The following is a 130,303-nucleotide window of genomic DNA, read 5'->3' on the forward strand; positions in this document are numbered from 1 at the left end:
TGTTCCGGTCCCTGCAAAATTTTTTGGATGGCAAAACCTTTACCTCAAATGAAGATGTCAAGAACCACCTGAACCAGTTTTTTGCCAGCAAGGACCAAAACTTTTATGAGAGGGAAATTATATTACTGCCAGAAAGATGGCAAAAGGTGTTGGACCAGAACCAAAACTGTCTTTCATGGTCCCCAAAAAAACGAAATGACTTTCCGAACAACCCAATATATTCCAAACGTTGAACATCAAAAATTTTTATTTGACATAAAAAAATCATTTGACTTTGACTTTTGTTATGTGTTGTGCAATCTGCAACAGAAATACACGCTTTCACAATAACAATTTTAAAAATTTGTCTTGAATCTGAATATTACAAAAGCAAATGTAAGGAAAGAAACCTGTAAATAGAAAAAGTATTGGAATGTTAGATACATTTTTAAACCTTTTATTGATGCCAGAACACTTTATTATTGCAAATAAAAAAAAATGAAGTGCCATTTAGGTAACTTGTTATTTGCCTTCATTCTTATCGAAGGGATATCGCGAATCTTAATAGACTACAGACTTGGTGTGAATGTAAAAACTCATCCCACATCAAATACAAAAAATTTAACAGTTGCTATTTAATAGTAAATTGATTTTGGAAGGAGCGTCTGACTTTTCTGGCGCATGCCCCATAATACAAAATATTTCGTGATCTACTTTGTGTTCATAAATTTTAGTTTATTGAGAAAAGGGGTACAATATAACGAGATCCCGTTACAAAATAATTGGTTAATATCTGAGACAAACAAAATATGCTGCTTGATTGCCTGAACCTTAGAACATTTAATTCGATAGAAACGGCATGGAGGCGGTCAGATGAAAGTATATTGTTGTCATTTAGAATTTTTCGTTTGCTTAGTGCTTATTTCTATATCTAGCGTGCAACATACGTTTTAATTTTTCAAATTAAATTAAAACTAAAAGTTCATCAAAAGATAAAGACATAAAATAATGCGAAACAGGGTTTGTTTCCGTTATCTCTTTACCAAAATAACATAACTCAAAACTATTTTTTTTTATTTTGCTCCGGAGGAAATGAAATGAAAGAGAACAAGTAGGCACATAAATATATCTACAAAAAAAAATCTCATTAATAATCAAAAATGGAATATGTTTCTTCTTAATGCTTAAGCAATACGGCTTATCCTAAAACACTTCTTACCCTGCATCCTATTTCTAAATCAACTTCCTTCTTATTTTAAATTATTTCTTCAAAGTAAGGTTGATCAAGTCAAAAAAGTGGTATGTTCTCCATTGAGCCAAATTAACGGGAACATCCAAAAAGTTCTCAATTTTTTTATTAAATATATCGAAATCATTTTTTCAACTCTGAATCATTTTTATGCTATATACAGATATTCCACTTGGAAAAACTACACTCATAAAGATTCCTTTTTTAAACACTTCAATGCAACCTGAACAAGCAACATACCTTTTTATACCAAGAGCTAGACATCCAGCTATATGTTTTCCAATATTCTCCACATACAGTTAGATGTGATGTCTTGGAATGTAGAGAACCACATTTGAATTTACAGTTACTTAACTTCCTGTGCCAGTGGTAAAATTGAAATTAAATCAATATCAGCAGCTTCTTTTATCTACGACTTGGCAGAAAAAAATATTCTTAGTACTCCATAAATCTGTTACAGGCATTGAAGATATCAAAGTTGTCCTTAGAGTTACATAAGAATGTATCTGTGCCTTTGGACTCTTTAAATTGATTGTACACCTGCAGCAGGTGTTTTAGGTAGGTAACCCAGCGGATCCGCCACATTTTTGATTAAAACGTGATCTGCTCATTTTACTTTCTTTAAAAAAGATACCTAGTTGGAGGTCTAAGCTCTTTCTATGTTTAAAAAAGTTATCTATGCGTTGAGCAAAACATGTTTGATCATACTGAACGGGTCCAGAATAATAAACAATGCGTTTCTTTGGTTTGTGGTTGTTCAAAATAGGAGTGCAATTTTATAAAATGTATTGAAGGCTGAGAAGCGTTTTGTATAACCATAATTTTAAATAAATGTTTATTAAAACATGGATTACAGTTTGTTTTCCTTATATGCCGGCCGATTAAACGCCAAGTGGTTAGGCCACCAGTTGCGCACGGCGCTGACCAGTTAGATCAGCCATTAAAACACCCAAGCGACCAAGACACGATGAATAAAGACGTATTTTAAAAGTCGTGAGTTTGAATAATTAACTAAGACGGATATTTTTATGCACTTATAAGACCTACTTTACGATAAGAAAAACTGCAAACGGAGTCCCGAATAAACTTCCTTACGGATACGTTTGCTCGCTCTCAGCAGCGCCCCCATCGGAGCATAAATTCGCCAACAAACAAAAACTCCACATTATCCAACACTAATTATATTGTCTTGTATAAATAAGTAACAGAATGGTACACAAAAGTTAGTAAAAACGACGTAAACGGGAATAATATGAACCACTATCTACTTCTTAAATAACGACCTTCTGATCCACGAGCTGCTCTTCGATAGGGAAGAAGGGGTGTTCCTAGAGCTGACCTGCTCCGCCGCGGAAGCGCAGATCTCCCCGTTGTTGTTGTTGGATGAACCCTCCTCGCTTCCGACGCCGCTTCCACCAACCCCCTCGCTTATGTTTACCACCAAGCTCTGACGGCAGAGCGTGGACACTGCGTTCAGCTTCTCTTTGCCTCTGCGCATCTTCACCTTGCGGAACTTCGCCGCTATCGTCGAGAAGGCTGACTTACCGCCCGGCTTCTTGGTGGTGAATCTCGGCAGAGACACGTAGCCCTCTGCAACATGATGAAAAAATCCATTAAAGCAATACCAAAAACGACAAATCAAAAATAGCACGCTATAAGCCAATGGAAATCCGACGAATCCCCAGTTCTCGAGATATAGGTTGTCCAGTGGATGTCCGGGATTCGTACTTGGGCTAGCTATGTAAAACTTTTGCAATCCATGGATTTCTCTAGCAAGACACATACAAAGTTCCTTTGAAATCGAAAAGGTTCTTTTAGGGAATACCTAAGGATGAAATATTCAAATTTTAAACTAACATATCCTCTAACAAAATATTTTATATTAAAACCTGATAGTTCCGTAGTTAATTCCCTGTTTTCTACGGTACCCATTTCGGTAACTCCAAACATTATTTCAGATGTATTAAAATACGAGAATCGGGAACTGAACCTTTTTATCTTAAGTGAAAAATGCTTGTTTGCAACATATTCATTTTGTAACGGTCAAATTTATGAACAAACGGGGGAAGAACTACGGGACTATCACCATTTGTCGATTATACATTTATGAAAGAAACAAAAAAATGAAAACGCTAAGTTCATAACACTTTTGTTATTCGGCCTCATCATCCAGAATACCGAAGAACCAAGCAGTCCTAATCCCGTCTCAGGTCTTTACCTTTCTCCCATCAGTCATCCGAGACCATGTTTATGCACCTCCTTAAGCTCCACCTCCTCGAACAATATAAACGATATATAAGCAGATGCACAGTAGAACACGAGTCATTTTTAGTTAAGCTCTGAAGATTGGCGAAATGTAAGCTATAGTAAAACCTCAGTTTCTTTGATCTGACCCTAAAGGTGGTAGTTGGATAGTGTAAGCTTGTAATTGTAGCTTCGATTTAACAGCAGGGATATTGTTTGTATATCGTAAAGCTTGCACAAGACCGGTCCAACGGTGAAATTTATTTATTTATTTTATTTGTTTATTTAAAGACATATACCAATACAAATTACTTTGTGAGTGGTTTATGCAGTGCATGAAGTTGCTAGACAATATAACACATATATAAATTCCCATACAAGTGCACAGAACATCCAGCTATCGGGAGAAGTTTTGGCCTATCCATAAAACCCCTATTCATAAGGGCACTTGCCTTTCAATACATCAGATAAAATTAAAAAGGAAAATCGGATTTCCCACACGGGAGCCTCTACATATTGACTAATGCACATGGAATGGTTACATCAAGTCAAAGTCAAGCGCAAAACAGAAAATCCGAATCTCAAGTCCATGATAACGCCTGCATAGCAAACATTTTCCATATCGGTGAACACAATGCCAGATCCCAAAAAACGGGGGTCATTAAACAGCGTAGCGTAGCGTAAGATAGCGTAGCATGAACAAAAATTAAGCTAATTCAATATGGAGATTTATGTCGTAAAGCCTGTTTAAGTAGTAGGTATTTACGGGATAAATTCGACAACGCTGGAGATATTTTGACAGCGCATAATTTACATTGAATGGTGTTGGTGACTTTTGATGGCATACGTAAACTACGTTATAATGGAATCAGTAAAACACTTTTTGTAGGCTACAAATCCTGATATATAATTATCTTATTTTGAAATTAAAAATCACCCTAACATAAAATGCTACAAAGAAAAAGGAGTGATCTCTTAGCATTTCTACTGAATCATTGTCTACGACCTTCAAAAATACCATTTATCGTGTGTCGACTACCTATTAGCTACTACTACTACCTACCCGAGTGATATTCTGGATCGACCCTCTTGAACGCTTCGACGTCCACGTTGATCATTCCGGCGGACGCTGACTTTATCAGCGCTCCCGCGTAGCAGTTATCGCAGCTCGATCCGCTGCCGACGCTGATCTGACTGAGCCTGTTCCGTTCGGGAAACTGTAGCGACTCTTCGGCTATTTCGGAAGGCGCAGAGACTGGCCCTGACCTTAAAAACTCCTCCTTGGCCCTCTGTATCTTCCTCATCCTCACCTCCGGAGAAAAGCCTGTGATATCGTCTTTCAGTTGATTGGCTAGAGCAATGTCCAATGTTAAGGGTTTAGGGGCAGGTAACACGCAGCTATTTAGGGACGTTTTCCTTGGAGGCACGACTGTAGGTTCCGTCGGCAGCACGCTAGCGCTGACTGATTTCTGCACCTCCTTCCGTTCTCCTGCAACACATCGCGCCATTTCCAACACCCCATGAGACCACATTCGACTACCTAACGCCGTGGACATTTTTTTCAGCTCCTCCTGGTACTTCTCAGTCTGCGCCCTCACCCTCCTCTCCAGCACCGGCGACCTCCACGCCACTGGCGAATTAGAGCCGCTAGAACCTCCCGACTTCGCACCCGATTCGGTTTCCGATAGCTTTTGATTGTATTTGGATATCATCAGGCGTATGCCGGGAGATAGATCTTTGTAGACCTTCCGTTGGGGCACCGGCGATGCCGGAAGAGGTGGTAGCAATGCTCCAACTTTCGAGGAACTGGTCGGAGATTCCGGCTTGCACAGGCCGCTTTCGACAATCGGAACGAACAGCTTCCTGGTCGTCTTTACAAACACAGTTACCGGCGAATCGGACGGTGACGAGTCGACCCTGGAGTCGGACGTCGTGCTCTCGACGTTCGGCTTGGTGGGCATCAGAAGGTTCGGGTCAAAGTTGGGCAAGCTACTTTCCGATATGGATCGCGTTCTCGTTAGCTTTTTATGTTGCCTTACGGTGGCGGTTTTCTTATTAGCTTCCTCGTCTTCGTCCTCATCTGAATCCGCTAGGGGCTTCTGGGCGCTCTTCTGCCTCGACCTGATACGCTTCTTCACGGCCCCTTGGCCGCTGGTGGCGCCACCGCCATTGTCCCATTTGATGAACTTTTTCTCCTTCTGACTGTTCGACCTGGAATTGTCGCTGGTGGCGGCGCCTCTGGAGTCGCCGGACTCGTTAGAGATCGACTTGTGCACTTGGAGCTTGTTAGGAGGTTGTTTCGTCTTGGGGGAGGCCGAATCGCTGGCTGCGCATACGTAACTCAAGTGTCGTTTGAGGTCCGAGATTTTAGAGCGCACCTCTTTGCACAGTTCGCAGATAGAGCCCATCTTGGTCCCTTGCGACAGATTCGCCTCCAGCTGCTCTACCTAGAAGGTTCCACCACATTACAACTCATTAATAAACAGATAGGTAGACAACAGGCCTACAGTTTGCTATATATCAATCAAATTAATCAATTTATTTATTGTTATAAGGAAATACAAGTATTTCTATATCAAAGATCTCTGAAGGATAATGTGTACTTAACACTACGGTTGATTTTAACAGAACACCAAATGAAAAAAAACCGTTAAAAATAAGAAGCGACCTAACTTACTTGGACATCAACCTTGCACACAACTTTAAGATTATACGTGGAATAGAGTTTCATTTTCGTGAAAAGTTCAGTAAAGTTCAGTATGGTATGGGTTCATTTTGTGAAGTGATTATTCGTTAGTCTAAGTTAAGCTAGAATCCTCATTGTTAGTTATAGTATTTCGGTAACAGTTAAACTTTTGTAGAACATCGTGTGGTGAAAATTTCACAAGTCATCAATCCAATTAGATTTATAGCCCCTACCGTCTACTAACTTCAATTGGCGATCGAAACACTGCCTTGGGAGTCTATCGGTATCCATTGTGAGTGACCTGGCCAAAAACTTTAGACACATTCTAACGTCTTTTCGGTAAATTCTAAATCGTACAATTTTACAATCAGATGATCGAAGCTGACTCTGTCGAAAACCTTGAAGAAATTAGTGTGGATTTTTTCAACAAAACTAGAGAATTGGTAATTAACAATGTGTCAGCTGTTGTAAGATAGGTTTTTATAGCGATAGGTAACTTTCTTTCGGTCTCGGACTCTAGTTTTGGTTAGTGCAGTATATTGATATCTATCTGCATTACTAATATGCCAGAAGGCCTACATCTAAATAACTGCAGAGCATCAGCAAAAAGCCAGACTGTCAAACTGTATCATTTTTAAAGAGATGAAGTAGTGAAGTTAACAATGTAGTACTCCTGAAGGAATCGAGTATTTTTTTTCTCAGAGAAAGTTAAACAGATTCATTTTTACCCTTTCAAAAAACTTGCTTTCTAATGTCTTTTGGCAAATCCCAAACCGTTTATATTTGCAAGCAGAAGATCAAATCTGGCTTTGTCGAAAGCTTTGAAAAAGTCAGAGTGGACAAACACCTTTTGTTTTTTAACAAGTTCATTTCACAATATTAGTAATTGTGAATGTCCCAGCTGCAATTATTCTGTTCATTATAACGTTTCGCATTGCTAATTTATTTGATTATCAAACTTATCAAACAATTTAATTCATATCTAATTTTTTGTAGACTCCAAGATAGGTTTTTACAGTTTTACTCCAGTTCAGAGCAAATGCAATGAGTCAAACTGGATTCGAGGGTATCGCTTATACCATTGAGGGTGAACAATGTGGTAGTCTTTATAAAACCTCATACGTTTCTGGAAGAAAGTTAAACAGATTTACTTTTACCCTTTGAAAAACTTCTACCTTAACATCTTTTTAATCAGTCAATTTTTGAATCAGAAAATCGAAACTGACTGTATCGAAAGCCTCGAAAAAATCAGTGTGGATTGAAACAACTTTGCATGTGCCAAGTACAACTGCTCGGATCATTATAGCCTTTTGGCTATACGCTTTAGGTATAGCTGATTTTTTGTAAATACCAAGACAGATTTTATAGTTTTCTTATCTCCTGATTTTTGATTGGGTGACTTCTTCAGAATAGCCCTTTCCATTTTCGTTTTAATTGATTATAGGTGAGCTTTTCAAACAATTTAGGTATTGCTGATTTTTTGTTAATACCAAGACAGGTATCTACAGTTTTCTAATCTCCAAATTTGGGTGAGAGGTAACTTTCTTTTCGTCTAGATAGATTGAAGAAAATTATGCAAGGTCTTAAAATATCAAAATGAACTTTTTAGAATTATCTGGACCTGTGGAAAATGAGATATCAAGTCGAAAATACATTCACACATTCAGGAAATATTTGCTGTGTGTGGAGTCGTACGCACTGACAAAGTGACCAATAAACAAATCACAATTGTTACTTCGAAGAGTTCTTACCAAATGGAGGATCTCGCTCGATATGTCTTGGACGACTCCGAGGATGTCTTGAATGTTTCCGGCAGACTCCACTCCCTCGGTGACGATGTTCGTAGCGACGACGTTATTTGCTTCTTGCAGCTGTACGATCTTCTCCGGCATTTTCTTTACCAGCTGGATCTGCCCGTCAGTTAACATCTTGGGAATAATAGTAAAGTTAGCCCCATAATGACATTCGTTGTAAATTACCTTAATTTTATTTTCGATTTCCACAGTACGCTTAGCGCTCTTCAGTAGCAATCTAAAATGGCGTCAACATAAGTGTAAAACACGGGACTGCCGAGACTCACCTTATTTCCTCATCGCTTCTGCTGACGTCAGCGAGTAGTTGCAGAATCGTTTCTATCAAGTCATAGTTGACCTGAGCCCTGGCAGATTCAGAGCGCCGAATTTTCGGAGCAGCTACAGTTTCTCCTTCACTGTAACATTTTGTCATTAAGGCAAGTTTCAGAATTAGTTTATTACGTATTTAGTTGGTGTGTCGAAGGTACCGATACCGTAAGAGAAAGAAAGATGGTAAAATTAGAAAAAAGTTCAAAAATTTAGAAATGAAAAACTTACTAGAAAAACCTAGAAAATTCCCCTCACTTCCGCAGATATGCCAAAAAAAAAACGAAACTTGCCGATTTGGTTTTTATTTTTATTTTTTGGTGTTACGTAAAGAGATATAAAAAAATAAAGGTTACTTTCTCATTGCCGCTTTTTGTACTCTACAAGATAGCATTGAGAGATTTTAAGTTAGACGTTTTGTTTCCTCGAAATCATCATTCAACTTTATTTTTCATATGGTCCGTCAAAAACTACAGCGGCCTTCTCTACCATGGCAATAGCAAAAAACAATGAACACTATATCAATATTTTTAATTTTCCAAAGAAACTTCCAAAGGCTACTGTAATACTATTTACAAGATTTCTGGACTCCTGTTGCGCCATTTCTGCTGACGTTTCGCCAATCATCCTGTTTGCTTCTTCAGAGATTAACTGAAACTGCATCCCATTCTACTCTGTACTTGATTATAATGGGTGTTTTTTTTTCGATGTATAGAAATTTAAGTTGGCATTACTGTTCAAGATGGCGACCGATTTAACAGCTGTCAAGTGATTTATTCTCAGTTTCTTTTGGCAATTCATCATGAATAGACTCACGCCTGAACAACGCTTGCAAATAGTGCAATTTTATTTCGAAAATAATGGTTCTGTGCGGAATTTTATCGTCGACAAAATCGTCCATCAGAGCAGTTAATTCGATTAACCATGGAGCGTTTTCGCACCACGTTTACTCTTATTGATAACTGGCCTCCCCAGAGACGCCATACGGGCGTACAGAAGAAGCTATTGCTGCTGTAGAGCGTAGCATTGAGGAAAACCCAAATGAGTCCATCTGCCATCGAGCACAGGAATTGGATCTGTGTCCATCAACTTTGTGTAAGATTTTGCGGAAGGATCTTGGTTTACGTGCTTACAAAATCCAACTCGTGCAAGAATTGAAGCCAAACGATCATCAAGTAAGGCTTAGATTCGTCGAATGTGCCCAAAACGAGATTGCCGTTGTTCCCGATTTTCATAAGCGAATTTTGTTTAGCGATGAAGCGCACTTCTGGTTGAATGGCTATGTCAACAAACAAAACTGCCGCATTTGGAGCGAAGCTAATCCTCAAGTGTATGTCGAAACACCGTTACATCCAGAAAAACTGACTGTTTTGTGCGTTTTATAGGCTGGTGGAATCATTGGTCCGTACTTCTTCAAAAATGATGATGGCCAGAACGTTACAGTCAATGGTGATAGGTATAAAGCTATGATTACTCTTTCATTCCTGAATTGAATAACCATGATGGCCGCAACCAAGATAACCAAGACAGCGCAACATGTCACACAGCTCGTGCCACAATCGATTTATTGAAAGACACGTTTGGTGACCGCCTAATTTCACGTTTTGGACCTGTGAATTGGCCTTCAAAATCTTGTGATTTAACACCGCTAGACTACTTTCTGTGGGGCTATGTAAAGTCATTGATCTATGCGGATAAGCCGCAAACTCTTGACCATTTGGAAGACAACATTCGCCTTGTTATTGCCGATATACGGCCACAAATGGTGGAAAAAGTCATCGAAAATTGGACGTCCAGATTGGATTATATCCGCGCCAACCGTTGCGGTCATATGCCAGAAATCATATTTTTGAAAAATAAAGATTTTTTGGTTGGGTATAGATTTCTAATAGGTTTTCTGATTGTTTGTTTGCTAGAAAAATTAATTAAATGCAAAAAAATTAGTTTCATCATGTATTCTATACTAGATATGCATGGGATACTGTATACCTTTAAAGCTGCACTTAAAAAAATAAAATAACGACCGAAAGGTGGTCGTACCGGGCAAAACCTGAGGCGCTCACCAACAAGATTTTATAGACCCATGCTTTTTGGATTTCGTAAAGATATAGACGAAGATAGAAGCACCATTGAAGTTATTCACATCTCATGACCACAAAATTGAGTGAAAAATTCTGTGAAGCTAATCTGAAAGAAATTAACAATTTTTAAAACAACTGCTTCAACACATGCACACATTTTTTTAAATGCATTCGACATCTATCATACAGCCTATACATAGAAAAGTTTGGGGCAAAATTGACAAAAAAACTACATTTGAAGAAAGAAAAAAACTTAATTACATATTCCCTTAAGTCTTTTAGTTGATGTTGTAAATCAAGGGTATGGGAATACCATTATCGGTAACACCTCTCACAGGTTTGTTGAGCAAGCTAGCAAAATCACTGGGGTTAATGAAGCAATTATTCAATTGAACTGAGGTGGCTTTTACTTGATGAAAATCCATTTATCAAAATAAATAAGAACTAAAAGTTCAGATTTTCACGAAATTATATATTATGACATGACAATTGGTTCGACAACACCATGTCTTTATCAAAACGACATTTGATAAATACACGGTGTTGTCGAAACAATTGTCATGTCATAATATATAATTTCGCGAAAATCTGAACTTTTAATTCTTATTTATTTTGAAGCAATTATTCTTTGTTCTACCATTATTCTCGAAGCTATATCTAGCGGTTATCATTTTGAAGTTGAAGATTCAGAAATTACACCTTGCTTAAATTGGTAAAATTTTATAACATTTTCGTTATTTTTGTTTGATTTTAATACTGCAAATTTTATTATTTTATTTAATAAAAGCTCTAACCATAGCGGTTTGAATTCCTGTCGCTGATATACGGGCAATTGATGCCTCTCGAGGTACATGTGCAGAGGCTCGGCAGTTTCCTCTTCGTAGTCTTCTACCTCCACCAGCACCGCCTCAGGTTCGTCGATAAAGTCCATGTTATCCTTGCTGTCCATCAAGTATCCTAGAGATGAAGTTTTGGAGGCAACCATGCACTCCTTTTCCAATTCATCCATATCGTTGAGCGACAGAGAAGACGGTTGCGGTGACATCAGCGGACAAGCCAGATTCAGTGCTGATATCACTATGCTATCGGCGGATTTCGACCGATGTAAAGGGGGAGTACTAGCTGTTACAAATGACGATTCTTAGAAAGGTGGTAGAAAAGGGCTTCATCGCTATTACCCGTGCTGAATCGCTTGCTGCTGCCAGCTTCGTGACGACAAGACGATAGAAGAGCAAACGTCGAATCTTCTGGACCGATGCCTTGAGATTTTTCCCACTCGTACAATTTCTGAGTGAATTTCCTGGATATACCCTCGAACCTATGGAATCCGGTTGGGGTGTGTATAAGGATTTCCTTTTTGTTAGTTCCCAGGACAGACTTTCGTAGCTTGGAGAGTCTTTCCTCCCGCTCGATGAACTTCTGCTTCTCCCGTTCCAATCGCTGCTTTTCTTTTTCGATTTTCGTCAACTCCTTCTCGACCCAATGCAACTCCTTGTCGTTCTCTTTGTGTTTCTTGTTATGCTTCGGAGACGAGTTCTTTCTGCTCAACTTGGGACTCGGCGTTTTGTCTTTCAGCTTCTTTTGCTCCACGGTCGGCCCGCCCCCAGCTTTGATTTGTTTCCACTCCTCCAGCTTCTTCCTAAACTCGTCCGATAACGGGGGGTATTCGAACGCGGGGGCGGCGTCAGATCTGTGACCCCCCACACTTTTCCATTTCGGCATGTCGCCCAGTTTCTTCTTGCCACCTCCGGAACTCCTTTTGATCTTCTCCCATTCTTCGAGCTTCTTCTTGAACTCGGGAGGGAGCTCGTATTCTCTGGTCATCGCCGCGGGTTTGTGCTTATTCGTGGGAGATTGATTTTTCAATTTCTGCCACTCCTCCATTTTCTTTATGAAGAACGGGTCCCTGTTTTCGTCCGAGTAACACGAATAGGAGGGGGAGATATTCGAAACCCCTGGCGAGTTTTGCTTCATGCGCTCCCACTCGAACAGTTTCTCCTGAAATTCCAGACTGAGCTTCTTTTGAAGGTTGCGGTAGTTCTTCCTGATCTCCTCCTCCACCGAGTCATCTTCTGGCTTGTCTTTGGTTTGTCGAGACGGTCTTGGACCCGCAGCGTCGTGGGAAAGGAAAGCTTTACGTACTCTTGACCACCGGGATGGTCTTCGTTCTGAATCAGACTGAAAGAGATTACTAATAAAAATAATTAAAAAGCAATGCAAGAATATAAAATGCATTTTTGTCTCTTCTGTACAAAACACATATCTTTTTAAATAATAGGGAAACCCTGCTCGGCTCTTTCTCGAGACGGCATGTGTTTATTAGTTACATTACAAGGGGACCAAAAACAGGTACTTCATGGAATTACTCAGTATAAACCCAGACTGAGCGATAACGCCCCCTTTTGAGTCGTCTCAAAGGCGAGAGGGGACGTTAAGGAGCCCGGAAAAAAATTGGGGCGTTGACGTGGGTTAGGGAGGCGGTGACAGATTTGTAAATTCATTTACTTTATACTAAAATTAAAACCTACCTACTTTACAACAACGAATAATTAGATAATTAGATTATACTTCTACCCTGTACGCAATCAAGTCATATCAATTTTCTGTTAAATAAATATTATTATATATATTATAATTATACATATTGCTGCAATCCGGTAGCTATCGGCTGGTTCATCGATACTTGTCCTAACTTGTTCAGTACCATTGAGCCTCGATAGAAATAAACGAATTTGTGGATGTTAGTCTTATTCATGTCCGTGCTTGATGTATTTAAATCCTAAATAAAAGTTATCTTTAAACAACAATTTTTTGTGGAGCAAAAAAAGTAATGGCAATTCAGTGCAGAATATATTAAATATAGATTCATGGAAAATTCGACAAACCCATCTTTGCCTTTGTGCCTTCTTTGTTCAAAAACATAGTTCTGTGCAAAGACGAATTGATAAAATGACTGAACACATTGAAGAGTCAATATGCAATGATCTGATTCAGTTGGATAAGTCCACTTTTTCAAGTAATGAAGCGTTGTTGTTGTTTTACGTGAGGTTTATTAAAGATGAAAAAATATGTCAAGAACTTTTTTTTACCTGATTTAATGGACTCACGTCACTTGGGTTTTTTCTATATTTCCCAGGTTTTTTTCATATTTCAATGTGTAAATTAGGAAATTTTTGCAAATCTCTAAAGTCGGACAAACGCAATAACACCCAAGGCTCCCAGAAGCATCGACAAGTCGAGTTGGCAGGAGAACTTTTATTTGCTAGAAATTTAGAGACAGACGCAAAGGGAGAAACCGCAGCTACAGATGTTGCTTCAGCTATGACGAGGCGTCAAAAAGGCTTCATATCGCACTTAAAAAACAAAATTCCTGATGTGCTTGCTATACGTCGCGTTATACATCGACAGCATTCAGTTGCTAGAAATTTAAGTGAATGACTATTTCAATCATTACAACATGTCATCAGAGCAGTCCATAAATTCCGAATCAACTCTATAAATGACAGCTTTGTTTTGCTATTGATGAAGATTTCAAAAAATGGATCTTTCACACTGAAGTTCGTCGGCTATCAAAAGGAAATTGTGTGTCTCGTTTTTAGACATGTTTGAAAAACAAAGACACAGAATTGCGCAAAAACCTCATCGCATCAAAGAATGATATCGCATACCTGACGTGGCACAATAATATAAATGTCCAACTGCAAGGCGATGACTTGAACTTAATAAAAACAAAAAATGTCGTCGCTGCTTTCGTAGCCAAGCTGCTCTTACAAAAGAAGAATATCGGCAGGCGCGAGTTCCATAATTCTTCCAATTTATCAGTATCCTGCAACAACGACGACTTGCCCCTCTATTGCTAAGTTTTGTAAAATTTCACAGTGATCTCATTGAAAGATTGCAGAACTGCGTGGACTGAGTAGCTAGTGGTAGTGTTGCAGGATGAGAGATTTCTGGCAAGGCAGCAGTGAAAACTTCGCATGCTCACAGATCCGAAACCTTGCCTCGGAACAAGATGGATACAAAGATGACAAGAAAAGGATATAGAGCTAGAATGGAATATAAAGTGGTGCTACAGCAAAGCTCAGGAAACCCTGGCCCCACGAGAGAATCGCAGTATTGATAGATATGAATGCCGCCCTCTTAGAAACAAGAATCGAGGGGAAAGGACAAAAACAATATCAAGACCACACACTGATATATAGCGGGGTAGAAAGACATGAGAGAGCAAAATAAAAATAGATAAAAAATATGCCGCTGCTAGAATGCTCATATTCATCACCACGACGTGTATCCGTTAAACTAAGGACAAATGATAATTCTGGGTGACTTTAATGCTCGAGTTGGTAACGAAATAATCCCAGGGGTTAAACATTTATTTATGATAACAGTACTGAATGGTGATGGATGATGAATGAACTACGTCAGAACAATAAACTCGGCTGATGTAGATAGCGATCATAGTCTGTTACTGTGAAAGATAAGAATTAAAATTACACCCCAAAAAGGCAAAAACCCAATACCAAAAAATGGGAAAAAATAAACATTCAGTCGTTGTAGGTCCCATTAATACAACAACTGTACCGGGAGAAAGAATTAGAAGATGAGGAAAAATGCAACGAGAAGAAGATAGCGTACTTAAAATATAGGTCACCAACTGGTAACTGGTATCAAAATATAGCAACTTGTTAGACAAATAAAACCAAGGTACTGGAAATACTTTTCAAAAAAGATCGAAAATGATAATTACCTGCTCGAAAAACAAATGCGGCGACTAACCAGTAACCAACGAATAAAAGTGAAAGAACTTATCGAAACAAATGAAATACTAAAGAAACTTGGCTACAATATCTTGCAGATCCATATGGAGCAGATAATGATTTAATTGAAGCGAACACACCATAAATAACAACCAACGAGATTACAGAAATATAAAACTATGATGTACATTAATAATAATAATAAAAATAATAATAATAAGATTCATTTTCCCTAAGACAACTACAAAATTATATAGGGATAGCGAAAATACATAATAGGTAGAATGGACACATTTACTCAAAAATTTGTCTAGGCTATAAAATGGTTTTTATAACAAAAATATTTTTAATCGTTTTTTACATAAATCAGATTGCAGATTGCAGATTATTAAAAATACGAACACCCAAATAATCAAGCGACCTCGAAGTCGTCTGGGAATATGCGTAGGGAACAGGCGCTTAGCGCTCTGTCTTGTATGCTTGGAACGTACGTCATCAACTAACTTAAAATTAGTTAAAGACATATAATGACATTTCAAAAATAAAAAACACTCCAGGCTCTCAACAAAGAACCAGATCACCGCTTTAATTACCTGGGCAGTAACTGTCCTAAGCTATACCTTTGATGCAGATCTAAATAAACTTGACGAATTCAGACATCTGCACAATACATGGGTTAAGAGACTCTTCCTTTCTCGGTGGTGGCTGTGCAGGAGAACAACATGCGGCAACAACTACTTATATCTCAAGATTTCACCATGAGAATAGAGCTCAACAAGCCCGAAGCTATACACCATTGAACTGGCAACATCATGATCTTGGGTTCGAAATAAGATCAAGTCAGGAAGATCATGCCATCTGGTGGTAAGTTTTCAAGAAGTCTAGAACTCCAGACAATTGAGATATCTCTCATGGACATCCGGGACAGAGCTATTAGTACTCGCAACTACGAAAAACACTGCTTAAGGCTGTGGAGAAATGTGGAGCCATAGACCATAAAAGCAATAGACTTGCAATTTTTTTTCAATATTTTTTAAAAAAAAATTCAGAAATTTTGGTTTTCATTCTTACTATCCATATATTTATAATTCTACTTACGGCACTATCTTCAGCTAAAACTTTTTGATACCTTTCGACGACCTCTGCCGGTACATCGCAGGGGCTCGAGCTAGAGCAGCTGTAAACGTTCGGAGATGGTGTTAAGGACATTTGAATACCTAAAATGCATCGATCAATCGAGATTGCCACAAAAACAAAAGCCACGTACTTTTGTTGGTAGCATCTTCTTCGAAGACGTCTTCGTTGTCGCTGCAAAGCTCGACGTCGATTTGGATGTCGTCGCTTGCAGCTGACAGCCTGTGCTTTTTCTTGAAGCTACTCCTCGGTTGCATTATATCTTTCATTTTGGCCCAGGGAGTCCGATGGTGGTGATGGCTGCTTTTTGTACGATATTTCTAAGGTTTGGAATATGATAACTAATAGGATGGTGAATAATTGTTATGTGTGAAATTGTTAGTGGAAACCAATTTCTATGGTATCATTCTTGTATTTAAATAAATGATTAATACATTTAATAATCTTTATAAAATATGTACAGGTTGACCGGGCTCATAACTTATCTAGAAATCTAAGACTGTTATAAAAAAAAGTTTGTATACAATAGTTGTTTTCAACTTTCTCAGTTGCATACAGGGTGATCAATTAAAGTTATTATTTAATGCTATGACCCGTCTACATTGAAAATATATTATACAGGATGGTCTCAAATGACCATCAAAATTTTTTTATTTCTAATTAAAAAAACTATTTTTTTTAATGGAACTGCACTTAGCACTTTTATTGGGTTTGGGATTTACTTCTGTGTGATTTCATATATATAGCTTTTAATACAAAAATTGATAGTTTATAAATTATGACCAATTTTCTTTCCAATTCCAGTTTTTTTTTAACATTAATTACTTTTTTTTTTTTACTTTGAAAAACAGCGTAGGGGACTCTCTAGTGCTGCAAATTTAATAATGGCTGCCCAATATTGAACTACAGTTGAGAAAATGCATGCATCGTTTTACTAACCTTTGAATGTGGAATGTAGCTTAGATGAAGATTTTCATCTTCAGAACTGCGGAAGTCCTCGCATGTACCGCGACCTGGCACAAAAAATGCAATTGTTATTAATTAGTTTCTTTTCGCAACAGTTATTTTATTTCAGGTATTTCTTAATTTTAATTGAAGTTGACAATAAGCATGTCATAAATAAGCCATAGTATAATTTAGTTTGGAATGCAACGTAGAAAATCTAATGACCTTACACTTTAGACCATGTTTCATTCTACAATCATCAAAATACATTAGAAATCAATAGACACTGTCACAACGTATCTCAATAACACCTATGGTGGAAATTGAATGGGAGAAAGTGAACCAGTTTACTGGCACCTCGCTCACCCGGCTTAAATCCAGTATATTTTTATCTACTAAGACCACGGTTTAGGCTACTTCCCATTGAACAATAGAAAAATTAAGACATAATATCGTAAATGCTTGCGAAAAGATGAGAAATGGTTATTACAAATAATAAATTTCAACAGAATCGATTGAATATTTGCTTAGATATTTTTACAAAATGGTTTTTTTTTATTTAACATCCTGTATCTAAATAAGAATAAAATAAAAATTCATTTTTGGCAAGCCGAGGAACTTTCAGGTACATACAAAAATATCATCTACATCAACACACATCAACATACGATATTATAAAATATAGCAGGATATATACGCAAGCCGAAATGTCTATAGCTTAAATCTTTGAAATGCCTTCACCCCGCATCTCACTTAGACATTAAAAACCAATCAGTGGTCTTATTTATCTAAAAACGTTGTATTTTTTAGGGAGCTAAATAGAACCAATACTATGCTATTTTTACGTCGACATAACAAACAACAAACATCTTACTCATATAAAACTCCTAAATTGATCAAAAATATATTTTTTAAACGGCTTGTCCCTAATTACTTACAAAAACAGGTTAAAAATATTTAGTTTTGATTTGACTTATGATATGTTTAGAATGATATACATGAGTGTTTGATATTTTGTTTGCATTGTATAAAAAAGTTCACGTTTTCAGAGCTCTTTGGTTGATATTTCGCCTATTGATACATTAATAATAATATTAATAATAACAGTAATACTAATAATAATATTAATATTAATAATAATCAAAATATTAATATAAATCAGGACAAGATCTTACGAAAACTTAGAACTTTTATCATGTCATATACTTATTTTTAAGAATTTACGATTTATTTCTGATTTTTCCAGTATTGGCCATTCTTGCTGTTTAAGTGAGTAAATAAATTTATAACCGAAAGGCTACCAATGAGGGAAAACAACTAGAAATTCTGCTTCAAGTTCAAGGATAACTGTGATAAATGTGATACTTCCCAATCTACCTTAACCGCACCATTAGAAAACACATGGAACTACACCAAGAACTTCAAGACCGTGATTTTGAATAAAAGGTGCACGTCTGCACCCTTATAACGGTGGTTTCGTATAAATCTATAGAAATCTATGTCCGTATAGATCTATAGAAATCTAGAGGCCTATAGATCTATAGAAATTTATAAGCAACAAAACAATCTTAAAAGCAACTCATGTCTTTACCTTTCACCATCAGTCATCCGAGACAATGTTCAGACCCCTCCTTTAGCTCCGCCTCCCTCAAATAGTATTACAGTACTCTGTGGAAGTTTCTTTGAAAAAAAAAAGTTAAGATGGTTTTTATGTGAATTCCCCTATAACACCACAAGTAGTTTTAGGTAATTATTATTATTTACCTTTTCTGTGAATTTAAAATTTGGTCGCTATTTTCATCGAAAAATAGGTACATGACATACTTGATAAAAGTTGTAGGTTTCTGTAGGATCTTTTAAAAAATAATAACAATTTGTGCCACTAAGCGTAGCATCTAATTCAAATTTCGTTGCAGATATATTTTACGTCATCCTCTAATAACGCTAATATCAAATATGAGTGGATTTTTTTTATAAAAATTAAAATATTGGAAAAACAATTAGGTTTAGGAATATGCAATGTTAATAAAAAAGCTGAAGAATGTCAATTTGGATTTCAAAATAAAATTTTAAAAAAAATCTATTTTTATTCGCCGTGTTTTTTCAAATTGTGTACCCTAGCAATCTTTAGAACTTTGGTATTTATTATTTTCTCATAACTTTTGAAAACCACGAGATAGTGAACTTTACTCCATCGTTGACTCACCCTGTACATGAACGTTTATTTTTTTTGTTTTCTTTGTAAAACAAGGTTTTAAATGCTCTCTAGGTGATACTGGACCTGTTACCCTTTTTTTTTTAATTTGTCATGATTAAATTCTTATAATAATAATAATATCTCATTCAGAGTTTCGGTTTTAGATGGTACCTATCAATAGCTAGTTCTTCAAAATGTGTCATAAAATTATTAGCGTTGACATTGAAAGTGGGAGGATAGAATTAACTTTACGTCCTATCAAACTCGCCACAAGAGCTATCATTGAATTTTATCTTGGAATGCGGTAGAATTCATGCTAACAAATATTCCAAAATCTGAGCTTTTTGCATAAAACCTTGAAAATCTAACCCAGAAATAGTAACCCAGTATATAAAGAATATTAAATATTTTTAACAAATATATACAAGACATCTCGTTTTTATTTTTCGAGCACCCAGGATATGAACTTGCCCACTTAAAATTGGTCGAGGAACATACCCATTACTTTTAAATTTAGTAGCGGCCTATATCGACAGTCAATAACATGTAATTCGAACTGAAAATCACTGGAGTTTTTTAAAATATTTGTCGAAAATTTGGCGTCAAACTTATTTCGCGATGTCGCATTTTAAGAGACCTAAATATATCATTTTCTGCTCGTTTTCCTAGACGCCAGTCTTTAACGTCGACGGGCCATCGGCGTAGTAAATATTCGCCTGACGGTCCGCATTTCTGGGGCATTTACTTTAGGTTTTGGAGTACGCATTTATTTTAGATTTTGTTCCGGCTAAAAATAAAACGCGTTTTGTACATCCGAATCTTAGAATTAGCGGTCGAGCATCTTTAACACCGTTCCAGATATTTTTATTGCGAGTGGTTCTTAAGCCGTTTTTTATAGCGGGGCATCGACTTAAAAAAGCGGTTGGGACACGTGAGGAAGGTGCAAAGAATATGGTGGTGCAAATTCCCTTATGAAAATATGATATGTGGATGATGTCTTTGCTTGCTTTGTTGGAACGGACAGGCAATTGAATTCTTTTTTAATTTACATTAACTCAATACATAATCGTATAAAATTCACTATCGAGATTGAACAGGATAACTCTATTAATTTTTTAGACTTAACTATTACAAAAGTGCAAAACAAATTAGATTTTTCAATATATCATAAACCTTCACACACGGACACAGTAATATATAACAGCTCAAATCACACTTATACACATTATACACACAAAATGGCTGCATTTAACTCTTTTATACACAGACTTCTTAATACGCCACTCTCAATAGAAAATTACAACAAAGAACTTAATATCATTAAACAAATTGCACTGAACAACGGCTACAATCCGTCCATTATAGATACAATTATAATCAAAAAACAAATACAGACAACAGTAAACTCTATTTATACGAAACCTAATACAGAACACGAACAATTTAAAACAATTACATACATAGGAGAACCTAGTGAAAAAGTTTCAAAACATTTGTCAAAATGTGGTTTAAAAATAGCTTTTAGAACTAACAAAACAAAATCCCAAAAATCGGGTGTCTACAGGTTGAAATGTGGATCTTGTCCTAAAATTTATATTGGACAAACAAGTAGATCCTTCAAGAAACGCATTACCGAACATATAAGAGCTTTTGTAAACAATAGTCTAGATTCTAATTATGCTACACACTTAAACACAGAAAAACACATTTTTGACGACAATTTTGATATATTACATACAGCCACAAAAAGTAGAAAATTAAATTTATTGGAAGCCATGGCGATTAACAAAATGAGACATTCAAATGTATTGCTGAACGATCAATTAGATTTAAATACCTCTCCTTTACTGAACTTAAATTCTCGCAACAACATTAATTAAGGTTTTATGGTCATTTTTTGGTATATATAGTAGCAGGTAGTTTGTAAATATTACATTTCATAAAGACACGGTGTTGTCCAAACAATTGTCGTGTCAAAATATATAATTTCGTGAAAATCTGAACTTTTAGTTCTTATTTATTTTGGTAATTAAAAATCTATTACTATAGATGTCGAAATATTGTCATATTTTGTGTTTGATAAAGGCACTATATTTTTTGTTCGAATTTAATTGTGTAATGAAGCAAAACCGAAGTTTTGCTTCATTTCAAGATCACACCCACTTCCTTTCCCAACCTTTTCCCTCATCCTCTCCATTTTGAATGTAACGTGACGGGGACCACTAAAGTTTATATCGCAAAGTTCAGATAAATAACAATTATAACTTGCTATATTTTGGCTTTTAAGACCTACACACCCCGAATTATTCCTAAATTAGATTCCTTAATTTGATCAATAAAAATAATGTGACACAGGCGTTGGTACAGATTGTTTATTAAAATGATAAATAAAATATTAATATAATACTGGAGTTGTTCTTTAATAGCAAAACGATGATCATTATTATTATGATTATTATTATTATTACTATTATGTTTTCCACAGGACTTTTCTGGATTTCAACTTTTTCCCGGTGCTCTCGCACAAGGACAAAAAGGTGGTTGGACTTTGAGTCAGTCTGCAGAGAGATCGTTCGTAATTTCTATCAGAACGATTTTTTGCATGATGTTGATTGTAGCTTCTCTTATTTTCAGGTCTACTAGGCTTCTCAATGTGGCGTGCGGGACTTTACCAGTGTGGCTCTGAGGATGATTGGAATTATGATTACGCTGCCTTGATCCCACATTTCTTTGATTTCGTTGGCTAATGGTAAGTATTTGTTAACTTTTTCTTGATGTTTTCTTTGTAAGTTTCTTGATAGTGGTACCGCTATGTCAGTAAGGTAAGTTTGTTTAGGTTTTTTGTCAATGAATACCATATCTATATCCCTACTACAACAGTAGAGATAACACAAGTAATTAGAAAAGTATGCCGTAAGAAATCATCTGGAATCGATGAAATATCGGGCACTTTATTAATCTCTATTAAAGATATTAGAGTTCCTATTCTATCATATTTAGTCAATCTGAACTTTCTCCAGGGCAAGTATCCACAGGCCTTAAAAAACTCAAAAATCGTACCTATTTTTAAAAACAAAGGCAATAAAACCAACACAGACAACTACCGCCCGGTAGCTCTTCAATGTCAACTGGCAAAAATTTTTGAGTCCTGTTTGATTTCTGATGTTCAGAACGGATTCAGAGCCAACCGCGCCACAACTACAGCTCTGGGCTGTGATCTGGAGCATATCTACAATATCCTTAATAACAAAACAGTAAAATTCGGGTTATTTTTTGATTTGAGCCGCGCATTCGACACTGTCGATCACAGCCTGCTCTTAAAAAAACTGAAAAATATGGGCATTAGAGGTCCAGCAAACTCATGGGTTAAATCATACCTCTCCGAGAGAGTACAGCAGGTTGTGATTCAAAATCTAGCCCTCAATATGTAGGCAGAGGTACCCCGCAAGGATCCTGCCTATCACCGCTCCTCTTTAATTTCTTTATTAACGATCTTCCTCAGGATAATATAGATGCATTATTTGTACTGTATGCAGATGACACAAGCATTTTAGTTACAGATAAAAACAGAGGTAATTTAAAAGGGGCCGCAGAACCAAGGGTCACGAGGGTGAATGAATGGTGTCGCGATAACGGACTTCAATTAAATAAATCTAAGTCAATAGCTATGGAAATAGTCACAAAAAATACTCGCGTTGATTCCAGTATTCTTCTCCAATTAAAGGGACGTTCTATAGAAAACGTGGAGGCTACTAAGTTTCTCGGTCTGTACATTGACAACGAACTTCGAGAACATATTGCCCAAATTAAGCTCCTGCTCATACTTAATCCAAAATATTCGAGATACGGTATCCATTGACGTTTTAAAGCTGGTGTACTATGGGCTGTTCCAATCAGTGATAGGTTACGGTATAATCAATTGGGGTCTAGCCACTGGTGCACACCGGGTCTTCTTAGCACAAAAACGTGCTATTCGTTACATGATGCCTGTAACTAGTAAACATTCATGTAGGGATTTATTTAGGGAACTTCAGATCATGACACTTCCTTCATTATATATTTATTCCGTCTTGATTTACGTCAAAAGTAACATGATAAGATGGAATAGGAGATGTGACTTGCACGAACATGACACACGGCAAAGGATGTTCCATTCTCTAGACTGCATATCGGGCAACAAAACCCAAGGTATTTTGGCTTGAAAGTATATAAAAAAGCTTTAAATTTCTATAAATGCTTCGAAGAAACTGATAGTTTATCTGTGTTTAAGAAAAGAATTAAGACCTTTACATTACTTACTTACTTACTTACTTTACTACTTAGTAGATGATTTTTTTAAATGTATTGTTTAAACACTGTATTTTAATGTGATGTGACGTGCTTAATATACCCATATATGTGTTATATGTAGTATCGAAAAGCGAAATAAATATCTATCTATCTATCTATCTATTGGGTCATTGTTTTGTATGTGCACATCCGTGATGATTTCTCTGTTCCAGTACAGTTTGTATTCATCATTATCTGCAACCGACTCAGGTTTGAATTTGTAGTATGGTTCTTGTTTTGGCTCTGAGTCAATTTTTTTTGCAGCTCTTGGTATACTACTTTTCCTACATTATGCTGTCTTTTCGTGTACTCGTTGAGCGCCAGTGTTTTGCATCCACCAATTATGTCATCCATTGACTCCGTTTCACCCCCACACATACGGCATTTGTCGGATTCTATTCTTAATTTCATTATGTACTTCCGGTAGTTCCGAGTCGCTATTTCCTGATCTTGGATGGCACATACAAATCCTTCCGTCTCGGGAAACAGTCGTCCTTCCTTCAACCAGGCCACCGAAGCTTTCTCGTCGATATGATTTTGCCTGAGCCACGCAGAGTATCGACCACGCAGTTCTTTCCCTAGCCAGTTTTCTATATGATTAGTCGGTGCTATTTCTCTAAGGTTTCTGTTTCTTGGGTTAAGTGCAGATAAATTTTTATCTATGTTTACTATAGCTGCATATAATCTGTTTTCTTCTGCTTTTTTGGGGAAGTATATGCGAAGATTTGCTTCTGATGTTGCTCCGATATTTTCACGATTCCTCTTCCACCAACTTCCCGAGGCAGAGTGAACCTTTCTATTGAGCTTCTAGGATGGTGATTTCTGTGTTTAGTTGCCATTCTTCTGATCTCTCTGTCAAGTTGTTCTAGCTCAGTTTCTGACCAGCTGATGATTCCATAGCTACATGTTAATACAGGTATTGCATAGGTGTTAACAGCTTTTACCATGCTCTTACCACTTAGCTTAGTCTTCTTAATCTTCTTTAGTCGCTCTTTAAAGTTGTTGGTGATCGTTCGTTTCGATTCTTTTTGATCGATTTCTCTTGTTTGCTGGTATATAATTTTAAATAAATTTAATTCTTTGTATAAAAATTTTAATTTCTTTGTTTCTTTTTTTGTTTGTTGTTTTGTTGGCTTGTTACATTTTCAAATAAAGGAATGCTGTTTTTAGTGGTTTCGAACCTCTTGGTACTTGATATTTTGTTAGTGTAAATGGCTTTTAAAATGTTTTTCGTAAAATGGTTTGTAAAGTTTTTCTTAATTCTCGAAAATTTTCCCTTCTTCATGTTTTGTAAATCAGGATTTGTTTCACTAAATTTTCTGCATGTTCTGGCTATAATGTGGTTGCATTGTCTAACCATAATAATGAAATTCATTAAAACTTTACTCGAATACTATTGAACTATCAAAAGGAAAATGAATTATTTAACATAAGACGGATATGTCAGGGCCACTTAAAAAATCCAGTTTTAGAGCGTCCATAATTTTAATTGTCTACTGATTCCAGTATCGTGGTAATAAACCTTTAACGGAAATGTTTTGGTTGGAAAATAAAGAAAACAATCAATTTTACGAAAACCACCAGATAGAGGAACGAATTATGCAAAAACAATCAAACACCCTATATAATATCACAAGCGGTTTGAAAATAAATAAATCCGTGAATTTTGGATGTGCCACATAAATAATGTTATATATTTTTGTAGAATAATATTGGAGGTGTATTTCTTTAGATTTCCATCAGCCCTATACAATGGATTCTCGTTTTAAATTTGCGATGTGGGAGGTATTGGATATAGTCAAATCCAGTATTGTCATTCGAGTCCGAAGGTCACCAATTATAGGAATCAAATCAGAAGACATAGAAATTAAAATTAATTTTATTATTTTACGTAGTGCTGTGATAGTCACATAACAATATTTTCATGAAGCGTATACTTGAGCAGGTGGTTAAAAAGCTACAAAAAAAAACTAAATCATAGCTATTACATCTTATCTTTATCTTATTACGTACAATAATCAATGATTTAATTTATTTTAGCAACTTAACTAGAATCGCTGGCATTTAGTCCAAATCATATTTTCAAGGAATAAAACGAAAATGAAAATTTGACAGTTAGAAAATTATGGAAATTATGTTGCAAAAAATCATAATGGAATACCAATACAAATACAAAATCAACAAAAATATTACGTTTTTGTAGAGTGTCATTAAACACTTGAAGAGTTTGTGATCTATATGATTCACAAATCATATTTCGAACTTTCATTTTGAAATTTTCCCTCAAATCATCAGCTTTTAGCTTTCTCCATTTGCATTTGCGCAAATTTCTAAGCAGTCTTTAATTGCAGTGTTTTTGATGCTATTTCCGCAATATTTCTTGGCAATTTTCTACTTTTTTTGAATTTCTAAAATATTTCATTAAATTTAGAAGTTTACAAAGTTGAAATTATTATTCTGAAATTTGGACACATTCATGGATTTTTTTTTGTGCTGTGTAAACGTGTTCTGAAAATACAATTGGAAAATAAGTTAAAGACACCGATTGGCATTGGAAAAATATTCACACACTGCTTAGCAACTGAATTTTGTTCTTTTGCTGGACGCGTGTGCTGGAAAAGTTCCATCACACGCGTCAGTTATGTTTCTACATGATTTTTGACTTTTTTATTGTTTTTAAAACCGCAATTTTAAGAGAAAATTTTTGTGTACAGCACTTAGGTGCCTGGCTTAAGTTTGATTGCATCGTGCATCGTTTGTGTAAGTGATGAACACAGAAGTCCGAGAACGGAACCCTGTGGTATACCAAGCCGCATTGGCAACACACTCTCACTTGTCCTGCCATTTCATTCGATAAACGGGCAGGTAGGAAACTCTTTTGGAGTTTAATAACGCATAAGTGTAACGTAAAAGTTTCACCTTGGTCCCGTGTTTTCATCACTCTCACTCGTTTTCTCACGAAAGTCAAAGAAAGTCAAACTTCGAGCTTCACTTATTAAAGTAAAACAGGAAAATAGCCTAAAACCTAGGAACATAAAAGTTTTAGAACATAATAAAGTCCTACAAATATAATCGAAAGCCGCTTTATGGAGTATACGAGCAAAAATATTTACGAAAGCGGATAGAAAAAAAGTGTTAAGAGCTTGCGGCAATAAAAAGCTGAAACGGCAGAGAACGTTTGAAGTTATAGCGATTAATATAAATATCTCGCGGGAATAAAATCCGGGAAAATTAAATCGGATCACGCTCATTTTAATTCGACAAATGGCGGAACGCGATACACCGGCACCAACGTTTATTCGATATTAGTGCGTTGTTGGGAGAATTCGATCTTTCGCAATATTAACTCTTTTGTTTTCAGTCATTGAAACGATAACGGCCAGAGTTTTGATTTCATTGCCAAAAGCATATTTTTAACCTTAATTTCGTCGTACCACTTTAGAATAAACATTTCGGGGTTTTACTAACATTGTAGCTTATGGATTAGAAGTACGAAAACTGCCTTCTAAGTGGTATTATCCATTTTAGTAAGTTTAATATTTAACATTTTAATCAGCCTTTGACATGTTGTGGCAACATTTTAATGTCCTAGTACAAATGAATCGTGAAATTTGGAATTATTAAGCCTGAATTTGGGAGGCTAATCCATCGATGTTAAAATTACTTCCACTGATACAAAGAAGTGAAGAATTTTTTAAACTATCTTGAATTTTGTACGATGTTTTGATTTATTAACTTAAATTAAATTTAATTTAAAATTTATTAAATTAATCTTCTTGCGGATTCTCTAGGCCGCGGAAAATTGTCTTCTTCCAGGCATATCTTGTAGAAATCGCCCCACGTCTTCAAATTTAGATTTTAGGAATGAGTTGTCTTGAATCTCTATTAACTCCATTTGCAAGTATCGAAGCTTTTGTGAAACAATTGAGAAGTCTTTCGTGATTCGTGATCTGTGCCTGCCACAAGCGGAATTTGTTCTAAAATGCTTCCAAATGGCTGTACAAATCATTTACTAACAGTCCTTGTTTGCAAAGTTTCCAATTTAAGTCATTCACATAGTTAAATATCCAGTGTACGTGGCTGAATACAGTGGTTTATCTTTTATCCTGTATTATCTCATTTCTAAGCTCATAAACCGGTTTAAGCATTTTTACTTTGCTGACATCAAAAAACGCTTTGAAATCTATCGACTAAAAATGATGGATTACTACCACATTTATAACATTATGGAGGCGAATGGACTTGGAACACAAGTTCTGTTGATATTAAATCATCTTTTTTGCACATTTTTGCATTTTCATTCAAAGCGGACCATATAAGTTGCCAGAGGTTTCCCACAGTTGGTCTGGAATATTGCCGAAAATCTAGAGTAAGTCCTAAACTTTTGCAGTTCTTTCTATGCAATTTTACGATTCTTTTAATATTATGAATTTAATTGTGATTTCTAAATATCTTCAGCTAGGATTTATTAGGATTAAGTACGAGCATATGGTGAGTCATAAAATCGTGAAACCTAATCAAATCAGAATTGCTCCGTTAATGCCTGTCTCAAAAAACGAAAAATACAATTGAATGTCATCGGATAAAGATCATAATCACAAAAGTGTAATGATGTAAACGTAGATATAAAAATCGCGAACACAATTGGACCTAAACTATTCCCTTGTGGATAGCGAATGTCCTAGAGATTGATTCGTTAAGTGATGCTTTTTGTGTTATGTTAAGAGTGACGTTTGTTGATCACATTGAGTAGTTTGAAAAAAGTTGCTTTACAATTTTCGTAAGTTAATCAAATAATGAAAATTACAGTTAAAATAAAATGGCGAGAAAATTCTTTTTCAAACGAAAACGTTTCATTTTTATATATTTTGGAATGGACTTCATTCTTAGGTCCCAACGTGTTTAAGTTTAGTTTCCATATTCCGAATAAGTATTGTCATCCAAATAGTTTAATATCGTTCTTAAATATTTGACATTAACAATACCAGTACATTTGTTTATAATAAGTAAAAACCGAATGACATCAAATTACACTAAAAATACATAAAGTCCCCTTAAAGGTAAATTATAATAGTAATTATAATTACTATTATACAAAATTTATAATTATAATTATAAATTTGATTTTCCCAAAAGGTATTTATAAAAAAAAACGCAAAAACATTGATTGATTTTGTTCTCAAATATTCCTTGATTGCTCCCTCTTCAAGGAGTGAGATTTACCCTCACAGTTTAGATACGGAATTCGAGTTGATCTTTCTTTGCAGCCATATTTGTGTACTTCCTAAGAAATAATTGTATTGTAAGGAGAGCTTGGATTGTTTAAATTATTTTATTGCTTTGTCTCTTAGTTTTTGGAATAGTTTTATACGATTTGTTATCCAAGAGCTGTACTTGCAGTAGTTACTCTGTTTGCAAGACTTTTTAAGTACATGCTCATCAATACCACTTGAACCAAGTCGCACTCTGAGGATCTCCAGATTTTACATATACACTTCTACATGAAACCAATTATTTATGCAATGCGGCATCTAAATCTAAAAAATTGAGTAACCAAAACTAACCAAAGCAATTAATAAGTCAAAACTCATGCCGCATAGTCTTAAGAAGAAAACAATTATTTCTTGAAAACTGTTACTACGATGAAAAGAATTCTTGAGATCCGGAACAAAAATGTTTATTCTTCATGATTTTTTAATAATGTACGGGGTACGTCGATAATTTGCAAAAATATGAAAATTGGATTTTTCTTTTAATGAAAATTTGGTCATGACTAGATAACTAAGTATCAGCTGTCAGATGTTTTTGCACGAATATATAGCCCGTATAGACAGCTAAAACTTGTGTATTTCAAGTTTTTACATGTTGTTCAAAACATATAATAGGTGCCTCAAGTTAGGAGCTACCGAGTTCAGTTTGACATGGAAATAGAAGCATACACCCGCATTAAAACTTTGGAAGTTTGAAATTTTTTTTTAAAATTCGAATAGGCTTTTCGGATTATTTTTGCCTCAACAAAAAAAATTTTTTCTGGAAATATAACTGGACTATAACTTTTATTTTCAGTATCTTTTCGATTATATACAGGGTTTTTCAATTATGAATAAAAATCTAAAAGACCTGAAAATCGTTCGTTTCGGTGGTAAATTATTACCGGTAAATCAAAATTCGTGAAAAAGATTGCTTTAAATGAAAAATCTATAAAAGATGGGATAATTTAAGCTAAGCAGTATCTTAAACTGCGTTGAGAGTCACAATTTTACGATTTACCAAACAGGATATGCGAGATATTTAACAAAAATATCATTGGAAATCGCTATGACCAGTACAAATTTTTATATTTACATTGAAGTTCGGCGTGAAAAAACACTCATTTTACCATCGAAAAACAATGGGCTCCTCAAAGACAAAAATCCGAAACAATAGAAATAAATTGTTATTAAAAACTTTAGTTTTGGTTAGCTTCTGTTTCTTTCATCAGAATCACGAGAAGTTGCTTACCTGGTCTGTGAAAATCGTCGTTCGACGAAGCTGAAGATATGGACCCCGGGGTGGAAATCCCCGCCCCCGAGTCACCCGGGCTATGAGCCGCGTCATCGCTGGTAGAAGGTACCCTTAAGTAGCGAGCTATCTCGTAATTGACCGGCACGTGAATGCCGCTGTCCTGTGACTTGGACTCGCCTCCGACACTGGTAGACGCTTTCTCCCACCTAAATTAAATAAATAAATACATAAATAATGACTTTATTTAAATTTTATAATACATTATTACTACAAAATAATAGATAATAATATCTAGCAGAATGTTCTATCTAGCCATCACCTATATGATCACCTATTAGATGAAATATTCGAGCAAAATATTACAAATATATATACAAATACAAATATATAGTGTATTAAATGTTACAGCATTGTTGGTAAATACCCACACTACCTACAATCTACTATTATTAGCGTTAGTTTTTTTTAGAAAAGAACCGATGTCCTAAGTCGCTGCGTACTATTAAGAGATAGATGAATACAACATTGAGACCTCCTGTAAAAGAAAGATTCTTCAATTACATATGCCATTAGTTCTAGTTCCTCGTTCTGCTATTAGATATTCGAACTAGTTCCAGTTCTCAATATTGTTGCAAACATTTTGAGTTTCCTTTAGGTATAATAATGATAATAACGTATTTATTTTGGTTCAAAAACTTTTTCGATTTGGTGGTTTCGTCCAATCCAATGTTGATTATTTCACGCCTACACATAATATTCCCTTCATAACCAGTATTTTTTGTGTGAAGGTTTGAACATTTAAACACGAAAAACGAAAACAAATATTGACTTCTTAATTTCATATCTTTGTCTTCTTTCAGTGTCCTATCAGTTATCTGATCTTGGCAACCACTTGGGAGAAAGCATCTTGGGCTTCTGCCGGTTTAAAAAGTACTCCTGTGGGCCGGTATCCAGTCGAGTCGCGTATGTTAAGTAGCCAGGACATCTGTTTGCTACCGACTCCTCGTCTACTTTCAATCTTTCTCTCCATAATCGTTCTGAAAAGATGGTATTTTTCGCCCCTCATTATGTGCCCCAGATATGCTACTTTCCTTCGCTTGACAGTTGTGACAAGCTCGCATTGTGTCTTTGCTCTTCTCAGAACTTCCTCGTTGGTCATGCAGTCCACGAAATTTTTAAGATTCACCGAAGGGTCCACGCTCAAATGCTTCCAGACGGTTTAAGGTGTTGATCTTCAGTGTCCAAGACTTGACTCCGTATAGAAGTATAGACCATTTAACCATTCGCCGTCGAAGAGCCATATTCAAGCTATTATTGCAGGACTCTGACCTCATTGAGCAAAAACTGGAACGCGCAATCTCAATTCGGTTTTTAATTCCTATATCCAGGTCAAGGTTATCTGTAATCAGAGACGCTAGATATTTGAAAATTGAGATTCTTTCTATGCGCACTTCGTTTGATGCCAGATGAGCATTTCCATTCGGTGGGCGGCTAAATATTATAAATTTAGTTTTTGTTTTATTTGTCTTCAATCCCATTTCTTTGCTGATGGTGGTCACACTATCTAGAAATCGGAGGCCGTCTATGCTTTTTACCTGAATAACAGTGTCGTCTGCACATCTCAATTTATTTATTGGTACCCCATTTACCTTGATGCGTACATCCCTCCTCTCTAGTGCTATTTTAAAAATAATGTCTAAATACAAGTTAAATGGAAGGGGAAGAGAATACAGCCCTGGCGTACACCCCGGCATATCCTTATACCATCGCTCAATTTATGGTCAATGTTTACATTTTCCGTCTGGTTCCAACATAAGTTTCTAATGATTTGGAGGTCTTTTTGGTCGACTCCTGCTCTTTGTAGGGCTTGAATGAGTTTCGTATGCTGTACGCTATCGAATGCCTTTTGATAATCAATGAAGCAAGCAAATACGTCCTTGCACTTGTCTCGGCAACAGGGCTTCCCTAATCCCAAATCCGTGCTTGAAACCAAATTGCGTCTGATCAAATTCGAGCTCACATTTAGCTCTTATCCGGGTAAGAAAGTCTTTAGCAGGTGGCTCATGATACTAATTAATCTGTAATCTTCAAACTATTTAAATATATTGAGCATTAAATATGTATTCTACATATCTTCATTCTAAACAAGAATTTTGAAGTTCCTGAAGATCTTCTATTTCTTTATTATGAAAGGCACATGGCACACTATGGTACAGTCATCCAGAGATGACAGGATGAGTAAGTCACACAGTCTTAATCTGACGTTGTTAAGATCTTTGCCAAATATCATAAGCTAAGTTTTATTTGTATTTATAATCAGCCGGTACTTCAATAAGAATATTTGAACACGATTTGGGTCATCAGTTGTAGGTACATCATGTGATCCAGCTTATTTAGACAATTACCCAGGTCCGTAATATATGATGTGGAGAGAAGTAGTCGAATAATGCTACCCTAGGGCACACCACCTTCCATCACTAAATATTCAAATCCATAGGACTCTTCTGTCTCTACATCTTGAAATTGCGTCCATTTTGTCCTCGTCCAACTACCTTCTCAACTACCAAAAGCTGTGGCAACGGACCATCTTTCTGAGGTCAAAAATCAGTTCTTTCAAAATATTTCGAATTCGTCCATGCCCTGCGTATAATGAAATTCAATTTAAAACCTCAAAAATCCTTAAAAAATCCAAACCTAAATCCAATAATTTAAAGCTTACTCAGCATTACTCTAAAATATCTAAAATCTAATCCCGATATCGTAATTCTCAAAAAAGATCAAGGAAATGCTACCATGATAATCAATCGTGATTATGATGGTCAATTTAAAAAAGATCCTATAAAACTGTTATTAAGGCTTGTTCTCTATCAGAATCCGTGAAAAAGTTTGTCACTCCTCATGACAATAAAGTTCCTCATCGCCATGGATTCTCTAAGATTTACAAACCACCTCTTCGACCTATTGCCAGTACCATTGGTTGTGCAACATGCAAGTACCCGCTAGCCCTGGATCACAAGCTGTCTTAGAATTAGAGTAATAAGAGTAATATCGTTGAATCGAATCCAGACGAATCCCTTTTAAACTTGTAATTTAAATAAGCCTTCTTTTCGTTGCGAGTGGCAGATTCAACAGAATTTCGCAACTGTGTGTAAGAGGTCGAATTTTACTAATGAATTTGATATTATTCGTGAACCAAGGCGCATGGAAACTAGAAAACCTAGATGTTTTAAAAGAAGCGTGTTTGTTACAAAAGGTCGGGATTGAATTATGGAAAACGCACCTGAAAGCGGCCTTCACTTTGGTCCATTTAGAGATTTTGGCAGGCTTGTCGCATTTCACCATCTCCTTCTTGTCTCTGTCGTCTCGCTCGAGGCTCTGCACGCCGTCGAGCGTCACTTGTTTTTCGGTGCCTGATCCACTGCGGTGTCTTCTTAGTATAGACGGCCTGAGGTTCTTGCACTGCTTCTGGAGTTCCTTATTTTTGGCCGCGGTGTCTTGCAAAATGGATTCAAGGATGGTTTCGGCGAAAGCTGCGTCCTTGTCCAGGTCTGGATAGACTTCGTCGATGTTGATGCGGTCCAGGTTTGAGTGGAATTTGCCGAGGTTGTTCAGGTGTTCCAGGTCACGTATTCTGAAGAAATTATTGATTAAATAAGTTAATATTAATTAATATTCTATGGTTACTGTATTGGCCGCTTTTGGTTAGCGACAACCTGTTTGGTGGTTACCTGAAGGCAGTATTTTTGTTAAGTTAGGATGGTGAGCTTCAACTTCATCTTTTGCAGTCCTTGCAATAAAGCCTCTTATTGTTATATCCAAAGCTGCATCAACCAAGCGAATATTTCGGAAGTTAAAAAATAAAAATTTAAGTTTCAAAAATTAAAGGCAAACTCAAAACCAGTTAAATGAAGAACAGGAAACCTGGGAATTAAATATAATAGCTGACAGGAGTAGCTGACACAACAAGTGCTGGAAAAACTAAAGTTTTGACTATTTTAAAAGAAAACATAAATCCAAGCCATATGGTACCAGAAAAATCCACCAATTACATAAAGGAGATGCCGGTAGAAGAATATAATTTTGCAGATGGTTTATCGGAAAATGCAATGAGAGCATTAATTTTCCATTGTCTATTGTTTGGAGTGATGAAGCAGGAATTGCCATTAATGTAGAAGGAGTATTTATTATCAGCAAGATGTTTCTCAAAAATTGAGCCCTTGACCTATAGGTCGATTTAGCTCTATCTAGATGAGAAATACGGTTTTCCTGGTAAATCACACCAATTACGACCATCAGGAGAACGACATGCAACGACGAAAAGCTCCAAGAACTTGATAGAATAGTGAAGAGTAGTAAACAATGGCATGAAAAACATGCAGAGGGCAACATTATTACGGATTTGAATACCCATTAAGGAAAAACTAGTTACCTTCGATGGAGCTTGACGTTCTGCTCCCTCAGGTCCAACATCTGTTCCATCAGTTTGTAGAGCTTCTCCAAATGATCGAAAGCCTCCTCGGTGATGATGGCCGGTGCGAACGTGGACGTAGATCTCGAATATATACTCTTGTGCAGCAGGTCTATGTAGTCCAACACCTCGTTGTCCTTGTCCCTATCCTGCGTTGCAGGGTTGCTGGAGGTACCCGCTTCTGTCGTAGGATCTGGCGGGGGTGTCGGAAGTTTAACGACAGTCTTCCGCTTCCTCGATGACTTCTTCGGGGGTAGGTTCGAATCATTTGGAGTCGCGACGTCTTCGTTCATTATAGCCTCGAGTTTTACATAGTCGCGTTGCTTTCGACGGGAGTCGTTTCACTCTTGTTTATTCATTTTTTAAATATTTACTCAGGCAGACCTGGATGTTTGAGAGTATTTTTAGACACCGGTTTCTTTCAATAAGCCACCGTGGTTGCACTTTCGCGAGAACACGTTCGAGAATTGATAATTATCCCGAAGGTTACGACGGAAATAGAGGCCAAACGTGCATCGGCCGGTCGCACAGACACAAGAGTATACAGGGTGGTCCATAATGAATGGGTCATAGAGCAACCGCAGACTCTAGACACAATGTTGCTGGTTTCAAAGATACAGGGTATTGGAGTTTAATTTTGAACTTTCTGTTTGTTCCATGATTTGAAGAAAATGACATCAAAATTTGAACCAGGAGGCCTTTGGGGGTGATAAACTTGAATCTGGATCTTTCTAGTTTTGGGTTCGCTTGAAAGGACTAGTTAATAAGGAAGAAATGACATCGGTTGAGGATGTTCTACAGGAAATTAAAAAAGAAGGTGGTGACACTAGAAAGCCAGAAGGTACCCTGTTCAAATTATGTGAAATTAGATAGATAGAATTGTATAAGTAGGGTAAAGCTATTAGAAGGTATTTTACTTGCAACTAGGCAGAATATGTTGATGCACCTGCTCATTGCATATGAAAGTTTTGGATTCGCTTGAAAGGTTTTGTTTATAAGGAAGAAATCGCATCTTCTTATGATGTTCTACATAAGATTCAAGAAGAAGATGACATTCGAAAGAAAGAAGTTACCTTGTTCAAGGTTGTCCTTATAGATTGGGTAAATAAGGGTAAATCTATTAGAAGACATTTATTTTATTTGCAATAAGGCAAAATCGAACAATTTAGAGATGCGTTATGTAATAATAAAATTCAAACAAAATAAAAGGAAACGAAGCACTAAGACTGTATTTAAATAAGAGAATGACGGACATTTTGTTCAGTAACTGAAATGGTTCTGGTTTTATTTCTTTAAAATTATTACATCCTTCTTGGTTCCATATACAAAGCGTACATTGACATATGCTTTCTGGGACATGTAGGTTTAATGTGTTTGACTTTCAGAGTCGAAGCCTACTTCAGTTTACAATTTATAATGAAAACTAGCGTCGTCAACAAGCAACCTAACAACTAAGTTCCAAATCAGATTTCTCACACCCAAAAAAAACTTTTTATCTAATTTTTTACATAATTCTCTTCAGAATTCAATTCAATTCAAATTATGCAATAAACAATAAATTGAATATCAATCTTTAAACGAGCAACATTTTGTTAAAGCATTTCTGGCTCGAGTGGTGTAATTAGATGTCTAGAACCTACGGTTACCGTATGACCTATTCATTATGTATGCACCCTGTAAGAACGGATTGTTAATTAAACGAAAAGATGGAAATTCCCCAGCTTTTTTCGTATTTGAGTTGCAGGGGTATTCTTTATTTAATGATTTATGGAAAATTTAATGAATGTTACTTATACAGGGTGTCTAGCCGGAAAATTCGTCGATGAGAAAAATGTAAGTAGCGAAAATTTGGAATTAAACTTATGTGAAGTTGGCAAGTCCGGAAATACCGGAACTGGATATTTAATATATTAAATATACAAACATAAATATTAAAAATATAAATAAAATAAACGGTGGCCCTATATGTCCTGGAAAATTTTAGACATATTTTTTGTATAATATTCTAAACTATATTTCACCGTCTCCGTGACATTTAACATTTTATGTCAGATATGACGGTTGATTGAATTGTTGATCTGTTATGGCAAAACTAAAAGTAGCGAGAATTTGAAAATTTTTAATTAAACTCGTGTTGGTTCATTGGGGTGCGATCCATCCAGATATACCGAAATAGGTATTCATATATCTCATGAAGAAGGGATCCTAAAGACGAACCTTGGGGTATTATGGGGAGTAGATGTGAATTCATATGAATAACAGAGACGATTAGTTTTCAATTAAGCAGATAGGCACCAAAACATGAATAGGCAACACTACGTATTCCAAGCTTATCGAGTGAAATTGGGTGAGGCATGCAATAAAAGGCCCTGAACAGGTCATAAAAATCAGCTTCGATCCAATCTCTCCTCTCCACGAAATCTCACTTAATAGTAAAGATAGATGGATAATACTTTTTCGAGAAACAAAATATGCTCCAAACAGAATTTTCATAGCTCCTTTGATTTTTAAGACAGAAAAGTAAAAAGTCGGCTGACTTTTTAACCATTATTCAGAAATCAGGATAATACTTTATTAATATTGAAGTTTTGAAAAAAAATTAGTTAGTTTGGTTAGTTGGTCACGACTGGTTATCAAGAAAAACCTCTATTTAATTTAAAACAGAACAATTTAGGTAATTTTTAATTGACCTAAAAGAAATACACTACTTAATATAAGTTCTAAAAAGTTAAAAATCGTTTGAATTCGTCCTGTGTCGGTTGTTGATAAATTCGAAATTGCTGACGTTTCGCCAACCCTCTTGTTGGCTTCTTCAGAGCTTAACTGAAACCGGGTTGCGTTCTACTCTGTACTTGCTTAAAACTTCCACAGGCTAGTGTAACTCTGTTTACAAATCCAGAGATAGACGTCATGAAATTGCTTCCATTATATCCCCATTCGAGTTCGGTACCCTTTCAAATGTGATTGATTTGTGACAAAGTTGAAAATTTACCCCAAGTATTATCGCAAAGAGGAAATCCTCTCGACCAGCTAATTTGTTTTGAAATCGTAAAAATCCTTTAAAAATCTCTAAAACCTATTACCGATATCGCAATTTTAAAAGCAGCTACGATAGCCATGAACACAACTGACAACTTAAAAAAATCCTACGTCGTCCATGGAACGAAATCTCAAATCTGTTATTAAGGTTGCTTCTCTATTAGAATCCGTGAAAAAGACTCTATAATTCCTCGTCTCTACGAATTTCCTAAGATTCGCAAATTATGATTACTGTTTTGAACTATTGTGAGGACCATTTGTTTTCCAAAATATTATCTTGCGAAATATCTAATTTGTATATTAAAACCCTTTACAGGCAAAACTGATTGTTTCGTACTCAATTCTTTTACTTCATTGAACCAAGATCAGAAAATTAGTTTCGACTTAGAATCACTTCAGATACTTTAAAATCTGTGAAGCTGGAACCAAAACTTCTCATCTTAATTCAAAATTGCTTGTTTGGAACACATTGGAACAAATTTTATGAAAAGTCAGCGAATCGATTTGGGGAAGCTTTTGAGAAGAAAGCTGTCGGAACCTTTCATCTAAAAACAAAATTGTTTAAATGCTACGTTGATGTTATTTTTAGCTTTTCACACCCTAACATACATAGCGCCATGGAATTAGAAACTATAATGTCCTCCAATTCTTCTTATATTAACAAAAAATCAGACCTAACATTGGATCCCTCCTAGAAACCTAAACACCCAAAAACTTAAGCAGACTGAAAATAATCGCTTATCAAACCTCTTGTTTACAGGGGCGTAAAACTATCTGGGTCACTGAACCCAGAATTTAAACACCTTACATAATATCAGATTTTATCATTTACACATTAGAGATATTAAACGTTCTATCACAAATTACACTTCACCGCAACTTTCCAAAGAAAATGAATCCGAAAGCAACTCCACACTTGCCACTGTGGGCCTTTATTAAGTTCAAAACATCACTGACCATATATAAAAAGTTCTTGAGAAATATGACCACTTGTATACAAATCTCTCAACCTCTTCGATCGATCAAAAACGAAATTGCGTTTAAGGGACCAGGGGTTTTCAACATTCCATGAATATCCATTTGACTCAAAGGACATGAAAGAGCATTAAGACTACGACAAATAAACCCATCAGCAGTTACCGAACACAACCATGAAACTAAAATTCTTGCATGAAATCAATTCTTGTACCATAGAAAAATCCAAGAGAGGTCGACAGGTCGAGAGAAGGTCCAGGCCCACTCAAACATTAAATAAGCAGGTACAGAGTACAACATAAGCTCGAAGGAAGCCAGTCCAGAAGCTTCATAAGTAGTAGTACAGTTAGTAGTGGAATTTTCTTTAAAAAATGTGATCAAAGTGGTCCCTTTTTCAGCCCACAAAGTAAACAGATTCACAACTATTCCTGCGATTTACTCTCTAATGGGTTTAACCTGAAGCAGTTCCTCTGAGATCGTGAAAATCGAAAAACAACTATCAATACCAACATTTGGAAATAGGGGCAACATTTCAAAAGGTGGGGTATCAATTTGTCACCTCATTGACAAGCAATTTGACCTCTTTATTTAGCGACGGAAATTACTTTGCCATTAAATTAATCGTGTCAGTTTTCTACTCAAACAAAAGGCGTCAGATAATTGAATTACCGGTCATAATAAAATTAAACGTTGTAATGTTATTGTTCCGGGGAAAGGATCGTATTGCCGAAGGATTGAGGGTAATGCCTACGGAAACCGACACCGGTTCATTGTTTTCGACGTTTTCCCTCTAATATACGATTGCAAGATGGTGTCCGAAACAGTTTCCATTTTAAATTTTGAACCAAGTAATAACAGATCAAGGAGCAACCCGTAATGAAAATATTCAAAACCAATGGCGCATCAAAAGGGAGTTTATGAAATGGGGCAATATGCACCTTTTCCAGGAAAACGTTAAATAAGATGCAATAAAAATAAGAGAAACTATTTTATTTTTTATTTTGTGCCTCCCAATGTTAAAATTAAACTCCAACTCCAACCAGCACAACACCTAAGTATTGCTCCGTTAACCAATACAGGACTCAAATCCCTGCCAGAGAAGACTGGGGAAACGGGCCACCAATCAAGGCAGAAATAACCTGGTATGCTGATGGCTCAAAAACTCAAGAAGGAGTAAGAGCCGGAATATACGAACCCAGGACGAAAAGGAAAATCTCTATTCCAATGGGTAAGCTAGCAACAGTATTCCAAGCAGAGATCACTGCACTAGAACACTGTGCAAGAGAAATAAAAGCGAGGAAGATCAGTAACAAATCAATTGCAATTTACACCGATAGTCAAGCGCTATAAAGGCCATGCAATCTAATAAAATAACATCCAAGTTAGTTCTGGACTGCCATAAGGCATTAAACGAGAGAGCAAGCCAGAACAAAGTTACTCTATCATGGGTACCGGGGCACGGAGGGCGTAAAGGTAATGAAGGCGCAGACGACGCAGCCCGCGAAGGGTCGTCAATGCGCCTGATTGGACCAGAACCCTTTAGTGGGGTGGCCAAACCCGTTGCAAAAACAGCCATCAGGGATTGAATGGACCGCGAATCCCGACGATGGTGGAGGGACATGCCGGGGCAAAGACAGGCCAAGGAATTCCTAAGGGACCCATCGGCCAATTTTACAGCAGACCCACTAAGCTACAATAGGAAAGCTGTAAGAATAATGGTAGGTCTGCTGACGGGCCACTGCAGCCTTAAGAGACATCTAAGCCTGATGGAAGTGGAAGAAAACACAGAATGTAGATTCTGTCAGGAAGAGGAAGAAACAGCCGCACACGTACTGTGCCACTGCGAAGGCCTAGCGAGTGTGCGTTTCCATCTGCTGGGCGATACCAAACCAGAGGCAGAGAGCTATACGAGGGAGCCATTATCGAAGTTGTGGAGTCTGATTAGAGAGACGAACCTGGATAAAGCTCTATAGCTATGGAGAGAGTCACAATAGATCCTCTGGGTCGCAGTGACGGACAGGCTGACTGCTAGCTCTCCCAACTGTTAATCTTAATCTTAATCTTACCCTTCTTTCTGTATAAGGCTATTGCCATAATATTAGTTGGCCATGAGAAATCTATTAGCCAACAAGACTCTGTTGAGATTAAAAAATGAAAAGGAGAAAGAACATTGTTGGAGCCGTAAATAAAGCAACAGACAGTTATTCGCAATTTTAGAAAAAAATAACAGCCAAATTTTAAATTCACAGAAAAAGTAAAAAATATTAAATACTTGCTAACACTAACAAGCATTTTGTTTTTAGATTTTCTCTCAATTTTAATCATTGTGGATCTTGTAACGGGTCTTTCTGGATATTTTCCGTTAAACAAATTACAAACTTCCTCCTGAGGTCTCATTTTATCTGATAATTGATCTGAAAATTGTAGCAATTTAGAAAATTCACTGATGCCAGCATCAGTGATTTTCCAGCCAGCACTTGTGTATTATTATTATTTTTTTAATTTTGCTCATAAAGAGTGAGAGATAGGTACAGCGTATGTTACATATGAGAAATTTGACATAGAATTCGCAAATCAATTTAAAAAATGGCGTTCCATTTAAAAAAAGAACTTAGTATCGATCGGCATTCTGTATAATTTCTGTTTATCGTAAATGAGTATTTAAATAGTTCACTCTATATATATTTATATACAGGTAAGCTGATCAAAAGAAAAACTCTTTTGTGGTGGGCCTTGTCCCAGTTATGTTTATGGTAAAATATATTGTCAGAAGTTAAGACGAAGACGAGTGAGAACGGCGAAATGGGTAACTGTGGTGATGGTGGGAAGACGGCAGCGTTTACCAAATTACCAAATGTTTAAGCATGTAATTCAGTTCGATTGGCTAGCCGAGGCAACACACCTTTCTGCTACGCTGAGCTTTCGGATACGTGTAAAATTATTGTGCAAGGTGAAATTTAAATATGGTTTCCTTAACACTCGAAAGTAAAGACAACATTTTGCTTTTATTGATTTAAACGACCTACTATGTCACGTTTATTAATTTCCGGCTATATTTTCAATAATTTGGCGTTGAAGATACAGGACCACAGGAAAATATTTTTTAATGAAACTATTCAAACAATTCAAACTATCGTTTTAGTTTTTTTTTTGGGGAACGTAAGCAAGGAGCAGTTTCTTTTTGTAATTATCTTCAGTATTGGTTTTATTGAAATCTGGAGCGAGCATATACGACATTTTTTGTAATTTAAGGTCACTTTTATGTGAATTTAATCTTTTTTTAACCGGATGTTTGGCCAATATGTATTTTATTTTATTTCGATGGGAACGGTCGCTACGTAACTTATCACTAAGTGAATCTATTCGTGGTGTTTTACAAAATTGTACCCGAAAATTAATGGACATGTATGTATGTATATAATAATATACGATTAATTTAAATCCTGTAACACTTTCCTACAACAGGATCTTGAAATGTTTAATTAAATAGAAGAAGAAATTCGCGATCTTGGGGTAAATGTCATATTGCCAACATGGTATCTATAGGAAGGAGTTATCAAACTTTTGTGTTAGAAGAATTGTTTGGCCTAGCCAGATTTGAATAGCATTGGGATATGCATTATCATTTCATTTCTTTTCATTGAATACGTATTCTAGATTATGTGCATATTAAGATGCCGTAACTCAATTCCATATATGGTTTGTGATCAATAACCCTAATTTATGAAATCATAACTCACACTCATAAATTGCTGGTATCTTCTAATTACTTTTAATAGTACCTGCCTTGGACAACATACCCTCACCCTTAAAAACGTTCATAATCAGTGAAGAAACATTTTTTATGTACGGGATGGTCATATAGGGTTAGTAAAAATTACAGGAGTGATACCTGAGAGTTTAATATGTAATGTTAAGCAAAAACAATGTTGTCAAATTTACCACTTTTATTATTTATTTTTGTTGCAGTTTTGTTTCTATTAATTACTGAGTTACGGCAACACCGCTTTTTGAGTAAAGAGAAACGAAACGCTTAAACACAGGGTGCCCGAATTATTTATTTTAGAAACAAATGTTAAATAAAAAGTTATAGATAATACTAAAACAAGCAATTTGAAATTATTTAAAAATATGTACTGCGAGATTCATAAATATTCGAGAAACAAAACTTATATTTTTTAAATGCAACACCATGTACATTAGTAGATACTTCGTTTTCCACTCAATGACCCAATGTGGAGTTGTAATGAGTGTTGTTTAATTTTTTCCTCAAAAATGCCCTGTGTTTAATGCCCTATATTTTTGACGTCGTTTCCGACAGCTGCAACTTTATTATGCCATCAATTTGATAACATATTTGTCTTGAAGTTCGGATCACTTATCCAGTGAATAAAATCATATTAAACACCTTGTACATTATCACTTATCTTATTAATGCTCTTTTAATTTTATTAAGCATTTCCTACACCTAAACTTTGATGGATACACATTTTTACGAACACAATTCCGAAAATTTGTCAAATTATGCGAAAAAATTGTAATAAGCCGAGGAAAATAGAAGTAAATAGGTAAACTTTTTATTTTGTGAAAAAAATGTTTCCTTTTCTTCCAATAATTCAGAAATTCGGCTCAAAATATGGAACAATAAAATATTGTTTTCATTTCTCAGTTTTTTTTTGTGTTTTGCAGTTTTGTTCTTAGTTTTTAAGCGTTATATCTGGAACTAGTAGCAATATTAATATTGCATTTTTTTAATTATCCCTATCGTAAAATTATGTTTCAATTGTTTTTTCAAAGTTGCGCCGTTCGTAAATTTATTGTTGATTTGATAATTATTTTCGGGTTAGATTTTGCATTAACATGCAACAAATGCTGTTATCTAATGGAATTGTACTTAATTGGTCACTGTAGACTGTTCACGTTAAGGTAATATTTGTTTTGTTTTCCCACGATTTGAATATGTTCAGTGTGTATACATACCTCTGATATGATAATTAATGGAAGTGCAATATACAGGGTGTTCTATTTGATTTTTTTCACGAAAATGTATGTTTATTTTGAATCATCGTGTATAAACGATTAAAACTAACTTCAAGACAAGTATTGGGTAAATGACTGTACATCTGTATAAAATTGCACATATCAGGTGAAAATGCAATAATATACAGGCTGTTTCATTAAAAAATATATAACTTCGGTTTCCCGCATATTTATAAATCATATATATAGCATATAGCATTTAACAGGTAACATTTTTTTCTTCGACACTGCCAAAGCTGGAACGATAAATTTCAATACCTGGGGGTTTCGAATATGCAGAGTTCAAGAGCAGTGTTATCACATTTTCCACTGTTAATAAAGAAATTGTTGACAACTCGGAATTTTGGAGGTTTCTGAATTTTAGAAAGATTCCAGCTGTATATTGCGTAGCAGAATCGTTTTTCTTCTGATCAGCATACCTACCGATTGACTTCCACAAAAGGTTTTGCCTTCTCAATTTATTTCAGATGACCTGAGAACTATTGCTCCACAGGCCAGAAGTTTGTAGGTAATGAACTCACAATACGGATTAACTTATTACGCTGCCGAGCTAGCATCATCGTGACAATTTCATTTTCGAATTCGATACTTCACTTCGTCCATTATTATCCGACGTAACGCGAAGTGCTCTATTTTTACCGGAACAGTAAGGAAAGCGTTACGGAATTTCCGCGTGCGTCTAGCGTCGCGTATCGCGCTATACGCGTCGCGACGTCCGAACTCTGACTAACCGACGCTCCGCGTCCAGACGTCGGCGTCGGTCGTTTCACGCCTGCCGTACTTAGAGACCGTAAAGTACCGGGTGGGCAGCCGTAGTTAAAACACGCGATACTGTTTGCTTTGATTGTCGAAATCGTTGAACGCAAGCCAAAAATTATCGATACAGATTTGTTTTGCGAAGGCAATTTCGGTCGAACGGTGCCCGTGTCGAGTTTTTATTGAGTTCCGCGCGATGCAGTAGACTTTAATCGAAATTCCCGAATTTGGGGTTTTTCCATGTGTGATGTAAGATTAAACGGAATTGGAAAGATCCCGAGTCTGTTTCGTTTTGGTTAAAGTTTAAATCTTTTCTAAAAGCACCTTAAAGGGGGTTTACGAAAGACGCTGCAATATTTAAGAAGGTGAAGACCAGGTAACTAACTTGGCAGCAATACTTGGAGAAGGGGAGAGTTCTAACAAATAATTCTTCAAAGTTTCCATGTCGTCGTGATGCAAACTTCTTTGTTCTTTTATTTCTAATACCTTTACTGTCAAATAAAAAAAAGTATATTATGCAACAAGTGCGGTAAACGGCATTTGACTCACGAGTTTATTTGGCACCAGCGAAGCGAGTGCTTAATAAGCGAGTGAAATAAAGAGTTTATCAAACGTGTTGCATACTATACTTTTTATTCGACCGTCAAGAAAAATTCACAATTTAACAAATTAAAAATAATAACACATTATCGTACCATTCAAACAACATATTTTTCTATTCCCGTCTGTAAAATACCTATTTACGCACCGATCTAGCGTGCGGGAAGCGTCGTTTTACCACGTCGGTTTCGCTTCCCACGAATCCGAGCCACTTCGAACATTTCCGGGATTTTACCGCACGGGTTTGGAGCAATCGGATGTTTTCGGAGATATTTCCCACGCTTTGAATTTTGACGTTTGTCATTTCTGACGGTCATGTCAGTGAATGTATTCGTGTTTTGCGAAAATGTACCCAAAAACTAACGGTCGTAGAAAAAGTATAGTATGCAACACGTTCGGTAAACTTTTTCACTCACTCGTTTATTAAACACTCGCTCCGCTCGTGTCAAATAAACTCGTGAGTCAAATGCCGTTTACCGCACTTGTTGCATAATATACTATTACCAGTTGCCATGAAACCTAGTCGTTTATCGTTTCGATCGGTTCTGCTCTTTTTTAACTGTGTACGTTAGACAGAGAGAGAGATGTATTATTGGATATATCATATAAACAACGGAATGAACACAATTTTAAAACGTTATAGTGTTCATTTAACTCTTTCAATTGATCATTAAGTAGTTTGTTTAAAGAAAAAGACTGTAATTGGAAGAAAATTCATCCAGGAATAGAGCTTTTACGAGGATTACATTTTTAAGATAGTAAAACCAAAAAAATGCAGGTCCTTCAATTTTGTTCTGTTTGTACTCATGAGACATGAATATTTGAAAATGGTACCAATTGGTCTTGGCAAGATATTAATATAAAAACTGTAAAAACCACTAAAGTTCGTGGGAACGGTATGTAAAATTTTTGGGGGAAACTGAAATTATAAATGTCACTTTACTTACCGACTAGATTTTAATTGAAGCTTATAACACGTAGTATTTAAATTGTCTGATATATTGCATAACATTTTTCTGTGTATTAGTGTTTGGGTACATTTTTGCAAAACAACACAAATACATTCACTGACATGACCGTCAGAATTGACAGAGGTCAAAATCCGATTATCCGATTGCTCCGTAACCTGTGCGGTAAAATCCCGGAAATATCCCAAGTGGCTCGGATCCGTGAGAAACGAAACTGACTTAGTAAAGTGATGCCTCCCGCGGGCTAGATCGATGTGTAATTAGGTATTTTACAGACAAGAGTAGAAAATAGTATATTAGCAACAAGTGCGGTAAACGGTACTCGTTTATTAAACACTCGCTCCGCTCGTGTCAAATAAACTTGTGAGTTAAAAAGTTTACCGAACGTGTTGCATACTATACTTTTTCTACGACCGTTAGTTTTTGGGTACATTTTCGCAAAACACGAATACATTCACTGACATGACTGTCAGAATTGACAAACGTCGGCAATATCAATGACGCTCTTGGAATAAAAATTATTGAAATTCTCCGCTACTTTTTGGTGGCCATTTTCAGAATCAATGTGATTCATATTAATTTGTTTGCTTTTTTTGTTCCCAACCAGTTCTTTTAATGTTTTCCACATTTTCTTGCTGTCGCCTTTACACTGGTCAATTTTTGTGTGATAAAATTTTGTTAGCTCTCTCCTTGACTCCTTGACTCTGAGGTTAATTTAGTCCGCCTAAATTTCTTAAAAGCTTCATTACGCTCCCTGTGTGCCTGCGATAAATTCTGGAGACCACCACAGAGATCTACGGAAATTCACCTTTTTGACTGGTGCGATTTTATCAATGGCTTCAGTTATCTTTATGAAATTCTCATAGATCATGTCAACATTAGTAGAACTATAATTCCAAGTCTTGCCATACAATTCTACGATTATTTTATCCATATTATCTGCATCGAGACTGCGCTTATGCACAACTTCATGCATACTGTCAGAGGAAACTGTCTCTATAAAGCATCCAATTAACATATGATCAGATATCTGGGAAAAATCCCTTGGTATTTCTGTCAATTGATAATCATTTGTAACAATCAAGTCGATTAAGTAAAATGATTATTTATTCCTCTACAGTTGTGAACAGCAGCAGCAATCCTATTTAGTCTTGTTTCATTGGGTTATCATTTTCGAAATGAACATTAAAATCTCCTATTATCATGGTACGATTGGAATAGATAAGTTCGTTCTCCAAAATCTCTTCAAAAAATTAAAAAAACACATCTATATCGCCGTTCGGTGATCTATATACCGAACCAATGATTACAATTTCCGACATCCACGCAAGCTTTACGAATATTGCCCAGTAATTACCGTGAGAGACACCGTTTTTAATAACTTCTGATGAAATGATAGTTTTCACCTATGTTAATACACCGCCTGTATATCGACCCTGACTAAAACAAATAAAATGATTATACCCACGAATGGAAAGTTCACTCTCCTGGAAATCATTGGTTATGTGAGTTTCATTGATACAAAGAACTAACGGGTCGTATTCATTCATACAATTCCGGAGTTCATCTAACTTATTACTAAACCCTTGTATATTTACAGAAAGACATAACTGTTTAGTTTTATTTAGTTGCTATTCATACCGAATTCTTGATTTAACTTTTTCTAATTGTTTTCTATATTCCGTACAATTTCTATCGAAAACATTAGGAATATTCAATATCTACATATGAACTTACAATTGCTACAGCATTTGGTTTGTGATGTACATTGGTCTACTTTATGACTTCCACTGCATTGGGGACATATATAGTTTTCTTGCGGGCATTACAACATTTAAAACATCTGAGTACACTAGAAACTCATATACTGAAAAGCAATCCCAACCAACACGCAATTGTTTTTCATTAACTAAATAATTAAACGAATCCACCGATGTTTCTAGAATTACATTAAAATAATTCTTTCTTGGTGGTTTATATTTTTTAATGAATTTTACATCCAAACAGCTGTTTATATTTTTCACTCTGTTTACAAACATATCTATATCGATCAAGTAGTCGTCAAGAACACCAACAATGACAACCTTTTGTTCTTTTGCTATTGGGATTTTTATGTCGTATTCATTCGACAGTACCTTTTTGCGGCTTCTTGCAGTTTTATCACTGAAGTGTCGGAATTGCATTCATTTCGAATGCCGCCTTGAGCAATCCGCGTAATTTTGTTCACGTTTATATCGGATAGGTCGATTTTCGTAACTACATCCATCTTTACAATTTTTCTAGGTATTTTTTGGTTTAATTAGGACCGGTAACGTTTTGCGTTTGACTATGTCACTAAATTTTTGGTTCTCGCAGGCTGGTTTCACACTTATTTGCTTCACAATAGCATCCACATAGTCCTTTGTTTGCTTCAATAGATCATCACTTTTTTTCGATGCTGTTCAGTTTCGCCGATAGTCTGAGGTCTGGCGTGACAAACACACAACATTCATCGCAAAACCAGAAGATATTTTTACAATCACTTAGAGTTTTGCTAATATTATCTTTCACTTTAACACATGAAGTATGAAAGTGTTTTTCACAGAAACTACAGCATATTCCTTTACTATTATCGATGAAATTATCGGAACATGTACCGCACGACCGTACGCCATTCATGCTGGGCGAGCATGAGTTTCTTTTCCCGCATATTGGTGAATCATACTGTATATTTGAAAATAACTCTAAAATATTTCCTTTTAGTTTCATCTCCAACAGTTGTATATAACATTTTTTTTCTGAAGCAAATAATAAATGCATATATTCATATAGAAAGAGTAAATTTCAAAAATCCAAACTACAAAAGATAGAAACATGTTTCTAACGTTAATGGCTAGAGAAAAGTGTAAAATTTCAAATCATATCCGCATTGGCCCTGAGGTTTGTTCTTGTTCTTTTGCAGGTTGGTAGTCTGTCTGTCGTTAGTCTGGTAGAAAAAAATTTCGCTGCACGAATTCACTTCTTCGCAATCTTCCTGGTAAAGTTAATGGCGACAACGTGAGAACGTCGGGCAACTAAAAATCCTACTGCATTTATTGAGCATGAAAGAGATTCACCAAAGATGAACGTCTTCTGTGCGATACCTTTAACCAAATTACATGGGCCCTCCTGCATGAAGAAAACTGTGAACTAGCTATGATTTAAAACTGGTTATATCCCTAAATCAAAGATGAATCCATTTTCATGCAAGATGGTACCCCGTCTCATTTCGCTCTAGACGTTCGACGTTACTTGAATAGCACCATTCAACTACGTTAGATAAGAAGAGGAGGAAGAGCAGATCAACTTTATCAACGATGGCCTCCCAGGTCTCCGTACCATATTTGAACACTTATCTGTATCCATTAACGTCAGAATTCTGTTTCTAACTTTTGTAATTCCTAAGAAATAATTGTGTGGAATCTGCTCTTTGTTTTCGAATAACCCTTTATTACTTTGACACACTGTCCTCGGATTAAACAGCTTTCGCAAGTTGTTTTCCAGGTTAGACATAACCAAACGACAAGTTCGTCCCCTCGCCAGCTCAGTGATTCAATTCTGTCGAGGTCGTTGTTTGCGTATTACGCGAAAACGGTTTAAATCCAGGATCAGCGAACCCGGAACGTTGCGACGTTTGAGCGTGGTACATTCGTCCCGGTGTTATCGCAATAATTCCCGATATATAATTTTGAAACGCGCTCACAATATTATTAAACACGCCGGACCCGAAATAGACGGATGTTTTGTGATTGGACGCGTTCCGTGTTGTTGACATTTCGTACTCGCCGCGGTTTATTTTCTCAAGAGCGGCCACCGTATACCCGACGGGAATGTTTTCACGCGTTTAGCTTAGTCGCAAACCGAAATCGATGTTGCCGAACGCCGGATTTATAGCCGTCGAACGGCGCAAAGAAAATAGTCTCCAATGCGCCAACCCATTTCTCATCGTCTTGTGACTAACGAATACGAATTAAGGAAAGACCCGGACAAGCTGTAATAATGAAATATGGCCGAACAAGTCCGTACTTTGCTTAGAATTTAATTATGTGAGGTTTTGTTAGGAAAGATACTAGACAATATTTATTTGTTTATGTATGTATTTATGTTTAAATCTAAAATAAAATTACAAATTATTTACGGATATACGATTGTTCTGGGTTTTCTGTATGTTTAACAGAATTTGTGGAGGTATGTTAAAAACTTCGGTTTCTATAAGTTTGAGGATATTGGAGTTAACACGGGGAAAACATTGTTACGACGAATGGTAGATTTCAGTTGGTGCCAAACATGTTCAATGGGATTAAATATACAGTGGTACCTTAAAACTGTATGCCCTAGATTTTTTGCATAATTATCACAGACATATTCCTTTTGTAGGTTCAAGCTTTGTAGAACCTCAATTAATTGCTTTTTGGTATAATCTTCGTGAAAATAAATGTCGTTATTATACATATAGTTTTGGATTGTTGCTTTTGTGTCTACTGTGATAACTTGCATTGTCCATTACAATAACACTATTAGGATGAATGGTTGGAACTAGTTTGTTTTTAAACCAACTTTCAAATAAATCAGCGGTGGTTTTTCCATGGTAATCCAGAGAAGAATCTTTTGGATCCATTTGGAATCCAACCATCTTTAGAGCCAGCATGCAAAATAGTTATTCTTTTACCTCTTTTTGATGGCGCGTTAGTTTTACACTTATTAGTTGAGTCAACCCAACCTTTTTCAGGGTATCATAAGTGTCGAACCAGGTTTCATCCAAGTAAATAGTTCGCCTTTGTTATTCTCTGTAAATCATAATTTTTTCTAGATATTCCAGTCGCCATTTACGAATTCTAAAAGATTCCATTAAAACTTGCCTTTTGTCAATTTTTTAAAATCTAAAACCGATGTGTTGAATACACTTCCATAAGGTAGTTCTGCCACATTTAACACCGATTTAATCTTTTTCAAGCCTCCTAATTAAGATATCTAATGTAGGCACGCTTTGTTCCTCGTATAACTGGTAAATTTTACGCCGTATTATATCTTGATCACTTTCATCTACACTCGAGAAAATGTCAGCATCGCTTCTTTTTTTACTCGCTGAAATGGGATTATTCACAATTTTCCATATAGTTGATGTTGGAATTTTCGTCAATGTGGCCGTTTCTTCTAAAGATGCTTGCTTGCTGGCACCATGTTCAATGAAAATCAAATAAACTTGTTAATAACTTCCATAGTCTCAATAGAATAGTGTTTTCTATATTTGGGCGGCAGCATCTTCTGAGATACACTAGACTCGTACATAATTTGCATAATTCGCGCACGATTCAACACACGCTGTATTACACATGAAATAAGAATGATTACTAATAAACTTCAACTAAGTAGTATACCAAATCAAAGAGTATTAAGCACAGGTTATTTTCTATTACGGACCACAATTTTACCTGAAATTAAATTCCGAAACTTTAGGTAATAATCTTGTTGCATTGTATGAATAATCCCATTCAAAAGCAATTGGTCACTTTCGTATATCTATGAACAGACCATACCTATTTAAACTTTATATACGTTTTAACAATCTAACATTGGCTCATTCGGTTTACAGAAAACCTATGCACACAGACCGATACCTAAAAGCATTGTCACATTACCATCCGGCCCAAAAATCATCAGTTTTCAACTCTTTTGTTTACAGAGCCAATAAAACCATTTCAACCCGAGTCACTGAACCCACAATTAACACATCTTACATCCGCTCTTCTATGTAACAAATTCGATATTAGAAATATTATGCCTTCCAACACACAATACACTTCCAAAGGCAATCAGTCCTAAAGCAACCGCACACTGTTGTCTTACCTTACATTCAAAACATTACTGACCAGATATCAAAAGTTATAAAAAAGTATAAAGTCAAAACCAGATTTATCAGTCTTCGATCCAGCAAAGAGTTACTATGAGTTTGCGGCATTTCTTGGGTGTGTGGCAAAGAATACATTGGAGCGACCGGACGGAAAATATCAGCTAGGCTCAAAGAACATGAAAGAACCTTAAGACTACGACAAATAAACTTATCATCAGAAACAGGAAATCAAATTTTATTCGATAAAACTGCACGGAAAATCTATAGAAATTTATAAGCAACCAAACAATCTTAACCGCAACTCACCAATGTGAGAATCAGTCATCCGAGACAATATTCATGCGTCTCTTTTAGCTCCGCCCCCCCTTAAACAGTATATATCAGGTGAAGAGTAGAGCGCGAACCAGTTTCAGTTAAGTTTAACTTAAGTTTCTTTGAAAAATTTTCTGAATATTTAGAAATCGTCATGTCTTATGGATAGTTTGCCAAGTAATTGGAGGAATGTAGGATACACCACAGCACTGCTAAGGTGCTTTCTGCTGGACGTGGGGTGCTTCTAAAATCCAATACGAATCTGAATATTTGTTTTGGTTAGCACAATAGCATCCCAGCTAGCCAACAGTTGTCCCCTTTATCCGATTTTCCTTCTCCTGGCTCTTTAATCCAACTCCATGGCCTCTGTAATAGCCATCCTTTGGATCTGGTCATGGCAACATTGAGGGATAGTCCCTTTGTGTGCTTTCTTTGTTAACTTACTATCGAGATTCTCTCCAAGGTGTTTTACCTCCTCAGCGAAGCTTAGTTTTGTACTTAAAAGCTTCAGTATGACCAAATCGCCTAGTTTCCTTTTTCTTGGAAAAAGAATTTTTAGTTATATTATTTCTTATTACTTTTGCAATTCACAAAAGCAATATCAAAGCGGTCAATGAGAAATCAATTTTCGTGAATAATTTTGGTGCAACTGCCTAACGAAAATCTTTTACATTTGTAGTCATCAAAATGTGGAATGAATTTATAAAATAATTTAAAAAATTACAACGGCAAGAACTTTTCTAAACATGTAAAACTAAAACTGCCCGCTGAGAAACAATATTTGTAACATATTATTATATATGAGACACTTGAGTAAAAAAAATAGTAGAGAATTTTATAATATTCTTCGTCTGAACTATCTTTCCTTTTCTCCACTGATCTCCCCTATCCAACCCTTCCACCCTTCCCTTAATTGTCTGTTTTTTTTTCTTGTTATTTTTAGAATTTCTGTAATATATATATGTACATTTTGCCTCGACTTCAAATAATTTTTGTTGCTATCATTTTGCAGAGTTTGCTCGCACTTCCTCTCTTTTTAGGTGGTGAAATGTCATCGGTTTTTTAATAGAAAGAAATCCTTCCTGCACTTTTAAAATATTACCATTGGAAATGGCTGTTATACTGAAAAAATATAAATTGTTTGATTGATTTCCGTATTTATTGTGTACCATCGACAAATGTTTGAGCCTTATTCGATCATAGGTCGTCCTTTGAGTTCTTTTAGAAAACAGGAAAACACTGCTGACCCTGGAAAATGCACTGCGGGTAATGAAAGCACAATGCCATTCACATATTTACCGAAAAATACAATTCCAGATATCAGGTTGAAGGCCTTGTGGTCGATGGCTATGTGATTGATGAAGACTACCGCCAATAACAGCCCAAAAAAATTGGTTACTCCGCACATTGTGCCCCTAAAACATAAGTTTGTGACCTTGCAATCATATTTTTTGACAATTACCATATTACCTTATCACGGTCGGGTAAGATTCTACACTAACCAGAGCCTCCATAGAAGCGACGCTGCTGATTGACATCAATACGAAGCAGGCACAGATGATCTTCACGGTAAAATTACCTGCGTACGCCATTGCTATGGAGGCGCTGCTTGCCATTAGCAATCCTACAACTGATTATATTCATCCGCCGTTTCAACTGAAAAGTCTCTATACATGCCAATAAATTTGCTATAAAAACATCGACCAAATTTTCTTCTTTTTAATATCACGAACGGCTGTAACCATACAAAAATAATAGACTAGACTGGAACAGAAATTTGTAGGGAATTGTGCTATAACATATATTACTGTCAGAGCGAAGAATTGAGTAGTGAGGTAATTGTTTCCTATCTAAATGAATATATACAATTGTTTAAATTTTTTACTAAGGTTGGCATCATAAAATTTAAATGCCTTAGATCAGATATAGTTAAGAAACTTTATTTTTGTTGCTGTGGCATTAGACTAAAAATTCGAAGAGATTTAGATACAGCACCTACCACTCAAATATTTAGTGTACAGGGTGGTTATCTCAATAAGTACGACACGGTGTCCTTTGCATTCCATTTAAAAACCGGAACTCCCTGTATACCTAAAAGTATTATAAATAAAATATATACTTAGGGTCAAACACTTTGTCGTATTTATTTTTTTTTAATATATAATCTTTTTTTTTTAAATAATCTTCATATTACGAATCAACTGTATGTCAAAACTTTATTGGGTTTTTACACTATAAATGACAGCACAAACCAACCGTAATGAACTTGAACTTGATTTTTTTGTCTTGTTAGAATTATTTCACTTTATCGAACCAAAATGTTTTGAAGGTGGTGACTTCTAATGAGAGAACCTCTTTGACTGAGGATTTTTCTACGAGCTAAATTAATTAATAATAAAACAGACTCATATTGTCATGCCAAAAAACCACAAGTAAAAATTCGTTCGGAAATCGGGATTATTTAGACAATTATGAAGAAAAAGCAAAAACAAAAATAAAACTTTGGTACCGTATATCTTGAAAATCAGGGCGAGAGAAATGGACGGCACCATTTTTTTTTTGTAAATCGAACGCAGAAAATTATTTTCGGGTTTCTGCAATGTCCACCGGAAGGGTAAGCGTTTTCTGGTAAAATAATATGAGGTGTTTTGTTATAAATCATAAGACCAACAACTCAGTAAAAACCGCATCGCAATAGCCTTATCCTAATCGTTTATGATATGAACGAACTTAGAGAGAAAATTTGGATGGTAGGAAATGTTTCAATTATTTTGGGCTCTGAGGAAGCCAACAAGATGATTGGCGAAACATCAACAATTTACGATTTATCAACAACAAAAGCAGGAGGACGAGAAGATTTCTAAATAGTATTTATAATAACCTGTGGGAATTTCTTTGAAAAAAAGCGCAACAGCATAAATTTAGAAGGTCATCGACTGAAACTGATTACTCTGTGCACCGACATTTTTGTTAGGTCGTAGAGTCCATAATGTCCCTAATTTTCTTAGAATATCACAACTTCATCTCCTTATAAAATTCTTCGTAGATTTAGTTTTGTTTCACTACGAGAAAGAATCAGAATAAAACACTGTGGTTCCAACTTAGTCTTTTCCCCCGCATATTATGGCAAACGAGTAAATTGTTTCAAATGTTGAGTCTATCTTAAACAAAGTGCAATAGCAACGGCTAATTAATTTCGATCTGAACTGGGAAAAATCCTTAACCAATCCAAACAACCTTCAATCTGCTATTAAAGCTTCTTTTCTATTAGAAACTGTGAAAAAATCTGTCACCAATCATGACTCTAAAATTCGTCATTTCTACGTACCCCAGGATTCTGGGAAAACTGATTTTTTCGTTTCACTTCAGTAAATAATTAAAAACCATTACATTAGATCTAAACGATATTTTGGTTAGTTTCGAAGTGGAGTCCGTCTTTACTAAAGTTCCTATTTATGACACTGTCAACACTATATCAGATATATTAAAATCCTAGAATCTGCAATGAACCTTTTTCATCTTAATTAAAAACGGTCAACAAATATCAGAACCAGTTATGGGTTTCCAATATCACCAGTCATCACGAATATATCTATGTATGGAAAATTTTAAGAAAGCCCTCAACACCTGCCACCCAAAACCAAAGTCACGTTGATGATACTTTTGTTATTTGGCCTCGTGGTGAAGAATCCTTCCAAGATTTACGAGTTGTACTTTAAAGCAGACACTCCTAATATTATTAATAATAATCTGCGCTTCTTAGATGTGCTTATTAATAGACAATCAGACCTAACATTGGTTGATTCAGTTTACCGTATATGAAATGTTCTTAAGAAATTTTTAAGCCACCAGAAGATTACAGCAATCCATGCATATACAGCAAAAAGTATGTTGGAGAAGCAGAACGAAAAATATTAACTGGACTCTTTCTTTTGGCCACTGGACTATGATGAAGTGTAATAAGATTTAACAACGGAAAAACCGTATCCAAGCATCAAATACCGACATAAAAGACGAATTCGTTTTTTCTTCTATGGCAAATGAGATATTTTATTCGACTACGTTTGGTCAGATAAAAACTATTTATTATTCCATGGCAAAGAAAATATTGTATTGGAGTACGTTGGGTCAAATAAAAACCATTTCTTTTTCTATGTCCATAGTCAATCAAATAGGTTAATCAACAACAATTGATTATTGAGCGAATTAGTGATGAAAACTAATTTTTAAAGAAAAAATAAAAATAAATAATGTCCTTTTTAATTTTTTTCTGTACAGACGGAGTAATTAGATATTAATAGCAAATAAAAACATGTTCGGATAACCCCCACCACTTTAATTACTCAGATAGAACAGTCAGCCATTACTCAATGATCTTATATATTTTCCTCAACTTTAAAATAGCCGTGGTTAATATTATAAATTTTATTAAACGAGTATTAAAATTCAAGGTGGCTATTTTAGAAATTCAAAAATAATTTTCAACATTGGCTCTTAAACGATTTGCTTTTTTTTTTTTCTAAAACCGTTCGTTCCTCCAATGCCGTCCCTCGTTGTTTAAAATCGAACCCCCGGTATATAAACACGAAAACAAAAACTATTTTTTTTTAATTCAAACCACTCTAGATATTTGACAACTTCCACATTTTTTGTAATTCCTAGCCAGAGTTGTATGAATTTTTTTTAAGAATAAATATTGCGGTGCTCATTCCTAAAATGAAACATATTTTTAAATTCCCTTTCAATTTGACATTTCGCAAATTTTTTACAGGTGTTTAATATTAAAAACCCAAAGTTTTAAATTATTTCACTAACATATTTTTTAAAAATCGCATCGAAAGATATGTCTTTCACTGCTCGAAAAAATAGTTTTTTTTTTAGAAATTCAACACTTCGGAAAGGAACGAATAACAAGCGCTTATTTTTTTTCATAAATTATAATATAAAAATTTAGTTAATTAATTTCGAAACACCCTGTATATTGTTATACTGAAACTCTGCTCTCCGCTCAGGTCCAAATTTTATTTCAACTTTTTTACTTTACTCATTTGTTATGTGCATCAGAATTTTTTTTTCATACGTGTAAATGTCTTCGAGATCAACAGCGCATCGCATTTCCTTTCGGTTTTTTCTTTAATATGTTGTACATAATATTAAGTAATATAAATTAATAATAATGTTAAGAAACAAAAAAAAATAAAATAAAATTTTCAGCTTTGAGTTTATTATCAGCCATTTTGATGGACTTGCTCATTTCATTCAACAATACCTTATTAAACTAATCCAATACACGTAACCTTATACACTGCTGGCTTTTATTACCTATTTTACAAACAAATTCAAAACCTGTTATTAAAATGATATTATCTATCTGCATAACACACAGGTATCTTTCGGGCTGAACCGACTCTGAGACTGTTACTACTGTATAGTGTATTCTCAGTGTAACCTGGACTATAGCAATCGATATAACGATTTTGTTATGAATGATTTTTGATGTTTACGAAACATTTTCTATTCTTGAATAAACAATTGGTGTCGTAGGGTTATATCCGTAAACTTTGACTCACATATCGGTATCTTTCGGCCAAGTCTATCAACCATTACTGCCGTGGCGACGAATCCCAAGATAACGTTCAGTCCAAGTACCGTTACGTATGTCAAAAAATGGCCGTTCGCTTTGGTGTCGGCGCACAACGACCCGTTCGTGCCTAAATCGGGATAGTATAATCCGGGATACACCACGGGATACGAAAAATCTAATCCTTTAAGCTGGTGATCGGGCTCCCCAGCAGGTGCGAGCTGTTTGGACAGGGCGACGTGGAGTTGAAACACTCTGAAAATTTTTGACATAATCAAAAATTGCGTATACCGGAACATTGTCGAAGGGAACATAAGAAATCCCATGTAAATTTTAAGGTCCTCAAATATTTCAATAAGCCAATATTCAGTTATTGAATTAAATATAATGGTACAATTGCAGAAGAAGAAGCTGGACAAAGACATATCAAATAAAGGTTAGTTTACATATTTCATATATAAAAATTCGGCTACAAGACATTACTAAAATAAAACATTATATTTTTAAGTAAATGTTCAAACAACCCTCCATTTACAGTTAAACATTATCCTAAGCGATCATAAAATTCATTTCATTATTAATATTGTGAAATCTTGTCACATTTTGTAACGCGTTTGTAAGATTTTCAAATTTAACATTTTTATAGATAACACTTCAAAAGTGTTATTTCAAGTGATCCCGCAGAAGCAAGTCGTTCGGCGAGGGGTCAGGTGACCTGGGTAGCCAAAGGATTGGTCCGATAATATTCCGGTTAAAAGTATTTCCCAAATACTCCCTAACAATAGAGGAATTATGGTTGGGACAAGTATAAATTTTATTTTGTAATAAGTTCACAACAAATGGCCCAATAATGTGATGTCCGCAAATTTCCATCATCAAATTTATTTTTTGAGGATATCGACTTCGAGTATTAACAAAACGACATTCATTGTCTTGGTGCCAATCCTTATTATTATTTGCTTTATCCATCATTTCAAAACAAATTGCTACCTTTCTTTCTTCCTCGCCTCTCTGGAGCTCTTGAATTTATTTATTGCGATGCCTTTGAATTCGAATTGGGTAATAATGTTTATTTGTTGACATGGAAGGTACAGTTGTAGTAGGAAAATAAACTGAAAACACTTCAGACACTGCTTTAAGACTGTTTCCTGGATAATACCACTTAAGTATGGTTACTTTCTCTTCAATTGAATATTTAGCTTTAATTAAAGCGCACTGAATAACGTATAACAATCACAAATAAAAATATTGTTAGTCGAGAATTTTTGTGTTGTCATTATCAAAATGGATTACACTGGTGTTGGATACCTACACATATTTAATTCAATTACGGGAGATTGACTTATTAAAACTTACTCACACTAGGCACATGAGTTAACCGGCTCCTTCAATATATTATATTACAACTTTGCGATAAAATGTACATGGGGGTCACCTAAAAATTTCCATGGGATTTCCTTTGTTCAGTTCGGCAACGCATCACGCGGTATAATGTTCAAATAAGGATTTTTCATAGAAAAAATCAAAAGCGTCATCCAAAAAAATTCGTGTTGAAATCGAACGGCTAAAATATTGAACAAATTCATTTAAAAATCAGGTATTCATGTACCTGTTTATCTCTTAATTTGACAATGTGATTTTGTCATGGCCAATTAGTGTTATAGTAATAGTCTTAATAATAATAATAGTCGAAAAAAGGGTAAATATTGGAAAAGTTAACATAAATTACAAAATAGATGAAATGGTTATATGATACTTTATAAAAGTTTGTAGGTCTGGTGTGCCATTTGAGAAAGTCAAGATTTTTCAATTTTAAATTATTCAAATATACAGGGTGTGCGGTATAAGAGGATGTACATGGGGACATTGGAAGCTGTAAGAGATACAGCGTCGCTTAAAAGGAAGAAAAAATCTAGCTTTGTTTTATTTTAAATCGTACGTAGATACAGGGTGAAAAGGAAAATGTCAATTTTTGAAAAACCTTTGCCTGATCATGGTGGCTGCAATGTTCAAACTTTCAGGATATGGATAAATGAATACGGCGAGCTGAAAATGGCGTATTGCTTTACGTCAGATTGAAGATTGCAACTTTATCCGTAACGGCCTACCCAAGGACTTCAGGATGGCGATACTCTTAAAAGTCCTTTGCTAAGAACACAGTATTTTGGGCAGCAAATCCACGGTTAGCTCGTGAAGTTAGGCATCAAGTGAGGTGGGGATTTAACGTTTGGTTTGATATTTTGGGCACCCACAAAACTGGAAAATTGTACTGGCTGCGTTTCCCGATCGTCTCCATTTTTATTGACTTCTTACTTGTCCACTCATTATTTAACTGTGTGAATAGCAATATCGTAGCCGACAATAGTGAAATCTCATTTTTGATTTGTTTTCTTCCCCAAACATAAATGTGTGCTACACATGAAAATATAGAAATTTAATATGGAGCCCATAGGAAAAACAAAAATTGATTTCGGCAGTACGCAACATAGTAAGTAGGACTTAATTTCTTTTGACGCCATTTTTAGCATCGTCGTATCCTATTCCCCATATTCTGAAAATTTCGGCTCCTATAACAAGGAAAACATTGTGGTTTTTCAAAAATGGACATTTTTTATCTTTCACCCTGCATCTACCTAATGGTATCGATTTAAAATAAAACAAAGCTAGATTATTTTTTGGCACATACATACTCTACCTTCTCTTTCATTTAAGCGACGCTTCTTAATTTCATTAAATCGTTACCTTACTTATTCCAGACAATACTTATACAATAACTTTCATCATTTGCATGAAGCCAACTTAGTTTAATATTTACATTTTATTTATAACAATCTACATAGCTTTATGATCTATATAGTATCAAAAAAGGTAAACCAAAGCAATTATTTAAAATGATTACTAAATTACTAAATATAAGCATTTATCGCAAATCTGGACATAATTATTTCAACTTATAAAGCTAAAAACCTGTTCAAAATGTGGACCTACACACAGTTTCAATCTTCTCCAAAGCTTTCAGAATAACAAGACGTTGCATTCGCAAATTTTCAAAAGCTATAAAGGTCAAAAGGTCTTCATGGAAATGATAAAAGTTATTGTGTAAGTATTGTCATGAAAATTTAAAAAAATAATTTTTGTGTGGTCATTTATACAAATAACCCCATACATTTTTGAGAGGCTCATACCAAGCTGAATCAAATTGGTCTAGAAGATATAGGGTGTTCCATCCAAAAAAAACAAACTTTATTTTTTATTCAAAAAGATGAAAGCGTCCAGAAAAAAAAAACAACTCTACTCAATCTTTGTCGGATATGTTTTTCAGCTTTCCGACATTTCATAGGATATCCGAGATACGAGCTAAATCTAAGCAAGCCATGAAAATTTTGTTGTCGTTATCTTTGATTTGAAATATTGGCTTAGGTACACAAATAATTGTGAATCCTAACAATCTTTACAACTTTTTTTATTTGAAACGTTAATTGTTTTTGAAATGATTAATTTAATGGAATCATTTTTTTTAACCCTCTCTAGTGTAGCGATTGATGTTTATTCAGATATTTTTATATTATGAATCGCCAAATACTCTATACATCAAAAGCAACTTAAATAAACGGAAATCGTTTATTACCGGTAAAGACATAATCTGTAAATATTGGCGAAAAAATGTTTGAAATACTTGGCATCCGCGCACATAAAGCTTGTGACGATGAAAAATCGCATAGAACAACAATATTTTACCAGCTGACGAACTGCAGGTGTTTTTTTTCTATTATCTCGAGAAATTTTTTCTATTTTTACTTTTGTTATATTTGCCCGTTTTCGTATAAATTACTCTTCCATAAATTTTGTTAGGTTTACTACAAGCATCGCGTCAAAAATTCGGAAAACCTACCCGACCACCATAATTGGCGTTTTAATCGCGATAAGAGCCAAGGTGGTGGTTAAAAGTCGCCTCGAAAAAGCCATTCTCACGGCTCTATAAAATCTCCAGCAAAGAACTTGGAATACATCCCAATACTGCTCTGGCTCCACATAGGCGAATTCGTAAGGTCGTATTACGTTCTTAATATCGTCTTCTTTCGTCTAAAGTAGAAATAATGATGCTACTAATATGAATAGTTCTGATCACAACTGTGAATTGCCTGATCACGATGATATTGTGATCTCAAAGTATATCTTTGGTTATTGAGCGTAAAGGACAAGACGCAGACAAATCAGTTCGTTGTTATCAGTGGCAGTGTTGAATCACACCTTGACTTTTAAAAAATGTTTTTACAAGAAGATCATTAACCAAAAAATTACATCACTTACAGGGACTATAAAATTTTTAATTTGGATGAGTTTTTAAAGGAAGGATTTTCGTTTATAATGAAAGTATTCGGCAAATAAGAAGAACATTGACCCCATGGACTATTGAAAATATCAAATATCACACGAACATCGTCTCCTCATTATATTACATGTTATGGGCAACAAGGAAATCATACAAAAAATGCAATAACTAGGGAAAAAATAACTTATTTTAGTACATTTTCACAATATATATATATATATATATATATATATATATATATATATATATATATATATATATATATATATATATATATATATATATATATATATATATATATATATATATATACATAGAGAGAGACTGATAATTTAGATCATTCCACATACCCCTATCCATTAAATGTTAACAGCAATATGACTACAGACAAAGTAACTTTAATCTATTTAATCTAACCGATCTTGAAAAAATTATAGCAGACATTACTTCAAATTAGGTTGGAGAAGATGGAAGCTAAATTCTATATATAGAAATCTGCTTTTTTATTCTGGCGCATTAATAGATATCATAGATTATGGACGAAAACGCCCATTTGTCAGAAAAAAAGCAATTATTGCCAAGGTGGCAGACCCCAAAAGAACTACGGCATGTCAGCCTACTCCTAACAGTCTCAAAAATGTTGAAAAATATATATGTAAGCAAATTGCAACAATCTTATACCGGATTGCCAATCAGGATTTAGAAAATATTTTAGTACCACCACTACTTGCCATAGTAAATGATGTAAGGTGTGAGGATCGAGGAAATGGAACTTGTCATAATTTATTAGTTGCAAAAATTGAAGTATGTAGGATTCTCAAGCGATTTCTCAAATCTCTCACATTCTCACAAGTAGATACAGAATGACAAAAAGTACAACAACGAACTCTTTGATACAAACTTCCAAATTTAAGTTCGTTCAGCTAGGTGTTCCACAGGAGGCCAGACCAGGCCAATCCTTTTTTCTTTATATGTGTCTGATATAAATCAGAACTTCATTTGCGAATCAGTATCCAATCCATTGCCGAAGTTCAACATACATAAGCCTTAAGAACAAAAATATTTTCTCTGAAAAGCCTTAATTCTTTTGTTTGATTATGCAAAATTACTTAGAAGACAAAGTCTATTTTTACATTAGGTTTGGGTCAAATTTTTCTCCGATTGTTCCCCCTGGGGTGAACTCCCGCTCAGTCATGTTTCAAGCTGTTCCAAATTGGGCTTTAGTGGCAATATACTCAGCACAACACCTTTTTTCTGTTGTTCTTCAACTTGTTGGTGAAAGGTTATTATTTTATGGAAAGAGTTCCAATAAATTGTGTAGAGATTATTAGCAGAATGGTATTTAAACGTCTTTTACTTGAACCTAAGATCCTTGCTTGTCAAATTTGTTGATGGGACATATTTTGTGTGACTGAACCGCGGTTAACCCATGAGGATTAAATATCGTCAGGTTAGAGCTGACGGAGGGTCGCAAAGAGGATTAATTTTCACTTCCTGTGTCTGATGATGACTCAAAAAACTCTTTTTTCCGACAAAATATTTTGCCTTGTCATTTGTTATTTTGCCATTCTACAAACCTAGAGTCAGTAAATTTAGTAGTAGTTTTGGTTAATTGGATGCACTAGGTTGACGCCTAAGTATAACACTTCTCCAATGAATCTTTGATTAATAAATCGGTAGTCATTTTTGTCGACCAAGTCTCTAACTATGCATACATAGTACCATTTGATGAAGTCTACGACATAAATGCTGTAAACGACAGAGTCAAGAAGATGGTTTGCCAATATTCCGCTCTTGATTATGGAACTCAAAAAAAAAAGCAAAATCTGCGTGAAAGCGGATTAAAAAAATATCATTCTTCCTGTAAAATATTGCGTAATTACACAAGTCTAGCATGCAGGAAGGAGTAGAAGGAATCAAGCTTGGAAAACTCTGAAAATGATGAATATAGGTACAACAGGTAAATTTTTTTTTTCTAAAATGTTGTTTTCCGATAAAGCTACTTTTCTCACTAATGGTGCAGTTAATGGTCATAACATGCATTTTTATTCAACAGTTGATCCATTTTGGGTACGGGAAAAACAACTAAAACTATTGGTCACTTAATATGTGGTGTGGAACAAAACACATTAAAGTTACTGGACCATATTTTTTTGCGAACCAGTTAAGGAAACTTTCATTTTGCAAAAGAAAATGACCACATGTTTCCAACATAAGGGGGATCTGAACATCACCAAACGGACCTACTAAATCAAATAGACCATGTCCTAATCGAGTCTAAACATTCACGAAATATAAGACATAGAAGGCCACCTGGAAAGAGGAAAGATAAAGGTGCTAGATCTGTTTATTTAATGTAGAACTTAAAATATGATAATGTGAGGGAATTTTTTCGAGACAAATTAAGAAAAATATAAATCTAAGTAATGACGCAACTACTGACGAAAAATGTATGGAACTTGAAAATGTAATATTACATGGCGCACAGATTTTGCAAAAACAACAAAAAAAGGTATGCGAGGGTGGTATGATGACGAGTGTAAAGAGAGATAGCAAAAAGGGAACGTGCAAGGTTACAGTGGATTGAATATCACACAGAAGAAAATAAAGGGAGTTACGAGGCTAGTTAGAAGAGAGGTAAAGAAACAATGCAGAAGCAAAAAAAGAGAGTATATATAGAAAGGAATTGAACAATGGGAAAAAACTTCATCAAGAATGAAGCCAAAGAGGGAAAAATAAAAATAAAACATTATTATTCTGCAAAAACCGACAGTTAGTAGGTGGCATTAACGTCAGCCTCCGAAGGTGGGCAGAATACTTTTAAGCTTGAAGAGAAGAGAATATGGGGGGAAGAAAAAATGCCCTTGAGATGGAGAGAATCAATTATCTATTATAAAACAGGAGATATTACTGTATGCGAGAAGTTCCAGAATTTTTAAATAATGATTATCAAAACATTTTTTTAAATGTCTTATTCGTCATGCTCTTTTTGAGCCACCCTGTATGCATTAAAAAAATTTAATTGTGCATCCTAGCAATCTCTACACCCTTAGTAATTAAAAAAAATACATGAGACTCAGAATAAGACTGAAACACGATTAGATTTTGAATAAAAACATTCTTTCTTAAATAATTATTGATAATTTGTATATATTTAGTGTCGTTTTTTTTTGGTACTAGTAATTATACTATACCCAAATAAATGAATAGAATAATTATTCTATGTGTTTTTAAAACACGTTAAAAGCCCGGCCCTTTTGCTCTGTTCTACCGTACCGACTGGTCAGGTGTTTTATTGCCGTCAAAAGTCAAGACGATATACTCTGAGACAAGGTATATACTTACCTTGAACGTATCGGCAAATTTTGAATTATTAATGGCATACAACTGCTTCAGCACGAGATAGGCCAGGTAGTTCTTGCCCAGTGACAAAAAATACCTGGGACTCTCTTCGAGCAACGCGCACGCGCAGGCTATGAAAAGGTTCAGACCTCCGCACACCGCAAACATTATCCGCCAAGGAGCCAGTTTACTGTCAATTCTTCCCTTGAGACTCGACAGCAGCGGTGGCGGTTTGAACGTTAACGTACCCCCTAGAAAATATATTCCTGAAGTAGGCGATTCGATTTTTAACGGCCTCCAAAGAATATTATAATAAAAATTATGTTTGTAGTGGGCAATATTTCTAGAAACAGAATTTGAAAAAAGACTTGTATTGCCTATTGTTTGGGTTGCTTTCCGACTCATTGTCTTTGGAAGGTTGTGAACTTTGTGATGAAACACTCAATATCTCTATTGTGAAAATTATTAGGGAGAAGAGCAAATGTAAGGTGTTTTAATTCTGTGTTCAGTGACTGGGGTTGCTGATGTAACAATGTATTAAGTTATATAAAAATGGGAAATTATTACTTTCTAATTTAATGGTAAAACATATGTTCGGGTGTATAGAGTTAAAGATAAAGCTAAAAATAGCTTTGCTTCTATAAGACTTGAGTGATAGATATTATCAATATAATATACATATAAATAACATAAAATTATGTTAGTATAATTAATAAATAAATAATAGTGATAATTAGCGTTAGATAAATAACAAGAAAGAAAATCTTTAACATCGGAATAAGCAGGGAGTAGCAATTTATTTTTAAGAGTGCATTTGAATCTTCTCCTTTAGTTCGATAGACAGTTTAATATAAATTTGTACAGTCAAAACAAAAGGACTATTTAAGAGACAGTCAGTGTTTAGAAATTTGTATGTTTCTCAATTATTTTTAACTGCTCTTTGCTTAACATAATTTTTAATAAGTATTTCTATATTTTTTTATTTGTAAGGCAAACAAACATTACTATTATTATTATTATTATTACCTATCGTAGTTAGATATCCCAGCGACCAAAACGCGGTGCAAAACGTGAAATAGGATCCTCGCTTTTTGAGCGGCAAGCTTTCGATCAGCAACAGTCGCAGGACGGTCGTGTTGTTTTCGATCCTGCGGCGAGTCTGGCTGTCAGTTGGTTTTTATTAGAAAAGGTAGTGAACTAATCCATCACCCCATTCCCAGAAAAAACGCGGATCCAATATTGACGTAGGGGTTGTAAGCGAACGCTGACGTGAACGTAGACAGGAACACCACCATCAGGCTGTAGGTCAAGTAGCGCTTTCTTCCGTATCTGTCGGCGAGGCAGTTAGTGCAAAGTCCGCCAAAAGAACGCCCTATAGGAAAAGAAATCGTTCAACGTTTCGTCAGTTCTTTGCAATGTTGGTAGTGTGAGTTCAAAGGTCCTTTATGGTCACGGGAGGGTAGTTTAGGGAACTTTCTACACGACAAATTTACTATAATGCAATTAGGAAAAAAAATGAACCATTGCACCAATCCGTCATTGCAACCCAAAGGATCCACGCTGAGTCCCTCCATGTCCCCTCGAAAGAGAGCTTCACTTTGCCTCAATCAAATATACGTATTTCTATTTAATCTTGCCAAAGCATTCAGATCTTTGTACCTATTATACTCTCGAAGAAATCCAGTACCTCTTATATGGTCGGTTTGGATAGTTCCTCGGATTCGATGAATTGAGAGGACTAGTATCGTCAATCGGCTAGGCCCTACTGCTGCGTAGCTGATGATATGGAGGTGCCTTGTTTGTTGTTAATTGTCATGATATTGACTCGTTTATAAAACAGAACTCTAGCAATCAATCATATTGTCACGATGCTGTTACTTTTAATTTCCATGCCGTCACCACTTTGGAAGTGGAGCAAACTTTACTTGGTATCAACGGGCGCCGATATTGTTAACACTCAAATGGTTCCCCACCTGAGTTCACATAACTTTTATTATAAATAAATGTATTGCAACTGGTTAGAGTCACCAAATGTGGTTCTTCTAGTAATTTAACCCAATTGTGCCCACCTAGTATACTGCCTACCCTATCCAAGGTATTGGAAACCGTAATTTAAAAGCAGTCTTATGCGGATTCGATATATGGATTTCGTGGACATCATACCTACGATGAAAATGGAAACCTTGTTTGGTTCTCTTAGACTATATTAAAGCTTTAAGAGTGTTGTGTTTGGGCCTCTCTATACACGTTCGACTCTTCGATATTCATTAAACACTACGCTGACGTAACGCAATTACTTATTTCCTTCAAACTGCACCATTACTTACGATCATTAGGTGATCAATAAAATTCTCACTAGTCATAGATTAGTACATAGTGATTTTAAAACGAAGTTGATTATTTTTGAAAGGGACAGAGTTGAGCTTGGTAATCACGCTAAATTCATAATATAACTCAATTGGACTGATGATAGTCCTGTTAAAGTGGGTAAAAATTTAGGGTTAAGCATTGATTATGATCTACACTTTTGAAGCATGCATCCGAACTTCTGAAAAAGTGTTTTGATAATATAAAACTTTTAGAGATGCAAAGTTATTGTTTGAGATTTGCATACAATTTACGGAAATATGATCATCTAAGCCTTTGCAGATTCGAAATCCAAGAGAGGTTTGAAATTCATTTATGTTTTCGTTACACAAGATTTTCAAAATTTCCAGAATGTGAGCAATTCTTGATTCACTTTGCACATTTGGAGAACCTCGATGAGGGAATTTTCATGAATATTTTTTGGCAACAGATAAGTTACACGCTTGGTGAAAAAGTCAGAAATATTATTAGGTTCTCGTATTCCTGCGTTTTCCGCTAGTAGGCCTGAACTTCCACTCCCAAGTACTTTCCAGTTTCTAATATTTATGTTTGCCATTTCAACATCATGGCGTCAAAATTCCATCGGGGTTACCTCATCTACGCGAAGCATCTTCTGTCTTTCCTGTTATATCCAGTAAGCTTCGTGGTCGTGCTGTTATGCTTAAAGGTATCTTTGTGCACTTTGTGGTTCCTCTGTGATAGAATCTTTCTAATTATCCAACTTCCCAAAAAACACCCTTGTGCTTGTTTTGTATGTATTTTTTTACCCTCTCGTTGTATCTTGTAACCCTTTTACTTAGAATAGTTACTTTTTGCTTTTGTTCTCTGAAGTACTGTTGCAATTTTTCAAAGAACGTTCAATCAACCTATTATCTTCTTCAGAGCTTAACTGAACATTTTTTTTTAATTTTACAACAGCTAATCAACAGCTATTTCCCAATCTTAGTAAACTTTCATTAATAATATTAAACAATGCATCGTATCACTATGGACTTGCTGAGCCAATACCTAATCAAAGTTGAATCAAGCAGTCTCTTGTAGAGTAGCTGCAAAAAGGAATATTCCATTTCAGCCAATTTTATCGAAAGACCAGCTATGGATGTTAGTGAAGCAGTTCATAAGTATTTTTGTTTAAATATGAAATTATTTTAAATTAAAATCTTTTAAGAATTGACAAGTTAGAATTGCATAATGGCCATCGCGTTTTGTGACTTTCGCCTTATCATTGCCAATTTAAAGCGATAGAGATGGTTCGGTCAGGTTGTAAACGGTGTTATAGTTCCAAAACAGCTTCCATATATTTAGTAATATCTTAATAATAGTTCAAATAACAGTTTGTTTCAGGTTTCACCTGAAAAATGGAAGAACTATTTTAGGCACACACACCGCCTCATAGGTGAGGCTTGCGAAAGTTCATCGAATCAGACTCTGAGGAAGGTGCTTTTTTCTGATGATAACCAGTTTTTGTTTCCCTTCCTTGCTTTTTGCGTTATTGGCTTTCGTTGGTTGTGTTGTTGATGTATTGGAAGTTTTAACCTATCTAACTGACATTTGTTTTCTCTCATATATTTGATGCCTTTTATTTTGTTCGTTCGTATAAATACGCCACTGAACCAAGTTGCAAAACAATAATGTACCCAACTACATGTCATTTTTTGCGAATGACCGTGTTTGTAGTAGGTTCACCCATTTATTTTTAGGATTGTATATCCGAACGTACCTCAAAATGGCAGCAATATAGCTAAGAAATACGGATCATTCTTGATTACGTCACTATACGTGACGTGGCGGTACAAATGATCTGCCTGGGGTTCACGAATCCCTGTATTACTCTACGCGTTATTGCCACTTCTTCAGATCTATCTCCATCTATGCTTAGATATGGCGTTTGTCCCAAATATATAATTGTTAAATTAATAGAAAATCTCCATCGTTTACTCACATCCCTTCGTGACGCTTACCGATGTAAAAACTGGTGAATATTCTCAACACGATTTTGTCGGTGATGCCAGAGCTTTGGCACGAAGACAACGCGAGCGCCATGGGCAGAGCGACAAGGGTGAAACCTTGTGCAAAATTGCAGAAGCAGGTCAACCCGATGATAAATTTCGAATACAATCCCCAGCCTGAAATAAAGAAGCGTGATGACTTAAAACGCGATGCGGGCCCCAGTGTTTACCAGATTCCTCCAAGAAGTGTTCGAAATAAATTTCGGTGCTGTCGCCCATAATTAGCTTGTCACTCGTTGAAAGGGTCGACAGTACAACAACCAGTACGACGGAAACGAACGTCATCTTTAATGGCAGTAATATCGTTTTGCGGTAATGTAATGAAAAGTCTGGAATCGGAATAGTGCCCAATTTAGATCTTGTGTGACCTCAGTAAAGAGTTTGATTGTATCGATCGCAGCACTCATTTGGGGAAGTTGTCATCGTATGGGATTGCAGATTTTGTTCTTAACTGGATAGATTAATTCGTCTGTAGTTGATATTGATATAGGTGTTCCACAGGGATCGGTTTTAGGTTCTCTCCCATTAACACCCTATATCAATGATTGTTTTTGACAAATTCATCTTTCACGCTATATGCTGATGACATTTCCATTGTAATTTCACATAGATGGGCTCTTTTACTACATAAATGGGACGATATGTTGAGCAACGTCAATACCTGGTTTAACAGTAACAGTTTCTTTTTAAATCCCGATAAGACATATGCGTCAGTCTCATTTTGAAAATAACCTGTACCATTAATATCATGAAAATAAAATTATTAATTGACCCAATAAAACAAAACAAACCCACCACTTGACAAATGTGCCAGTATATTTTAGATTAAAAATGATAACTATTGAAATATGAAACCGTCACAAAGTAAAGGGCGTTGTTACCAAAACCAGGCAACCTATCCTCCCAAAAATTCACAGTCCTGTAAATCAGATGCGTAGTACCCCCAAGGAAAGTCAACTGATAAGGCCCCCTAAATGTTAGCGGTTGGTATGGAGCAATCTGGACAACCGAGTGTCGACCCTCGGAGTGTTCATTGTTGTAGAGGGAAGTGATCGATAAAACCACCTCTAAAATTCTAAATTCACGTCGTGAGTGGACACATATTTAATATGGTCTCCAAATCAGATATATCAGTTCATGTAGGAGAAAGATCAGGTGACTGAGGAGTGTCTACAAGGAGAGGTTTCAGTATCTCTCCTTGGCAGTTTTATTTACCGCCTCATTAACTAAAATCACTATTGCATATCCTAATAATTTGATCATTCTACGATCAAGCAAATTCGTACAATGTTCTGCTCCCGTAGGCTAACTGCGCTAAAAAAACTGAAGGATAGTGTATTATAGTGTCAATTAAGGTCAGGGAGACAGTATGGTTCTTTTCACAAGGAAAAGCACACCAGGCGACTTGGTGGCACCGAAGCTCATAAGAATACGACTAAGCTTCTCATATTCGTCGAACTTTTCCTGCTTAACTTAAGGGCACTTTCTTTTACCGAAAACGAGTATCCCAACGTAGCTGATATCAGGCCAAAATATTGGGAGCTGAATCAAAACAGTAAAATACAATACCTAAAAAAGTTACAATATAGAACAAAAAACTCAAACCAAAAAAACGCTTTTAATAGGGAAAGACGAAATGTTCTGCCATGGATGACGATATTTCGGAGCAGTTAGATAGGGACAATAGAAATATCTATTATCTGGGCGAGACTTGGGTAAATGGAGGATATATAATTGGTAAAAATTTAAACAGCGTTAGGCAAGCTGTCATTAAAGTATGGTAGATAAAGCAATAAACTGGTGTTACTAAAAGAAGCAACTCCTCCAAACGGAAACTCGGCAGAATTTTTGAAATCTTTTAGGTATAGGAAACCAATGTGAAGGCTGTTCAAATGAAAGCAAAGAGCTGAATTTGAGAGGATGTTGATTACTGCCATTGGAGAATTGAGTGCCATTTAAAACAGCTTTCGACACTCGCATCTTCTGAGCAGCGAAGTTTTTGTGTTGATGTTGATGAATTTTTTAAGATTTTGTTTTGTTCCCTACCAAATTTGGTTTAAGTTGTTTCCTGATAAACTGGTATTGTGTTTTTTAGATTAGATAAGAGGTTTGAGTGGTTTGACGCATTCTTGCTCGTACAAATCCAATGAGTCATTGCACGGCAGTCCACACAAATGGAAAGTAGCGCCTATGCACTCGAAAACCCCATTGTTTAACGGTGCGGTAGATCAAACCTCTGGAAGGCAATTCATCACAACTAACAAGGCTTCCTTGTTAATTTTTTTTTTACATTTCGGTTCATATTTTTAACAGTTAATTTACCCACCTAAGTTTCGAAAATGACTCATTCGTTTGTTATCAGTAATCCTTACTTATTGAATCATGACATGAAGGACAGATTGTTTTGGAAATACAGATTCCACTTCTCGAAGAAGCAATTTAAATGAAATTAAATTATCGATTTTTATTGAACTTTAATCTTCAAGTTGATTTAGATAATTCCTCAATTTTTGTACGCAGAATGAGTGATTCATGTTAGCCGTTTATGCAAAATGATTGAATACAAATATTTTTCGCCAGCGGTACTGGATGCACCGCAAAAGAACTACAAAATAAAAGCCTCTGTGTTTCGACACATCCACGTAAGATCTTGGATTCGGTGCTGTACATATAGAGCGTCAGAGTGTTTAATGAAGTGACCCTTTGCGCACGCCTGTGCATGTAGTTGCATTCGTGATTTGCATTTGTATAGGTGTTTTGCAAGCAAAATTTTCTACAAACTTGTAGACAAGTTTTTTTCTATTTTTTGTCGAACTCTGCCATTTCTTGTCTATACCAGCCAGTCTGTTCTTTGGTCGCGAAACCCCCAGACACTGGCAGTTTTGGTTAGTCGAAGAAATCATCCAGCGTAAAACTTACCGAAACGACTATTTGGATACTAATATTCACTATCTCTACGTATTACTAATGATTTTCATTACATCTTTATATCCGTAGACTTTTTTTTCATTTGCGTACATTAATTAAACAAATCTAGAGTATGAAAAGCAGCAAAAAACATGCGATTCCATCTTATCAGCATGTTTGTACGATATATAACATCTATAACTTGTAGTATTATCCGCAGTTCTGCGAAATCAAACATGCAGAGACTTATAAGTGTAGTATTTATTTCAGTCGCGGTAAGTTTAGACAATGAATTATTTATTTTTCGAAAATAATTTGTTATTGACCAACTAAAACTTAAAAATTGATTATTATTATTGTGAAAATTAATATTTTCGTCTACTCTTTTGACTCCTACCCCGCCACAAAATCATTTAACGAGTGTACGAGTGAATAAAATTATGTGCGGTTTTAAGAAAATGAAATGAAAAGAAAATTTTTGAACATGGCCGCCGGAGGACCGAGGAAAAATCCTTTTAACTACTCAAATTTTATTAAAATGCGTTAAGCCTTTTTGAAATTGCCAACAATTATTTCCAAAAATGTTTGACGACGCTTCACCATTTTCCTTTTAGAGATGAAAGAACATTAAAGAAAAAACATTTAAATTTTTCTCAGCTTTAAAACAGTACTCATTCCTTTACTGATACTAGAAGATTTTGCAGAAACCGAATTTTAAAAGCCAATAACCGCTTACTTATTTTTAGAATTTATTTATTATTATTATTATTAATTTTTCGAAGAAACTTGCACTTTGCACAACACTTCTAGATCCATACTTCGCCATTCATTATGTTGATTTCTTCAGAGCTTAACTGAAACCATTTTCAGTATTATTATTATTACTATTACAAAGTATAAATTTATTTTTAATACTAAATTACATATCAAGTCAAACCGATGGGCTGTCAAAAAACGCTTATACTCGTATAATTTTTATAATTTAAAATAAATTTGGAATAGATTTAACATACTTTTAACCGAATATTTCCTTTTTGCGCAGTTAACCCATTGTTAACATTCGATGAATTGTCGGATCATTTAACTTTTCTGGAATTACAGATTAGCACATCCTTTGTGTTAGATATTTATTTTAACTATTTGTATTAAAATTATTAATACTACAGTGGTGCGTGTTTTTTGTACACCTCTTTTATTCCAAATCCGGTCAAATATTTAAAGAAATGACATAAAATGTATTTTTTTTACTTATTTATGTTATTAAAATGTTCTCACTGCCACACTGCCGCCAGATATAATTAAAAGTCGTCATAACTGAAAAAAAAATGAACTCACCCAATATACAGGGTGGAGCAATAGTGTGACTAAGCACCAAACACCATATTGGAAAAATGTTTTGACGAGTGCTCCATGCAATTGAAAGATATATATTTTGTCAATATTTCCAATAATACAGGGCCCTCTACAAAACTGTGGCGGTACAAAAACATATTTTTTAAATGGAATCCCCTATTTGTTTTTGCATAATATGAAAAATGGTTAACACCACCTTTAGTCAAATATGTTGCTACGAATTTAGTAAAGCATGTAAGTATTTATTTTATACAGAATGTTTTTTAAAGTATTGCAAAACGCCCTGCTTCTTACGACTTTATCATTTTTAGCTATTGCTCTTCTGTAGCCTTTTTGTTAAGTTTCTGCGTAGCTATCGAAGCTTCTCAATAGTATTAGTAATATGTAAATATGTAATGTAAAATAATAGATTATTATTTAAAAATGACTGACATTTGAAAATTCTTTCATTCTTGTTTTTGCCAAAACTAAGCCAGTAAAGAAGGATATTCGGTAATTGCTTGAAAGAAAGTAAAAATACATGTTGAAGTAATCAGTTTGCAGGTTTGTCCTTAATATGCAGTCTTGATTAATGGAACTGAATTAACAAATCCTAATGAAGCTTACGAGCTCCTTTTAGATAAGAATCTCGCGAATTAATAGAGAAACAAAATAATAACATGGAGAACTTGCAACAGTAGATTTAACAAATGTATTCTTACATGAAGACGCCATTTAAAAAGTGGTAATTTTGAAATAAAATTAATCCATTAATAAATTTCGTGTTTTTTAATACGTTGTCAATTGTTTCATCGTCATAATTCGGCTGCTGTAAACTGTTGTTATTTTCAACATCAATTTTCATTTCAAGCTGGGGCAAGATTTAATCGTCGATCTTCCCGATGGAACAATTCGAGGATCGGAGATTTCCTACCAGGACAAGAATTATTACGCTTACAGGGGAATACCTTTTGCAACTCCACCTCTCGGCGAACTAAGGTTCCAGGTAATCTATAAAAAACATTTCTCGCTTCACCTTATAACTAAAGAAAATCAAAAAATTTTTGTTTTTAAAATCTGAACCACATTTAAGCAACGCGTATTTTTATTCGCAACGTGTTAACGGTGGTGGGTGGGGGAGGGTAAGGGAGACGGCAGGATCGGGATAATTATGTCATCCCTCAATTTTTTTCCAATACAAATGAGGTTCAAGTGACAACCTATATAAAGATGTCTTGCTAATTAATAGTGGCACCAAATGCAATAAATAACTACTGCCGTTAACAAAGCAACCCACGCAGAAAACCTATAGCGCTATTACAAAGTCAATTCGAAATAGTAACCAAACAGACACCACCTCAGTCAAGAAAACATTATAAGAATAAGAGATCAAAAATAATATTCAAAGAAATTAAACAAAATCTCATTTACCAATGTAATTATCCAGAAGTGTTTCCAGGTGTATAAAAGCTACGAACGTTGTTGGAATGTGAAAACGATGTTCAGCAAAGCAAACTAAAAGCATAAAAGCTTTGTCTTGAAAAAAGCCCAGATTACAGATCCCTGCATTATGATGACTGGTATCGAAAAAGCACGTGAGCCGAATGAATTTATTACTGCACTTGTGAAAGAAAACTCAGGGTTTTAGGAAAGGAAGGAACTAAAATGATCAAGCCTGTAACAAAAAAGGATTGTAGAAATAAACGTAAGGAAAAGTTTATATTGCAGATTCACCACAACATTTTTAGATAGTTTGTACAGGATAAAAAAGTAAGTTTTGAATTGACAAGGGTATATGTTGAAGACTACTATAACGACCAAAAATGCGGTGGAATGCATGAAGGTAAAGAGAAAACTCAAAAAGAGAACTCATAGCTCCAGATCTTACAAATCCAGCATACTTAACCAAAATAGAACAATATCGACAGTTTACTGAGTATGGGACTAAACCCAAATACTGCTGATTTTTTTTATAAATGATAAACGATCCCTAAATCTATTTGACATAAATAAGAGGAATATGAGAGCAAATGCGAAGTTAAATAAAGGAGAAAACCCAAAAAATTCTGTGTAAATACATCAAAATCTTCAATCCATAGGTAATTCTGTAGACCTAATAGGAGACTTGTTATGTTGGAACAACGAATGTGATATTTTATGTTTTACCGAAAACTGGAAAACTAAAATCCAACTTTGAAAAAACATGGTGGAAGTACGATATTTGTGAGAAACAATATTAAATTTAACGCAAGAACAGACATTAACAACTTAAGTAAGGAGTTCATTGTCGAATGCTGTGGATCTGAGGTGCAAAATGCAAATAAAAGAAAGAAGAAAAGAAGAAGAAGGGCTCCTGTAGTTTTGTAATTTTCATAAACAAGATGTAACAATTGCTGCAAATGTGTACAGGTAATTCAAGTTAGTATAGCTGGCGATTTCCATGTGAACCTCATACCCGAAGGCAATATCATCATTATCTCATTTAACGTAAAGCTCACTACATTACCTATTTCAGTGTATGAGTAGTTTACTTCCTCTACTTCAGACCTCTCGGCTGGATACACAGATTGTGATGTGTTGATTGGTGGAGACTTCAATTTACCTAGTGCGGTTTAGAGTAATTCTGTGAGTAGTTTGAGTGTGTCACATCTGCTGGGTGGCTCTTGTAATTACCATAATTTAGATCAAGCTAATAAGTTCGGTAGAGAGGATATTGAATATTACAGAGCATCACCTGGCTTATGTGTGTGTATGTATGGTGCGATTGAGATGTTTGTTCCTATTAAGCGATTTAAGTCTTCAAACTTCCCTGCATAGTTTAGTCATGAACTCCAGAACTTAATTGTTATGAAAAAAACTGCGCACACAAAATACAAGCAAACTAACAATGTTGAGGATTATTTTTATTTCGGTGGCTTACACTGCATATGTATTGAGAATTAATTATAAGGATGACACTTATGACTCAAAATCTTTTTGGAAACATGTAAATAGTTTGCGGAGGTCAAGTGCATATCCCGGTGACGAGGTTACCGACTGTGGTCAGAATATTTTTGGATGGTTTACAAAGCACTTTGCTTCTACTTATGAAAAGTGTGAAGGTGTGATTCCTAATTATAGTTTTGACTATAGTTTAGACTTTAACTCCATGAGCGCTTCGCTTATTGACGTTTTTGAGAGCATTATGAACTTACAGACTGGATTTTCGCATGGGCATGATGGGATTACATCAGTCTTGAATAAGAATTGCGTCTGTAATTTGAGTAGGCGAATACAGCATATATTTAATCTGTCGTTGTCTTCAGGTATTTTTCCTGACTTTTCGAAGGTTAGTTATTTGGTACCGATTCACAAGAGTGGTGGTGGCATTGCAGGGGAATTCTGGCTGATTAACAGCATGAGTTTGTACACGGTAAATCTACAATAACAAATGTACTCATCTACCAACAATTTTTATTGGACGCCTTTGGGGAGTTTGTGCATCTTGTCTCTAAGCTTAGAGCTATGGGTCTGGGGGCTGGGCTGGTGCAGTGGATTCAGTGTTTCCTCTCTGATCGTACTGAGTTGGTTCGTATTAATAACTATATCTTAGGTAAAACTGATATTTTTTCGGGAGTCCCCCAAGGTTCTCACACTGCATCCATTCTTTTTAACTTGTTTATAAATTATATTGTTAGTGTAGTTTCGGAGTCGCAGTGTCTTTTGATTGTTGACGTGGAGAGTGTTGGCAAAACAAAAAATGCCGTAGTATTAGCTTTAGTCGTTGGTTGAGTATGGTTCACAACCAATATAGCATTGATGGAGTCGAGATCTGACTCCTTATGTTTATTGTACGTACTAGTGACCAACTTGCACCACATTGCTTTAAACTCATTTATATCTCTTTGGTTCGCTCTAGACTGGAGTATACATCTGTGGTATATTCTCGACATTATGCCTGCCATATAGATAACATCGAAGCCATTCAGAAAGTATTTTTAAGATCTTTGGCTTCAAAGGCGCATATCAATATCTTTAATGGGTATCAGATCAACTACAGCATTATAACTAAGGCCTTCAAACCAGAAGATGTCACAGTGATTTAGTTTTTCTCTTTAAGATTCTGAATGGTTACGTAACATACATTTTAACGCATATTACAGAAGCTGTAATAATTCAATGTTCCGCATACCTTAGCATCACGCAAATTATGGAATTTATTCACCCCTTACTTAGAAGACTGAAAGTGTGCAACTGTTTAAAGCTTCATGCTTTTGTCGGCAGCCTCCGCCCATTTCGTTCTGATGTGTTCCGTTTGAGTTCTACCGCTTAATTCTCTTTATTGTTATTGTTATATTTTGTTCTGGTTTCTGGGTTATAGTGCTGTCTTTCTCTCTCTATTTACCTTTAATGAATGTAACAGTTTTGTAAGTTGGTTAAACTGTAAATAAAACTAAAAAAACTAAAAACTAAAACTAAAACTCGTTTAACAGGTAAAATTATTACCTATATTGATAATATATTAACAAGTTTCAACGACAATATGACAAACCATGTTTTACATACATTGAATTCAGATCACGCTGCACACAAGTTAGTAAAAAAGAAATTTTAATACAGCCAATAAAATTAAATGTAAACAGCAGTGGTCCACTTTTATGAATTGTTTCTCAGACAAGCTCAATGAACACAATATTCTTTCTATGTAATAAGCTCTGCAGAACAAACAAGGGTTATGATGACCTACTAAAAATATATTAAAAACAAAATTATGTAGATAGCTCCTTATCATGGGTAGATCATACAAATAACGTAGTAGATAAATTAAATAAAAATGCTGTATCACCGTAATTTTGAGTCACATATGTTATGTATGGACACAATTAATAAGAAAAATAGATTTAATTCTTATTGCAAACTTACCGAATTAGTAAATTGTTACAAATTGCTCAAATGGCTGTAAATCAATTTAAGGTTTTGCTATGCGTTTTGCGTCGAAAGTTGTCTTCCTGACAGAAAAACTAGTTTTTGGATTTTGCCAGAAATCTCTTTCGAGCCTCTAATGCCTTATAGTACGATTACGCTTTATCCAATACTTTTATATAACAATAATGGTATAATGAATAAGTTTGGGAGTTCTAAAAAATTTAAACTTTAATTTGTTTTCAATTGGCTTGCGAATTTAAAATTATAAATAATAAAATATTTGGAAATACAAACTAACATGTGAGCTATATCATCTTATCTTAAACAAAATAGACTACATGCGTAACTTTATTTTATATTCGATATTTACTGATGCAACATGTTCTTGTTTTCAGGCTCCGGTACCTCCTAAACCGTGGGACGGAATTCTGGACACCAACGAAACTAAAAGCTGTTGTATATCCATGATTGGAGGCGGCCAACAGAGTGAAGATTGCTTGTATCTCAATGTATACACTCCGGCAAGAAAGGCGAGTAAAGATTTAAAGTACTAGATTAGTATGGCTCGGAACTTTAAAATTCAAAAGAACTAACTAACTAATAATTCTATTTCTGCAGTTTATCCCACTCTGTTTCAGATCGTTTTTTCCTCATTTTCATAAATTTAGATTTAATCAGTTTATTCATATAAAGATTGGTATAACCCAACTCATCGACCAACCAATTAGATTCATCCTGTCTACGGCGACACTTTTAGATTATATGGTAGACTATATTTAGACTATATATTTGTGCTGATTCTCATACATAAGATGATAAACCATGTTGATAGCCTGATTGACCATGATCTTGTATTTTGTGTACTTTGTGTATTGAACATTAAGATCAATAGAACAACAGCTTCAATTAAGACAAAAGACAGAAGCTTCAAACAACGTAGTTATAAGACTTTTAAATCTGATCAAATGGCTATATTGTAGAATAGTACTCGTGATTTTGAAAATGCCGAATATAAAGTGGAATTTGTAAAAGTGGACTAACAATTATACACCATCGTTAACGGGCACCTTAAGAAAATGAAAAAATTACGTGATAAATATTTAGCTAAATTTTAAAAAAATAAAAACCCGACCCATTGGAATTGTTATAAAGTAGTAAACTCAATCAAAAAACTCAGAAGGAACTGTGGGGAACAATAAAATTGTTGCCGGCTACTAAATTAATTGAGTTTATCGAAGAAACAAACACGCTTCGAGCATTAATTTCTATTTTGCTGGTGTTGAGGAAATCGAAATATTAAACAACAATTAAAACAAAAAAGCGTTGTTTATTCCTCTGCCTAAAACGATAAATCCAACGGATTTTAATAATATCAGACCTATTCCAAACATAACAACTCTCTTATGCCGGTAAATCAATCAGGAGACAGTTGCACAACTACTCTTTTGAAAATTAGCGATGATATTTTTAAAGCTCTAGATGAAAGTAAACTTCCTGTTCTGACTCTCTTGGGATTTTCAAAAATTTTGATACGCTCAATCATTCTTTACTAACTGCAGTTTCACATTACGTCGGTTTTTCTGTAAAAGCAGTAAACCTACTTTCTAATTATATCAGTAACAGGGTTCAAGCAGTGATATACAACTCCAAATTATCTTCTTTTTTATAATCCAATAAGGAACTCCCATCAGGATCTACATTATATACATGCCACAGGCAACCTTAGGCCACCTAGCCTCCAAGTAAATGCTGACAAGTCCGTTTTTACATTGTTTGGGCGTAAGAAAAATAAAAGTCAACCCACATTTAAAGAATCACTTTTTATAAATGACAAAGTAATTCAGTATAACGACACTAAAAAATTTCGATCTACTGTTGCACAGTGCTTTGCCATTTTCAAATCATTCAAAAAGCTTACTTCAATTTATTATTATTTAACAAGAATATTTGTTACATACCAAAAGAGGGACTATTTAAATAGAAAAACAAAAGTATTGTTATGTGAGCCATTAATGGTATCACAAGTAAATTTCTGTGCTGTTAGCTTTCATCCATGTTTGAATCACATTGGCATTTTTCGTATTCAGAAATTACAAAACTGCTGTTTGAGGCTGATATTCGGTGTAAAAAAATTTGAAATAAGTCACCCTTCCCAAATGGTAAAATGGCTAAACATGCATAATCAAAAATAACACACCACAAATTAATTCGACTGAACTTTACAAATGGCAATTTTCTTATCTATTAACCAAATTATTATTATTATTATTATTATTATTATTATTATTACTATTATTAATATTATAGTCTAAGTTTTACAAATAAAGCTATATTTTAAGAAACAAAAAACTCTACCAACTTGTACATTGTGCTTATAAATTAGTTTTTTGAAATAAATAAATTCTTCTGTTGTTGCAAAAAACAGAAAATATATTCTCAATAAAATCCTTCTTAAATTGGACCTTTACTTAACTGTACTCCACCGTTAGACAATAAACATATAATTAATTTATAAAAATATGACATATTGGGACTTCCTCTTTACTTAAAACTAAAACTATTAAATAATAACAGTTTTTTTGTAATACTTAATTCATTTAACTTCGACGCAAACTGATTAATCTAAATGTAATTTATAGTCGGGTCCATCATGGAGAACGGAACCATATTTAAAAATTTTTTTATCAAATCCTGACTGGCTAGCTGGCTTCTAAAGTTGCAATTATGCTCTGCAATTTTCAAATCCCTCGGGGTCCTAGTAATGTTAATTTTATTGGAAAGAAAGAAAGAAAAGTCTAATACCAGCGATTCTTAAATATTTTTGTTTTTTTTTACCTTGCTTGCTTTGTCCGCAGTTTCTTGCAGAAATTTGTCATTAAAAACAGCAGTAATTGTTGATTTTATTTCACGTACGTCCGATGTTGACAAAACCATTTTGGCGGGAAACTTCTCATAGAAATAATTATCGATTATAATGCAACCCGTTTCACTAATTATAACACTAATTAATTTATCATATATGTATTTCATTACTTTCTAGATAACTGACAAATTGCCCGTAATGTTGTGGATATACGGAGGTGCATTCACCATGGGATGTACATCTGATGTTATGGCTGGACCTTTTTATCTGTTAGATGAAGATGTTGTAATCGTCTATACAAACTATAGATTGGGGCTGTACGGGTTCCTATCCACCGAAGACGACGTCGTTTTGGGCAACGCAGGGCTGAAAGACCAGTTGCTGGCGATGAAGTGGACTAAGAATAATATAGCACTTTTCGGTGGAGATCCAGAAAAAATAACCATATTTGGTGAAAGCGCGGGCGGTATTTCAGTGGGAGCCCATCTTGTAAACACAAAATCTGCAGGGCTGTACAGGGCTGCAATTTGCCTAAGCGGCTGTTCGCTAACTTATATGAACATTACACATCAGACCGAAGCCAGAAAAGCAGCGTATGACTACGCAAAATATGTAGATCCGTTGATTTCTGAGCAAAATACGACGACGGAAATTCGAGATTTCCTACAAAGCTTGCCGGCAGACGTGCTGACTTCGGCATTCGCTGCAAATGACCGTGTAAGTACAGAAAAAATCATATTAGACGGTTGCGTATTGGAAGAATTTCATTTAACATAGAACTCGTGGTCTCAGAAACATTATTTTCTAAATCTTTCGGCTAGAACTCACCCAATCATATACACAAAACTGTAATACCAATTTAGATATTTTTATGAAGTTCGGCACACATGTACTATGTACCAAGGGGCATTATTTACTGTATCACTTTTTTTTTAAATACACGAGTAGCGGGCATACGGAATTTCATCATTCTATTTTGGCAGAGATTTCTCTTAAAATAAAAATTATTCTTAAAATCTCGAACTATTTCTAAATAAATTTAGTTTCTTGATTTCTTTCAATCCAATGTACGGTTTTCGCTTAAAAAATAAAAACCTCTTCTCTGCATGGTCTTAGAAATGTCGTTAATATGACAACATACAGAGAGTTATTATCAGTATTGTTTCTTACTTAAGTAATTTTATATCTGTAGAAGAGCTGAAATTTTGTGTAAGAGCCTCCTACGATTTAATAAGAAATACTGGAGGTATACTTCAAAGTGTGGGCGGCAGTATGAGGAAAAGAACTGAATCGTGTATCCTTCAAGGTGGAGGATCTTTTCAACAACTTATCTAGTTTCTATGGTCTACATTTTTTCAAAAATGTTGTTATTATTTTATTAATACACAATTCTGTTTAAAAATATTAATGGTAGGTGGTGTTTTTTAATGAAAATCGGACGTTATGTTATTTCATTAAAACTGTAAAAGTAAGAAGAAAAGTATTCCAAAGGGCACTAGTTGGTAACTAAAAACTAGATATTTTGTTTTAAAAGAATATAAATACCTAGATCCAGATGACGAAATAAAGGAACCAATGATATTCTCTTCAAATCTAATAAAAAATCCATATACAACACAGTATAATCACACAACTAAGAAACAAAACTGAAAATATGCCTCTAGCAACTAGAGTGAACTTTTGAAGGAGATCAACTTGACGATCAAATAATAAAAATAACAAACAAAAATATAAGGAAAATTATGGCAATGTAACATATATGGTCGATGACATAAAGACGAAACAGCTTGGTTTTGATACGTACAGTGAATGTTCGAAAGTCGAATAGCAAAACAAGTACTTACGTAGACACCGGAAGAAAAAATTGAATAACGGGTATAGTCTGTCTCAATATATGGAAGCTATAGGTATTAAAGGGCAGAACTTTGGGACGGACTCTGAAAGGTTTTTGGTAATAATATAACTTTTTTAATTTATTTAGGAGTATATAATCTTATTAAATTACACTAAGGTAAAAACACTGACATCGAATATATACAATAAATTCATAGATAGGAAAATCCATACATAACAACATTTTTATTGGATATATCAAAGTATAATTCTGTTTCGCTGTCAGAGTCGTCATTAAAATTAATTATAATAGGATTTATGTTGTTTTGTATAGAAAATTACAGCATACCTACTGTTTTTGCATATTGCATATGAATTAGGAACTAACCAAAACTTACCAAAGGTTGCTCTTTTTCTGTCTGAATTCAAAATAAATATCATTTTCTAAGAAATATTGCTGGATTTCAGTTTTTGAACTTGATGAGGCTGGTGCTTTGCGTAGCAGATGGCTGTGGTAGCTTGTGTTATACTTTTTAAAAGATTGCTTCCAAACCAATTTTCAAAAAGTTCGGCACTTGTATCCTTATGATAATCCCAGCTGGAATCGTTAATATTCTTTGCAGACAACATCAAGCAGTTTGGGACAAATCCTTCTTCTGACCCAGCGTGTATTATAGTGATGCGTTTTCCTTTATTTGAAGGTGCTTTCGTCTGACAGTTTTGAGCGGAATCATCCCAAACATTGGATACAGTTGTTTCTGTATCGGACCATGTTTCATGTTGTTGTCTAATTGATATCTTCTAATCTCTTGAAGTGCGTAATCTTTGTGATTCCATTACTACTTGCCTTTTGTCTATTTTGCTGTTCTTAAATCCCATTTTACAAACAACTCTATGGAGGGTGGCACGACTTAAATTTATATTGGTTTCATCGTGTTCTAGCTTCTTTTTCTGTTTATCCAAGGTAGGAACAACTTTGCTATGATAAAGACAATACATTTTCCTTCTTATTAGGGCCTGACCACTATTGTCTATACGGTGAGTTTGAAAATCACTACCTTTATTCCTTTTCATCAATTCTCCACTATTAACAATGTTCTTTTTTGACGATATTAGCATTTTTGCAAGCTCACAGGTTTCTTTTAAAGCTTCTTGTTTAATAAGTCCCCTACTGATTAGACTTTCATAGATATTTTTCAAAACTTGCTTTGCATCAAGCGACAAATAATTTCGACGCGACGTTCTTACATTCTCGTAAAATAACTATTTTGAAATCCCAGTAAAAACGATTAATCTACACTTCCACAAATGGCCAACACTCAAGGAATATATCAGAAAGAAAGAAGTATACCCCTGTCGTGTCACTCAAATAAGAATACATTTTTTGTTAACGGCTTTACCCAACAACAATAGACAATAACATCGTTGAAGTTTTATTGGGGAGTGTCCGTTGAAAGGCAACACTATGAAGATTTAGACAGACCATACCCATGAAAAGGAGTTGGTAGGAAGAGAACTATGATTAAATAGAGAAGAGTGGATGTTTGATATGGGAGCATGGCGTAGAACGTTCTAAACCAACACGTGAATAATCTTCATTCATTTCAACTAGTTTCTTCACTTCTTGAAACTCTTTAACAAAATATATGTTGTCAATATGATGACATGTCCTAACTACCTAATGCTTACAAATATTTTGTGAAATTCTTATTTTGTACCTTGGACATCGCAAAAAAGCTATGACTTTACAGGTATTTTTAGTAGGAACAAACCAAGAAATGACAATTTAAATTTAAATTAATTTCTCGATAACCGCCCGAGGGAATTAGATAGGGAATTATTTTACAAAAAAAGATCAAAAAGTTGCTGCAAAAAGAAAACTGGAACAATACACAACTTTTTCATTTTAAAAATCAATGTTCCTGCTGGTTTTATATAGGGGAGTGTCAAAAACTTATGCGACCCGCTTTTCAGCACGTTGCTACGTCCCGTTCCAAAACGTATAATGTTCCATCCAGCGTGAGACACCCTGTGTCTTCTGTGTCTCTTGTCTTCCAAATTTTGTTAAATCAAAATTGTGAGAAGTAAAATTGAAAATTCTCCAGGAAGCGTTATATTTTTTATCGACTCTCTCAAGCCTTCCGTATACAGAATGTGATTTTTGACACACGTCTGGGTTTGACACACGCTCTTTAAACTGAAATTTCAAAATAGTTTGTTACAATATGAACTATAGTGATAATTGGGATGAGAAAATGCTGACGAAACCAAAATAAGGTAAAGCTCAAACAGGAACGAACCTTTATATATCCAAACGACAGTGTAGTGTAAAAATTAATATATTTTTTTAAAACAGTAGAAGAATAATCCATCTAAATCCGTTTTTTTTTTTTTATTTTTGGGCCGAATCGGGCATGTTCTAGAAAAAATATTCGGTTGCGAGTGAAAAAATAAAAACCTCGAAATAACTTTTGGTAGTTAACTTAGATTTAAGGGGCAATTCTCCAAAATAGTTCAAAGATCATTTAATACATATAAAAATAAGGATATCAGTAAACACACATTTAAAAAGAGAGCACGTGTCGCATGTCTTAATATTCGGATATAAAATATTTTTTTGTTAGTCAAGTCTAAGTTTAAGTATTACTATTAATGTCATAATATATAAGTTTTGAACTAAGTGTGGAAATTCTATTCTATTGTATTTGTTATAGACGGGTATTTCCATTGAAGCGGAACATGAAGATGCTTACGTCACAAACCGCAGCTTTCCGAGTCTAGAGTCTGGAAATTTCAATCAAGTTCCTTTAATACTGGGGACCACGTCGGAGGAATCACTTAGTTTCTTTAGTCTTTTGGGTGGTAAGTTAGAAATCTTTATTGTCTGAAAAGTTTTATAGCAACTCCTTGCCGGTGGTCTGAAACAAAAATAATATTTTGATAATCAGCATTTTCAAGAAAGCATAGTGACCTTTGTTTTTACCTGCTAGATAGGTTTAGACTTTCGCAGTCGCAATTTAAAACTTCTTTCCTAAGGTTTCGCTAAAGATTCTAACTCGACCTAAACTGGAATGGGAATATTTTCTTTAGATGTCCACAAAAAATAATTAAATAAATAATATGATTACTTAAAAAACGTTTGATAAAAGCGCATACCAGTTGGTTTAGTCGAGATCAGGAAAGATGACGACTACGTCATAATAATGACGCCCGCATGACATTTGCTAAGTACTACTTAAGTATGTTCTAGCATATTAAAAAATATCTTAGTTAGAAAATAGAAGTATGAATTTTTTCACTAATATTATTTAAAATATATATAAATATCCATTTAACAATATTTTTTATTTGTTAGATTAGGCAAAAAAATTCAAACGTTCTTTTTCAATCATTGACATTGAGCGACAACTAAATCAACATAAAAAGAATACCACAACGCTGATTTGTTTTTTATATCTTATTTATCTAAATTTGCCAGTCCGATTTATGGACAACCCACGCAGGAAGATTCCAGGAGATTTTTTTTCAAACTTTTTTTTTAAATTTATTGTCACCACGATATTGGAAAAATTTCAGAATATTAAATATTATAAATATATATGGTGCACTAATAAAGAAAATCGAGATTTTTCGATTGCAAACGATAAAATATACTCGTTATTTTGAACACCCTGAAGCATCTAATTCAAAGTTCCTTTGTATATATTATTATTTTAAATTTATTTATTATCATTGATAAAAAAGTTGAAATATTTTTAAAGGAATTCAAAAAGAAATGAAAATAGGGTGTTCTATTTAAAAAATTGTATGTTTTATCCGTCATGTTTTTTTGGACCACATTAAAACAATTTATAATTGAACATCCCAACATCTTTAACATTTTCTCATAACTTTTGAAATTCCTTTCTCGGGTGTATTTGGCCAGTTCAATATTCGCTATTATATTAAAATTTAAATATGTTGTGGAGTCCTCAGCTTTATTAATCTATCAAACTTTAATATTTTTTTTGTCTAGCAACTCATGCTCTTCGCATTTCTAGGAATGACGCTGATCAACACAACAGCAACAAATTATGATTCGGATTTGACCACAGTAATACCTTCTGATTTGATACTACTGCCGGGTACCAACGCAACGAACGTTGGGTCGATAATAAGAGAAGCATACGTCGGTCCAAATGGATCATTTAGTGAAAACTTTGGGGCCGTTGTAGAAGTAAGTTACTTAGAATTAACAGTAGTTATTGTAATATGCATTATCCTAGGTTTCTATGGATCTATTATTAAAAGATATGCACCAGTACTCAGTTCAAGGTCAAAAAAAAAACTCCTATATCAGAACATGCTATTCCAAGATTCAGGGTGTTGAATAGTTATACATTTATTTTTTTACAGTATATTTCTTGTTTTATTTTGTTAAAATTATGCAACTTCACTCAGAATCAACTAGATGAAATGTTCAGGTCCAGTACTATCCCTAGAGGTATTTTGACAAATAGTACATTCTAAGATATGTACATTGACTTTTCTTTATTTTTAATGGATACTAAGAAATTGTAGGCACGTAACGATTTTTGCACAAGCGCACCTACGTGATTTTTTTCGCGGATGACGAATCTCCAGCTGAGCGTTACATCTGAAATAACAGGGAGCTTAGAATTGATAGGCGATTATCATAAATGAAAGAAATGGTTGATAATTAAAAATGTAAAAGAAATGAAAGTAGTATAGAATTCTCTTTCTCAGCTTGGACCTTGCTTATGAGAAACTGGAGCACAACCTCTCTTCTTCCCCTACCATGACCATTTAACGATAACCATTTTGATCATAGAGGCCCGGAAAAGTGGAACTGTAGATATAACCACCTAATTCTTTATCCACAATGTTCTCTTTCTCTCTGGATTAAGCTTGCATGGTATTTTTTCTCAATAATAAGGTGTAGAATTTCATAATATTCCGGGAATCTTATAATGTGACCAAAATTGACAAATTCTCTTCTCTTAACAACTTTGTCTATTTCCAGATCTTTTGCTTACTTTGTCCAACAAACTCATCTTTAGTAACCGTCTGTACACCCAAATTTCGAATTCAAGCATTATTTCCGTAAATATCCACACAAGAGAACTGGTAAGACTTACCAGAGCACCGTAAACTCGTGAAAACTTTTCTTATTTTTGTTGCTTTCTCTATTCAGGTTTTGATTTGGATACTGCTACTGCTCAAATACACCAATTTTTTGCACCCATTCCAGATGTGCAACATCGATCAAGATACCATTAGCTCTAATGTCACGTGCTTTAATTTTTAATTTTTCAAATAAACTTCCACAGACTACCATAATACTATTTACAAATCTTCCGGGTTCCTCTTGCGTCCATTGTTTCGGGAATTATCCTGTCGGCCACCTCTGATCTTAACAGAAACTGGGTCTCATTCTACGCTGTAAATGCTTATATATTGTTTGATTTGAACGGAGTGTAATACATTGGAGAGGCCGGAAGAAAAATATCAACTAAAATTCTTGCATGTAATCAATTCTTGCAGATACTAATGACCATTTATTGTATTTTGTTGACATTTGAGTCTTAAGTACTTTGGATAAGTACATTAAGAATAAATAACAAAATCGAATTAACTGTTCCCGGCTCTTTCCGTCTTTTCTCTCAGAAGTATTGTTAGCGCATGGCTCATTAAACGAATTACTTGACTGTCATAGCATCTAGTAGCTCCGATGTTCAATCAAACGATAATACGACCGTATACCAATGTTGTAAGGGTTGTTATTCCTTTGTCGCCTAGTAGTTTCAAAATTTCGGTGCTTCCCATTTTTTGCTAGTTTTTTTGCTTATTCTACTTCGCTTTTTTTGATTGTTGGTTGTTGTAAAATCAAAACTACGTTCAGATCTGTTATCTTCAAAAAGCTCTGTAATACATTCCCTCCATTTGTCAATGTGGTTTCATATTTTGTTTCCTTTTTATCTTTCTGACATTAAGTTGGACTTAATCGATTACTGCCAGGGTATATAGAGTAAAGAGATCGCGCTTCGCCTCATAATAGTCCATTTTGCTTTCCAATTTAGGTACTATTGTCCCATATCTGCTTTTCTATACTTACATTTCCGTCCTTGCTCCATAAGTTCTGGAATGCCATCAGTCATCCAGCTTTGCTTCCTCCTTTGTCTGGACTAACTCAAATCACTATTTTGTGTTTCTCTCTCTGGTGATATTCCACTTCTCTTCTTCGGCGTCATACATCTTTTCTTCTAAGACAATTGTTATTTGCCTTCTCTTTATAATGAAGTCTTAACATCCCTAATTCTTAGTAATACATCTGCACCTGGATATATTTTGACACATAGTATCGAGTTTCTAAATTTTTTGTTGATACAAATGAATCCGTTCTGATTTCTAGTAATTTTTCGTGTCAAACAGCGGGTGACCTCCATGTGTACAAGCGTCATTTTGGTGACCTAGAAAATGTGTTTGTCATTACAAGTTCTTTTTCTGAACAGAACTTGGCCTATGTTGGCGTTGAAGTTGCCATAATGATTGCCATTTCGCAGTCCTAAATCTTTATAGAAGCCCTCTGTTTCTTCCTTTTCATATTCTGCAGTGGGGGCAAAAACTTGGATGATGGTAAATCTCATTGTTTCAAGCTGTGTTATTATTATTAAGTTGAAGAAAGTATTGTTGACAGAATTATTTCGTTAATTTTTAATTAAAACTACTATTACGTGAATCGGTATCAGGTATCGAGCGGTCGGTTGAAATGTGAAACATTTATTTATCGGTCTATATAAATAATAATAATTGAAAGCAGAAATAGAATTTCGTCAGAACACAGAAAACAGGGTGTTATTGAAATTATATATAATTTAATGAAAGAAAAATATGAATTATAACAATTTGAACATGCATTTTTGTTCCAAAAATTTCATTCAAAATGCTTATTCTGATCTAGATCTTTTGGCAGGATGAAAAAATGACAGCGAAAACTTCCTATTCTTTAAAAAGCTATTGAAAAGGCAACGGAAGACGAAATTCATATTTTACATGAATACCAACAAACTTTTTTCCCAAACCTATGCGGAATTCACAGAGACCGTACATCCTTCACTCCCTTGACAACAGTCAAGCATCTGTAGGTCTGTTGTTGAACTTTACTCAGCATTTCGATTCGATAAATCATCATTTCTTTCTATTAATATTGAATTTTATTCGATTTGAGTTTAATGCTTTTGGTTTAGTCCTACCATCTCATCACCAACAGTAGGTGGTGTCACATAGCGAAACATTCTGGGTTTTTTGGTTTTCACAAAGTATCCTTTGAATAAGGACCATCAATTGCAAGATAGTCTTTCAAAAACGGAAGCCTTTCTTTTTTTTACAGAACATGTTACCAACAAGATCGGTTGAGCTATCGTAAAATAAAAGTGGTCTATTTACATCGAAATTATCTAAATGAATATTCTAATCACATTCAAAAATTTCAAAATTGTTTTCTATGAGTGTTTTATGAGATTCACAGAAAAGAATTTATTATAAACTTCGGGAATCAACAGAGCAATGCGTTTCACAACCTTGAAAAAATGTGCAAAGTATCTCGTAGGGACACATGAACTGAAATTTATCACCACAACAATGTCGTAAGAAATAATCCTTTAAAAAATCCTTTTTTTACAACATTATCAGCATCATAAATCAGTTTCAAAAGTCGATTTCTCAACAGCAGCTGCATCTCTTAGAAATGTAACTAAATCAAAATTATTATGCTCAGTATTGAAACATATTTTTGAAACATTATAATACTTCTGAAAACAATAAACTAATAACAGCATATTATGTTTTCAGTTAACCAGTGACCGTATGTTTGTGAAATCAACGTTGAAGCAGGCTGAAATTCAATCGAGCATTACCCCCGTATATCTTTATCAATTTTCGTTCATAGGGTGGTTAAACTTGCTTCCGGTCATCGAAGGTAACTATAGATATAGAAGATTTGGAAATTTGGGATGATTGAAGTTTGCTTCAGGGGCAGGAAGAGCGGGACACGGAGCAGAAAGCCCTTACCTTTTTAGTACGCCGCTTAGTTTCTTGCAGTCGAGCGATGAAATTTTGATTAGCAGGCAGATTGTTCGGCTCTTGAGCAACTTTGCAAAAACATTGTAAGTAAATTAGGACGAAAAAAACCTACATTGAAATATAGAAGTTGTCATTGGTAATTATTACAGAAAATTATATTTTTCAGTGTTAGACATAATTTTTTAAAAACTTTTAAGTTTCATTAATTAAAAGTGCTGCCTTTCAGATATGCTATTTCTCTAAGGCAAGGTGATTTTTTGACGAATAAACTCTCCTTTTGTACGTCAAGATTAAACCGAAAACAAATAAATTCACAGCTTACTTATTTATATTCATATTATTTTATATTAGTTAGACAAAGCAGAACAGCTGTATTTAATATTTATAAAGGAGTTATTAGAGATGAAAAAAGAAGCTGCGGCTTCGGCTTGAGAAGTTAAACCGTAAGGAAGCGCGAATTTCAAACTAGGGTTTGAAAAATGTTGGATTGTATTTTTTATGAAAACACGTTATAGTATATTGTGCAACAAGTGTTGTGGAGCGGAGCGAGTGTTTAATAAAGATTTTTGCGAAACAACACGAATACATCCACTGACATGACCGTCGGAATTGACAAACGTCAAAATTCAAGCCGTGCGGTAAAATCTCTGAAAACATGTAATATCCCTAGATGTCCTAGATCAGTGTAAAAGTAGGAATTATGAATTAGGTATACAGAAGGGAGTAGAAAAAGTAAATTAATGGCTGTCTAAGCTAAGCTAACTACGATTGAACTTTTCTGTGTATGTTATAAATATTGTTAGTAAATTTTTCTACTCCCTTCTGTAAAATACCTAATTATACACCCATTTAGCTTGTTGAAAGCGTCACTTTGCGACGTGAGTTTCGTGTCCGAAGGATCCGAGCGCCTTCGGACATTTCCAGGATATTACTACACGGACTTTTGAGAAATTGTTTTCTGAGATTTTACCGCGGCGCTTGAATTTTGACATTAGTCAATTCTGATGATCATTTCAGTGAACGTATTCGTATTGCAAAAATGTAGCCTAAAACTAACTTTCGCAGAAAAAATGCAACACGTTTGATAAGCTTCTTAAGTCACTCGTTTATTAAACACGCGCTCCGTTGAATAAACTCGTAACTCAAATGCCGTTTACCACACTTGTATAATATACTATTTTCTACCCCTTCAGCAAAATACTTAATAATAATAATTCCGACGGTCATGTCAGTCAAAAACTAACAGTCATAGAAAAGGTATATTATACAAAACGTTGGGTAAACTTTTTGGGTCGCTCGCTATGAATTTGGACGTTTGACAATTCTGACTGTCGTGTCAGTGAATGTATTCGTGTTGTTTTGCGAAATGTACCCAAGAACTAACTATGCAACAGGTTTGGTAAACTTTAAATATAATTACAATAACAAGTAAGTACCTTTAGCAGACCCATCAAACCTAACCAACAGTAACTAGATTATAAATTTTAAACCATTTACATGTTCACTGTCACTAGCAGGCCAGACACTTTTCAGCACCCAAGCTACAGAGAAATTCACATTTCACTACTAACTAGGAACATGCAAAATGACTAAATATTTTAGGTATTATTGAAAATTCCTGTAAAATTTTTAGATATTATCAATATTAACGTAATATGGCAAAGATTATGCACAATATCTGACGTTTTAGTGTTTATTCATAATTTTTCATGTTCTCATGTATTATTCGAATCACATTTTCAGCAGTTACGCATAATTCCTAAAATACTTAGTTATTATGCATACTAACTGTAACATTATATATATATATATATATATATATATATATATATATATATATATATATATATATATATATATATATATATATATATATATATATACTTGTTTCTGATAATTAGGTTGGGCGCTTCTATTTTTGAGTTTTCGAATTATTTCCGTAATCTGTATAATTTCAGGAACCCTACGCCCGATCCCACGGACCCACTACTCAACGTGACATGGACTCAAGTTTCGCCGTCAAATATTCAATATTTAGACTTGGATAATGAGCTCGCAATGAAACCAAACAGAAAGGAAAAGGAAATGGCCATGTGGAATAACGTTTATTATGCTTACGGCCAGCAGCCCTTTATGGGTTTTTGAAAAGTTTATCTCTTGGTCTATTCATTGATTTATTTTTTAAAAGCACAAATAAAATTTTATTAATTTAATCTCAATTTGAAAACTTGATTTTCCTTTAGCTTGCTTCCTAAACCTGAGCGCAGCCGAAAACAATAGGAAATCGATGTAAAGAACTAGTAATTTACTCAGATCTTCAAGTTTTTCGAGTACTTAATTCTTCTCACCGCCCCCATCTACACAATACGATCTCTGCTGTTTCATCATCTATCGATTTTACGCATATATAGTATTTGAGGCTCCAGTGTCTCTAAGAGAATTTTCAGATTCAAGAGGGTGTCGGTTAGGCGTTCTATCACTGTCTTCGAATGGGCTAACCCAGGTAACTGCAACCAGAATGCGCGAGTTTGTTACTCTAGGATTTGGATATTGGATTTTTCGTTACCTTGCAACGTCTACTATGCCGTAGTATTTAACGAATCGTTGAGGAAAATTGAGGAAGTGCACCGATAAAAGTTGAATGAAAAAACAGGTTATAAAAGTGGCACCAAGATTGAAGGAAGCAAACATTTTTATATCCCAAGATTTATGTGTATCGGACAGACTCGATAAGAAAATACTCGAGGAAGACCTTGAACTAGCAAGATCTAAGAAGCTGTCTGCTTAAATAGTATACGGAAATAGACTATTAATAAATGATGATATTTACACTTTGCGATAGTTGAGACGTCAGGTAGGTGACTCTGATTGCAAAAACACAGATCAGAAAAATTACCAAGAATCTTCTCTTACCTCAAACAGTGCTCCGCCCAGACCAAAGCTAAAGATAAGTCGTAGAAATCTTTTTCCGCACAATCAGAATTAGATAGCGCAGAAAATGTCTTTATTTTGTTCCATAAAGCAACGAACTTACAGGGTAGGGAACTCAAATCGAAAAAACTATAAAACACGACTCTAAAAAAAGGGAATGGGACGACGAACAAGAAAAATTGATGCGCGTCACATGTTTGTCCCCAGAAAATAAAACAAATAACCCCTTGGTATACCAACTTTAACACTTCAACAGAAACCCTGTGTATTGTATTATGTTACAATGCCATTGGCAATGGAACTGTAATTGTTTTGTTTGTTCTGTTTTAAGATACTCTAATTATACTAGATAGATATATCTTTCCTGAATTGCTTTATCCACGTTTCTGTCTTCTGCTACTTTTAAACCCAAATACATATATTCTTTTGTCTGTGTCCTATTCCAAGAATTAAGTCTTCTTGTGCGCCTCCTATACACATGTATTCTCTTTTATTGATGTTCACTTTCAGCCCGCATTCATCATATTCTTCAATTACCTTTTGTGTCATGTACTCTATGTCATCATAGCCTTGGGCCAAGATTATTTGATTTTTCGCTTAAATGTCTATAAATACCATTTCCATGTCTCTGCACTCTCCCTCTTTATCTTTATCTTTATCTTTCTATGCACTCTACCGATCGTACTCGTACTATTATCTTTTGTGTGTATGGTTAAAATTCTTTAGATATTTCCTCTCCATTAATACAACTTTTGAAGAGTTGAGTTAATAAAGCATACAACTTCTCTGTACCATATTTCAATAGTTATGATGCAATATTTCCTGGTCCCGATGCCTTCTTATTTTTCAAGCCATTCTAGTCCTAACGGGGAACCTATTGTAGTGATGTTTTGTGTTCGGTTCTCATTATTCGGAGAGCCTTTTCTATTTTCCCTTAATACCTCCCAAAAGTATTTTTCCCAGTGATCCATTTTTATGGGTGTTATAATATCCTTTGTTGTATCTTGTCTCAATGCTTTAAGAAGTTTCCAACTCTCTGAATTTCCTGAGCCTCCAAGGTAAGTATTTAGATATTACATTTTTTCTCCCAATGTTTTGTCCTTCCTTTTAATAACGTATTTCCGAACTTTTGCCTACACTTCTTTGTAAACCATTTTGTCTGTGTCTGTTTTGGTCGTAAGATATTTTTGATTTTTTTTCCTATATTGCCAACTCGATCTCCGTCTCCCACCAATAGAGTTTTTACCGCTTTGTTCCTCCACAGAGTCCCAATGCTTCTGAAGCTGCGTCATGTAGGCATACTTGTTATATACGTGTGGAGCTCTTCTGTGTTTGCAAATGTCGACTGCATTTTGAGTTTGTCGTCTAATCCTCTTTGATACAGTAGTCTAATACTTGCATGTCCCAGGCTATCGAGGTTATATCTACGTCGATCTATGATTGTTGTTTTACTTTCAAGTCTGCTCTGCCTGTTGCTTCCTGGAAGCCTTATTTCTGATCTATCAGACAATGATCACTTCCAATTATGGCTCCTCTACAAACTTTAACATCTTGGATTTTCATATGTGTCTTTTGTCTTATAATGACGTAATCTGTTACCGATTTAAGATTTCTATTGTGCTGTGTCCATATGTATTTGTGAATCCAGCGATCCGGAAAAAATCCTTTTATTATCTATAATCTATTGCCATTTTCGTTTCTCACCTCTTCACCATATTTTCCTAGCGCGTTGTCGTTGTCTTGCTTCCCTCTTCTACTATTCACGTCCCCCAGTTTTATAAGTTAATTCTTCTTTCTCGCTCACCAGAGCGTCTTAGTTTACGCCGTATGCTCAAAAAAATGTGGTTCTGTGTCCCCGCATGAGCATATTTACACCTTCGTGTCATAATAGATACTCCCTGTTTACCGTTCTGGTCTTTAGGTACGCCACTAAAGAAATGATCGAAGTACCTGAGATTTTCTAACCCCTGTCCTTTTCTCAGTCTCCTTAATTAATACAATGTCTATCTCGATCTTCTTGAGTTATCATGTAATTTCATTTATTATCCGAGATAGGATGCTTTTCCGAAGCTTAAGTCGTTTCCGAAGTTCCGATCCATTTCGAAGTAAAGTTTGGGCCTTTCAACATTTTAGTTCTATTCCGAATATCGGGGATTGCTTTCTCTACAGGTCAGGACTACTATCTACCACCTGTTGGTCCGCGGATGGTATTTCCTTCCCCACCTATCCGCCGGTGTGATTAAATTCATGAGAGCCTTCCTCTAACCACCACCCGAGGACGCGCCCTCTAAGGGTTACAGGCTCCCCTATACAAATTGTTAAAGAAATGTCTGTATTATTATTATTATTATTATTTGTTTTGTTCATTCGGAAACGTTGGAAATCGAAAACTGATGATCGGCCAAAGCAGAGTCTGACCCAGTTCTAAATCAAGGTGGATACAATCGCGTTCGCAAATCTTGAAAGATAAAAATAAAATTTGGGTTAATTCGGAAAGGAGATTTACTGGTAAACGAGCCGAAACACCTGGCTAATCTGTAAACGATCATCGTCGGATGAAATTTATACGCCATAAGTTTACAGTACGACAAAGGCTGAGGAGGATGTTGGAAGTTTGCCATTATTTTGAGTTTTTTTAGTTTTAGAATTAGAAAGAAACCGCCCGTTCATTCTTTCAGTTTCGCGCTTAGTTTTCGGCTTCGTTGGTCATCAAGTCTCCATTGTCAGATACGCCATGTTACACACTTACTTAAACACCAGATTAGGATTCATTCAAACAAGATAAATGCTCTGGGCACGATAAATTTCCCTCAATCTATTTTAAATCTTGTAGAGAATCTCTGCTGCTGAGGCTAGTTTAAATTTTTAATAAAAATTTATTAAAAGGGCACTCCCCAACTATTTGTTTTGGTTAATTGTCAAACTGCAAATTCCGTGGGTACACACATTAAGATTTTGCTAAAATTAGTTCAGTCCAAAAGTTGCCAATGTTAAATTTCAAATTATTCACGGAAATTATTACCTTACGCTGGATGAGCCAATCAACGTTTCATCGATCAATGTCACTTCTGATCCGGGAAAAATTCTGGAGGCAATTATAACTTAATAATTTATACTTAGGTACGTTCTTGGTGAAACGCAACATAGTTTTTTTAGAGGTAGATGCGTCTGCTAATCTCTGACTGTATATTCGAGATGTGTCTGAGGCGTGAGATAATAGAAAGCAAAATCGATGCCGTGTGCACTGATTTTTCCAAGGCATTCGATAAAGTAGATCATCCGATAATATTAGCGAAACTTAAAACTTTCGGTGTGCACTGCTTTTCTTACCAAATCCGGGACTCGGTATGTTAGTTAAATGTCATGTCTGGGATACTTGGGACCTCTGTTGCAAGTTTCAGGAGAATCTTGATAGTTTTTTTGGCTTCTGCGTAAAAAATCGACTGTTTTTAGTTGTTGAGAAATGTTACAATATTTACTTTAGTAAACTAAAAACTTCAGAAATTTTGTTACTTCATCTTTTAGAATAAGATAAAAGTGGACATTTTTGGTGCGCCTTTGTGAATTGTAACGTTAATTCCCCATGTGAGAGTGATTTTTTATAAAACGAATTTTTTTAAAAAATCTTGTAGATTCTTTGCCTGAACAATGATAATAATATTAAGACAATTGCTCAGTTTTGGTTAGTTTTGGTTAAATTTCAAAGTGCATATTCGTTGGGTAAACACCATTTTTCCAAAATTACTTTAGTCCAAAGGTTAAATTTTCGATTATACTCCTTGATTTCTCTGCCTGAAAAAGGAACCCATAGAATGTAAAATTTCAATAAAGTTATGGCTTATTTTTTTATTTAAATTAGGATTTCTCAGTGGCCATTTTTTACAAAATTTCCCACAATTGCAATTCGAAATTTTTTACTTTTGGGCATCTACATGGCGAAAAAGAAGAATATTTTTAAAATAAAACGTAGTTACTTAAGTTACTTTCTTACTTTCTTCCAAATACATTCTCCAAAATGGAGATTCTTCTACTCCATCATTGGAAGGCTGCCCGACTGCATAACATAATGCCATAAATCTTATGCGGCATCTCTGCTGCTGCGGCTATTTTTAATCTTTAATAAAAGTTTATCAGATGGGCACTATGTACTATGGAAATGTGCCAATTTTTTGCAAAATCAACTTGCATTTAATAATTTTTTTAAATTTTTTTACATTATCTCAGAAAACGCCATCTAGTGACAGGGTACTCAATCATTTGATAACCTAGGAAAGGCTCCTACTCAATGTCTATTAAAATTCCGACATGTCCAATTCACCTAATTCTTTTTTAATTCTTTGGAATGTCCGTCTCCCCAATACCGTATCTGGTTATCCTTACTGGGACACTCGTTATAAAGTGTACACACGTATATTAACAGGCAGGTTGGAAAATAAACTGGAATTCATTGATAAATTAAATTATTTCCAAAGACTATAGAATACAATAGACCGCTGGTTCTTGCCTTTGTGGATTTCCATGAAGCTTTCGGCACTGTTAAATCATCTGATATCCTCAAAGAAATAAAAGAAAATAGAATAGACCATAGATATGAAGATACCAGGTAATTTCCAATTATGAGAGGTAAAGTCTGTTCATAGATATAAGAAAGTGACTAACTGATACGAATTAAGGAAAGACCCGGCAAGCTGTAAGAATGAAATATGGCCGAACAGGTCCGTACTTTGCTTCGAATTTAATTGTTCGGGGTTTTGTTAGGAAATATTTATTTTTTTATGTATGTATTTATGCTTAAATCTAATATAAAATTACAAATTATTTTTATTACCTACTTAAATTATTTAAAATTATTCACATAATATATCAGTATCACTATCGCTATCACCTGTTCTAATTATTATTTGTTCTATATCATTTGCAATATGGATATACGATTGTTCTGCTTTTTCTATATGTTTAACAGAATTTGCCCAACTTTGTGGAGGGATGTTAAAAACTTCGGTTTCTATAAGTTTGAGGACATTGGAGTTAATACGGGGAAAAACATCGTTACGTCGAATGACAGATTTCAGTTTGTGCCAAACATGTTAAATGGGATTAAATATACAGTGAAGCCTTAAAACTGTATGCCTCAGATTTTTTTGCATAATTATCACAGACGTATTACTTTTGTAGGTCAAATCAAATAAAAATTGTTTATAACTTCCTTAGTCTCAATAGTGTTTTCTACATTACTAATAAACTTAAACTAAGTAGTATACCAAACCAAATAATATTAAACACAGGTAGGTATACAATTATTTTCTATTACGGACCACAATTTTACCTGAATTTAAATTCCGAAACATTAGGTAATAATCTTGTTGCATTGTATGTTAATGACTACCCTTGGATAATTCCATTCAAAAGCAATTGGTCACTTTCTTATATCTATGAACGGACCATACAAGCGAAGGAGACACTCTGTCACTGAAATTATTTACTACAGTCTTGGAACAGACTTTTAAAATAATAAACTTGCACGGAAAAGTGAGCGTTTGAGGCGTCTATGCTTTGCAGTTGATGTAGTCCTCATAGTGAACAATCTCGCAGACATAAGGGACGTGGTTTGGGAACTACAACAAGTCACATCACAAATCGACTTACATACAAACCGTCCGAAGACCAAAATGATGATAAACATGGTCTTTAGTTAACAACAATTGGTATGAGCGGCATAACAAAAGCTGCAAGGCCACTATTGCCCTTAAAGGGAAAGCTTTAAACAAATGCGTCTGGCTCGAACCGGAAATGCTGACACACACAAAAACCTCAAGAGTGGAACTGCGGAGAAAGACTAAAGGAGGCATACGTTCAACAACGGACATGAGATGGAGGCTGACAAATGGCATTTTTCTTTAATAATAATAAATGAATTATATAAATATGCAACTTAATTGCAATAAAATAATTCTTGTATCCATTTTTTTTCTCCAGATCCTGACAAGATCCTCAAGTTCTCTAAAAGGTGCCATAGATCCTTTATTGATCACTTTCTGGTTAAAAAAATTATTGTCGCAAGTCATGTTGTACAACTAAAAATATAAAAATATAATATATAATATATATAAAGATAAAATATAAAAATATAATATAAAATGGCGTGACATACAAAACAGTAAAATATGAACAACACGAAACAAGAGTATTACACATTAAAGAAGAATTACATACAAAATAGCCAAGATTAAATTAAAAGATCCTTGATAGCATCTTCTATCATGATGGTGAAGTGCGGAATAGCAACAGTGCTTTTAAAGGAAGTTAGTTGCATAACTGTTAAATGTTTTATAACTCATTGCCTTAACATTTGATGATACTTAAATACTTAAATTTCGTATTGTAATATGCGTACTAATATGTGTTGCATACTTTTTAGAGAATGAGCAGGTGTGTGCCTCCGTGTACTTCCAGCAGTTGATAATAGATGTACAGACATGGAAAGGTTATTATTCTTGCCACCTTGTTTTTAAGTATAAACTCCCGAACAGCTGAAACCACATATTGCTGAGTTGAATCTGGATTCCATCTAAGAGATAACATAACTCAGCCCTATCTTCTGTGGGTTTTGTTCTCTCTATTAAATCTTTTATTTTCATAGAAATTATAAAGGATACCATTGGCATCTGGAAAACCATTCGAGGAATCCAAGATTATCCTCAAAAATTTCAACTCCGTATTCATTCTACGGAACTAGCGAGCAAAAATCTGTTTTATTAGACAAAATTTTGTGGTTGTATTTAAAATTGAGCACCTAAATGTAGGTACCACCTAAAGTGACTTGCAAAAGACTTAAGTAGTCTAGAAAACAAAAGTCCACCTAGCAATATACTAACTGTTGGTGGGAACGGTAATAAATAACACATTAATTATCACCACCTTAATTAAAAATATGCCGGATCTTAAATTTTATTTATTTGCTGGAATTGCTGGAACACTTTAGGATTGCGGAAAACTCTTTTAAATCCCTCCGCCTCTCGTGCCGCTCTAGTTCGAGTTTAGTCGTGAGAGCTTTAATATTTTCCTCAGCCAGCTCTAGCTTATCGCTCAATGACTCATCCGGGACACGCACAGATGCCAAGGATGTGGTAGAACGGTATCTGTTAGTCGATATAGATTCAGCCTCAGCTCTAGCCAGCGCCGATTCCAATTTCGCAGATTTCTGCTTTTCCTTTCGCAGCGCCAATTGACATTTGGAAAGTTCGCTTCGCGCGTCCTCTAGTCGTTTATTTTGATTCTCGAATAGGTCTAAAATCTTAATTCGTTCGGCATCGTAGCACTCCGCTACGACCATTTCTTCCTCGTCCTCCTTGACGCCTTTGACTTTTCTCAGTTCAGTAATTTGCTCATTTTTCGATTCGAGCTGTTGGCGTAGCTCGTTTATTATAGTCTTGCATGTTTGCACCTCTAGAAACAGTTGCTCTTTCTCATTACGGACCTTGCCCAGTAAACATTCCTTTTCCCTTGTTACGTCCCTTCTGAGCTCCTCGAAAGAAACTACCTGAGCCGACAAGGTAGCGATGAAGCACTGATCTTTTTCGTAGTGTTCGTTCAACGTAGAATACTTTAACTTTAAACTCTTGTTATCTGCCTCCAAAGCTTTGTTTCGAGCCTTGATAGCTTCGATTTTTCTCCTCAGTTCTTCGTTGATCGCCTTTACGTCTCTGCTTTCCTGTTCCAGGCTCGTCAATTTCTGGTATGTCTTTGCGTAACTCTGCTGGGTATCCTGCATCATCTTAATTTTGTCCTTCAGCTCCCTGTTTTTGCTCTGCAATTCGTTAATCAGCTCAGATTTACCTTTCCACTTGCTATTGCCGAGCAACGAAGTCAGTTCTTCCCCCGTCTCTCGTTTCAGGTACTCGTTGGCAGTTTTCAGGTCGTTTTTAAGCTGCGCGTTGGCGTCCCTCGCCTCCACCAACTTGTTGGAAGTAGCACGGAGCTTTTCTTCCAGCCGCTTCGTCTCGACGTCTTCGCATCTGAATTCTGCAATTGGTTCGCAACGAGTCGATCGATTTTCCAATTCGAGGACGTAGTTTTCAAGTTTCGCATACTTGGACTTGCATGATTCAAGTTCTGCGCACTTTTCGCGCAGCTTCTTGCTGATCTCGACGATCTTGGCGCTGACCAAGTGATTGGGAGTAGCGGCGACCATGTCGGACGAGTCCTGGTACTCCTTGAGTTTCGTTTCTAGTTTTAGCAACTTGCGTTGGGTGTCTTCGCTTTGTTTCTCTTTTTCTGCAATGTCCTTCCTCAAGAAGCAGTTTTCGCGGGTACAGGTTTTCAGTTCTTCCCGAAGGTAGCGGCATAACTCGTCCGGGAATAAAATATCTTCCGGGACGCGCGAATCAGTTACGTCACCGACGTCCAGTGACATGTCAACGTCATATAGATCCTCATTGAAATTGGGCACTAACCTGTGGCAACATGTCAACATCATATAGACCCTATGGAAGTAGCACTAACCAAAGAAGTGGACGTAGTTCCCTCGACAACAGGCTCCATTGTTTCTATTGAAAACTGAGAGACGGGAACGCTACTCAAGAGAATTTGCGTTCATTGCTTCGTTCCGCTGACTTCATAATTCTTTGAAGAAATGAAGATTTTAACGAGGACCTGGTGCAAGCTGGAGAAGATGTGGCAATTAGAAGAGATGTTTTACCACAAACAGACCCTTTCCAATTTCAAGTTTATGCAGTTGCAATGTCTTTGTGAAAATAGTTTAGCCAATATATGTGGTTTATATCATTAGGAAGGTAAACATTTACAACGGACATGTACCTATTTGCAATATACTAGGTTATCGTGGCTTTATGCTAGAAGCAGCCATCAAGAGATTACTCGTTGGTACTTTGTGGCAGTGACAGTAACAAGTAGAGGAAGCAACCGGTATATTAGTTAATGATAATTAATGATACTTTTAAAGCTGAAGCAAATTCAAAAGTTTTTCTTAGATGCTTAAAGGAGATGGATAAATAATCCTGTAAAAACTCAACAAACAACACATTGAAAATCGAATCTCAATATCAAACACGATTGCATTTTTCAAAATATTTCTGTTTTTTTTAGTATTGTTATATTGTTCAATTTTTATGGAACAAATTATCATAATATTACATAGACATAGACTATACATGAATCCATCTCTAAGTATGTGCGTACAATAACAACATTTGTTATAAGTATTTTATTCTGTCTAGCACTTTATTGCCGCCTATGCCATCACAAATCGTACCGACTATACATTGTGATGCCTATCATGTTGTTAATTGATGTCTTATTCGTCTGCCGAAGTAGATGGCATGTTGATTTTGTTTTCCCAGTTATATTAGAAGACATTATTATATGTTATTATAGTAGAATGGTATTTAGTCGATTAAGTAAATGTTTGCGCGATCCAGTGCATAGAAGAAACCGACCGAAGTTAGGGACGAAGAAAACGTCATTAATGCTCTTCCCTAAGTCCACATTCATCCAAACTGACGCATAAAAAGAGTAAGTTTGGACTTGAATGTTAGTAAAACATTGATACACTGAATTCTAATTATATCATGTTGAAATACATCAGGCTCTTTTAGAAACTCAATCTCGAATGATATGCACCGATTAAGCAACTTTTTCGAGAAATGGGTAATTGCGTAATATACATTATTGGTCGCCAGTGAATCCTCATTAGATGCTTTAAGTGAATTATCAAAATCGGCGGAGTTGTATTTTAAGTGATCGAATTATAGGGTCATTTTTCTTCCATGGTGAAGCAACACGATGGATGTGCAGCACACTTTTCTTACAAAGTTAGGAATTTTTTAGACCAAAGGTATCCAAACTGTTGGATAGGAAGGGAAAATTTGTATAAAAATTTAAGATGGTAATTACGCCCTCTGGTGGCTATTTCAGAAACTCAAAAGTATTTTCTCTTGGCTTATTTACCAATTGTTTTTTTATTTTTAGAAACATCCGTTTCCCTAATACACGTTGTATAGAAAAGTTCCCCAATGTGCCATTTCTGAAAAACAAATCTTGAAATATACGACGCACGTTATTTAGAGAGGGATTTTGATATGTCTTAAACAAGTCTATGATATCTTCAAAAAGTGATATTGCTAAGCTGTTCACATCTTACTTCAATTTCCTCATTCCTTAAATAGAAAACACGATTTTCCTATGTCGCTGGATAATAATTTTAAATGCTTGGACTTGGAATGTGTTAAATTATTAACATGTGTATTCTTCGTTTTGGAAAGTCAGCTTGATTTAATTCAAATATTATATACAATATGAAAAAAAACCGGATGTCACAAAGGCTTCAGAAGTAGGAGTAGTAGCTCAGAAAACGTTCAAATGTCGAAGATAAAATCTAAAATATGTACTTTTATAATTAAAATAAAATATGACATTAAAAAAGATCCTAAGAAGTTTTGGTAGTTCGTTAAAAACAGAAGCGAAATCTGAGGGGTACATTCGCGGCGGTGGTTTTTTCAAGAAGTTTAATGTTTTTCGTAATTCATACCACTCCGAAAATGGAAGCAAAGAATTTCTCCGAATCTGAAAAAAAAAATCTTTTTTTTCAATGAGTCCAGTTTTAATCCCTGCATCTCTTATACATTACTGTCGCATTGTTTTGACTAAACCGTTTGTAATACTTTTTAATCCATGTCTAACAAAGTAAGAACTTTCTCGTATACGAAAAATGTCGAAATTTTTCCCGTACACAAAAAAGACTGTAACCAGCAAATCACAAACTATAGGGCTATTTTCACTATCTGTAATTTCTGTTAAGTTTTACAAGCCCTCCTACATGACAAGATATTTCATGTTGTTGGGAACCAAGTAGTCCCCAACATGGATACCTTAAAGGGAGATCCACCATTACCAATTTAACTAATCAAAATATTTCTCAAGTAGACGTCACATATCTTGATTTTTCAAAAGCGGTTGATCTGCTAGATTGCTAAATTCTGATCCACTGAATTTTCTGAATCGCTTGCTAATTTGTTTTCTTCATACGTTGCTTTCTCAGGCGTTCCTCAAGGCTCAATATTGGGGCCATTATTATTCTCATAATGTCATTGCTAACGATCTTGAGTGTTTAGAAGATTGTCTTACGCTCCAGCGTAGTTCGAAGCAAATCAACAATATGTCTATAATAACTTGCCGCTTAGTACAGCCAAGTGCAATGCAGTGTCTTTCACCACCATGGGTGTAACTGGGAAAAATGATTATCATATTTTTATAAAACTCTCTTCCGTTCTAACACTTTTTAGCATAAACTTTTGAAATATGTATGATATAAATTGAATAGAGTATCTCCGCCACCAGGCTTTTCGTATGCAATATTATTAAATAGGTTTGGACATGATTACCATTATTTAATAACTGTATTGAAAAATTGAAATTGCGCTGGCATGTTATATAGACTAATTTTGTTTGTTCCCCATATAAATTCTAGACATGGTAACTAAACATTCTATCTGTCCACGCCAAAAACAAATATATAATAAATTTCAGCAATTTTCTCAATGTTATTATAATTTTCCTCTTCTCTTGTTCTTTTTTATTACCATTATCTACCGTTAGGTAAGATTTTAGATTAAATTTCGTGATCTTAATATTCCATTTTACTGCAACCTACCTATTAGTTTTGCTTCATGCCTATTAAATAGACTTTTTTTTTAAATAAATAAACAAATCAGCTATTTTTAGAAGTTTTAGATGTGTTATACTTGTCCGGTGACCTCAGAATATTGCAAGGAAATTGTTTTATTGTCGAAGAGTTAATGTGTTCGTTGTGCCTTTTTTTATAAAATTATAAATGTTTATTTTTCCGTGTCGAATTAATTTTTAACTAATATGCTACACATGTTATCTGAGAATAAATAGTGCTCATAACGAGACAGGCGATGAATAAATCAATTTTTCTTTATTTTTATTACTTTTTAAATAATTCATATTGTAATTAAAATTTACTCTTTCAACTCTTTTTTGTTCATTTGTATATTTGTTTTTTTTTAAGCTATACGTTAAGCCATCGCCATTGACTCTATTATTAATCGAAAAGTGATTATGTTCCACGCATACTTTAAAATATATAAAAATGCATTCAAAAATATCCGCAGGCGCTTTTTCGAAGTGTAAAAATAAAATTTTCACGGCGCGTAAAACATCTGCAAATCCTCGCCTAGCTTCGTTTATTTGATCGCGTCTGTTTGAAAATAAATCTGGGCGTGAACTTTGAAAACGCATCTTTCAAACGTGCCCTGCATGTATCGAATAACGGCATTATTTTATCTCTTTAATATCGGATCGGTTGTCGCAGTCGCTCACAAAAGGATAGCCACGGAAAGTCTTTTTTTAAATTTTTATCAAGCATTTTTGAAAAACCTTCTGCCGTGTTGAAAAACTGATTTGATTTGCTTTGACATCGAAGAAAAGCTAAACCTCTTAAATACTATTTAATAAGCACGCGCCGTTAAAACGCTTTAGGAAGAATAAAAACTATAACTATGCGCCTTGGATAACAGAAAACATAAAACTGCTACAAAAGCTGAGAAATAAAGCGCTAAAAAAATTTAAACTGACTAAACTTCCAGCATATTACGAGCATTATAAACAATTACGTAATTATACAAATTCGGCCATTAGATCAGAGAAAAAAGCTTATTTAAAAACTAAGTTTTGTCATGGTAATGCCAAAGAGAAATGGAACGAACTAAGGAAACTTAATGTTGTAAAATGTAACAGGGGTACTTTGCCAAGTCACTTAGATAATGTCGATCAAATTAATAATTTTTTTATAAATAGTGTGGAAAATAATGATAGCCCCACTCAAGAACTGCTGATTTTTTATTATAATAATAGGTTAAATGACAGAACGGATCACTTTGACTTTGTATTGTCCACGGAAGATGAGATTCTCAACATTCTGAAAAATATAAAATCTGAAGCTGCGGGCCATGATGATATAAATATATCATTAATACTGCTTTGCTGTCCATATATTGCCCCATACATTACGCATATAATAAATGAGTGTATCTTAAATTCGTACTTTCCGTCAACATGGAAGCGGGCACAAGTCATCCCCTTACCGAAAATAAACAATCCAAGCGAATTTAGTCACCTGCGGTTAATTAGCATATTGCCTGTTCTATCTAAAGTACTTGAAAGAATTATGAACGATCAAATGGTAAACTTTTTAAATTCTAATCATATTCTACCAGAGAAACAGTCTGGTTTTAGACCCAATCACAGTTGTGAGAGTACCATGCTGGACATTACTGATGACATTTTTAGAGCGATTGACGATGGAAAGATAACGGCTTTAATATTGTTGGATTTCAGTAAGGCATTTGATATGATAAATCATTCAATTCTCTTGGCCATTCTCCATTACGTTGGTTTCTCCGAAGGTGCTCGAAAGTTTCTGTGTTCCTTTTTGTCAGGTCGGACACAACGGGTTGTCTACAATCAGCAGCAGTCATCCTTCCTAGGTGTTCGCATGGGTGTTCCACAGGGCAGCATTCTTGGTCCCATGTTGTACACTATTTTTACTTTTAACTTTATTGGAGCCCTCCACCAATGCAACTGTCATTTTTATGCGGATGACACTTAAATTTACTACTCATTTTTTCCTCAAGAAATAGCTACCGCGGAGGATGTCATCAATACTGATTTATCAAATTTTTTTAACATTGCAACAGATCACATCCTAAAGCTTAACCCTAATAAATCTTCAGTAATACTCTTTGGAAATGATAATCATTTAACCCATGCAAAGTATAACATAACAATTAAACTTAATAACATAAAATTGCCACTCTCTGAGTCATGCAAAAGCTTGGGTCTCACTCTTGATTCGCAGTTGCGTTTCAGAGAACATATTACTAATAAACTAAGGGTTGCCTATGCTAATTTAAAATTAATTTATGGCAATAGACATGTACTTTGTCAGGGAACTCGTAAGTTGCTGTGTGAATCACTTGTTCTATCACAATTTAATCACTGCAGTGCTGTCCGTGTTACCGTGTCCAGAAGGTTCAAAACTCTTGTCTAATTTATGGGGTAAGGAGGAGAGATCATATCTCCCCGTACCTTGCTGCGTCAGGGTGGCTTAATATGCACCTTCGATGCAAATTACGAATGAGTTCCCTTTATTTCAACATCCTTAAAACAAAATTACCTTTTTATCTTTACAGAAAAATTACTCTTAACATATCAATACACAATTTGAATCTGCGTGGAAGACACCGACTAGTTATACCCCGTCACCGCAAAGAATTATTTAAAAGATCATATTCCTATAATATAGCCATTTGCATTAACTCTATTACTAATTTTGATATTAATCAGTCCAACTCGACGTTTAGGAATAATTTCAAAAAGCAGTTGTTACGTACGCACTAATATTAAGCTCTTCTACAAAACATGTGCCCCTTTCCTTTCCTTTCCTTCCCCCTCCATTTCTTCTCTTTTCTTTTCTTTAGAATTATGTGTATCTACGCTTGGCGCTTTCAAATAAATTCTATGAATTTTTTTATTATTATATTTTCGCTGTTAAATTGAGGCCTGAACAGTATCTAGAACTTCTAGATGGCTGCCCTAACAAGGCCTATTGTTGACCATTATTTCACTTATTTAACTTTGGTTATGTAATTATTTCTATGCAAATGTATTATTATTATTATTATTATTATTATTATTATTATTATCACGCAATTGTCAAATTTCCATGGCAATATGGTCTGAATAACCATAATCTCAATCAGAATTATTAGAAAACCTTTTAACTGTTTAAAATTAATAATAACAACGCAAAATATTAAACACTAATATGTTTATCTTTTTTAATTAAATTGAAACAATAAATTTTACCTGATACCAACGAGAAATTTTTTATTAAAATTAATTAAATTATTGATCAACCACTAAATATAAATTTTTAGAAAGCTGGCACTGGAAATAAGAATATCTAGACCACGACAAAATTGATCTTTTAAGTTACTTACTCTGCTAGCGTGGTATTAACGATCTTGCTTGTAAAGTTTATTTCTTAATCCAGCAGTATCTTCACCAAAGTGGACAACAAGTAGTAAAGATTTGAAGAGGAACCAAGGATATAAACTTACAAATATCGATCATTGGACCATAAGTTGGTTTAGGTTGGTCCATGTGCAAACTTAGCTTCTCCCAAGAGTGATTTTGTACAATTTATTTTCTTACGTTGAAGTTTGTTAGGTTCTCTTGTAATTTTTCATACTTTAATTTTAACTTTACAGATCATATGGTGCACACATTCTAAAAATCTTATGCAGCAGTGTAATAGGACGTAAAAATATCTGATTGAAAATTTTGAACCTTCATGAATGTTGGGAAAAAAAATTTTATGTGTGGGGATTTGTAAAGGTATCCTGCCATGGATTACTGTTAAGCAGAATGTCCAAATAATTTCTAGAATATGTGGACTTGAATTTGAAAATTAAAATCTACTTTTTCTTTTGTGTATCATATTTTAAACGACCTACCAAATCGTTTAGATTGTAGAAGTCATTAAAAACCAACCAAAGTGGTAGTGTAGTAGCATCACAGGATGAGTTGCAAATTTTTTGAATATAATTAGAATGGAAAAAAATTACAAATCGCGATAGTTCTCATTTTAAAAACTCAAATAAATTGATAATAATACATTCTTACAGTAAAATTTTTCTTGAAATTATGTGGTTTAGCAAACATGCCAGTGGAACCGATGCATTTGTCTAATAAATTTGTATCCCGTTGGGTAGACTTTCCTTTTTTCCTGAGACATAACTTGGGTAAATATCACAGTTCCTCTCTTTACCTCTAATTACGATGACTTTTTGTTAAATTATTTTCTAACGCTTCCTATGGAGAATAAGGCACTGGCTCTTTAAGCGTTTCATTTTTGCCAGTCTGCTAGGGCTCACTGCAGCTTCCTTCAGTACCACAGAAAGATCTTGTTGAAAGTTATGTCGAGCAGCTACCATTAAATTTGGGTTGATGCTTTAGACAGCTTAAATGCGTCTCAATTCTATGACCTTAACGACTTATTTTCAAACACCACATGCGGGCGACCCTTAGATAAATGTCCTGCCTTGGTTTTAACCGAAGCATTTGTATTTGTCTTGTGGTGTTTGGAAAATTGAAACCATTAAAAGCCAACCTTCGTTTTTTTTTAGAATAACTATTTTGCCATTTCATAAAACAAGAAACTCCTTCAAACTAGAGAAAAAATGTCTTATACATCACAAATAAATAAGAATAAATAAAGAATAAATAAATACAGACGCAAACTTTCAATTTTTTAAAAACTAAAGCCTAATTGATTTTTAGTCATTATCTCGGTGCAATGAAGGGGTCATCAGCCGATATCATACGTGTGTTAAAATATCTTATTTATCATTATTTATAAAATAAACTAAAAACATATATATTTTTGCGAAACAGCTAAAAAATCAACTGCAAAATAAAACAAATATTCTCTAAACACCTTGGCAAAAATATTTTGTAGAATAAAAACTATTTTTCACTAGCCTTACGTATTTCCGTTGCCATTAAGAATGTGAAATATTTATTAAATACATTTATGCTCTCTTGTTTTCCTTCATTACTTTGTTCTTTACTCGCCACTTCTTCTCTCATTAGATCTGAAAGATTTTTTAATTGTTTTGAAAGCAACATTTGTTTGCTTTTTGTAGCAGAAATTGTTTTTGTCATTTTTGTTAGAACTTCATTTTCTTCACACTGCATATCTGTATCTTCTAGCACTTTTCAGTCCACTCCTTAAAAAAGTCAAATGTAATTCGTTTTCCTCCAGTATTTTTGTCTATCATAATGTCTTTAACTTTCGTGTACTTTCAGAAGTGTATTGTTTCAGCTCTTTTGAAATTATCCTCCAGACCTCATCGTTTTTCACTGCTAATTGCTTAATTGTAAATGAATTAGTTTTAGAATGTTTCATCTTTTCATCATAAACTAAATTTCCACATTCACCTGTCACAAAGTTGTGAGTGTGAGTGCTCATTTCTTGAAAATGAACAACTGTTTAAATGCACATGCGGGACAGTTTTTAATTTTTTTTTAAATTTAAATATTACAATTATTTTATAAATTATATTTTTTATATCTTTTTATAACCCTGAACGCTGCACCAGACCAAATCACCATGGACGTAAACTTTACAGTAATATTTTTGCCATTTCTTCTGAAACAATTTTTTCAAGAAATATTAGTTAATTCATTTTTTCGCTACTCTATCCACGCCCATACTATATATCGGCGTCCTTAGTTTTAAGTGGTCGAACGCAATCCGGTGAAGATAATCTTGCGTCATAAAACCACTGGTTAAGTGTGGATTTTGAGTAGCTCCGATAGTTTATTTGTGATTGGCAATTTTGTAGTTGACCTAGCGGGTCGCGGATCGTTGGATTCCCTTTCATAATCAATTAAGTGATTAGCTAATTGGTTTGTTTTAAGCACTGTGTTGTGAATTCTTTTAATATGTTCTAGAAGTCTAACCCTCTGTGGCCTCTCTCGAAATCATTTTTAATATTAGAGGAAAAGGTGGTAATGTGGCCCCTGCGGATATATTGTCCCCTTCAATATTTTAATATTTGAACAACGCTATCTAGTACGTTTTATGCGCTACGGGATGCTCGCGGCACGATACGTATTTAGTACCTTACAAATCCACCAGAGCCTGTCATGTTCGATTGCCATTCGAAACAGTTGAAACTCGTTTCCGGTAAAACTTAAACTACTGTGATTTTAATTTGGTAATTGTTTATAAATAGTTTTGTGGCTATTGTGTTCGGACAACTAACCAACTAATATAATATAGTTGTCTATGGTTCGGACATTGGATACGTTGAACTGTTCTTCTTCGAGAATTAAAAGGTAAACACAAAATTAAATTTGTAATAATTATTTTTGATACGTTTGTTTAACAAAAAAAATAGGATCCTGAACAAATGAAATCAGCAATTAATGAAGTAAGGTCGTGGGATATAAAAAGGCTGTAAAAATGTATTCTGTGCCTAGTTCTACACTGAAACGGTTATTAAAGAACCCTCCAGAATCTTTAGAGTTGCTTGTACATAAACCACTAGAAAGGAAACGTGTACTTCCAGCTGAGCTGGGAAAAAAGTTAGTGGAGTATATCTTGTTTATGGAGTCCAGGTACTATGGGCTTACTAGAATGGATGTTCGGCAAGTTAGCTGTTAAAAATGATATTTTTAATACATTTAAGAATGAAGCAGCAGGGCGTGCTTGGTTAGATCACTTTTTAAACCGTCATAAAGACACTTTATCTTTACGCAGACCAATGAGGACATCATATGCTCGTACTCAAGGCTTCAATCGTCAAGCAGTCAAAGAATTTTTTGATATTTTGGAAGCCGAAGTGAGAAAAACTAATCCTGCTGGCAGGATTTTTAATATTGACAAAACCGGATTGACAATCGTGCAGTCAGGTGTTAGGTAAAACGGCAAGAAGCTGCTGCAGAATGAGGATCACTATGTTTGCTGCATGAACGCATCGGGTATATTTGTGCCCACCTATGATGTTTTTCCCCAGGAAAAACATTCACCCAATTTCTACGACCAAGACTAGGACTGCTAATCGTGGAAGAAAGGCTACAGCAAAGGTGTCATCACCATACAAAAATCGATTAACCGAATCTTTGCGCTTAGCACAGAATCGTGGACGCGGACGCGGACGTGGACACGGTGTCAGACGTAATCACGACAGAGAAGGATCCGATAGGCATGTCGATCGACGCCAGAGAAAAGCTACGTCGAGCAGTGGCTCTGAAAGTGACGAAGACGCAGTGAATACCGATTATGTCGAGTCTGCGAAACCATTTATTGCAATGACAGACCTGGAGAGCCATGGTACAGTGTCAAAGTTGCAATTTATGGGCTCATGTAGCCTGTGGAGGTTCTGAAGGTACTATCATATAGGGTGTTTTTTTTCGATGTATAGAACTTTAAGTTGCAATAAAACAACGATGGATTATTCAATTGACATTAATTTTATTTATCCGAAAGATAATCTTGTGGCATTACATTTTAAATATGATTTCTGGCATATGACCGCCACGGTTGGCGCGGATGTAGTCCAATCTGGACGTCCAATTTTCGATGACTTTTTCCAACATTTGTGTTGTCTTCCAAATGGTCAAGCGTTTGTGGCTTATCCGCATAGACCAATGACTTTACATAGCCCCACAGAAAGTACTCTAGCGGTGTTAAATCACAAGATCTTGGAGGCCAATTCACAGGTCCAAGACGTGAAATTAGGGGGTCACCAAACGTGTCTTTCAATAAATCGATTGTAGCACGAGCTGTGTGACATGTTGCGCCGTCTTGTTGAAACCACATCTCCTGGACATCATGGTTATTCAATTCAGGAATGAAAGAGTTAGCAATCATAGCTCTATACCGATCACCATTGACTGTAACGTTCTGGCCATCATCGTTTTTGAAGTACGGACCAATGATTCCATCAGCCCATAAAGCGCACCAAACAGTCAGTTTTTCTGGATGTAACGGTGTTTCGACATACACTTGAGGATTAGCTTCGCTCCAAATGCGGCAATTTTGTTTGTTGACGTAGCCGTTCAACCAGAAGTGCGCTTCATCACTAAACAAAATTCGCTTATGAAAATCGGGAACAACGGCAATCTCGTTTTGGGCCCATTCGACGAATCTACGCCTTACTTGATGATCGTTTGGCTTCAATTCTTGCACGAGTCGGATTTTGTAAGCACGTACACCAAGATCCGTCAGCAAAATCTTCCATAAAGTGGATGGACACAGATCCAATTCCTGTGCTCAATGGCAGATGGACTCATTCGGGTCTTCCTCAATGCTACGCTCTTCAGCAGCAATAGCTTCTTCTGTACGCACCGTATGACGTCGCTGGGGACGCGAGTTAACAATAAGAGTAAACGTGGTGCGAAAACGTTCCATGGTTAATCGAATTAACTGCTCTGATGGACGATTTTGTCGACGATAAAATGGACGTAGTGCGCGATACGTATTCCGCACAGAACCATTATTTTCGAAATAAAATTGCACTATTTGCAAGCGTTGTTCAGGCATGATGAATTGCCAAACCAAACTGAAAATAAATCACTTGACTGCTGCTAAAAAATCGGTCACCATCTTGAACAGTAATGCCAACTTAAAGTTCTATACATCGAAAAAAAACACCTATTACAATGTTTAATTAAGCATTCCAAACATCACTAAACTCGTCATTATTTCTTTTATTATGTTACCATTTTTCATTAGCGACTTACGTTGACTTACTAATTCACAATTCTACCAATTCTATCTGTCGTTTCATTTATTTATTTATAGTCAGAGATGTATAAACAATTAAATAAGAAGTTCTATGATGTATCTTTGAGGTTTGCCACTCCTATATTTTTTAAATAAAACTTAAAAAACAAACAAAGTGTTTTTCTGCAATTGTAAAGTTTTACTCTCTAAAACCTGCCACATAATTGAGAACTAGGAAACAGGCTTTAACTGAATCGCCCTGTAGATGCATCGGTATTTTCCCTAAACGATACGCTGCAAAAAATATGCCAAATATTCCGCATTTATGCAAACCATTACGTTAGACGCGATTATCATTTCGCTTGTAGGTCATCACTGTATGCGTGTGGAGTACATTTTAACCCTTGCTATGTTTGCAACGCACGCCGCGATCTTTATAAGCTTGTACGCTCTTACAGACCCTTGTCTGGCCAATCGTAAACACATGTTGAGACCCACTTATAAGCGAAACCATGTAGGCAGCGAATGCGGAAGACCCCTGGGCAATGAATATGTCATCCAAACTGACCGCATCGTAGCTGGCTACGACGTCGGGTATTACAGGTACCCATGGTACGCGGCGCTGGTACGCTCGAACCAAGTAAACTGCGGCGGTGCTTTGATTGGGCCCCAAATTGTCCTCACCGCAGCTCATTGTTTCAAAGAGTACCTCCACTCTGCTAGGTAATTGACTTCACTGCTACGGCTACCGCCGATATAACAGGTTTGTTTAGTCAGGGAGGCAAATTGGAGGACATTTACACAGTCAGACTAGGAATGTACAACATTTGCGCCAGCGAAAAGGAGGTAACCGAATACAGGGTCGTCAAAGTGGAAATCCACGAACTTTATCCCAAGAAGAAGCCGTACTACGACATTTGCCTGTTGACATTGGCAAACAGCACCGACTCATACAGGCCTGTATGGTTACCTAATCTGAGTACGTTTACTTAATTCATTAGTGCCTTTTGTCTTTTGACACATTGATAGCTTGAGCATTTCTAACGAATTCTTCCAGCCTATAGTGGTTGGGGTTTTGTCCTAGCTGGCGCCCCGGTTTCCAGAAAAATTGCCACGTCTCTTTTCCACTGAAGGTGGAGGGGAGACCGAAGCAATCCTACTATACTTTGCTCACTTTGCTACCGATTGGTATTGCCATTGACACTTTTTCTTTTTTTTTTTTTTTTTTTTGAAGGGCGCCAGCTAGGACAAAACCCCAACCTATACTATAAGTTAGTGATAGTGACTAGTGTCCTTGCTCACTAGCCACCCATCAAACTCACAAAGTTAACAAAGTTCGAACCCAAATAACCAAATAAATAATTAATAAATAAACCGGCACGTCAGTTTAAATCTCCATATATTGGCTCAAGTACACACTAAGCACAGGAAGCTTGGTTACGATCGATCGTTTACAAATAACTCTTACAGACAAATGTTTCTATTATTGTGTACTTTATCTTTACCCTAACTGAGCTCTTTAATTTATATCGATATTTAAAAATTGAAATTTGTATTTAATAGCAATAAAATTACCCGAAACGTAAATAGAGGCTTATCTGTGATCCTCCAGTTACCAGCAACGAACGAGTCGGGCAAGCTCTAAGATGGCTGTCCTGTATGCTGCCTACGGGTTCACCAGTCATGCATATCTCCTCTTGGACGAGGAGATATGCACTGCAACGTCCTGAACCGAGCTAACTTGAAGACTTGACGAATTCTTGGGTTGCAGAATTCATAACACGTGCCGTCCACGATGTAAGGAGGCACCAAATCCAATTGAACCGGAACCAGGGAAGCCAGTACCAAATGGGAAGCCAAAACCAGTCCAACAATCAAAAACTGGTTCCAAAACGAAAACCAAATCCAAAACCAAAACCAGAACCAGAAACCCTACAAAACAAAATAATGAGTTGCGGAGTTCATAATTACTTGCAAAGTGTGAAATAAATTGTGAAACTTACGCCTGATGATCGTGGGTGGCGGTGAAGAGTGCCAGGTGCTAGGTTGGTTAGCTTTAATCCAGCCTAGGCTGTAATGTCGGGGACGTCCAAGCAAAATACTACCAACAAGACGACGATCCGCAACTTCTATACGATTTCAATCCGGTTTAATCCTCGAAAACTACGAGATGCCACAAACTTATTCGGATTGAAATCTTGCAACCACTTGCACCAGCGGAAATCGTAGAGCCAAAGAAAGAAAGATCGATGAAGTTTCACAAAGTTCCAAAAAAAAGAGACCGATGGTGCTGGCAATACGATGTTCGGTTCCGACACCACTAGGGTCAATGGGCCAATAATGACAGAAGTTAATCAACGGAAGGAGACTAAACATTACCTAACTACTACCCGCTATTACCAATAATAATCAGTAGATGGATAAAGGGACTTCCAGGGACCCCATAACCTCACTTTTTGGTCCGTTGGCCAAACGCCCATTGGCCACTCGCCCACTGGCCACTCGCCCATTGGTCACTCGCCCATTGGCCACTTGCCCATAGGTCTTCTTCTTTTGTCTTCTGGCCGTTCGACCATTGGCCGCTCGCCCATTGGTCACTCGCCCTAACCTAACCAAACCATCGTCCGTGGTACCAACCTAACCAAATTGTCGTCCGTGGTTCCAACCTAACCAAACCGTTGTCCGTGGTTCCAACCAAACCGTTGTCAGTGGTGCCAACCGTGGTCCGTGGTGCCAACCGTTGTCCGTGGTGCCCAACCAAACCGTTGTCCGTGGCGCGTAGTTCGCCCGCGGGAATAAGCAATGTCGTGGGCCTTACACGCCGCGTCCAAAGGATTCACGAAATATGTTAGTTGTACATATATATATATATATATATATATATATATATATATATATATATATATATATATATATATATATATATATATATATATATATATATATATATATATATATATATATATATATATATATATATATATAAAGGGGGTAGTCGAATAAGGGTTGTAGTCATGCGGGTGGTGCAACAGAAACTCGCACTCCCCATCGAAAATTTAGATTTTGTTTGCGGCGAGGGCGGGGACAATAAAAGCAAACACGGAAAACTGTTACCCAACTCGTTTAGGGCGGTGTTTTGTGGACCGAGCGGGTGCGGTAAAACTAACGCCATGTTGACGCTACTCTTCAGCCCCAATGGAGCGCGTTTCGAGAACGTTTACGTCTACTCAAAGTCGCTGTATCAACCCAAATACCAACTACTGTCTCGCGTAATGAAGCAAACCAAAGGACTTGGATACTTTCCTTACAGGGATAGCGACGAGATAATCGACCCCAGCGAAGCGAAAGAGAATTCCGTGTTCATTTTCGACGACGTGTCGTGGGACAAACAAAATAAAATTCGCGAATATTTCTCAATGTGTCGACACAAGTCCATCGACGCGGCCTATCTCTGCCAGACGTACTCCAAAATACCCAAGCAACTGATACGGGACAATTGCAACGTTATAGTACTGTTTAAACAGGATGACGTGAATTTACACCACGTTTACGACGAGCACGTCTCGCCCGACAGTAGATGAATAAAGGGACATCCAGGCCCACATAACCTCACTTTTTGGCTTCCCGGCCACGGGCCCCGCCCACTCGCCCATAGGCCACTCTTCTTCTTTTTGTGTTTTGGCCGTTCGTCCATTGGCCGCTCGCCCATTGGTTCAAGGCCACTCGCCCTAACCCAACAAAACCGTCGTCCGTTGTGCCAACCTTACCAAATTGTTGTCCGTGGTGCCAACCAAACCGTCGTCCGTGGTGCCAACCAAACCGTTGTCAGTGGTGCCAACCAAACCGTTGTCAGTGGTGCCAACCAAACCGTTGTCCGTGGTGCGTAGTTTGTCCGCTCGCCCATGAGCCGTTTGCCCGCGTGCCGTTCGGGGGCCCCGCCCGCGCGGGCGGGCGTAGCCCCCGCTGGTAGAGTCCCCGCCCCCCCGCCATCTCGGAGGGGCTGCCGTGAAAACCCGTCCGTCGTTGAAATGGGGGGCGATCATCGTTTTTTTTTTTTTCGGGTTCTAATTCAAAGTGTATTTCGGAATAGCAACATCAAAAGTTATAAAAGCGTCTTTGCAAGATTCACAAACCATCAACAGAAATGTTCGGGTCATCACTATATAGTGTTTTTCCCATAAATAATAGCTATAATGCTCAAAAGGATGGTCTGTATACCTTGGCCATACTAAAATGGCATTTCGATGTGCCAACGATACTTTCTTTTGACGGGTTATCAAACTCAAATCTGGTGGAGGTGGTCGTTCACATTTGACAGCGAGTGCATTAATATATTTCCACCTATATTCGGGATATTTTTCCATTATCTGTAGCGTTAGCGTCCTCGGTAAGGTCGTTTCAAGCAGAAAATGTGCAAAAGAATGAACGTTTTCACTAATTGACTTTATACATAGATCTTTCAACGACAACAATTCGGCCATTGTCTACAACAGAGAAAAAAAATTACAGTGCCTTGTAATCTCCCCACGGAAGAGTATCAAATGTGTTTGCTATAAGATATCTTTTGTCGTCATACGGACTTAGCGCCACTTTAATTTGTTCGATACTAAACACCTCGTGCGTATAAGAACGAATGGTTCGTTGAGTAGCATGTTTTCTTTTAAATTTTTCAAGCAATCAACAAAATCTTCAAAAGTTATTTTATTTTTAACAATCTGGTAGTTTACACCCTATGATTTTTTTACAATTTTTCCGTTTAAGATTTTATAAGTTTACATTTTCGATCTTAGTCCGGCATAGTGTGAAATTATTGAACCGTTGGCCTCGTCCTTCATTAGACCCAGTACTTTCTTATTGACGCGAGGCATATTGTATGGATTATCAATGGGATAGTCGGACGTGTCGAATTTGCTTAAATTGGACTTAATAACCTCTTCGTATACATCATCACAATGGATGTTGTAAATGAAACTGTCCGTGTCCATATACTGAATTTTACATTTCTCCGGACCTAACTTGGGTAGCAGGTAATCGTAATGAAACGAATACATGATAATTTTAGATAGATCCAGAATTGACATTCCAATGTAAAGGGGTTTGTTAAAAATAAGTTCCGATTTTTTCAGTTCCACCAACATTAGATTATCATCTAGTACAGTTCTATTGTGAAATCGGGGACTAGCAATTAAATTTTTAGCACCGTAACGACCCTCCCACTTTCTAACAAATTTTACGACCCGATGCTTACGTATGTTTTCCATAGTTTTTCCGGACACCGCGTTGTTAAATAATTTAAAAAGATTTTTACCAAAAGTGGTAGTGGCTTGCGCCCGTAAGTGATTATTTAGATCGATATATTCTTTTAGCCAAGATTGCCTAAATTTTAATACTCTGTGTATTTTAGTAAGAACGAGTCCGTGTTTTAAAGCTTGCTTTAAATTTCGATAGTGTATAATGTTATTGGTTTTATTAAAAAGGGTTGTCATCAATTTTGGTAATTTTGAATTGGGAGGCACGCGATGCTCGGTACAAAATGGGAAATCTTTATGTAAATCGTGTAAACTCTGAGGCTATTGCAAATCTACCTCCAAAATATAGCCTACCCCGCCCGTGTCTGGAACATTATTAATGCTAAGGGAGGCAATTTCTTCCCGAGTCAACCATGTGAATCCGCCGTAGGGAAGAGGCTCCGACATAGCCTTGCCGTAAAGATTGTTAACGTCAAAAAATGTGAGATAATTTGATTGCATTGATGGATCGTAATTGGAGATGTACTTGTTGTTTGCCTCAACGTACCTGCCAACGCACACCGAAATCCCAACCCGTATACCCTGTTCGATAAACATAATCTGATCAATGTCACGCATCAGTTCTAAACGACATTTTGTGAATCTAAGCATACAGTCCCACGTATATCCGGGCATACAAAAATACCATGCCGGGTCCAAAATATGCGTCACCATACAATTTTTTCAAAAATTTTCAAATATGTCGACCAAAAGAATAACGTCCGTTTTCAAATATAAATCCGAATATTCGCCCAAGTTTTTAATTTCAAACGCGGACCAGACTTTTTACGCATGAGCATACTTTTCTTTACTAATGTCGGACTCATATAATTTATTGTAAAAAGCATCGATGGGCGGTAAACTCGTTTCGTTTAATTTGTCGTAGTCGTCTATGTAATCATAACAAAATACACCCTTTTGTGACAATAAATTTAGTTTTGATTCGTCTTGAAGGTGAGAAAATTCCTTTTTTAATATGTAAAGTTCATTTTTGTCGACGCTGTTTACCAAATTGTCTAGAGACGCCCCCAAAAATCTAAACGAATCTATAAATCGAAACTTTAGCTTATATACGGGCTCGTAATAGGTAAAAGATATGTAAGGATAAAATGGGCGTTGTACCCTGAGAGATTCTGGAATACTACGGGCACTATCAACAATTTTCTAAAATTTAAATTACAAGCCTGATGGGCGAAATTTCTGAATTTCCCGGTAAAATGGTCGTGGACGCGGACAATGACGTCTTTCGGTGAGAAAGGTTCTTCGCAAATATGACAATGTGTCGAAACTTGAGAGAAAGTAATTGACCCTTCCATGGGTGCGATATCAATAAATTTTGATTGGACAAATTTCGATAAGTCAGATATTTGTCGGACGAACCAATCCATACAATCTGGGCCGCGATAGGATTCGAAAAAGAACAAAGAATCGTCATAAGAACATTTAAAATAATGTGCGGCACTATATGCCTCATGCTTTTGATATTTTCGCGTTTTGTCTGAAATTACCAAATTTACATCTTTAAGTTGACTTTCGAAATCGGCGTAGATTACAAATGGCGCGGTTTGTTTGTATATATGGTTTCGAAATTCAACATAGTCGTATTTGGGAAAAGACACTTTATAATCGTTCAAACTGACACACAACCTTTCATGATCCTTTAAGAGCGTTTTGCTACTGAAGTAATTCAAACACCTATCGCAAATATATTTTTTACCGTTATGTTTACTAAGCTGGCGCGACACTAGTCGAGATAAATTTTTAATATAACAATAATGATATTTAATTTCTTCTTCTTTTTCATATTTATGGTCCTCTGCCGTCGTCGGTTCCGGATCAAAATCATTAATTTTTGGATAATACTTATTTTGAAGTAATAGTAAATTGACATGTTTTTCGCGTTTTTCTTTAGTCAAACGGGCCGGTAACACTGAATAAAAACTTTTACTGTTATTTTGAATTAACTCTAAAACGTACACATTTACGGAAATTTCGTTGAATTTTTCAAATATATGAATTTGATTTAGACCCATCGGTGTTGGGCAATTTTCAGTTCTTAAAACGCCCTTATAATAAGGATATGAAGTTGGTAAGTGTTGTTTGCGATGTACAGGAAAACAAGCACAGACCACTGACCAATAAAAACAGGCTTCGTCATTATTTTGAATATTAATGCATGCATTTTTTCTCTTAATTTCTGGGGGCAATTCAATGTAGGAAGAGCCGTTACCCACTTCAAATTTGTTAATATTAATTTCCAAATAAAGAATTTTTTGCAAGGCAAATCCCGAATCGCGTTCTTGAAATTCAGACAATTTATTTAGAATTTGACTTTTAACATTTTCAACGAACCATTCGTTTAAATCCGTCCCCAAGTCGATGACAGCATTTTTGGTAGAAATATATTTCACGTCGGTCACGTCTTGGTCGTCGCTTTTTCTCTTTATAAATTCCCCGCAAAACGTGGCATTTACTTTTAGCATTGGCGACGCTTGTTTTAAAATTTTTGAAATTTTCTTCTTAAATATGACAAGACAGTCGTTTAAAAACTGTTGTTCGTCTCTGTGTTTCAAATTGATTATTACACCCGTTAAAACTCTTCCCTGGAAACAAGACACGATCTGCTCCCACAAAACCCTTTGTTTTATATTTACGGGACTGTTGTTTTGCAACCCCATTCCAAAATGGTAGCGATGATTTAAAATCATTTGTTTAATAGTCTTAAGATGTTGAATTGTTGTCTGTATTTTTCTTTGTAACCCCATGGATATATTTTTTTTGGGACTACGAACAATCTTGTTGCACCGAATGATGTTTCGGCGTAAACGACCCAACCAAACATTTTTATCTTCTTCCGTTAAATTATCGAACACGTATTTGTTCACTTGACGAAAAGCCAAAATTAAATTTTGAGCGTCCTCAATAGTTCGCGTGAAATTCATTGCGACCAATTAATAATAATAATATTTGAAAAAATAAGACTTACCGTCTCTCTCTCTCTCCCCCGTAATTTTTAATTTTGAACAATTTCAAATTGTTGAGCGGGCCAACTGCCGACTTCTTTAACGCCCCGATACACCAGACTGTAGCGGCCCGTCGAAAATTGGTCTATATTCAGCCGGAAGCTGTCCGTCACCCGGTTCGGCAGGAACACCACCGATAATTCTAACTCCAATAGAACCGCCTCCCCAAACTGGGTCTTTACTATTCTGGCCTTGTCTATCTTGTATGGTCGACCAACGTCTAACTGCCCCAACTTAACTATTGGTTTTCGATTCTCTTTATTCGCTGCAATTTTTTCATTTAATGCTTTTAAGTCCATCTATAACGAAAGTAGATTCCTTCAGTTCAATATTGACAATTTTTTCAAGAAAAAAAAAATAGTACTTACTTTGGCGTTGGTTTGGGAGGGTGCGGTGGCGCGGCTAACACTGAGATAACACGGATCGTTTTGTCAATTAAGGGACTTGATCACACACACACACACACACACACACACACACACACACAACTCAAGCGGTATTTAAATGATGACAAACAATCGAAACCTTTTATATACTGTATTCCGACAGCGGACTAATACGAAAGTCTCGTTGCGAAGGCAGGCGACGCGATGATCTCACCCGCCAAGGTTTCGTTCAAACATTTCGCAAAGCGATGATGTCATGCATCCGCTGCCGTACACCGGCCACGCGGCGGGCGATGATGTCATCCAGTCGTCAAACGCGACGGCGGCGGTACGCCATCGCACACAATCGCGCTGCAATTTACATTCATACCGCGACCAACGGTCGAGATTCGAAGCGAAGCTCACATCAGAATATATAATAATTTAATGGCGATAATTGATTTGTTTTAACATATTCATTGCGACCTAATATTAATAAAAATATTTGTAAAAATTCGGCTTATGTTAGTCTTTTTAGAATCCCTCAGAAAACGATGATCACACCAGAATATATAATAATTTAATGGCGATAATTGATTTGTTTTAACATATTCGTTGCGACCTAATAATAAAAAATATTTGTAAAAAAATTAGGCTTATGTTGGTCTTTTTTTTATTCTAATGTAAAATGAATATGTTTTTTTTTTTTCACTTCCGATTCAACAGGTTTTGTTCTAGTTGTTGTTGTTGTTTGGAGGAGTGTGTGTGTGTGTGTCTAAATAAAAAAAAACACTAAAGATTTTTTTTTTATTTACATCAACATCGACAATATTTTTAAAATAAAAAAAAAACTATGTGATTGATGCGGGCAGAGAGGACGCTAAACTTGCAAAATGTTTAAGTTTTTTTCTGCATTCGTCGGAGTGAAGGCGCGCCACTTGTAACTCGCTCTGCAGCAGGGCAATTTTAGTTTCAGTCTCTTTGATCCGGTCCTCGTTTCGCACCAGCTGCGACTCTAAAACCATTTTCAACTGGAACGCTTCGCATACCACCCTTCTTTCTTCGTCGCCGATAAACGTATCGAACCAACCGGAGGAGGAGGAGGATGAGCCGGTATGCTGCTGCTGCTGCTGCTGAACGGTTTCTTCGCTTTTTCTTTTTTTTTTGTGAGGCTTTGGGGGCGTCGTCGCACTACGACGCCGTTTTGACGGTTTTCTTACTTGTTGTTGTTGCACTTTCGGTGGTGGTGGTGGTGGCGGCGGCGTCGTATAATGTATGTCGTAGCTCGTTAAAAATTCGTACAACTCTTCGGGGGGGAGTGATATTTGCTGCTGCTGCTGCTCCATGATGCGCGCCCCGACACAACTGTTACATCGACACTGAGACTTATAATACATTCGCGTCGTCAATCCACGAATCGTGCGACTTGTCCAATCCCAACCAGCGTACCAAAACTTTTTTACCGCGCCTGCGCAGAACCTTTTCAACGAGATAGACGTCAGGATTGGCCGTTTTTTGCAATTCTTCTTCGTAAAATCCTCCCATTATAGGTTTACCGTTCATGTCTTCGAGAAGATACGTCACCGGGTTCGTGATCTGCACTTTGACCACTTTAAATAGTTCGGTGGTCCAATTCGGCGTGTATCCTTTGTTAAACACGTGTTTGGCTTTACTAATTCTAACCACGTCACCCACTTTCAATTTCCTAGCTCCGAATATTTTCAGGTGACTGAAAGCGCTCTTCAAAAGTGAATCGGCGTTACTTTTATTCACCGCATTAGGTTTCATTCCCGTCGTTCTGTGTTTCTTGTTGTTGTATTCTTGAACGACAGAGGGCAGCACGTCTGTCCAGCGGTACGTTCCGTTTAACGAGAAATACCGATGCAATTTTTCTTTGAGCGTCCTTATTACCCGTTCGACTATCGCAGCCTTTTTCTTACTGTACGTACTATAATGATTAATTTCGTGCTTGGTCATGAGCTTCGCAAAATTGCCATTATAAAATTCTTTGCCCAGATCCGTTTGCAGGTTTTTTGGGTGTCGATCCCGTGCCTCTTTTAAAATTTTGGCGAAGGCCTTGGTCTCATCACTACCCGTTTTTCTTTTTAACGGTTCGCACCACACGTATTTTGAAAAACAATCGATAACAACCAATATAAATTTAAAGTTTTTATTTTGTTTCGCATATCGATCGAGCTGAGCCAAATCGGCCTGCCACAAATCATCCAACCCTCGTATTATAGTTCTGCGACGCGCATAATTTCTACGTGCCGGCCTGTGCAGTTCCCACACGAGTTGTATCTTTTCTTTACTACTCATTCGTCAATTTGGTCCGCTGCTCTTTTTTTGGGCCGATACGACTGTTGCTGCGGCGGGTGATTGAGAATCTTTAATTCCAACGCCCTCGTTATATCTTTATTTTCCCGGGAGAGTCGATTCACCTCGGGAACAATCTCGTCGAATCTCCGTTCCGTCACTAACGCGTGATTTTCCAACTCTTGCTTTGTGCATATCTGGCCTAGTTTGCGATCAAGGTCGCGGCGAAACTTTAGAAATTCACTTCGAAACGTTCCGACTTGTTGCTCCAAACGTGCGAATCTACTCTTGTTTGCTTCCAACGCCAGGGTAATGTCCCTGTTTTGCCGCGAGAGTCGCTCCACCGCTAAAGCGTGTTTTTCGAACGCTTGTTCTTCTGGGGCTAGCAGCGGTGGTGATGCGATGACGTCCTTGGATCGTAGCCTTTTCGTAAGCGCCTCGTCCACTTCATCGTCCACGTACTTTTTGGTGGCCGCGTCGTAGTGTTCGCTAGGCATTTGGACATTGCAAATTCTTAAATGGTTCATATCGACGTTTCCCTCCGCGGTATAATCGAAGGCGGAGCACTTTATCACGGTAGTTCGCTTGGAGCGGACACCGCTGGAACGTCCAAACTTGTCCAGACTCATTATTAAACTAACGTATTATACCGGTTTCTTTTAACTCTTCGACGATAGAGAGAATTTCGTTGTCCGCGGACGTGTTTCCTGCGTGTTTCGACGCGACCAGTAATTTTAGGCGCTCAACGAGTTCGTTGACGTCGTCCCAGTACACGTATTCCATAGGCGCGTTATTATTATATTATTATTATTATATTATATATAGGCGCATACAATAACCTTGTCCACTGTACGAATAAGGACGCGGTTTTACTAACGGTCGAATGACCTGAACGTACTTGGGTACCGTCGACGCGCCTTTTAGACGCCCGCGCGAGTCCCTATGTACCCCCGTGATATCCATAATTTTTTTATATTCTGCCAAATCGTTTTCGGTGTATGTCTGGGGGTTTTTCAAAAACACCAAATTATATAGGCCGAGAGTGCCGGGGTAACGCGTGCCGTCCACAATAATGTCGCCGGATCTTCGATGAAAGTCCATCCACTTATTGCCGAGAACCCATTTCGATGAGATCGAGTCATAAACGGGGCCATAATATAAGGATGGGAAATCTCAGGATATTGATCCAGATAGGATCGAAAGGACTCGTTAGCCACATTCGAGGTGTCAAACACTTCATCCTCCTCCCCTATCCGAATGGACGCGTCCTCCTCGCTCTTGCCCAATTTTAGAGCCAAGTACTTTTTCCTAATTGACTTGGACAGGTCGTTTACTTTCCGTTTAAGCGCCGCGTCGGCGATGTCAACGGGCGCCGCCTTCATGACACTGTGTGTTTCCGACGATCACTTGTCATCCACTTTTATATACTTGTCAAAACCCTTGCGGTAACGGCCGTTTTTCAATTCAAAATCTTTGACAATTACGAGGCTTCCGTACTTGTCCTGCCAACAGGCGGAACAGATATTTTTGAACGCGTCGTACGAAACGTCGGGCGAGACGTGCTCCTCGTAAACGTGGTGTAAATTCACGTCATCCTGTTTAAACAGTACTATAACGTTGCAATTGTCCCGTATCAGTTGCTTGGGTATTTTGGAGTACGTCTGGCAGAGATAGGCCGCGTCGATGGACTTGTGTCGACACATTGAGAAATATTAGCGAATTTTATTTTGTTTATCCCACGACACGTCGTCGAAAATGAACACGGAATTCTCTTTCGCTTCGCTGGGGTCGATTATCTCGTCGCTATCCCTGTAAGGAAAGTATCCAAGTCCTTTGGTTTGCTTCATTACGCGAGACAGTAGTTGGTATTTGGGTTGATACAGCGACTTTGAGTAGACGTAAACGTTCTCGAAACGCGCTCCATTGGGGCTGAAGAGTAGCGTCAACATGGCGTTAGTTTTACCGCACCCGCTCGGTCCACAAAACACCGCCCTAAACGAGTTGGGTAACAGTTTTCCGTGTTTGCTTTTATTGTCCCCGCCCTCGCCGCAAACAAAATCTAAATTTTCGATGGGGAGTGCGAGTTTCTGTTGCACCACCCGCATGACTACAACCCTTATTCGACTACCCCTGCTGTCCATTAACATACAGGCGTACTTGGGCGCAATCCATCTCGACATATATATGTTCATCGATCGTTACTGTAGTATCCGGAATACGCGTAGGCGTAATTCTTCTGTGATTATTAAATGTTGCATCCCAATCACCACCCATCGTTGTTGCTGTTGTTCAGTCAACTAACACACACACAAAACTTACATTGTTTTTATAACTCCTACACAGTATTTATACATTTCATCCCCCTCCTATCGTCGAAATTGGACGGCACATTGAGTTTTAGTTATCTTGACCAAACACTTTGATAGCAAAAGTAGCGAACTGGACGCGATCAGGTATAACAAAATGAAAATAGTTTGTTTTTGATTCGGGGAAAAGTGCTTGTCGTCGTCGTCACCACTGCTTTGGAGGCTTCTGGAGTTGTTTTTGTTTAAAGAGTCATTGCTGCTGCTGCTGCTACTGCTTACAATGCTTTGCCATTCTCCCTGATCTCCGTAACTGCGACCGGAGAAAACCAAACGAACTTTATAATTTTGGTGCACCGCACTCATTGGCAGTTTAGTCAAAAAAACAGGTTGCCGTCCGTCGCCGCCAGATGCATCGGCGTCCAGGTGTCCGGCCATGAACAGGAAAAATTACGATTATCGACGTTTTTGAAACACACATATGCTTCAATTACCCCGCTGGGTTTGTGAATATAAAACATATTTTGCACTAATGTGGACAACAAAATAAACTTGGCGTTTAGCGTAGCCATCGCGTTCTCGAATGACACTGATCACCACGTCGTCAGCGCTTTTTTATAGCGCTCAAACAATGAAAACACCGATTTTGCGAGGGAGCCGGTCCGTCGATATGGGTTCTGCTGTCAGGCCGGTTGTAATGCACAAAACACGGCAGATGAGTTTGTAGTTCAAAATTACATTGATGTTTTCCCGGTAATTTGTGCCACATATTTAACAATTCGTAGAGTCTCACCCGTTCTATGAGGTATTATGCCGGCAGCACTTTCAGGTCTTCGCTGTTCAAATTCGTCGGATGGCTCAACAGTATTTTATCCATCGTGGTCACCCCCTAGTCGTCAGTTTCATTAACAAATTTTTAATCTGTTGAAACACGCTCTTGCGTGGACAATTGATGCCTAATAGACTGAAATCCACGGGTCCTGCGTTGATCAATTTATTTAAAAAATTTCTCGCGTGGACAACTGATGCCTAATAGACTGAAATCCACGGGTCCTGCGTTGATCTATTTATTTAAAAAATTCGTTGTACTCGTAATTTGTGCCACATATTTCCTGCAATTACGCGTGCCTATTGCGTCATGATTCACGATTGCATCGTGGAACACCGGCCGCTTAGCGAAGTTGTCCGAACGTTGTCGTAATAAATACGAGGCAAATTTGATCGAGCGGCGCAATTCGTGGCGAAACATTGTGTGTATACTCGTGCTCTGAAAACACTTCTTCGAACAACTTCAATATGTCAATGAATAAAGAAGCTCCTTATTGCTGCTACTCCGCTGCTGGTAAGTTTTTGAAGATTTTTTTTTTAATTTTTTTTTATTCTTTTCAAAAGATTTAACTCTCTGTCCCATCGACGAATCACACCTGTTGCTTAAGCGGCGCCTCACAAATCACGTCTGGAAGAAACACAAGAGTGGCCGGCGTGGAAGGAGCAGCAGCTAAATCAACACGTAACAAGATTTAATGAAAAAATACCAACAACAGTTGTAGTTCATATCAAACGACAACAAATTGGACGGGACCAGTCACAATAGCAGATGATGATTGGGATACCAACAACAGTTGTAGTTCATATTTAGATTTTTTGAAAAATAAAAAAACATAGTATAGAAAAAAATGTTTTGCATTTCACACAGATCCAATCCTCGTTAATCATAAAATTCGTCGGGAATTATTAGAATAGTTATCTGTAAAAAAAAAAAATCTTTAACTTTAACCTAGGGGGAGAATCACCGCACAAATCGGGCGAGTTGAGTGACAAAATGCTAGTCAAAATTAACGAAGTTGGTAAGTTAATTAAAAAAAAAAAATCTCCCCCCGCTCTAGAACAAAGTAACTGCAGTACTAAATATACCGTATGTAAAATAAATATC

General features: G+C 35.8%; 4 protein-coding genes across 10 annotated transcripts; 1 reads left to right on the forward strand and 3 right to left on the reverse strand.

The window, feature by feature from the left end:
- Positions 1 to 2,402: 2,402 nt before the first annotated feature.
- LOC132702286 (uncharacterized) lies at positions 2,403 to 44,467 on the reverse strand. Of its 5 annotated transcripts, XM_060670831.1 has the most exons (15): positions 44,171 to 44,466; positions 34,655 to 35,136; positions 33,506 to 33,856; positions 30,223 to 30,431; positions 17,190 to 17,263; positions 16,384 to 16,570; positions 16,215 to 16,333; positions 11,538 to 12,537; positions 11,154 to 11,481; positions 8,239 to 8,367; positions 8,138 to 8,189; positions 7,910 to 8,086; positions 5,013 to 5,919; positions 4,536 to 4,961; positions 2,403 to 2,818 (listed from the first exon to the last, which is right to left on the reverse strand). In XM_060670831.1, the coding sequence occupies exons 2-15, from the start codon at positions 34,984 to 34,986 to the stop codon at positions 2,493 to 2,495; spliced, it is 4,617 nt and encodes a 1,538-aa protein (XP_060526814.1). In that variant the 5' UTR covers positions 34,987 to 35,136; positions 44,171 to 44,466; the 3' UTR covers positions 2,403 to 2,492. The 5 variants fall into 5 exon arrangements, with proteins under 5 accessions (XP_060526814.1, XP_060526810.1, XP_060526808.1 ...); XM_060670827.1 differs by having other exon boundaries at positions 4,536 to 5,919; positions 44,269 to 44,467; XM_060670825.1 differs by having other exon boundaries at positions 4,536 to 5,919; positions 34,655 to 35,077; positions 44,171 to 44,467.
- An 8,937-nt stretch (positions 44,468 to 53,404) lies between these two features.
- LOC132701952 (synaptic vesicle glycoprotein 2A-like) lies at positions 53,405 to 86,618 on the reverse strand. 2 transcript variants are annotated; one of them, XM_060670304.1, is made up of 11 exons: positions 86,478 to 86,618; positions 70,055 to 70,213; positions 69,837 to 70,001; positions 66,718 to 66,880; positions 66,535 to 66,656; positions 65,512 to 65,759; positions 61,726 to 61,916; positions 57,823 to 58,088; positions 53,723 to 53,882; positions 53,552 to 53,667; positions 53,405 to 53,500 (listed from the first exon to the last, which is right to left on the reverse strand). In XM_060670304.1, exons 2-11 carry the CDS (start codon positions 70,167 to 70,169, stop codon positions 53,442 to 53,444), a joined length of 1,605 nt encoding a protein of 534 aa, XP_060526287.1. In that variant the 5' UTR covers positions 70,170 to 70,213; positions 86,478 to 86,618; the 3' UTR covers positions 53,405 to 53,441. The 2 variants fall into 2 exon arrangements, with proteins under 2 accessions (XP_060526287.1, XP_060526288.1); XM_060670305.1 differs by lacking the exons at positions 53,405 to 53,500; positions 53,552 to 53,667 and having other exon boundaries at positions 53,760 to 53,857.
- On the forward strand, positions 73,023 to 93,993 carry LOC132701950 (carboxylic ester hydrolase-like). 2 transcript variants are annotated; one of them, XM_060670297.1, is made up of 9 exons: positions 73,023 to 73,066; positions 74,995 to 75,129; positions 79,424 to 79,558; positions 82,069 to 82,608; positions 86,439 to 86,586; positions 87,765 to 87,940; positions 91,576 to 91,702; positions 91,757 to 91,889; positions 93,765 to 93,993. In XM_060670297.1, the coding sequence occupies exons 1-9, from the start codon at positions 73,028 to 73,030 to the stop codon at positions 93,949 to 93,951; spliced, it is 1,620 nt and encodes a 539-aa protein (XP_060526280.1). In that variant the 5' UTR covers positions 73,023 to 73,027; the 3' UTR covers positions 93,952 to 93,993. The 2 variants fall into 2 exon arrangements, with proteins under 2 accessions (XP_060526280.1, XP_060526282.1); XM_060670299.1 differs by lacking the exons at positions 73,023 to 73,066; positions 74,995 to 75,129 and adding an exon at positions 75,689 to 76,532.
- A 7,354-nt stretch (positions 93,994 to 101,347) lies between these two features.
- Positions 101,348 to 103,150, reverse strand: LOC132702389 (rho-associated protein kinase 2-like). Its single transcript, XM_060670982.1, has one exon. It carries the CDS (start codon positions 103,148 to 103,150, stop codon positions 101,690 to 101,692), a length of 1,461 nt encoding a protein of 486 aa, XP_060526965.1. The 3' UTR covers positions 101,348 to 101,689.
- Between the last annotated feature and the right edge of the window lie 27,153 nt (positions 103,151 to 130,303).

This window comes from Cylas formicarius, unplaced genomic scaffold (assembly GCF_029955315.1).
Source record: "Cylas formicarius isolate icCylForm1 unplaced genomic scaffold, icCylForm1.1 PGA_scaffold_5__7_contigs__length_24384050, whole genome shotgun sequence".
In the NCBI taxonomy this organism is placed as follows: domain Eukaryota; kingdom Metazoa; phylum Arthropoda; class Insecta; order Coleoptera; family Brentidae; genus Cylas; species Cylas formicarius.

Bases quoted from the DNA above. Each gene is read 5' to 3' on its own strand.
- LOC132702286 (XM_060670827.1), bottom strand. From the start codon at position 34,986: ATGAACGAAGACGTCGCGACTCCAAATGATTCGAACCTACCCCCGAAG. The intron at 16,571-17,189 runs GTTAGTAAAACG...TCCAAACCTTAG, and splicing joins GCTACATTCCACATTCAAAG to AAATATCGTACAAAAAGCAG. The intron at 5,920-7,909 runs GTAAGAACTCTT...GGAACCTTCTAG, and splicing joins CGAGCGAGATCCTCCATTTG to GTAGAGCAGCTGGAGGCGAA.
- LOC132702389 (XM_060670982.1), bottom strand. From the start codon at position 103,150: ATGTCACTGGACGTCGGTGACGTAACTGATTCGCGCGTCCCGGAAGAT.
- LOC132701952 (XM_060670304.1), bottom strand. From the start codon at position 70,169: ATGACGTTCGTTTCCGTCGTACTGGTTGTTGTACTGTCGACCCTTTCA. The intron at 58,089-61,725 runs GTAGGTTTTCCG...AAAAATTTTCAG, and splicing joins ACGCCAATTATGGTGGTCGG to AGTGTTTCAACTCCACGTCG. The intron at 53,501-53,551 runs GTAAATATGTGA...TGCATTTTCCAG, and splicing joins ATCTGGAATTGTATTTTTCG to GGTCAGCAGTGTTTTCCTGT.
- LOC132701950 (XM_060670297.1), top strand. From the start codon at position 73,028: ATGCAGAGACTTATAAGTGTAGTATTTATTTCAGTCGCG. The intron at 73,067-74,994 runs GTAAGTTTAGAC...TTTCATTTCAAG, and splicing joins TAGTATTTATTTCAGTCGCG to CTGGGGCAAGATTTAATCGT. The intron at 91,890-93,764 runs GTAAGTAAATTA...GTATAATTTCAG, and splicing joins AGCAACTTTGCAAAAACATT to GAACCCTACGCCCGATCCCA.